The sequence below is a fragment of the Salvia splendens genome, chromosome 9, assembly GCF_004379255.2.
Source record: "Salvia splendens isolate huo1 chromosome 9, SspV2, whole genome shotgun sequence".
Classification (NCBI taxonomy): Eukaryota; Viridiplantae; Streptophyta; class Magnoliopsida; order Lamiales; family Lamiaceae; genus Salvia; species Salvia splendens.
Window position 1 is genome coordinate 26,976,637 of NC_056040.1, and position 144,179 is coordinate 27,120,815.

At 38.9% G+C, this 144,179-nt stretch overlaps 10 protein-coding genes and 2 pseudogenes across 15 annotated transcripts; 6 read left to right on the forward strand and 6 right to left on the reverse strand.

Moving 5' to 3' along the window:
* Nucleotides 1-2,822: 2,822 nt before the first annotated feature.
* LOC121748860 lies at nt 2,823-7,741 on the reverse strand. Of its 2 annotated transcripts, none has more exons than XM_042143410.1 (5): nt 7,242-7,741; nt 4,861-4,984; nt 3,375-3,589; nt 3,134-3,307; nt 2,823-3,041 (listed from the first exon to the last, which is right to left on the reverse strand). In XM_042143410.1, exons 1-5 carry the CDS (start codon nt 7,407-7,409, stop codon nt 2,955-2,957), a joined length of 768 nt encoding a protein of 255 aa, XP_041999344.1. In that variant the 5' UTR covers nt 7,410-7,741; the 3' UTR covers nt 2,823-2,954. The 2 variants fall into 2 exon arrangements, with proteins under 2 accessions (XP_041999344.1, XP_041999343.1); XM_042143409.1 differs by having other exon boundaries at nt 3,375-3,601; nt 7,242-7,737.
* Nucleotides 7,742-25,596: 17,855 nt separating this feature from the next.
* Nucleotides 25,597-36,422, forward strand: LOC121747795 (TBC1 domain family member 15-like). 2 transcript variants are annotated; one of them, XM_042141917.1, is made up of 15 exons: nt 25,597-25,845; nt 25,946-26,119; nt 26,976-27,027; nt 27,154-27,261; nt 28,222-28,306; nt 29,193-29,247; nt 30,209-30,574; nt 32,573-32,632; nt 32,980-33,078; nt 33,189-33,299; nt 34,525-34,596; nt 34,693-34,809; nt 34,913-35,062; nt 35,789-35,889; nt 35,962-36,422. In XM_042141917.1, exons 1-15 carry the CDS (start codon nt 25,792-25,794, stop codon nt 36,287-36,289), a joined length of 1,932 nt encoding a protein of 643 aa, XP_041997851.1. In that variant the 5' UTR covers nt 25,597-25,791; the 3' UTR covers nt 36,290-36,422. The 2 variants fall into 2 exon arrangements, with proteins under 2 accessions (XP_041997851.1, XP_041997852.1); XM_042141918.1 differs by lacking the exons at nt 25,597-25,845; nt 26,976-27,027 and having other exon boundaries at nt 25,981-26,119.
* A 6,870-nt stretch (nt 36,423-43,292) lies between these two features.
* Nucleotides 43,293-47,655, forward strand: LOC121746565 (actin-related protein 6-like). The gene is made up of 8 exons (XM_042140450.1): nt 43,293-44,123; nt 45,174-45,393; nt 45,467-45,530; nt 45,708-45,792; nt 45,912-45,962; nt 46,039-46,101; nt 46,183-46,328; nt 47,012-47,655. Exons 1-7 carry the CDS (start codon nt 43,432-43,434, stop codon nt 46,310-46,312), a joined length of 1,305 nt encoding a protein of 434 aa, XP_041996384.1. The 5' UTR covers nt 43,293-43,431; the 3' UTR covers nt 46,313-46,328; nt 47,012-47,655.
* A 5,198-nt stretch (nt 47,656-52,853) lies between these two features.
* LOC121749782 lies at nt 52,854-54,668 on the forward strand. Of its 2 annotated transcripts, none has more exons than XM_042144415.1 (5): nt 52,854-52,991; nt 53,083-53,192; nt 53,260-53,374; nt 53,446-53,560; nt 53,667-54,668. In XM_042144415.1, exons 2-5 carry the CDS (start codon nt 53,092-53,094, stop codon nt 54,584-54,586), a joined length of 1,251 nt encoding a protein of 416 aa, XP_042000349.1. In that variant the 5' UTR covers nt 52,854-52,991; nt 53,083-53,091; the 3' UTR covers nt 54,587-54,668. The 2 variants fall into 2 exon arrangements, with proteins under 2 accessions (XP_042000349.1, XP_042000350.1); XM_042144416.1 differs by having other exon boundaries at nt 52,854-52,986.
* Nucleotides 54,669-67,105: 12,437 nt separating this feature from the next.
* On the reverse strand, nt 67,106-69,043 carry LOC121746956 (umecyanin-like). The gene is made up of 2 exons (XM_042140924.1): nt 68,774-69,043; nt 67,106-67,523 (listed from the first exon to the last, which is right to left on the reverse strand). Exons 1-2 carry the CDS (start codon nt 68,949-68,951, stop codon nt 67,225-67,227), a joined length of 477 nt encoding a protein of 158 aa, XP_041996858.1. The 5' UTR covers nt 68,952-69,043; the 3' UTR covers nt 67,106-67,224.
* Nucleotides 69,044-76,006: 6,963 nt separating this feature from the next.
* Nucleotides 76,007-87,033, forward strand: LOC121747258 (acyl-protein thioesterase 1 homolog 1-like). Of its 3 annotated transcripts, none has more exons than XM_042141263.1 (10): nt 76,007-76,139; nt 76,431-76,517; nt 76,779-76,884; nt 76,993-77,029; nt 77,150-77,219; nt 84,074-84,178; nt 85,909-86,059; nt 86,142-86,224; nt 86,601-86,694; nt 86,771-87,033. In XM_042141263.1, exons 2-10 carry the CDS (start codon nt 76,484-76,486, stop codon nt 86,850-86,852), a joined length of 762 nt encoding a protein of 253 aa, XP_041997197.1. In that variant the 5' UTR covers nt 76,007-76,139; nt 76,431-76,483; the 3' UTR covers nt 86,853-87,033. The 3 variants fall into 3 exon arrangements, with proteins under 3 accessions (XP_041997197.1, XP_041997200.1, XP_041997198.1); XM_042141266.1 differs by lacking the exon at nt 76,007-76,139 and adding an exon at nt 76,149-76,299; XM_042141264.1 differs by lacking the exon at nt 76,007-76,139 and adding an exon at nt 76,164-76,334.
* Nucleotides 81,808-81,944, reverse strand: LOC121749939 (annotated as a pseudogene).
* A 9,690-nt stretch (nt 87,034-96,723) lies between the features above and the next one.
* LOC121746846 (probable receptor-like protein kinase At5g20050) lies at nt 96,724-98,422 on the forward strand. Its single transcript, XM_042140787.1, has one exon. The coding sequence runs from the start codon at nt 96,841-96,843 to the stop codon at nt 98,194-98,196; it is 1,356 nt and encodes a 451-aa protein (XP_041996721.1). The 5' UTR covers nt 96,724-96,840; the 3' UTR covers nt 98,197-98,422.
* Nucleotides 98,423-98,445: 23 nt separating this feature from the next.
* Nucleotides 98,446-104,349, reverse strand: LOC121749366 (annotated as a pseudogene).
* A 4,440-nt stretch (nt 104,350-108,789) lies between these two features.
* LOC121746740 (tudor domain-containing protein 3-like) lies at nt 108,790-112,740 on the reverse strand. Its single transcript, XM_042140665.1, has 6 exons — nt 112,416-112,740; nt 111,040-111,210; nt 110,436-110,688; nt 109,798-109,977; nt 109,320-109,588; nt 108,790-109,120 (listed from the first exon to the last, which is right to left on the reverse strand). Exons 1-6 carry the CDS (start codon nt 112,650-112,652, stop codon nt 108,962-108,964), a joined length of 1,269 nt encoding a protein of 422 aa, XP_041996599.1. The 5' UTR covers nt 112,653-112,740; the 3' UTR covers nt 108,790-108,961.
* A 9,041-nt stretch (nt 112,741-121,781) lies between these two features.
* Nucleotides 121,782-122,234, reverse strand: LOC121749367. The gene has a single exon (XM_042143941.1). The coding sequence runs from the start codon at nt 122,232-122,234 to the stop codon at nt 121,782-121,784; it is 453 nt and encodes a 150-aa protein (XP_041999875.1).
* Nucleotides 122,235-135,217: 12,983 nt separating this feature from the next.
* LOC121749002 (probable xyloglucan endotransglucosylase/hydrolase protein 23) lies at nt 135,218-136,763 on the forward strand. Its single transcript, XM_042143609.1, has 3 exons — nt 135,218-135,649; nt 135,738-135,931; nt 136,217-136,763. The coding sequence occupies exons 1-3, from the start codon at nt 135,386-135,388 to the stop codon at nt 136,596-136,598; spliced, it is 840 nt and encodes a 279-aa protein (XP_041999543.1). The 5' UTR covers nt 135,218-135,385; the 3' UTR covers nt 136,599-136,763.
* Nucleotides 136,764-144,179: the final 7,416 nt, after the last annotated feature.

The window sequence follows — 144,179 nt, forward strand, 5'->3', positions numbered from 1 at the left end:
AGGAGAGAAATTTGTATGCAACGGTCTCTTAGTAAATACACTTGTGGTGCATCTACTTTGCTATTCGAATTAGGACTGCACAAGCATTATTTTATGCATTTTAAAGTTTATGTCTTCGAACCACTTGCAAAATAAAAGTATTTATATTACAATGAGCAAAATCACACAAAAAGTTATGCAAACCGAATTCGACATTGGAACGTGACTCGTGAGGCAATTAGTTTACTAACACAAAAAAATAAAATCATGCTCGGCTAGATCGAACCTAGTTTAGTTTAATGTCTTGTCTTAAATCGTTTTATTAAATACTTCATCTATCTCACAAGAATATGTATTATTTCCTTTTTAGTTCGTCCCACAAGATTATGTACTTTCCAATTTTGGAAACTCTTTTCACTCTAATGAAGTGAGACTCATTCTCCACTAATGATACTTTAATTATTTTTTCTCTCTTTATCTCTCTTATTTTACCAATTTTGCATTAAAACTCATGCCGAACCCAAAGTGCATATTCTTTAGAGACGGAGAGAGTAATAAATTTTTTATATTGAAATAATAAATTTTATTTTGAAATTCACAAGAAGTGTCACTCTTCATTTGAGATTTAAGATAGGCCCAGTGAATAATTACTCATTGATATAAAAAATTGCTTTTGGTAACATGTAAAAATATCATTTGTCCCCCGTTATATATCCCAATTTTTCATTTTTGTATGTCATTTATTAATTGCTTCACTTTATATTTTTTTTTGGTAGTGGATCAAATATTTCACATTTCACTTGCATTTTATTATAATACTAAATTTCTTTTGTCCAACTCTAAATGACACATTTTTATTTTTTGAATGTCTCAATTTAATTGACACTAGAAATATCTCTCTACTATGTACTCTCTTCATTCAGATCATAAAACTAAACTGCACAAAAACTCATGCCGAATTAAAATGTTTCACTTAGAATGAAATAAAGAGAGTATATAAAAATATGATTCACATTTCAGTAACTATTTCAATCCATTTTTCATTATAGGTGTTTAAAACTTATAGCAAATTAAAATGAGACCTATATTGAAGGATGGATGGAATAATAATTATAATAACAATAATTTTGAATAAAGAAACATTTGTGGATGAGAAAAACGAAGATCGACAGCACACCATGGGGTAAATGGCTAAAAGAAAAGACAAAGGAAAAATGATTGTGTCATCTGATGGAATCTTTTCCCGAATTTTCGGCAGATCCACACTCACTTTTTTGTGCAGTTAAAAAAAATCAGAGCACATGAATTGTGTAATCTTGTGCACGTGAACATGCAATAGGACGTTCTACATTTTTTATAACTTTTCTCATTCCGACATACTACTACTCTTTTTAATTTTAATGAATTAGGTTGGCTTCAAATTTTAAAGATTGCTGTGATGATTGTTGACTAAGAATGCAGTTGCATTGGGTGCATGTGTAGGTAGTATTGCTGAAGATGGGGCATAAAGAGCGACGCATTTTAGAGGGACCTATAACGCAGTCTAAAATGGGCTCGGTCCGGGACGAGCCAGGTGTGAGCCCGAGTTGCGGGTGGTTCGTCTCGCCAAGGGCCGTGAGGGGGAGGAGAGGCTGGCGAGTTAGCGCGCCAAGCCCCCACCCCATGTGGCTCGCTGGTGTTGGGGTGTGAGGCCCACTCACCGACCCGTGAGTGGGCGTCGTTTTCAACCATTTTTATTTTTTTTAATTCGGAAAAATCAAAATTAATTATAAAAATTTTCAATTCCAAAAAGAACTAGCCGTTTTTTAAAAAAAATAGTTTTTTTTATCATTCAAAACATTCGTATTTCATCTATAAATACCAAATCCATCATATCGAGTACATTTGGATGAAATATTTGGCAACTATTCGCACATCATGTTTCTGGTGTAACTCTCCCGTGGTGGTAGTTAATTTTCCATGAGCCCTTCGTTCCTAGGACAATGTATTTCATCGCATAAAATAAATTATAATGTTAGGATTTCAAATTATGTAATTTTCGTGTTTTTCAATAAAATATGTGAATTTTATTATGAGAAAAAAAAATGAAATGAATTAGTAGGACTCATGAACAGTTAAGTGAAGGGATGATTAAGAGATGGAGGTTGCAGGTGTCGTCTTTTAATTAAGATATAGAGTAAAAAGTGTTGTGGGAATCCATGAATAGTGAAGGGAAGAGAAGGATAAGGACAATGGTTGCTGGTGCTCTTTGTGAGTTCAATAATTCCATCCAGATTTGATGATGATCCGCATATTAGAGCCATACAAGAAACAAAGTAGTAACAAAAACTTGAAGGAAGAAAGTTGGGATTCAAATTTGGATTTACAGTTTAGCCCCTCAATAACTAAATTAAATGAATACTAAAACAAATAGTCCGTGATATTTCAGTCATGAATATCAATAGTCCTTGAATTTTTTTTAACCTTTTTGATACTCCTCCGTCACATAATACTACAATTTAGTAGTACTTGGATGAAAAGTGCATAAAAATATCATATTTGTACTCCCTTCCCTTAGTGTGTTAAATAGATGATAAATAAAATAAGAGAGATGATTACTTTTTGCTAAAAATAGAAATGACTCATTTATGTTAGAACTTTTCAAAATGGAAAAATTACTAAATTAACATGAAAAATTACGTGGATGAAAAGTCCAAAAATGACTTTCATGCCTTAGAGAACATTTTGAGCTGAAAATATCAAAAGTACCAAAAAGGCTATAACAATTCTCCAAGGATATATTCTCATGACTGAAACATCAGAGATAGTTTATGTCGAAACCTGCATTTGTAACAATAGCCATGTGTTTCAATATTTTTACTCAAAAAATGTAATAGGATTGAGTATATATAATATAGGAATAAAAATAGTCGAATAGCATTAAAGTATTGGCATGAGAATGTAGATTGGATTGAGCATGAGACTGCACCCATAAGTTAAAACACATCAGGGTGAAAACGCCCAGAGATTGAATTATTTTGTTGAGCCTGCTTCAGGTGCATCGCTAGAGCATAGTTGTTTACCTGCTCACATTTGTAATGCCAATCAACAAAATGCTAAAGCAATAACTCACACACACCTAAATACTTGTTTACCAATAAATGTGTTCTCTCACCTCAAGACTTCTCACTTGCTCCTGGTATTGAGATACCACCTCCTTCAGCTTCTGCATCTCCTGACCCATCTCCTCAAACTCCTTCTGTCGCTCGTGCTGGATAGAAACCGCCCGCTTCAAAACCGTGTTCTCCTGAATGACCGCTTCCAGATGTTGCTTTAGCATTACCTTTTCCTACACATAACGTCAATCATATGCCATTGCTAGTTTTCAGACCACTCCCAAATGAAACAAACAATACCTTCTGAAAGCTCCGGGCAGCCTCTTCAGTTGCATTTGCACAAATGGACTTCTCCAATGCCTCCAGGGCCTGTGACACACGTGCCTTAGCATCGTCTACATTCGATGCATTTAAGACTTGTCCCACCAACAGCTCCACCCACTCTGCACCACTAGCAGGAAAACTACTTCCACCAGATGATTCCTCTCTTGTAGCACTAGTCTCGCTATTTGCCACTGCACCAGTATCTTTAACAAAACATTTAACATTTTAACCACAACCCAACAGTTCATAATAAATTATTAATAGCTTCAAAAAAATGCAAACAGGGTCTTCAATCGAATCGTCTCCATGAAACTACTCTCTGTGCAGAAGGAAACTTAACAGAGCCCAAAAGAATTAAGATTGCAAAAATATACGCTGGTGTAGAGCAGAAAATACAGGATAAAGGATCATTAGTCTATGAAAACTAATAAAAACAAAAGTAGAGAGGAAATTAAAAATATCATTCTACTGCAATATTGTACATCTTGTTTCACATGTACCCTTAACCAATATTGTACAATTAAAAATTTTAGAATGAAGTAAAAATTTTAAAAGGCTTGGAAAAAGTAATGGTTCATGAGTTCATCTTTGATTTTTAATGGGGTAAATTTATAGCGACGAATCTCCTACCACTAGGAGTACTAACACTTAATATTGTCATGATGCCATCCACTCATGTAAACTATACTGCGTTCATTCTGTTTGTAACATTTTATGTCCAAGAGATCAAATCAAACAAGTATGAATCACATGTCTTTTATTTCCTTATGAGATTATACGGGGAAGGAGGAGGAAAGGGAGAGAGGAAGTATGTATGCAGCCTCCCCAAGAACTTTCGGAAGGAGCCCCACTTCATCACTCACCAGAACAAACTGAACTTAGCCCATGGCTTCAGGCCAATGGGTTAGAAAAGTGCAGGCTTCATGGAAGATTGCGCAGCAGAAAAATAGCTGGAACCGCTGACCTTATTCATTAAGCGTGCTGTAGTGGTGATGTACTGAACTAACAACTGTTACTCTGACATAACTGTCGGACTATCTCCGGTCCACGTTCACAAGGTGTAAAGGATTAATGGGTTTAGTTTGTAAATTCGCACATGATAGATACTTTTATGTTGTTCTCAGCATTTGCAGTTTAGATCTACATTTAATGGGAAGAGTATACCTATTAATAGGATAGAGACTACAGTAGTCAGCGGTGCACAGGAGCTTTTCACTTATGGAAGTTGAATCTAATTCACACATCAATCATATTTCTAAATTTTGTATATCTTGCTCACTACACCACATATTCAGAAAGCAGAATTGAGGCTTTGGACAGAATGGGTAGACCAAGATACGTTTCAGGCTTTGCATTTTCCAGTGTTTTACGCTCATTGAACAAACACAAGTGCATCAGTAAATTCATCAACAGGTGAAGGGCAAAAGATAGATTTACAAATAAAAGCAAAATAAAAATGAACCTTGGGCATTAATTTCCTGAGAAACATCAGGTACACTTTCTGCAGTAGACAACCTAAGCTCGTTTAGTCTTTTAATCGCTGAATCCAAATCATCTCCAGATTCTTCAAGGGCTTTCTCAAGAAACTACAAATAAGAGAATTTGCTATCAATAAATTAGTCTAGAACCCCATAGGAAGAGAGAGACTCTGTGTGTGTGTGGATGTGTAAAGAACTTCTGCACAAAGTTTATTATCATTGTACATGATAAAAGCATGAGCAGAAAACAAAAAATGGACATTTCAATTCACAGAAAAGTAGATCTAACCCGCACCAAATTCGGATCTGCATTTGGAAACATGGGTTTATCTAATCTAGCAAACGCTTGATTGATGCCAAATACAGAATTCAACATTCTAAAAGGCATAAAATAGGCCACTACAAATGCGGATCATGAAAAATCATCATCACACTTATCGTTCCAGATTCGATAATAATATCAGCTCATAAAGTCACCGGTTTCCAGCTCAGAATGACAAAATCAATTAATACTAAAAAAGGTTAATAAAATTATGAAATGCCTAAAAACTCCCGACAGTTTTGGGCTTTTTAATTAGTCTGTATCCTCAGCACAATAAGATTATTCAAGTAACTGGAATGCAATAACTTACTCATAACCAAATAATTTCAGGAAAAAATCAGAAAAAAAAATTTGATCTGGAACAAATTATTGTACCAGTTAATACCCACATTTATTAAATGCCTGGGTACAGAAGTTTTCCAGCCCCTAAAACTATATTGTTTATGTAGCTCACACTTAGTACTATCTTACAATTAATTTATCAGCAAGAAATTCACTTAATTTTCAACGAAGCTCAGTAAAATCATTTAACTATATGATACCAAAAATAATCAGAGTACAAACAGAAGATTCTGGTGAATAGTAGTGACACGTAGTATGAACGCTTCACAGTTCAGAGTTTTAACATAAATGAAATCGAACTATAATATAAATGAATTAAGAACATATTGACAAATACATATTCTGCTGTCATAAGTAAGCCCAAGAGCATTAAAAATAAAACTGAATGTCACTTTAATTAATAAGCCTAAAAAGAGAAGACCACATTGTCATAAAAGGTATCATAAATTAATACAGCCAAGCATTTATTTTACGAAAATGTAATCAAAAGTCAATTACAAGTTTACAACACTTCAAAGAGAACTCTTCCAGAATTGACATGTGTAAGTCCACAAGTAAAATTCAATCTAACTTAAATTCATTTTTTATTACATGTGACTTAACTGCTAATTCTGAAGACTGGCTCAATCAACTGATAATAATAATAATAATAACGACATTCTTCACAGAATAGATTGAGTAATATCTTCAGCTTTTAATCTTAGCAGTAATGCCTCAAAAATGCTAAAAAAAAGAATATTATGGGAGCATACTTTCCAAATAGACATGTGGCTACAAACTAATATCTGCTCATCATACACTCCATCACCCAATTAATAACTCCCATTAGACTATAAATTCTTTCTGAGGTCGATGGGGCAATTCAAGAATAACCCTTAGTAAAGTCTATTAAATGGAAAACTAAGTCTAAAATAACACATATCCTTGTTTTCCAACAATATTTTGCTCTAAGTTTTGTCTCTATTCATTGGACGCTAAGTTGCTTATGAAACGCATCTATACCACATTAAATCCTTGATCAGAAAATGAGTTAACAACCCTCTTCTTCACAGTGTATCGAGTAGAAATAGGATGAAAGACTTGTCAATCTTCAATATCATTTTCCATCATACGTTTCTGGAAGCTACTGCTTATGGATTAGGTCTTAATTTACGAATGAGGCCTACTTGCTGAACAAGTAAAATCATGCATACTAAAGTTCATTTGGCATACAAATTAGTTGTCTTTGGGGTAAGAAGACACAGTCATAAAAGCCTAAGCTGCAAGCATCTTAGTCTGGTTAAGAGAACATGGAAAGTCTTAGTTCACTATACACATTGTTAGATTTCAACAAATTCTCCATTATAGCAGCTCCTACACAAGTTTGAAACATCAGTGTTCATGACAACATAAAAAGATACCACACCATTCATATTGAGAAAGAAAAGATCCATTTTTTCATCAATAGTTTTCAAATATTTTACTGAAGGAAAGTGCAAGTTCCTATCTACAATTGCCACTATTGATATTGGTGGCACGAAAATTTCCTTTCTAATTATGAAAATAAAAAATCATCAATAAAAGTTACGAGAACTCAGCTAGAATGAGATAAAAACCCAAAACTCAACCCTAGAACATCAAAATCCAACAACGCCCCAAATTAACAGGATAGAAGCATAGTATTATAATTCCAGAATTAAAAAAAGAAAAGAAAAAGAATACCTGTCTGTCCATGTCAGGAAAAAGAGCGAGAAGATGATCGAGCGGCGCGGAGAACCAGAAAGGTCGGCTTGGAGAGGAAGATAAATAGCGGATTCTCTTGGAAAGTGGTGGCGAAGACGGCGATTCCTCGAAGATGTTTGATCTCTTTCCGCACACAACGGCAGACATGTTGCGCCCCCAACCGAGAAGAAATCCTTCGCTCTACTGTGTATCCGCCACCACTTTTCTCATGCAGAATCTAATCTCTTGATTTCACCCAATGATTATGAAAATGGAAAAATGATTGATGCCAATCAATTTACAGAATCGATCCGATTTCACATCCAATCAAGGCAACGAACAAAATACAGAGCGGAAAGGTATACAAGTCTAGGGTTTCATCATCAAATAGCTGGATCTATTCAATTAAATGAAGAATCGTCAATTTTATTCAATCAATTTTGTGAAAGAGATTTTCTAGCAACCATCGACCGATTATCTGTTTGCAATGGTCAATGCATTTTGTGAATATGGCCTTTGATCCACGTCAGCATCAAATACACTTTTTCATTTGAATTTCCTCCGTACTCTTTAGAGCATTAGAGCAACTACAACGGTGGATGGACGGCGTCCGTCCGTCGGTGTCGCTGGCAAGGACGAGCTCCGCCGCTGGCACGGCGCTGCTCGATGCATCGAGCACGTCCGTGCCAGCGAGCAACTGACGTGGCGTACATCGATTGGGCAACGACTATGCCCAAAATCAGCTTTTAATTAAAAAAACTGATTAAAAATAATAAAAAAATATTTTCTCACTTCCCAAAAAAATATATCCGTTTTTTACCGTTTTTTACCATTTATTTATTTTTTTTTATTTTTTTTCCGCCAAAAATACACATTTTCATCTATAAATACCTCCACTTTCACACCAAAAAATTCACACCACACTACACAATTCTCATCTTCATTCTCACATATCCATTCTCATCTTCATTCTCCCATATCCATTCTCAATCTTTCTTCCACTCCTACAACATAACAATGTCCGGCCAAGGCAATAACACCCCGGGCTCCCACGGTTGAAACCCCGAATGGTTCTATTCACAACCGTTTCCTAGTCCGGAAACGGAATATTCGGCCCCTCCTCAAACCCAAAGTTCGGGCTTTCCGGGTGGCTACCGGCCATACCCAATCGACGACCAAGATGCCCCCGAAGGGCAGTACGGGTGGACACCCGAGCCTAGGCCGACCGCCCCCTCCCAAACTCCGACTCCTCCTACTCGCGGTGTCCGCACACCGTACACTCCGGCGGAGATGGAAATCTCCGAAGATCCGGTGGTTGGCACGAACCAATCCGGCGATCACTTTTGGTGGAGCATTGCTCGCCGGTACAATGAAAACTGGCCGCCGGGAACAATCGAGCGCAACGAGAGTATGGTGCGCAACGCCATCTACCGAGCCAACGAAGAAATTGGCAAGTTCAATGGCTATTTCCTCCAGCATGAGCGGTCGGCGGGGAGCGGCCGAAGCGAGGTCGACATCATCACTGTCGCGATGAGCACCTACCAATCCATGAACTACAAGCCATTCAAGTACCTCAGCGTTTGGCAGGAGACACGGACGCACCCGAAGTATAGGGGAGGCATAACATCCTCCTCTAGCGGCTCCTCCAAACGGTCAAGGTCGGTATCCCTATCCGACGCCGGCTCCGAAGAAGTGGCTAGCCAACTCGCCGGAGCTAACTTGGGTAGCCCCGACGCCGGCCCGAGCGGTTCCCAACGCCGACCGCAAGGAAGGAAGAAGGCGGCGGCCAACCGCCGTCGCACCGCGGCTGCAACCGCCAATGCTCCCGAACCCGCTCCCGTTCCCGTTCCATATGTGCCACCTCCACCCCCACCAACTCGTTGTGGACCATCTTGGCCCAACTCAATATGGTCGATAGGTCAAATATGACCCCCTCGCAACTTCGATCGCATGAGGCCATGATATTGGGCCTCCAAAGACAATTGGGGGTAGTGCCGCAGGATGAGTAGTCTTCCACGGGAGTATTTTTAGCTTTTAATTATGTAATTTTTAATTATTAGGAGTTTAATTATGTAATTTTTAATTTTTAGGATTTTAATTATCTACTTTTTAATTTTTAGGAGTTTAATTATGTCGTTTTTATTTTATTTGTCATTTGTAATATTATTTAGGTTTTTTTAATGAATTTTAATATTATGGAAATGTTTTTGTTTAATTGAATTTTAAATTGAATTGTGCTCGTCCTTGCGGAAGAGCACAGCTGTGGGTGTTGTGCTCTTGCCTGAGAGCAAGCAGAAAAAGTGGGGTCGGGCCCACAACCGTGCTCGCTGGCAAGAGCACGGTTGTGGGTGCTCTCAGCAGTGGCGCGGAATTCCCGGCGGAATTCCCAAAAACACCTCCTGCCACATCATACGGACTTTCCACTGCACTGTCACGTCATAAGGACTTCCTACTGCACAGTGGCGGACATCCCGAAGGACTTCCCACAATTAAAAAAATTTAATGCAATAAACGAGAATTCCGCGCGGACATCCGTGGGAGTCAACGCAATGGCGGACATCCGCAAGCCCGTCGCGACGGAATTCAGCGTAATGCCGCGGAACTGCGGTGTCCTCGGCAGAATTTCGTATCCGTGCATACCATGCACAATGGCGGACGTCCACCGCGGAATTCTGGCACGCCGGTCGGAATTCCGCCGGGATGGGCGCCATTGCTGATGCTCTTTACCAAGTATCATTCGGGTTAGACTAGCAGATTTCGTATTAGAGCACTCACAATAGGGGCGTCGATCGCCTGCCGTGCGATTGGCGCTTATTGGGGGAGTGTGGTTCGACGCTCGGGGAGCGGCACACGATCAAAGATCGGATCGGCACCTATTGCGTGCCGATCAACGTGAATTTCATTTTTTTTATAATTCAACTCTATATATACACCTCGTTTCTCTTCATTTTATTCATACCTCCCATTATCTAGTAATAGAATGAATCACGATAGCGATTCCCCGAACACCGGCGAGTCACAATATCCCAGCGGCAGGACCCAGTTTCGAGGCGGCGGCGGGTTCGGCATGACCTGCAGCGGCGACATCTCGGGGTTCCCGGACGTCCAGTTTCGAAGCGGCGTGGCGGTAACCACAAGATGATCAGTAACATAGAGTATCGCATGAAGGACCAGTTTCAGAAACCCTAGGTTTTACTGACTACTACTCATGATTCCCAACTCAACACACAGCCACACTGCGTATCACAAACTCACACCAAATACTTAAGAAAACTAAGATCTCTCAAATCTACAAAGAGAACGTCAAGATCTCCTATTACTTAGCAGATCGAACCGGAGAGTTCAATCTCGCATTGTACTTCGTAAGGAAACCACGAAGGTTACCTCTGCTAGAGATATCGGTGTTCATTCTCATAGAAGAATAGAAGGAACACTCGGTGATGATGACTCGGGACAGAAATCAAGAGAGATCGGAAGAATTTCTAGAGAGAATGCTGAGCAAAATCCTAATTGCTAGAGAGAGAGAATGGCTCAAGTAGGTCAACAAACACACCATTCATCGGACGGCCAACAGTAAGGTTTCGAGTGGAGTGCAACGTGGCCAGCATGAGTTTGGATACACAACAAATATTGGGTTATCACTTAATTAAATAAGATTGAGGCCAACACTAGATATGTTCATTTATTCACAAAGACGTTTGAACAGAAACCCTAAAACTTTGTGAAACGTACATAGCATTAACACAGCCAGATAGAGGTCTACAAACCGAACCGAACCGGACGAACCGGCCCGGAACCGTCACCGGCGGTTCCGAACCAGAACCGGAACCGTCAGCGGCGGTTCGAACCGGGACCGGAACCGCCCAAACGGCCGGGCCGGTTCAGGTTTGCAGATTTTGAAGAACCGTAACCGGTTCCCGACACCTCCCGATACCTTTTCAGGCCTACTTCCTAGCCTTTTCAGAAACCGCTTCCGCAACCACCGGTTTGGTCAGAAACCGTTGACGAAAACTGCCGGTTTCAGCCGAAATACCGCCGGTTCCGACCGCAAACCGGCGGTTCCAACGGTATTTTTAAAAATTTGAATTTTGAAATCGATGAAATGCAATTGAGCATTGAGGATACGTAGGCATCTCAACTTAAATTTTAAATTTAAGTTGAGCTCAAGTCCTTTTCCTTTATTTTTTTCCCCTTTGTTTCGAATATGTAATTTGTAAATTGTAATCAAGACTTTAAGTCTTTTGTAATTTATAATTTTTAAGTTGTAATTTGTAAATTTTAAGTTGTAATTTGTAGTTTTAAAGTTGGAATTTGTAAATTTTTAGTTGTAATTTGTAATTTTAAAGTTGTAATTTGTAATTTTAAAGTTGTAATTTGTATCAATAAAATTGCATTGCATTTGTACATCGCTTTATTCTAATTTTATTTATACAAATATATTTACATTTTTTACTTGAATTACAAATTCACAATGTATTAAAAAAAATTGAACCGCCGAACCGGATCGGAACCGGCCCGGAACCGGACATGCAACGGCGGTTCACGGTTCAGGAACCGGAACCGCCGATCCTTGGTCGGGTCGGTTCAGGTTCACCTATTTTTTGAACCGGAACCGACGGTTCCGAACCGTGAACCGCCGGTTCCCGAACCTTGGTGACGTCTACAGCTAGATAGAATTGGGAAAACAAATACCCCAATATAATAAAATTATGGTGTATATATCAGTACATTTAGATTGAAATACTTTTGGCCATATCTAATCATACGCCAAGTCTCATTTTTTTTAATAAAACTTCTCTAATCATACTGTAAACTCAAACCTATTTTTTGCATTTTTATATATATGGAACAACACCAAATATATGTCTACCTTAAAAATGGTGTAAAATTTGAATTTGATGTAAATAGTTGAAGTAAAATTATATTTTTATATAACATATACTCAACAATGAATTTGAGTTAGTGCAAATAGTAGAAACTTAAAACAAAATATAAATGATTTTAGTGCCTTTTGCTTTTTCCCTTTTATTAAAATCTCTTTTATAGCGATAATGTCATGATTGTATAAACCCCATTTTCCAAATAAAACTCAATACTATTATATTTCATTGAGGATGATGATCTACTAGTAGAGGGTGCTTTTTTTTTAAAGGATAAAAACATGTTAATCAAAATAAAATAGAGAAATTTCGGAAAAGGCGCTCAATTTGCATGCCTTTTGAAATTTGGGATTAAATTTGTTGACTTTTCGAAATATGGGATCGTGGCGTGTGAAATTTTTGGAACATAGGATTTACGAACTTTCATGTATTTTCACTTATTATTTCTATTATAATATTTACAAATTAACCAAATTACGCCTAATATTTACAATACAATTTAAATTTTTTTAACTCCAATTTTATAAATTACCAATGCCGCCTCCACCCTCATTCTCCTCCTCCCCTTCGTCCGTCCACCCTTTCTCTCCCATGATCCATCTAAAAGAAATTCAATTAGAAAAACTCAAATTCCTCCTCCGTCTTAACACGATTGCGTCCTCTGTCCGGCACACTAGATTCTCGACCTCCCTCTCTTTTCCCTTTCGATCTCCTCTCTCAAAAGAAGATCTCGGCGCCTCTTCTTCTTCGTTACGGGTTGCCTGCTGTCCTCCAAGGGCAGCTGCTACTGCTGTCCGCAGTCAAATTGCCGCCGTCGCAGGTCGTCGCTACCTCCAGCAGGCATATATTACAGCTGCTGCCCGGTGCCATTTCAGCTCGGGCTGCCTCATTTTTCCTAGTTAAATTCTTAATTCAATTCCGTGTTCTTTAAGGTTTGATTTAATTTGCAGATTACATGAATGCAAATACATGAAAGAAAATTGGAATTGGATAGTGGGACCTTTACAGTTAGATCAGTTAGATCAGCAAATGGTTTATGCAATTGTGAAGGAATTTGGCCTTGGTGGGCGGAGGAATTGAAATGGGCGTTTTCCGCCATAGAGCGTTGGAACTGGAGATGGTGGTTGTGGAAAGGTGGTTGATGGAATAAAATAAATAAAAAATTATGTTAAAAAATATTAGGGATAATTTGGTCAGTTGTTAAATATAGTGAACGAAATAATATGAAAAAGAAGTAAAAATACATAAAAATCCGAAAATCCCTTATTTCGAAAAATTCGCACATCACGGTCTCATATTTCGAAAGGTCAACGAATTTAATCCCAAATTTCAAAAGGCTTGCGAATTGAGTCTCTTTTTCTGAAATATATCCATAAAGATTGTGGGATTCATATCTTGACTCTCAGATTATTACATCTTCAAAAAAAAACTGCAAAATGTGTTGGAACGACGAGCGTGAGAATATTCGAAGACGTGGGATTTTGAAAACTGAGATTTTAGGTTTGTCTATCATATAATTTTCCAAGTGTAATTTTACCCTTCTAATTTGATCTGCGAACTAGACAAACTCAAAATCACAAACAATTTTCAATTTGGAAAATCATAATGATTCATGAATTATTTACTTTTTGCATATAGTCAATTAAAAAAGACAATTCAAGAAATGTGACCCTTTATAGTAAATAAAAGCCTCAAATTCAAGATTTTCAGCAAAATGTCGTCTTTATTGGGATAGAAATGTTTCCTTTAGTAATTGTTTAAATCACTAAAAGTGAACAGTTCCCAAACTTGCCTCAACACACTTGATTCTTCTGCAATACACCTTCTTATTTATGGAGTATATTTACTAATTCAAAGAAAAAAAATCATCTCCTACCGTTTATAATTGGACCTTAACTATAATAATTTTCAAATTAAATAGCCAGTTCAAATCATGAAGAAAAAATTTATAGGAAACCATAATATTGTATCTGCAAGGCTATAGAGTTAATAATGGAACGATAATTCATAACATAAGAAACTAAAATTATGAAATAAAATAACCTATAGTAAAATGGACATACACTATATATAGACGATGAAGCAGCTTCTCCATCCTCATCAAAATGAGAGCTGCATAAGAAAATCAAGAGAAATGAGGTAAGTAATTAATTTGACAGATATTTGAATCCATAACTTTTCAATCATGAATATAAAAAAGTGATATTGGCGCGGCTCAATCTGAGATCGCTCTTTACTCGCTGCATGAGTAAATCCGTCTTCGGATTGAACCTCACCAATGTCGCTTTATTCAACACCTCCACAAACAAATCGATGCAAGAACAAATAAACACAGCCAATTCTAATCCATCTCTGGAGATTCTGATGGATATATATGAAAAAAAACATATAAAAAGGGCAAGAAAAGATGATGAAAATGGTCCATCAAAGAAGTGAAAAAGAGAGCAACATAATAGCTTAAGAGGTCTAGAAAGAAGACATGAAATGATAGGAGATGTTGGTTGAGGAAGTTATGTAGGTGGGTTAGGGGTGGGATCATCAAATCATGTTTTATTAAAATAAAAACACACTTTTTGGTGGCAATAACATCTTAGCCAATATGTACACCTCAAGAGATGTATATGTGTATAGGTATCTATATTTATAAACACACTCTCTCACTCACTTTTAGGGTTCTCATGCTTCCTTTGCACTCAAATCGCAAAATCAAATACTTTTTATTTAATATTTTACATTGCGCATGCACTACCTGTAATATTCTCTAACAAACAAACCCCCATTTGTCTTAAATATTTTTATTCTAATTTATTATACTTACTGCTCAGGAGAATGAAGTTTTTGTCTTGGCATAGTTATTTGCTTGCCAGATATCATTAATATTTTGACTAGAAGACCAAACTATATGTACAGGGAACACGCATTCTTAATTAGAGTTACAACGTATTTCCACCTTTACTTCCACTCCCGTGCTGCCATGTGCCACGTAACGTAACATGCAACATTGTACACACTACCATGCAATATACATTTATGGAAACTGGTGATGAATTTCCATAGATTAGATTAAAGTTATAAACAGATTGCATTCTAAACATAAATTGTCTACGATGCAAAATAAATTGTATATACACGCAATCCATCTATATGTATAATGCAAATTAAATAGTCTAGGTCTACAATGCAAAAGTCAACAATCTATAATGGAATCTGTCTATTACTGCCATGCAATCTGCGAAAATCCATCATCAGTTTCCACAAATGTATATTGCATGGAGTAGTATTTACAATGTTGCGTGTTACATGCCACTTTTGCAGCACGAGCTTGGAAGTACGTTGTGACTTTAAAAGTAGTTACTCCCTCTGTTATACGCAAGATGTCCACATTGCATTTTTAGTTTGTCCCACTCAAAATGTCCATTATCTGTATTTGGAAATAAATCCCTTTTTCCTCTTTCCCTATTAAAATTTTCAATAAACTTTTCCACTCTATTTTATCACACACAGCCACTCCACCTAAAATCACATGTCATTCAAGAATGTGGACATCTCGTGGGAGTGACCGAGTATTTTTTAGCAATTACTCTCGATCTGAAGCGAGAATACATCTAATTTTCACTAGTTGATATGCAACATGCATGTAAGTGCAAGTAAAGAAATAAAAATAACTATATAGAGGTCTATGTATTGGAAACAGGAGTACAGAATGTCAGCAAAGGATTGTCCAGAAAGAAGTTTCCAAGCTTTTGAGAGAGTGAGAGAGTTTTGGCAAAGGCAAAGCGCAGACACCGGCGCCAAAGGAGGGGTATGCATAATGCATTAGTGGGACAATCGTCTTGGGTTGCTACCCACTCTTTTTTTCTTTTTTTTACCTACTTTTATTTTCTCAACCACTTTTTTTTATTCATTTATCAAATTCCATATTGGAAACCTTAACTTTTCATGAAATGTAATTTATGGATACAATTACAATATTATATACATTTATTACGTTTGGTCTCCGTAATTTATTAAATAATGCGAATAGGAGTCTCATTTTCCCATTTTAGTCCGCCCGCTAATAGAAGTCCCGATTCATTTTTATTATAAATAGTAATAGCATCTGATATTCCACTAACTCATTCCACTCACAATTTATTTAAAACTAATATATAAGTGAGACTCATATCCCCTTAACTTTTTCTATCCATTTTTCTTAACATTTCTTAAAACTCGTACGGCCAAGAAATTGGACTCCTAATGACAGATAGAGAGATAGAGAGACTATATACATCTGTTAAGAACATGTACGTTGTTTAAATGGATAAACTTTGACAAGCTAATTTGTGATCAAATAAAACAAAATTGACTTATTGGAGTGGCATCCCTAATTATTTAAATACTAGTAATAAAATTGATATGGGGTAGCATCCCTAGTTATTTGGAGGCAAAGAGCTTAGGATTGGGAAAGTTACACTCACTTTAATTTAATATTATCCTAAAATAATGCACAAACTCATGATTTGGGGAGACCAGTTCGCGTGACCAGATTCTCACACGCCTTAGCAAAACCATCTCATTAATTCCTTATTTGTTTCTTCATTTTATTCATGTCTAATCCACCAGATCCTAGGTGTCTCTATCTCACACACAAATTTATTCCTTCGCAAACGGGAAAATGGGAGAAGATTTCAGACATGATAATTTGGGATGAATTCTCTAGTTTATTCTGTTGTGAGGCCCTCAACAGTCCATTCTAGCCCATAAATAAACTTGTAACCATGTTACTTGAACACATTGGATGATAAAAGTAATTGGCATTGCCATTTTGAGTTGAATTTTGTTTTTTTGGCTATTTCACTTATTTAGAATTTACCGAGACATTTTGAGCAAGATCTTGCAGTGTTCAAACATACCAAGGTTATTAACTGCTCATGTAGCCAACGGATCGAGGTTTCTAAGTTGTTGGAGTGATCAAACTATATTCTCAATTTAAAGGGACAGCTTTCAAACTCATATACTTGGGATCATTGGCGGGCCTACATTAGGACCTGGGGTCTATAGAACCCCCAACATTTGTAACTTTTACTCTATACTCCTTCCATCCATGAAAGTATGAACATTTGGTTCGGCACAGATTTTAATGCATAATTGATAAAGTAAGAGAAACATAGAAAGAAAAAGTAATTAAAATATTGTTAATGAATAATGAGTTCTACCTTAGAAAGAAAAGAATTTTTAAAGTTAAAATGTTCATACTCTTTAAAACGGATTAAAAAATGTTATTATATTTTTCATGGACGGAGATATTAGATTCACATAGATTCAATAGTCATCCATCAACGCAAATGGTTGATACTTTAGATTCCAGTTCAAATCCTCCTAAGACCTTCCTATACTCAATTTTTGCTTTTATCTACATATTTAAATGAATTTTTATTTTGTCAACTTTTTTTTAATACTTTCGAATCAGACAGTCCTATGGACATTCAAAATGAATTTTTTTGCTTCCATTTAGAGCATCACTAACGCTGCCAGGCTGGGCCGCAACTGGGGTCCGGCTCGGGCCTGGCGCGTTAACACCCCCCCCCAATTTTTGGCCTGGGACGGTCCCGGTGACGCAGTCAAGTCCCGGGGCCGCGCCCGAGGTCTGGTCCGTCCCTGCATTAAGCGTGCTCGTGCAGCAACTGGCGAGTCTCGGCCCGGCATTGGATGTCTTGCGGGCCGGAACGCAAGTCCCCTACTTTTTTTATTTTTTATTTTTTCAAATTTTTTGCCTATTTTTACTATAGTTGTTCAACATTCTTCCATTTTTCCAACATTTTCTCCATTTCAATCCTCTTAATTTCAATATTTGTGGCTTCTATGGAGTGGTTTAACAGCGACGAATGACAAATGAACGAGTTCATCAACGCCAACAACTGGTACGTGTCGGCGTCGCCGAACCTAAATGCAACGCCTAGTCCGGGGGTGGCTACCAACATGGAAATACCATCTCCAGTTAGCACTGATGAGTACGACATCAGTGATATGGAGCCTGCTGAAGGGAGGGGCAAGGGCAAGGCTGTGGTTGCGGATGATGAGGGACCGAAGAAGTATAGTCCGCAGGAGACATTGTGGCTGGCCAAGAACTTCGTCGACGTCTCCGAGGATCCTATCATCGGCAACCAGCAGAGCGGCAAAGTGTTCTGGCAGTGGATTGCAGAGAAGTACAACGCTGGTCGACCTAGAGGGTCGTTCGAGCTTAGCTACGTGAAGCTACGCAAGCATTGGGGTCGGGTCTAGAAGGAGATGAACAGGTGGAATGGCAAGTGGACTAACGTACTCCGGATGTGGCCGAACGGGCACAGCGAGATGGACCTTGTGGAGAAGGCTAGGGCGGGGTTTTTCTCTGATGGCAAGAAGCAGTTCAAGTACTTCGACGTTTGGAAGATTGTCGAGAAGGGTCGAAGTACACAAGTGGGGCAGAACTGGCGGCAAGTGGGGCGCCGAAGAGAACCAAAGTTTCCACCGGAAACTACTCTTCGAGCGGAGGAGGTCTGACAATCAACCTCAACATGACAGACGACGACATCTTCCTCTCATTCCCTAGTACTCAAAGCCGTCCGATGGGAACAAAGGCGACAAAGAGGAAAGCGAAGGGAAGACAACTACTACAAACTACCCCACTATGCCTACGCCGCCCAATCTTTCTCTGGATAAGATATCCAACTCTATGTCGGATATGAGTATTACGTTGCGGATGGGCCACCTGACAGAGTTGACATCGAGGGATACCTCGACAATGTCGGAGTTCGAGCTCGAGTTGTACCATGAGATGATCGCCTACCTTCGCGCACAAATGAAGAAGTAGTTTTTTCATTTTTTTATTTTCTAAGACTTGTAATTTTTTTTCTAGGATTTGTAATTTTTATTTTCTAGGATTTGTAATTTTCTTTTTTAGGATTTGTAATTTTCTTTTTTCAACTGAACAATAAATTTTCCCGGTTTTAATTGTTCAACGTATTCTATTTTACAAGTAAAATATGTTGTAGTAGTGAATAGTGCAATTTAATAGTTGTGGCCTGGGATGGGTCCTGCAGGGTTAGAGGAGTTGTGGTCTGGGACTAAAATTTAGGGGAATGATTACGAGGAGGGGACTTTGGGCCTGAATCCGGGCCGGGGTTGTGGATGCTCTTACACATCCATAAAGCAATTTTTTATTTTGTCAATTTTAATTTTATTAATGCTTCTCATTTTTTCAAATACAAAAGCTTCTTGTTTAAACTATGATACAATCAGATTTTGCACTATTTTAAGATTATTACTCCGTCTGTCCCACAATTCATTTAGATTTCCGCTTTTCACTTCATTTTTATTATAAATGGTAAGTAGGTCTCACATTCCACTAACTCACTTCACTCACATTTTATTATAAAACCAATATAAAAAAAAAGTGGGTCTCATATTCCAATAAGTTTTCCAACCCACTATTTTTTAGATTTGTTAAAACCCGTGCCCACAAGAAGAGTGACTCCTATTGTGGGACGAAGGGAGTATTTGATTCGTTTTGAATGTCAAAGTTGCATTACATGTCTGTTTATAGCACATTTTTATATATTTTGGTATTTTGACGTGTTTTATGACAAAATAGAGCCATGCTTGGTTGACGGGAAGTAAAGCTGGTAAGGAAAATGATTCCCAGGAACATGAATCCCACGAATATGATTCCTAATAACTTTACTTTCCCATGTTTGAGAAATATCAAGATTTTAAATTTTAGTTTTGATTTAAACACTAACTAAAAGTATACTTATTATTATTATTATTATTATTATTATTATTATTATTATTATTATTTATTTATAAAAAAAATAATATAAATATTTTTATAAATTATAATTATAAATGATAATAATCATATTATTATATTTATTGTTGCGATGGATAATTTAAATATGAATTGTACATCATAATATATAATAATATAATTATTTATAGTTACATGGAGTATTATATTATAATAAAAAATGATTATAATAATAATATATTATTATTATAACTATAACTATAATATTTAAAGATAATAACAATTATATATAAATATTATAATAACAATTATATATATATATATTAATAAATTATTATTATTTATTATTGTATGTATAAATTATATAATTATATTTTAATTATTTAATAAATTATTAATTATTATTACGATAATAACATTTATAGTTATTTATTATACTGAAATTAAGTAGTATGATTTTTATTTAAATTATTTTTAAAATATTGTAATTAATATAATAATAAAATTATATTATATTGCATTAAATATGTAAGAATCCTAAAACTGGGAAACATAATACCTAAGAAAAGTTAGGATTCAAAATCCTTGAAAGTTGTACTAACTTTCCTTGTTCCGGGATTCTAATTACTTTTCCAGTTTGACTAAAAACCGAAACAAACATAAGAATTTAAAATTTAAGGAATCAAATTACTTTCCCAAACAGAATCACGACAACCAAACATGGCTATAATGTATTGTTAGTGGAGAATGAGTCTCACCTTATTAGAGAGAAATGGGTTTCCAAAAATGGAAAGTGCATATTCTTGTGGGACGGACTAAAAAAAGAAAGAGTGCATATTCTTGTTGGACGGAGGGAGTATGAAATATGTAAATTTAACCCCTAAGGATCACCTATAACATCCCCTACTACACACACAAACATGATAAGTGACGGTGATGCCCATCACTCATGTTTGTGTGTGTAGTAGGGGATGTAGTAAGGGATGTTATTGACTGATGCATTTTTTATTAGTACTAAATAAACCTGCAAGTATACAGAGTATAAATAGTATAGCTAATGGTCAGCACCGGATATCGAACACAGGGAAAACAAACACAAATTGTCTACCTTCTACTAAACTTCTTCTACTATTTGGAAAACCGAAAGATTTTAGATTTTTGTAAAATAAAAACTTGTAAAAATAGAAATAAACAACTAATGCAGATAAAACACAGATAAAACAGATGTGATAAGAGAATTCTAGGGATGTGTTTTCACAGTTATGGTTATACAGATTCCAACTACAACACCCTAGCACAGTTCATACTTCAGTAGGATGAGTCGCCTAAGTTTTGCCCATGCGGTACAAGCGTAGATTACACACACTAGTGGCGTCAGTCCTAGATTTGTAACTCCCTAAAGCTCATAAGACCCTTGAAAAGGCCTCACTCTCAATTAACCGTGTCGTTTTTAAGGGAAGCTAATTGTAGTGTCAACTAAGCCGTTCTAACTCGCTAACCTCCTCTCACGATTATGTAGCAAGTCAATAGATCATCACAGAATGTGTCGCTCAAACGTGAAGCAATTATCCAGAACTTAGAATAGAAATGAAGTAATGAACAAAACGAATATTAAATAAATAGGAATTATATAACCAAAGTCGTTACTAACACATCCCTAGAATTCTATGAATTTAGTTACACATGATAGAATAAGCTAAAGACATACTCCCTCCGTCCCTTTGTAGTAGATGCATTTCTTTTTGGCACGAGATTTAAGAAATATTGTTTTAAATGAGTTAAGTAAAATGAGAATAAAGTATAAAGGAAAAAGGTAGAGAGATAAAGAGAGAGTAGAGTAAGAGAGAGTAAAGTACTTTTTGCCAAAAAAGGAAATGACTCAGCTACAATGGGACAACCCAAAAAGGAATACGACTCAGCTACAAAGGGACGGAGGGAGTAGTTTTTAGGAAAAACAATGAAAACATAAAGACTAAAATAAAACCCAAAGGAAGAATCCTTGTATTCTAGATCTTCTCTTAATTCCTTCTTCAAAACTCTTGAGCTTTGATGATCAAAGAGGAACTCTCAAATATTATGCTCTGAAATTATGCAGCAAAAAGAAGATGATTGTTGGTGAGGTCTGAGGGGGTATTTATAGCCTCCAATTCGTGTACCACAAATATGACAAATATTCAGCACAATATGGTAAATCTTAGGGAGAAAGTAGGTCAAATCTGTGCGTCGCGTTTTCCCAGCGGGCCATTGCAACTTGACCAACAGTCAATGTGGGTTGATCCGTAGCCTTTGCCTCTTGAACAGCGGTCGCTGCACTTTGTTTTAGCGGTCGCTGGCAATCATCCCGTAGCCACTGGATCTCTTGGAGCGATCGCTGCGCACACACCAGCGGTCGTTGGGCGTGTTCTTCTTTTCAGCACAACTTTCCCGGAGCGAACTGCCATTGGCTCAGCTGTCGTCGGCCGCCAGCGGTCGCTGGATGTGTTGCAGCGGACCGTTGGACGGCTCGAAAGCTATAACTTTCCAACTTCGACTTTTAGCTATCTTTCTAGGCTCTAAATTGCACATTTCTCACAAAACACGTAAAAATAGCAAGATAGATAAATATGCATTTAATGGATGTTTAATGCAACTTTGACATTCAAAACGGACCAAATAATGGCCTTAAAACAGTGCAAAATCTAAGCGTATCATTGACAAACTCATAGTTTAGAATGTTTAGGTGGGTGATTAACCCATGTTGTTGAATATTTTGAGGTATAAATTCTAGGTTTCATCCACTTATTTGCTATTTTTAGTGTTAACGAGTTTGCCGGAGTCTTGAAGCAAAAACAGGTCTAAAACGGACTAAACGGAAGCGAACGGGTTGATTCCAAAGAGTTCGCCCGGTCGGGCATTTTTCAGCCACAAAATGCCCGTCTCGGGCGTTTCGTAGGAGTTCCAGAAAGTTTGCCCCTAGGCATTTTCATCCGACAGAACGCCTAGTCGGGCGTTTCAAGTCTGCATCGCAATTCTCCTAAAATGTTCAGTCAGGCGTTTTCTCACTTACAAATCGTCCGGTCGAGCGTTGACTATGGATGCTCATTTTTCACTCCTAGTATAAAAGAGTTCTCACTAATTTTAGAATCCTAACTCCCACACTACCAAATTGAGCAAAAGATCAAGAGGTTGAAGATGGTTTGAAGGCAAGGAGCTTCCATCTTCAAGAAATTGAAGGAAAAGACTCCCCAACATCAATTCCACCTATAGCGAGTTCTAGTTTCCATTTCCATCCAAGTTTTGCTTTGATTTTTTTGTATTTCTTTTTGCTTTTTCTTTGACCATGAGTAGCTAGATTTCTTTAGGGATTTGGTGAAGTTTGTATGAAATCCATGGGGTTGAACATTGATTTATGCTTATCTATATTTTTGTGTGGTTTTGTTGGTTATTGAGCTCTTATTATTCAATTGCTTAGCTTCCAATTTGATACATCTTGTTCTAATTATTGTCAATGAGAAATGCTTGATTAGAATTGTTAGATAATCAACAACTCCGTGCACTTTATGTGATCTAGAGATGCATTGCTAGAGAGAGTTAGGGAGTCGGACTTGAAATGTTGGGAGGAGACTTCGACATTAGAGTCCGATCAACGTGTAAGATACACCCGAGAGGGGGTCTATCCAATTGTCCCGACCTTCCTAACCATGCATGAAACCCAATAAATGAGCATGATCCCTAGGTGATACCCGTGATCCATACCAACGGATCCATATCCCTATCTTTCCCAATTTGTTTGAAAACTATCTTTTATTTTGCTTTGCTTAGTTAATTTGTCTTTATTGCTTGTTTCCTCTTTGTTCTTAATTTTTAAAAAAAATCCAAAAACACTTTTCATTAGTCTAGATAGTATTCGATTGCATCATAGTATTCAAACCAACTTTTAATTTTTATGGGTCGATAATTTTAACTTGCCTCATGCTACATATCCTGTACACTTGTGGATGACACTTTTAGTTGTAAATTAGCATGACTCAGTTATAGTCGATCCTTATTGAAATTTAATGAACATTGTGTATGAAAATGATAATTTTCGTACCTCCCGTCTCCTTCCTAGAGGTGCCCACGGTTTCCGGTTTCGGTTCCGAACCGGAACCGTGACAATTTTTACGAACCAAAACCGTCGTATTTGGAACCGTGGACTGGTTCCAGTTCAAGATTTTACGAACCGAAACCATCACCGAACCGCCGGTTCCGGACAGTTCCAAACCGCCGGTTTCACGGTTCCAGCGAGGTATCCGAGGCATTAGCCATTGGTAGCTTTTTCAGGAGGTTTTTTGACCGGAACCGGCGGTTTTTTTGACTGAAACCGGCAAAAACCGGCGGTTTTCAGGCGGTTCCGCCGGTTTCGGCCGATTTTCAAAATTTTTTTTATTCTGATTTTGAATTTAAATTGATCCATTTTCCCCTCATTTTTGAGATCTCTGGCGATCGGATTTACTAGCTTTTCGAATTGAGTGTCGCCTTTGGGTGGTGGCGCCGCCCGCAGCCTCTTGCATTTTCTATTCTCACTTCCTACACTGGACATAACTAGGATTGAGCAAATAGAAGGATTGTGAAGGGAATAGTGGTTTGAAAAACTGAAGAAGGTGAGTGTAGTTCAGAATCGGCTGAATTTAAGTAATGAAACGACTGTATTTATGGTGAGAGAGATGAGAGGGGAATCGGTAATGTACCTTCTTAAAACAACCGTTGATAAAAAAAATCAATTTAACCTGCGGTTATAACCGGAACTGGCGGTTTGGATTTGACTATTTGATTTGGATTTATGAGACAAGACAACACTGGTAAAACATAAAAGCCACCTTACGTATCTATTCTTGGGAACTGATCGGCTATCGAGAGTTTCCGATACTCTCGATAATGGCTAAGGAGTTTTTCGCCGTTCCCGCTTCCACCGTCGCCGTTGAGCAAGCTTTTAGTGTCGGCGGTTGTGTCCTAGATGACAAAAGGAGCAATCTCTCCGCCAAAAACATGGAAGCCACTATGTTACTTGATGATTGGACAAAGGCTGACATGAGAGCACAAGAGCCGGATTTCGACTTCCGTGTAGAGAGTGATGGTGAAGACTTTCCCACCGATGACGAGGTCGGAAGCGAGGGCGCTCAACAATATCAATGACGGGGGGAGGTTGGCGAGCACGATCGACTAAAAAGGTAAGCAAGGTAAGAGAACTATGTGGGATTTGATTTCTCAATAAAATTGTGGATACATAGGTAACTCAACTTAAATTTGAAAAGTTTAAGTTGAACTCAAGCCCTTTTCAAATTTTTCCTTTTCCCCCATTTCATATTTTTTTATTTATGTTTCGACGACACTTGTAAATTATATTACATTGTTGTATACTTGTATATGTATTGTAAATTGTAATGTATCGTTGTCCGTTACAACTCAAAATTCAATAAAATTGATATGATTTTCACCTTATTCGTCTTATTTCAATTTAAATTATCCATTGTATTGTTCCAATTTATTGTATAAGTCCAAATTTCAAATTATATAGCAAAAAAAACCGCCAAAACCGAACCGGAATAGTGAGAACCGTCCGAAAACCGGTGGTTCAGAACCGGAACCGTAAAATAGCCTCATGGTTCGGTTCCGGTTCCGCCTTTCTCAAAACCGATTTGGATACGAACCGTGGGCACGTCTCTCTACTCTTTCCCATACCGAATTACCGATGCTCTTACTCTTAGCTAAACGCACCACTCCCAAATTAGATGAACCTTCTCTCTTTTGCTCTGCTATATTTAGCCTTTTACCAAACATATTAAGATGAAATAAGAATCCCTTTTCCGTCTCCTTCGTAGACGCGATCCTCCACAGATCACAGATCCATCCCCCTCTCTCGCTCATTCGTAAATACAGTGTAACGATGCACGAACCTGATTTATCGGACGATGCCGATTATGCCGCATCGATTCAACACGTAATCTTTTATTTTATTTTATTTTATCTTAATCATTCGTAACTAGAGCTAAATTATTGTTTATTTACGGCAATTAATTTCTTAAATTCATTACGTTTAGGGCCCTTTAATCACAAATCGGAATGACAGCCTGGGACGAAGCTCACCGATCGACCCGGAAGGTGCAGAGGTCGTATATACTAAAGATAATGTCACAATACATCCTACTCAGTTCGCTTCCGAGAGAATTAGTGGTCGACTGAAGTTGATTAAGCAAGGAAATGCTCTTTTCATGGTACTACCTTTTGCACTTTATTTCTGACGAAATTTTAGTATATCTAGCACTTTTCATTTTAGGTTGTAAATCTGGGTTTGATTTTTCAGTCTAATTAAATTTATAGTACTATTTTAAGTGTATTGACCGATCACTTAACAAATGAATATTTAATTAACTCTAATATATTAATTAAATACCCTAATTTTACTTAATAGTGTAAGTAATTTGGGCTGAGCCGAAATAGAAAATTGTGAGTAACATGGGACATAGGGTGTATCCGTGTATGTTACAAGTTTCTGCTATTGGATTGCTAAATATGTGGATGGAAGAGTAGCTCGTATAATATAGTGACACCAGTATAATTCTTGGACCAATTTTTTTTATCATATTTGAAGTAAAAAAGATATGAATGCTTTATTCCATTGATGATCATCACAAAATTGGCTTATGGTTAAGAATTACAGATTTCTTCTGTTATAAGTTTGAAGATAAGTGTGTTCAATACAGTGCAATCCAGTATACCACATGGTAGTTAACATTGTTTTTCACTTTTGAGAAATTGGATAGTAAGATTTTTTCACTTTAGATATAGTAAGATTGTCATAGATTAGGGAGGCACAAGAGTTTGTAGTTGCCAAGTTTAATCTATGAATCAGCTTCTTATTATTTAAAATGGGTTTTGTACACTGTTCATTTTGTTTGCAACAAAGTTAATTTACTGATTTCAACTACTTAGTCTGGAAAGTTTGAGGATTGAATTTTGGCTTCAAAAGTATTCGATTTGTCAGTTATATTTGTTGTACAAGTGCATCATGTTCTATGAATAGCCTATTCTGAGTCAAGATTTCAATTAGTCTCCCCTTTTCTTATGTAGACATGGCTTCCTTACAAAGGGCAAAGTTCAAAGGCAAGATTGCCTGAGAAAGGTAGAGCCTTGGATGTTGTAACTCCTTTATCTGATGCAAAGTTTTGTGTTCCAAAACATACACTATTTATTTGAAGGGCTTCCATTACAAAAATATATTGCTTACTTTTGCACTACATGGGTGCAGATAAGAATCTTTATACTATCAGGGCTATGCCGTTTTCAGATATTCGATCAATACGTAGACACACTCCAGCCCTGGGTTGGCAGTATATTATTGTAGTTATGTCATCAGGTAATCATAGTACATTAGTATGGGATAGTAATCAATCATTTTTTCAATTTCAATATTTTTCTATTATTGTACTCTTTTGATTGTTAATTGATATAAGCCTTTTTGTGAAGTATAGATTCAAGTCACTCAACTAAAGAGGACAAAATTTTTATTATTATTAGGAGATGTAACATGCATGATATGGAGAACCAATCTATTGTTGCATGTATCTATCTCTATTTCTAGTATTGTGTAGGTTTGTCAGACTCATGCTATTGAAGCAATTCATCATTACTAAGACAAAACTCAACTGATAGCTGCCAATCTGATATAGAATTCCATTTTTGAACAATAAAGAACTTAAAGTAAATTTTGTATGCTCTGTAATTCCAAGTATATTTTTGTCTTAGTCAGAAATGGGAATTACGTACTTTTATATATTTTATAATGCCAACAGTATATTATCTCAAAGAAAAACCTAACATGTTTTTAAACCTTTTACAAGTGGTTATATAGAATCTTAAACTTTGAAAATCATGTTTCATTATGCTTGTGTGGCATTTGGGTTGTTTCTCGTCTAATACTTATTAGTATATTAGTTCCAAAATATATTTTTGGCTTATTAGTCAAAAACATGAATTATATACTTCTATATTTTATAATGCCAACAATTTTTTATTATTCAAAGAAAAACCTAAAACATTTTTAAAACCTTGCACAAGTGGTTAGATACAGTCTTAAACTTTGAAATCATGTTTCCTATGCTTGTGTTGCATTTGGGATGATTTTGGCTGAAATATTTTCTGCATCTCTAATTTGGTTTCATTGGTCCTATCCAGTTACGCTCATGAATTATATAACTCTCAGGATTTTACATCTGTCCATTTAGCATTAAATCTTTACTTATGATAGATAATATATGTACATCTTATGGCTAGTGATAAAGTCTTCATTGTCATTAATACCCTGTATGATTTTCAGGTTTGGCTTTTCCTCCACTTTATTTCTATAATGGAGGGGTTCGTGAATTTCTCACAACCATCAAGCAACATGTTGTTCTTGTCAGGTATGGGTTACCGTTTACCTCCTACCTAATGCTTGTCTAACTTCTTTGTGTAGTAAACCTAAGAATTGTTTATATTTTTCTACTAACACATTCAAAGTTGTTAACCATATAACTAGGGTACCGACTACAGTAGTTTATCATCTCTAACTTGTAGGGACACTGAGTTTTCTCTTTCTTTTAACATCTATGAACTCTCCTTTATATTTACTTTTGCTTTTCCCCTTTGTAGCCCACCGAGACAAATATTGAAATATTAAAGCAACATTAGTTGTTATGGAACGACTAACATTCAAATTTAATACATACTGGTACTCTTTTATGTTTTTGACTTGTTCAAGAAATAATCTAATTTATTGTTTTACATTTTATATGTGCCATACGTGGGCTGCCCTTCTTGCTTCTAAAAACATTGCACCAAGGAATGCTGTATTTTAGACAAACTGTCTTTTTCTATTCAATTGTAATCCTGATGTTGATCCAAAAAAAACTAATGTAAGAATATAGACTACTTTTTCAAGTATGCTTATATATTTTTGCATGACTAAGAGAAAATTGCAATCTCTACTCGAAGTTGCGCGATGGTAAATCCCACTCTTGTGTTGTATAATAGGCTCCAAACTGCAGACTAAATTGCACTAGGAAAGCCCTGGGCAATGGGCTGAACTTAAAGGCAGTGGTGGCCGGTGGGATCCGAACTTGTACTTTCATTCACTGGGTTGTCCATAAGATGGCGTTTAGAAATGTTCTGACCAGTTTTTTATCTAGTTGTTTAAGAAATGTTGAAGTATATTTGTTAAGAAAAACTGACACTTATTTCTTACACCATGGCAGCAGTAACATCCATTATTGTGATAGCATTTATGCTTACATGTTTTCTTATATCCAGATCAGCAGATGATGCCAATGTATTTCTTGTGAATGATTTTCAAAATCCTCTCCAGGTAAATCTGGTGTAAATTAGACTGTTTAATTGCTCCTGTTGCATCCCCCCTCTTATGCTAGCTGCTTGCATGTGTAGAACAATAAAATATAGATATATGTGGAGAAGTATAAAGACATAGTAGAGAAGAGTAGTAGGTGTATTTTATTACTCAACATAGGCCACATATGTAGTACAAGGGACTAAGCTAGACTATGTCACACAACCAATGTGGGATCAGTGTTGTCAAAATGTCGTTTGGGTCGCTCGGGTCGCAGCTAGCACCGCCCCAACTTGGGTGGGTTGATCGAGATACGGGGTCGCGGCTGGGGCGACGGGGGCGATTGGGTCGAGCCGGAGTCGATACTGTGGGTCGCAGTCAAGTGGAGAAGAAAGAAAATAGAAGGTGAACAGTCCCTTTAATATTTAAACACTCCTATACTAAATGGAATACAACTTTTACTCTCCTAGATTACATTAATGATTTAGTGGTGCAGGGCTGCTGGCACGTTTTCCTATAGTAATTAATAGGCAGTCTCTCTTTCTCTCTCATTACTCATAGACAGAGTAATATTTAACACATTCTCCATCTCTGTCTTACTCGGCTCTCCATTTCTAACAAATGTTTAATTAATATTTCATAGGCAATTATGCATCTCTCTTTCTTTATAAGCTGCTGTTATATAAATACATTACCTATATTATAATAAGAGCACAAACCTATCTACAACTTAGTTATATTAATAGGGTGAAATGGTAGGTCAATAAAAATAAAAGTTCAGCGTGTTATGCAATTTTTGCACTATTACCACGTTTGATTGGTGGGGCGCACGACCCGGTCGACTCATCGCCCCGCGACCCAAAATTTCACTCAATCGCCCCGGTGCGACCCGCGATCCTAACAATGTGTGGGATACTTATATTCTACGACAACATGTGTAGTTGCTTTGCTTCAAATGACAGCAATTTTTGACTTTGTACAGAGGACTCTGTCTTCCTTGGAGCTTCCTAGAGCTGTTACTCCTGTGTGTCAATCCCCCACCACAATGGATCCACATAAGGGCGTGTTAGATAAAAGCTCCAATATTATTAAGAAGAATGGCAGGAGACAAAAGTACCGTGATCCTGCCCACGACATTTCTGTTCAAGTATTGGAGAAATTTTCTCTTGTTACCCGATTTGCTCGTGAAACAACTTCTCAACTCTTTCGGGACCGCCATCCTGATAGTTTCACTTCTAATGAGGGGTGGAAGGATGGTCCGTCGTCACATGCATCTAATCATATCACGTCATCAGATGATTCTCCACAAGTTCTTGATGAGGTTCCTGTAGCAGCAGATTCAGTGGAGGTAATAATTTATCATGTTACTTTTTGTTCATGTTTCTAATAACTTGTCTTGAGTGGCCTTATCTGTTATCTTTTGACAGTTAAATCTGGGGTAGTCTCAATATTACCTTCTATTGGTTGTCATGATTATAGACTAGCTTTTTTATTCTCTCCTAAATAATGATACCTTGATTTTGTTGGAAATGAGACTTTAACGTGTTAGAACCTCCATGAAAATTGATTTAAAAATCTTGTTGCAAGTTTGTTTTCCACATAATGTTATATTTTTGCGTAAGCATCTATTTAAGGACCATCACTTTTAGCGCTTCGTACCTTCTACACCTAGTAGAATTACTTCCTGGGGAAGAAGCTGCCACCAAAGTCATGACTTCTTTTTTAGTTAATCATTTTTAAGGAAATTTCGAAGTAGCCTATGGTTTTTTCAGTATCCTAACTCATTTTATGTTTTTTAATGTCACCCATTGGCCATTGCTAAACAGAACATTCTCAGGCTTAAGTAATGGCAAAACTCTTGAAAGGATCAATCCACTTATTAGTTTCTGAATATGGGTCTTTTTTTTGCTTCTGAATAAAGAAATAAAATCGTGAAACCAGTATCCAATCTAACCAAATCTCCTAAATCTTTTTCATACCATTACTTTCTTTTTAAATATTTGCTACAAACTAATACTCCCTCTGTCCCACTCTTAAGTGGAATAATTCTTATTTGCCACGAGATTTGATGCAGTGTTGTTTTATGAGTTCAGTAGAGAGAGAATAACATAGAAAAGAGAGATGTTTCTATTTTAAGAAATGTGTCGTTTAGAGTAGGACATGGAAAATGTGTCACTTAGATTGGGATGGAGGGAGTAATATTTTTTTCCATTTTTATTCACTATTCTATCTAACCAAATCTCCTAAATCTTTTCATATATACTACTATTACTTTATCTTACAAAATATTTCCTCCAAACTAATATATTCCAACAAACTATTCCAACAAACTTTAATATAATTGTAATGTATGTTTTTAATTATAAATGAAGTGTGTTTTGTGTTCTGTTCGGAGGTGTGTTACGCATTTAAAAAGTGTGTAATTAGCTACACATTCTCAACATGTGCAACACCCATTTTCAAAAGCAAAAAAAAGGTGACCCATTTTCAGAAGCTAATAGTTGGATCGATCCCTTTCTACAATTTTGTCACATCATGTAGGGGTATTAATTATACTCCCTCCATCCGCCATTAGTAATGTAATGGAGAGGGAGTTGAAAATGTTAGTGGAATGTGGGACCCACTTTTATATATTAGTTTTATAATAAAATGTGAGTGAGAATGAGTTAGTGGAATGTGAGGTCCATTACCAAAAATCGTAAAAGGTAAGTGGGACAAGTATTGTCCGACGGACCAAAAAGGAAACTAGTGACAAGTAATGGCGGACAAAGGGAGTAACATATATTTGTAGTAGTTTGCACAAGATCTTTTAGAAAAACAAACATGTAACATTTCCTAATATAAAAAAAATAATTCATTGTTTTTCTAAATTATACTCCCTCTGTCCCATAAAAATTGAAACTTTTGGGACGGCACGGGTTTTAATGCACAATTGTTTATGTAAGAGAGAATAGAAGGAAAAAGTAACTGGGGTATTATTAGTGGAAAATTAGGCCCACCTCATTAGAGAGAAAGAAGTTACCAAAAAGTGTGCTATTTTTATGCGACGGACCAAAATGGAAAGAGTTTATGTTTTTATGGGACGGAAGGAGTATTTAATTAAGTTGAATGAAAAAAATGGGGTTAGTCTTAGTATGGAATATAGATGGAGGAAATAGAGGCAAGCCTATTCCAACTGTAGAATTGATAACCTTGACCCTGCTTATTGAAATACCCTTTGAACGTGAATCAAAATATGTTTGCATGTTCAGGTGTTTTGATAGAGGAATCAAGAAAAAGCCTTCAGACATATTTTATTATTTCAGTACAATCAAGTTATTGCTTACATTTCTTCTTATGTTGGCAGATCGACAAATTATCCCTGGTGTGGGGAAAGCCACGTCAGGCACCCCTGGGGCAAGGAGAGGTAAACCTGTTTGCCAAGTCAGGCTCCATTCAACTTAATACTTAGCTCCTTAAAATAATTTCCTTATTTGACTTCTACTTCTAAACGTGGCGTACTTCAGTAATGAATGGATGATGATGTCATTCAGAGGCTTGCACAAGATTCTTTGTTCTGGGGCTCTTATATTAGATATAATTTATTCAATCATTCATATGCTTTTGGTGTTTGTGTTTGTGCGACACTTTTCACTTTATTTGAGCAAGGGAGTTAATGTGTTGTTACGATTTACAATCTGAGTTAGTTATCTTGCTTTTTGTGATTGCTAGTTCTGTCTGTTTTATGTGGCTTCTGAGTCAAAACTCTTGCAGTGGACTATCTTCTTGGATGCAGAAGGGCGAGTAATGGATCCAAAATCATTGAAAAAGAGAATCTTCTATGGTGGTGTTGAACACAATTTACGAAAAGAGGTCTGCAATTGGAAGAAATTATTGTTCTGATGCTTGATTTTTAGCTTGACAGTTTGTAGATCAACTTGTTTTTCTTCTCCCCCGTCATTGTACAAAAAATTCTTTAACAGGTTTGGAGATTTTTATTAGGATACCACACCTATGATTCAACATTTGCAGAGAGAGAGTACCTCATATCAGTAAAGCAGTCAGAGTATGAAACAATAAAAAGGCAATGGCAGGTTCGTCCTCTATATCAGTTGAGTTATGATATATTTTTAAGATTTTATCAGTTTTCTCTCCTCCGTTGCTGATCTGCATGTGCTACTGGTAACTTTGTTGGAATTGGTTCAATTGTATATCTTCTAACGAGTACTTTAAGTTTGAGGTTCTTCATCCATTTAAATTAAGGTCTCCTTTAAATGCTCTGGTTTTGATTTTTCCATTTGGTGAATTTCAGTTTATGTCTTTATTCTTGATGCCTTTTTTAGTTTCACCTAAATATCTGCTAAATGCTATTTGAGGTGTACTCAGCTGTTAAAGAATAAAGATGATATTTAAAGTTAAGAATCGGGACTAAGCCCTTGGATAGGTCATAGGTGTATGAGGTTCTAGAATAGGGGTTTATGCCTTTTTCCTAGACCCAGTACATACTCTCTTTCTTGCCTTTAATGAAGAGGATCTAGTTGCCCATTTTCTGGCTTACTATTGGAATTTGGAAACATTAAACTAAAAAATACTTTTATGTTACCGCTAAAGCATAGGTTTAACATAATATGTATAGCTTCTTTCTTAAAGCAAGTGGGGTCAGTTGGGGCCATTGAATCTTACACTGGGTTTGGGTACACTAATATCTTGTTGAAGTGTTACTTGATCGATCATATATGTAGACTTCACTCGCTCAAGTTTTTAAAGGTATACTCTAAAATTTCACACTAATCCACCAGAGACATTTCTAAGTGATAAAGAATACTGCCTTTGTTCTGCCATAACTGAGACATTTCTTTTGGGCACGAGATTTAAGAAAATTATGTTTAGAGAGTTAAGTGGAGAGAGAATAAAGTAGAGAAGTAAAAAGAGAATAAAGTAAGAAAGTATATATATTATTTTTTGCTAAAAAGGAAATGACTCAGTTTTGGTGGGACGTCCCAAAAAGAAATATGAATCTCTTATGTGGGACGGAGGGAGTAACAATCTGACCATACTACTTATATGGTGGTGCCTCTGAAGCGAATCATTTCATGGTAGACATATTTATGACCTGACTAATTAGAAGACATAAAATAGAGATCTATTTTATAGAAAATGTTCCATGATACAGGATCCTAATATGGACAGAGGCATATAATTCTGATGTTATATCTTTTTCCTGGTACATATGGTTGTTTTATTATTATCAATGAAGAATACATATTTCTTGATTTAGCTCACCTAAATCACAATTTTGTGTCTTTGTTTTTTGGTTAGAGCATCTCTCCAGACCAGGCAAAGCGATTTACAAAATTTCGAGAGAGGAAAGGCCTTATTGACAAGGATGTGGTAGAGTGGACTTTCACATTTTTAATTAAAAGTATGTTTTCTCAAGATGATTGATGATGTATCCTTAGTGATGGTGTACTCTCTCCCTCGTTTCAGGTGAGGACTGACAGATCGTTGTTATTTTACGACGGGGATGACAATCCTAATGTGTATATTATGCGAGATATACTGTTGACGTACTCGTTTTACAACTTTGATCTTGGGTACTGTCAGGTAGTTTCCTTTTCGTGCCATTACTTTTGCAACTTTTGTTGAACTATTTTGACCATATGCGCAATCTTATGCTTTTCTGGAATGATTTGTTATTTGCCTTCAGGGTATGAGTGATCTTCTCTCGCCAATCTTGTATGTGATGAGAAACGAATCTGAATCTTTTTGGTGCTTTGTTCACCTTATGGAACGTCTTGGTCCTAATTTTAATCGTGATCAAAGTGGGATGCACTCTCAACTTTTTGCTTTAACAAAGGTTCTCTTCCTCCACCTGTTTACCCGCTTAGAATATGATACATCTGTTTGTGCCAGAAACGTTTCTATAAAAAATGTTCTTGTTGTTTTTTTTTATTTTGCTGAAATTCCATTTCCCATGAACTCAGCTATTGAAATTATAATTCAGTTTTGCCATGGATCATCTCATTTGCCTCCTGAAGGTCCTATGGGAGATTTATGTAACTTATTTCCATTATGATAGAAACTCGGTTAATGGTTTTTAAATTGTACTCCCTCCGTCCCAAGTTACTTTTCTTTGTAGTTTTCAGAATAGTGTAGATATGTTATGCAATGGCACTACCAATAATCCGAGTGTGAATAGTGCCTTATTCTTCTTACTTGTTGCACTTTGTTTTACATGGTTTCTTAGCCTACCTAATAGAAGCTTACTTTGCAGATGGGTAGTGATAAAATGCAAACTTTATATATTGTACAAACTCCAAACTTTTTAACACAAGATCAGCACAACGTCAACATAATGACAACACAATGTAAAATTTCAACATTTTGATGTCAACACAATGTCAACACGGTGTCAACTGTTGACACTGTTGATATTTTCTGCTGATGTTATTTTGTCATCTGTTGACATTTTCCAACGGTCCAGATCATAGTTTGGAGTTTGTACAATATTTAGCGTTTGCATTTGATTACATCTTTGCAGAGATTGTTAACTCTCTAATCACTATCATTTCGTGTGATGCAGCTGGTTCAGCTGCTAGACAGCCCATTGCACAACTATTTCGAACAGAATGATTGCCTGAACTATTTCTTCTGTTTCCGCTGGCTACTGATACAGTTCAAGAGGCAAGTGTAACTGCCCCCTCGTCTCATGTGTATTTCGATGTGTGAATGATGATCCCCGTGGTTTCCGTGCAGGGAGTTTGAATACGATAAGACAATGCGCATATGGGAAGTTCTGTGGACTCACCATCTGAGCGAACACCTACACCTATATGTCTGCGTTGCCATTCTCAGGAGATACCGTACGAAGATTATGGGGGAGCAGATGGATTTTGACACACTCCTAAAATTCATCAATGAATTGAGTGGTCAGATCGACCTCGATTCGACCCTAAGAGAAGCTGAAGCCCTGTGTATATGTGCCGGTGAGAATGGCGCTGCTTGTATCCCGCCTGGAACCCCACCTTCACTACCAGTCGAAGATGGCTCAGTATATCCCCAGCTTGACGATGACATCTTGTAGACGATTCATGATTGTTGTTTATTAATCTTTTTCAACGTTGTGAATATTTCCTATATATTTGGCGCGATTGCACTTGTTATTTGATTATAATTATAATTATAATTATAATTACAATTACGTGTTCATACAGTTATATTTCTTCTTACTTGAATAGCTTATATTGAACTTTCACCTTTTATCGTTTACTATTGAACTTAAATGATTAAAATGGCAGCCTCAGTAAAAAAACATTGTCATTACTAGAAAATTCCCCTCTTTAGGCCACCCGCAACGCGTAACGCAGGTGGCCCGTAATCCGTCACTAAGGGACGAGACGGCGGCGTGCCGCGTTGCAGCTCCCCGTCTCGTCCCCAGCCCGCCACACGTTCCGTCCCGCTGTGACGGATGGCGAGACGTCTCGCCACGTGCCAGGGCGACGTGGCGCGCTCCGGCGCCATGCGTGACGCCCACTGGCCGACCCGCGAGTGGGCATCGTCACGCTGACACAATAAATCATTTTTTTTAAAATCTGAATTAAAAAAAAATTAAAAATGAAAAACGGTAATATTACCGTTATATTTACCGCTTTTTTTTTTTTTTTTACTCTATAAATACTCCTAATTCATCCTCATTCCACACACAAATACACATCTATTCTTCCCAAATCATCTCCATTTCCTCTCCAATTTTTATCTAACCTCTCATCACAAAATGTCCGGCGACGGAAACTATGGCGGTGGCGGCTCCGGCGGGTTCGACATCAACGCGTTCGGCGACTGGGGGGCATGTACAATGTCCTGGGTGGTGGATCCGGTTCGTCGACGCCGGGCACCCAGGGTTCATCGACGCCGGGGGTACCAACCACCCCATTTTGATGTGGATGCATACGCCCGTCCCTCCGCCCCGAGGTATTTGCAGGGATTATCCCAGATTCGGTAGGATTATTCCGTTGAACCCACTCCGGAAGAAGGTCGAGGCGGAGGAGGAAGCCGAGGCGGTGGAGGAGGCCGAGGCGGGGGAGGAGGCCGAGGCGGTGGAAGCTTCAGGGTGGAGGCGGAGGAGGAGGAGGAGGATCTAGGCCGGCATCCGTACAGCCCCAAAGAAACGCCGGCTGTGTACAACGCCTGGATCAGCGTCTCGTAAGATCCCATCGTCGGGAATCAACAACCCCAGAAGGGCTTCTGGGAAAAGGTCACCGAGGCCTACCACGAGATTAAGCCGAAGAGGTCCCGCCGCACATATAAGATGCTCCGCGCTCACTTTTACCGAGTCGACAGAGAGGTCAAAAAATTATGTGCCATCTACAAGAGTGAAGCGGCTCATTACCAAAGCGGAGCCACGGGAGCCGACATTCTGAGGTCGGCTTTGCGAGTCTACTACGACGACACCGCCAAACAATTCAAATATGTCGATGTTTGGGAGGTCGTCAAAGACGAGGAAAGGTGGGCCAGCGGTGTCCGGTCCAACTCGTCTAGTGAGGGCGGTTCGGGCAGCGCTGCAAAAGAGTTTGCCTCGCAGGAGGTTGAGGGCACGGTAGACGATGCCGGGGGTCCTCCCGTGGGCGCCGTCGGCCGCAAGGGAGAAATGCGGCGAAGGCGGCCAGAGGGAGGAGGGGCCGAGCCGAATCAAGGCAGACGGGCTCGGGCTCGGGGGCACCCTCGAACTCCCTAATGTCTATATATCTCAAGTATATCATAATCAAAATGTTTTACATGGTATGAATATTAGTAATTTTAATCATTATTTATTGGATTGATCGCATGTTAATATTATCGGTAGCAACCTGATCAACCCGCTGGGCTAGCCTGAAACCGAGCTTTTAGGGCTAGGGTTGAACTTTTATAACCCGAAAGAAATCACAACCCGATTAGTCCCGCAACCCGAGTAGGGTTGGCTCGATTGATATCCCTAAAAGGTACTTATGAAGTAATACTTACATTATTTCCACTCATGATGTCCACAATCTTGAATGATAGGGAGTTTTAAGAAAAATTATTGTGTAATAAAGTAGAGAAGAAAAGTAGTTTCGTGTTTTAATGAGGAGAGAATAGGTGAATTTGTTTAGAAATATGAAAAATGAAGATATTAAGTGAGACAAATTAAAAAGGAAAAGTGAACATCATGAGTGAGACGAAGGAAATAAAAATTTTAGGTGTCAATTTCATGTTCCAACGGCTATAGGTACGTTCTAAATAATTCTTCTAAACATAACTCATATCACACGAAATCAGAAAAAAAATGCAAAGTTTCACTATTCACTCTATCCCAACTAAGTTTAGACAAAACTTTTAGGCATAAAAATTAAAAAATTATATTAAAAAGTAAGAGATAAGAATAAAGTAGGAATGATAAAAAGAGAGTAAAATGTATAATAGAATAAAGTAAGAGTGATTGAATATTTTATTTTTTTTATATAAAAAAAGAAATAAATACAATAATAGTGAGAATAAAGTAAATGAGTCAAGTTAGTTGGTACATCCAAACATTAATACAATCTAACTTACCTGAGACGATGAAGCAACTTTTTTTGAAAACTTCACCCAGATATAGGGGAGTAGATCTGCTGTGGCTAAAACACAGCAGAGGATGCTGTGGAATAATACGACGCAGTTTTAGTCAATATATGAGCTGTTATGTTTTTCTTCTTTCTACTATTTGTGATTTTGCTTCTTTTGTTATTTTTTCTTTTATTTATTTTTTGCCTTTATTCTTTCACTCATTATAACTCACCGATTTAGTCATTTAGTTCAAATGTGAGCTGATTTATTTCAGATCCTTCTGTTGTTAAATTTCATACAACTATTAGTAAGGATTTTAGTGTTTCAATCTTTTAATTTTTTTATTTATTCTTTCATGTTTTTGCTTTCTTTCTTTCACATAATTTAACTTGCGATTTTCTTATCAATAAGGGTGCTACTACTTTTTGTTTTCAGCTTAAAAATGTGGTGATAAAATATAACTCATTATTATTGTATAAGCTCATAAATTATTTATTATATTGGCGTAGAGTTGGAGTTAAAATCATAATATTCAAAATTATTGTAATGTTTATGAATTGAAGAGTAACATATAATTTTTCGCTTAATGTTGGACTAATCTCGCAAGTTTGTTAAAAATAATTTTATCCTGATATCCGATTTAACTAATCTTAGAGTTCATATATTTTTTCCGTCCACCAATAAACTTCCCATTTTGCCATTTTCTTCTGACTATTAGTAAATTTTCAATACTACTTTTGGTAATGGATCTCACATTCCACCAATTTCATCTCACTCACATTTTATTACTATAAAACTAGCAATAATATATAAAAGTATGATCCATCTTCCCCTAACCTTTTCAACCAACTTTTTACTACATTTATTAAAACTCGTGTCAGGTCAAAACTCCCCTAGTATTGATGGACGAAGAGAGTATTATATGCTAGTAGTCCTAAATAAGATTATCACTAGATTGTACAATGTTATCATTAGTGTAAAATTTTAAGTTATAATTTATACTCCATCCGTCCCCAAAGAGTACGAAATTTGGGTTCGACACGGGTTTTAATGCATTATTGGTAAAGTAAGAGAGAGATAGATAGAGAAAGTTTTTGAAGTATTGTTAGTGTAGAATTGATCCTATCTCATTAGGCCATCCACAATAGCGCTTAGCGCACCGCTTAGCCGAGCGCCGGCGCTAGGCGGTGCGCTAGGCGATCTATTGCAACCGCCCAGTCATTTCTGGAATTAAAAACCGCCTAGTGCTCGGCGGTTCCGTGGCGCTAGGCGGTGCGCTGGGCGATCCGCTCGGCGCTATTGCAACGTCCGGATCGCCTAGCGCGAAATTTTTTTTTTCGAAACACTATATATACGCGCCTTGCACGTCATTTTCATTCGCACCACTTGTTTTAACGAGTACTCTCTCTATCTAAATTTCTGTACAAGATCAACAACGGTAAATGGATCTCAACAACGAGCCTACTTCAGGGAGTAGCGGGTCTCAAGCTCAAACTCCCCCGGTCTCCGTGGGAAGTGGATGGAGTCAGATGCCACCATACTACAACATGTACCCGTGGCAGCAGATGATGTCCGGGATGCCAGCCGGGGGGAGTCCGCCGGGGGGTTTCCGGCGATGCCGGGGTGGGCACCCAGTGCCCAGATGATGCCGGGGTGGGCACCCGGGATGCAGATGATGCCCGGGGGGTACAGGCGACGCAAAGGACGCCCCGGGGGGGTACCGGCGACGCAGTGGACGACGGGGGGATCCCAGGCGACACAGGGGACGCTGGGGGGCACCGGCGACGCAGTGGACGACGGGGGGATCCCCGGCGACACAGGGGACGCCGGGGGACGTCTATCCCTCAGTTTTGATTTTTCGACTGGTTCGTCGCACACATCGACCCCAACGGAGGCGCAGCCGTTGCCCCAATTTGACACTTTCTCTTTCGATGACTTGGGGTTAGAACTTCTCGGTGTTCCGGATGCTCCCGTTCAAACGGGGGGCGCAGGGCGGGGTCGTGGCGCCCCAATGAAGAAAAGCAAGGGGAAGAGGGTTGGCGAGTCCTCACAGCCGGGTGAGGACGACAGCTCGGTACGGAGGAGGTGGACGGACGCGGAGAACGTCGCGCTGTCCAAGGCGTGGGTGAGTGTTTGCGACGATCCTCTCGTTTCGAACAACCAGAGGATCGTCAACTTGTGGGGCAAGATAGCAGCAGCCTACCAGAGGTTTTGCCCGGAGGGGAGGCGATGCACCAGGGAGGATTGCCGGAAGGGGTGGGACCGAATCAGGGCTGCGATCTCCCGATTTATGATGTCGCAGGAGGATTTTTAGTGTTGATGATGTGGCAGGAGGAGTTTGTGGCTAGGCTATGGCTGAGCTATTCCTATTGTGGATGGCCTTAGAGAGAAGAGAGTTTCCAAAATTGGAATGTTCATACTCTGTGGGGACGGACGAAAAATGAAATAGTGCATACTCTTCAGGGACGGAGGGAGTATCATTTACAATATAATCTTGTATAATGTGATAATTTTATGTTATTTAAAATATAATTCTATTGATAATTAAATAATTTATGAATGTAATTAAGTGATAGAATTATTTATAGTATTTTGCACGATTAGGTAATTCATGAGCTTATACGGTAAATAATTCATGAGCTTATCAGTTATAATGAGTCATCTATATTCTTCAATTTGGTTGGAAAATAAATAGTACCACTCATTGATAAGACAATCGGCAAGTTATATGAGTGAGAGAATAAAGGCAAAATATAAATAAATGAACAAATAATAAGAGAAGCAGAACCTCAAATAGTAGAAAGAAGAAAAACAAACAGCTCAGGGCATCATTAACCCCGTCCCCATTTCCGGCCCCAAGTCCCCTCCACGTCATCATTCCTCTACAGTTGCGGCCCAGGCCCCAACTGCTGTAACCCTGCAGGTTGCGGCCCGGGCCGCAACTAATAAATGACACTATTCACAACTCCAACCTATTTAACTCGTAAACGCAATTCGTTAAACAATTGAAACCGGAAAAATGCATTGTTCATTAGAAATTAACATTACATTACTAGATGAAGCAAATTTGAAATACAAGAAACCCGGGCCACGACTACTACTTCTTCATTTGGGCGTGAAGGTAGGCGATCATCTCACGGTGCAACTCGATCTCCTCGTCCGACATCTTCGATGTATCCCTCGATGTCAACTCCGTCAGCTGGCTCATCCGCCATGTAATATTCATCTCCGACAAAGTGTCGGCCATCTTATCCAGAGACGGATTGGTCGGCGGTGGCACCATAGCGGAGTTGCTCGCAGCTGCCTTCCCCTTTGCTTTCCTCTTGGCCGCCTTTGTTCCTATCGGGCGGCTCTGAATGCTAGGAGAGGAGCAGAAGACATCGTCGTCCGTCACGTTGAGGTCGATCGCCGGACCTCCTTCGCTCGAAGAGTAGTTTCCGGAGGCGGAAACTTTGGTTCTCTTCGCCGCACCTGTTGCCGCGGCTCGGCACCGCTGGTGTACTTCGGGCTCTTCTCGACGAGCTTCCAAACTTCGAAGTACTTGAAGGTCTTCTTCCCGTCAGTGAAGAACGCATCCTTCGCCTTCTCGACGAGGTCCGCCTCGCTGTGCCCGCTCGGCCACATACGGACTACGTTGGCCCACTTTCCGTTCCACTTGCTCATATCCGCCTGGACCCGGCCCCAATGCTTGCGCAGCTTCACGTAGCTACGCTCGATCGACCCTTCCGGACGGCCAGCGTTATATTTCTGCGCAATCCGCTCCCAAAAAGCCTTACCGATCTGCTGGTTGCCGATGATAGGATCCTCGGCGACATCGATGTAGTTCCTCGCAAGCCACAATGTCTCGTGCGGAGTGTACTTCTTCGGCCCATCCTCCTCCCCGACCTTCTCCTTTCCCCGCTCTTGAGCAGGCTCCATCTCACTGAGCTCGAACTCTTCGGTGTTGACCGGCGATGTAATGTCGACGTTGCTACCGTCTCCCGGACTAGGTTGTGTCTGCGATGGTTACGACGACGGTATGTACCAATTGTTCGAGTTAACGAACTCCTCCATCTCACGTTGATCGCCGTTGAACCAATCCATTGGCGCCGAAACAAAGGGTATAATAGAGTATTGAAATGGAACGCGGGATTGAAATGGATGGAACGCAAGCTCGTATTTATAGACATCGAATTAAAAAAAAATGGATTTGCGGCCCGGCCCGAAGAGCGTGTAACGCTGGGCCGGGACGCGGGACATGCGGCCCGTCACCGTGCAACCCCGTCCCGGGCCGGGACGCGGGACGCTCCCCAGGCCGGGAACGCGGCCCCGGGACGGGCCTGAGCCGTGCCGCCCTTCCGTGTAATGCATGGGACGGGCCGGGACTCACGATTTGCGGCCCGACCCATGGCGTTACAGATGCTCTCATATATGGACTAAAACTACGTCGTATTATTCCACAGCACCCTCTGCTGTGTTTTGGCCGCAGCAGAGGATCCACTCCCCAGATAGATATTCATATTTATGAAAATCCTAAATGAAATGTTTTAATTAGATGTCAAACAATTCATCACAATTTTATGGATTATCAACTTTACTCAAATCACGTATCAATAATCAATGGAGATATATTCGATTGATATTGTTAAACCCTAGTAAAAATTTACAGGCATTTAGGGCTCAACAATGTCTAACGTGGTGGTTGTTGACAACGGCGGCGGGCTGATTAAAGCCGGCATCGGCGGCGAGCGCGACCCCGCCTGCGTGGTCCCCAACTGCACCGCCCGCCCATCCTCCTCTAAAAAATGGCTCCTCGCCGACCAGCTCCTCTCCCCCTCGGAAGACCTAACCTCCGCCACCCTCCGCCGCCCCATGGACCGCGGCCACCTCATCAATCCCGACCTCCAGTCCTCCCTCTGGGCCCACCTCTTCACCAATCTCCTCAAAATCAACCCCTCCGCCTCCTCCCTCCTTCTCACCGAGCCTCTCTTCACGCTCCCCTCCATCCGCCGCGCCGTCGACGAGATCATCTTCGAGGACTTCAATTTCCGCGCGCTCTTCGTCGCCGACTCGCCCTCGCTCGTCCACCTCTACGAGGCATCGCGCCGCCCCTCCGGCCTGCTGTCGAAGGCGCAGTGCAGTCTCGTCGTCGACTGCGGATTCAGCTTCACGCACGCCGCGCCGGTGCTGCAGAATTTCACGCTCAATTACGGGGTGAAAAGGCTGGATCTCGGCGGGAAGGCGCTCACCAATTACCTCAAGGAGCTGGTCAGCTACAGGAGCGTGAATGTGATGGATGAGAGCTTCATCATGGATGATGTCAAGGAGAAGCTTTGTTTTGTCTCCCTTGATGTCCACAGGGACCTCAACATTGCAAGGTCTGCTATTCTTTTTCTTTTTCTTTTCTCTCTTTTGCTCAACACATTCATGAGTTTTTAGTTTCCAGGAGATTTCGATTTGATATTTAATGCTGGTATCTGATTACTTGATTGACATCTGAAGTGATGGTTGTAGCTATTTGGTTAGTGGATAATGTGCACTAATCTGTAGACTGAGGCGCATTACAGTACTCTAGTTCATTCTGATATAAATAAAACAATCACACTCAGGGAAGGCACCAACATATAAAAAGTACGTCCAAGATGTCCACATTCTTAAGGGGCACGAGATTTTATGAGGAGTTGTTAGGTGGAGTAAGTAGAGAGAAAAAAATAATTGAATATTATAATGAGGAGACAGAGGTGAGAAGAGGGATTTATTTCTAAATATAGAAAGTATACATAGTGAGTGGGACAAACTAAAAAGGAAATGTGAACATCTTGAGTGGGACGGATTGAGTAATAACCTTTTGACATGAAAGAAATATAGTACTCCCTCCGTCCCTCACTAAGTGAGGCATTTTTTCGGCATGGAATATAAGAAAATGGGGTTTTGTTAGTTAAGTGAAAAAAATAAAGGAAGATAGATGAGGAAACCGGAAGAGAGGGAATGTCAAAAAAGGAAATGACTCACTTAGCTTGGGACGTTTGGAAAAGGAATATGAATCACTTAACAAGGGACAGAGGGAGTACTAGTACTTATTATGTGGATGATTCATGTTTATGTTTTGCTACAGATTAACAGCATAATATGATTACAAGCTAACCATATTTGACACTGTGGGCTATAGCTGGAAGGATATTTGGTATCTATCTGTGTGTCTGGGACTGGGACTTCTATAATATCCATTTGATGGTTAACACTAATTCATTTATTACCATATTTAGGTAATTTCCTTGTACAACATGTGATGCAATCTTCCCTTTTAAAGTTTTCTATGATCAGGAATATTGTGGTATTGAACGACATTTTGTGATGGGGTTGTGCAGTAGTTTTTTGGTGTATGACTTGAGAACCGTTTCATTTACTTGCTTGGAATCGAATTTCAGGAGACCTGGAAAAAACAATTTTTTTAGGTGTAGTTACGTGCTTCCAGATGGCATTACTCATACGAAGGGATTTGTGAAAGATCTTGATGAAACAAAGCGATACTTAGCCTTGGATGAAAATGAAGCCCCTTCTTCCCCTGAAGGAGGAAAGGATTATGTCGATCTACAGGATGGTAGTGACAACCCCCAGCACAAAAGAAGCACTGACCTAACAAATACTGTAGAGATTTCTCTCCTCATAATGTTTGAAATCTGTCCATTTTCAAACTTTTAGTAATTATCCCTTTCCACAGGAATTTTCCTTGACGAATGAGCGGTTCCTCGTCCCAGAGATGATATTTCGACCAGCTGATTTGGGTAGCGTTTGCAGTCCATATTTTGTCTTTACACATTAATACTTCAAATTTAGGTCGCTCTGTTTTGTAGCAAAACCCCATAATTTTGTGGTTTCTTTTATCTGCATCATTCTATTTCACAAACTGCACCATGATATAACGTTATTGATGATGTTCATTTTTTAACTATGTTTCTCAGGAATGAACCAGGCAGGACTTGCGGAATGCATTGTTCGAGCAGTTAATTCGTGTCATCCTCATCTTCACCCTGTGTTATATGAGAGGTAATGATTCTGGATTGCCACTGGATTGTCACCTGTTATGTGCTCAATAATCATACTTTGAGTTTGACCTAAAATATTGTTCTGATTTTACCAAATACTTCTTTGTCCATGATGTGTAGTATCATTTTGACTGGTGGAACCACATTATTCCCTCGATTTGCCCAAAGATTGTAAGCATCATTTGTTTGCTCAGACTAAAAATGGTTCTCCATGATCACTTACTCTAATAGCTTGTTATGTTACCAGAGAGAAGGAGCTTCGGCCATTAGTCCCAAACGAATATGAAGTGAAGATCGCTACTCAAGAAGAGTGAAGTCTTTTTTTCGAAGAACTATTCATATATTTTGTATGTTTTACTGTTAATAATACTATGTTACCTTTCTTCCACAGTCCAATATTAGGTGTTTGGAGAGGGGGGTCACTCTTAGCATCTAGTCCTGATTTTGAATCAATGTGTGTCACCAAGGCTGAGTACGAGGAGCTGGGATCCGCTAGGTGTCACAGGAGATTCTTTCACTAGCTTAAAGATCATTAAGGTTATCCCTACAGTCTTTTTCTTTGCAACTCTCCTTCTCTTGGTTGACTAAATAAGTGAACTTTTCACTGTTATATAAGTATGAACTGCATGTTATTTTACCAATAATGAAATGAACAATGCCCTTACTTGACTCATTAGACATGTGTTATTAGTAATAGTATCTCAGTAATGGAAATAGATTGGATATGCAAAATATGTGGCTCTATTAAATTTCTAAGTCTACATTAGGGATGAACATTTATGTTCCCTTTACCTTCAAATATCTAATTTGTCTGTTTAATGATTTAGAACTAACCAGAGCATTTATCTATCCAACCTCAGTTTTCAATCACCTTCCAATTGCATTGACTTGTCTTAGCATGTTTTATTCATAGGAAAGACACCAATGATAGGAATAGGATAAAACTTCAAACTGCTCAATAAGGTTTGTTGCTTCAAGAGAAGTCCGATTTGGAAAATTCAAATGAGTTGTGCAAAACTGAAACTTGTCCCCAATGCAATTAGGATTCCATTGAACACATTTTCTTCCATTCTCTTGGCTATGTACACATGTATGCAAAACACAAGACATAGATGTATGAACTAAATGTCTGGATTATATGTTTGGTCACTCTACTCCAAAGTTTAAACCACAGTTCTTGTATCCTCTTACCCTTAAATCATACGTATCCTACTTTGTAGGCTATGGAGGTGTACAAAATGAAATCCATGGAGGAGACGTCTCCATGGAATTACTAATGAAATTGTACAATGCTCAATATCATTCAATTCATTGTAGCACTCTATCAACTCCCTGGCAAAACCTGTCAACTACCATATAAAGTCGGACAACTGCTATATAAGTCCAGGTTTGTTAATGTTGATGAAGGCTAATGATGTGTTTCCTTGAAATGGTTGGGATTTCTCGATATTTAGTGGGCTACGAAATACACACTCTACACTGAGTCGAGGCATTTGTTAATTCTGTGACTACAAATATAGCTGCCAGCACAGGTTGTGTATCAGTCAACTCACTTGTCATGGCGGTTCTCTTCCATATTCACGTCGAAGAGAAAATCATGGTCGCTTTTTTCGTTTGAAGAGTAACAGATGATAACAGAATCGACCTGAGATACCATTGTAGTGTAGAAGAATGATTGTGATTTCTTACTTAAAATGGAGACAAAATATCGAGATAATTATGGTTGTGGTAGTGAGAAGAGCAGATGTCCTATGTTTATATTTTTAGGGACTATCTTGTTTTTGAATTATTCTAACACTGCCATATAATGTCTACTGAGATCTCATCTCACTGTTAATTTAGGGAGCAGATTTTGCTATATTAATTTTTTGTGTCCCACCTTTAAACTGTTGATAACAATAATATAATAATATAGGAGTATGCTGCATGTGTCAAATTACGCAGCTATGTGTATAATGGAATAGAACATGTGGTACCTACTACTATATCATACCTATCACGACATGACATGATTAACAAAGGAATGATGCTCTCAACATGAATTCCAATTTACCTTTTTTCTTTTTTAATTACCAAGAGTAAATGCTCATTGACTGTCCTCGCGCTAATTTATAGATTCCTCGATGAGTGGAACAACTAGTTCAAGGATTTAAGGTTGTTCCATATCCAAAGGTAGGGATCGATTCCCTAACTATTTGGTTAAGGACGGATGAGTTCCATGATACTCGATCAAACTCCTTGGATTCCAAATTAAAATAATGTAAAACGAGATGCAAAGTTTAGAAATGAAAACTTGATTTGGGTAATCTCCAACAATGACGTCATTCATGATACCGTTGTCTTTTATTAGACTTTTTTTTTTAAAAAGTAATCCTAGAAGGGCCTTTCCACTGCAAGCTCTCGGTCATGATGCACTTATCGGCGATTTCTTAGCGCAGGAATTGGGGGAGGGTTCGCATCGTACTGATGAACTCGATAAAGATACGCAATGAGCTTGTTAGCCCGTCGGATGAAATGTTGTTGAGATTCATATGGGGAATTTTTTTTATAATGATTTAAATGTGGGTAGGAGAATTTGTTTATCGTTGAATAAATTATGGGTCGAATGAGATAGTTTTAGACGAGTATAAAAATTATGGAATGATAAAAAATGAAAAAAATTAGATAGAAGTCCGTTGAGTAATTGATATATTTTGAATAGTAATTTAATTTTGAAACTAAAGATTATCTTGCTCAAATTTTTTTTTAATAAAATAGGTAATAAGATGCAGGAGGCGTGACAGAAGGCCTCCCTCCCTTCACACTTGCAATGCGCCACGATAGTATACCACCGCATTGCAGATACTCTGATTCACTTTCTTTTATTTTCAGTTAATCTTGATTGAAATTTGAAAACAACAATACCCAATTTAAATTGTTTTTATAATGAGAGACGGATATGTGAGCATTTTGTCATGTACCGATTAATGTGACATGACATTACTATTCAGCTCCCATTTATATTTTATATGATACCGTGTGCATTAATTTATCACATAATTCATCTTTCAGACTGTGTGCATTAATTTATGCAGAGGATCTGTTATATAATATCTGATGCTACTACCTAGCAAAAAAATCTTTTTTAGTATATAATTGCAAATCAAATTTCACGAAATAAACTCAATAACGATAAAAATCCGCGGTCAACCTAATACGTGGATTTTAGTTATTGAAAATTGAGTTCCATTTTAGGATTGCGATATCATATATTGCAACTAGGGTGGGTCGGTATGTTATATCTTACCGAGAACGTCATACCGTATGACCTTATAAAAAACTGCGATATGAAAAAAATATCATACATGTACCATACCGAATTTTCGGTAGACCGAAAGTTCGGTATGGTTAACTTTTGATACCATTATTGCGGTATACCACACTTTTATGGTAAACTGAAGTACGGTACGGTATACCGTAATACCGTTATGCAAAAAAAATCTATTTTATACATAAAATATTTAAAATTAGGATTTTCGAAGATTTTTTCTTTTTAATTCTATATTATATATAAATATATTAAATATAATGTACTCCCTCTGTCCCACATTAGGAGTCCCGTTGACTTTTCTGCACTCGTTTTAATTCGGTATACCGAATCTATGGTATATACCGAATATTCGGTATACCACGGTATGCCGCGGTATTGGAAAATTGATACCGTTACGGTACCATATGTCCATACCGTATCAAAAATTGCGGTATACCGAAAAACTATTATTTTCAGTAAGGTAAGTGCGGTATTTCAGTATTTTTCTCCAGCCCTAATTGCAACTACAACATATCAAGCCATAATATTTTGGTCTATACCCTAATACTCGACGTATACTCGATGTTGATGAATTCAATTACTCCTTCCGTCCATGAAATATTGTCCACTTTTGCCATTTTAGTATGTCCGTGAAATGTTGTCCACTTTGCTTTTTTTTCCATTTTTGGTAAATAAATCTCACTTTTCACCAACTCATTTTACTCGCATTTTATTATTAAACTAATAGTATATTAATGTGGGATCCACCTTTCATTAACTTTTTCTGCTCACTTTTTTTTCACATTTTTAAAAATCGGTGCTAGTCGAATATGGACATTATTTTGCGGACGGATGGAGTAATTATTAAAACAAAATGAAAATTGAATACATTCTTTTTTAACTATCACTTAATGAATACTACTCATTTTATTTAAGCACTATATCGTATAGAGAAAATAAGTTGTAGTAGTAGCTTCTAACTCAATCAAAATAAATCGCAATAATTAAATGAAGATAATAAGATCTTTCTCATACTAGCAATTTAAATAAATATGATCTCATATTCTATTAATATAGAAATAGGTGACTTACCTCCTTTAAAGAACTAATAAGAGTAAGAGTTATCCAAGAACGTAAAGATTGCATGATGATTACCAATTTGATGAGAAACAAGAATGAGCATTTCAACCTTCCCCCACACGTATGAATTAGAATGCACATCGAACTTCCACATGTGCAACAAAGAGATAGATAAAGAGATCTACATCACCTTAGATCTGTTCCGAAACAATATAGAAATTAACTACTCACCTCTTTTTAAATGCCTAATAAGAGGAGAAGATTATTCAACAATACATAGATGGGACATGATCATTACCAAGTTGATATGTAACAAGAATAAGAGTTTCAACAATTAAATTATCCATTCATTCATACTCTTATTATTCTCGTGTGTATATATATTATGATTGATAACGTACATAATGCAAAATTAATTAATAAATTTAGTGACAAACCCTCGTTATTTAGTAACTAGAATATGACATCACTTCTTAGTCCACAATGTATTAAAAATTTGACTAGTCTGTTCAATTGTGAATCGACAAATAGTTCGGTCCAGTTTACCCCTTAAAATTGCCAACATTTTAGACTGATGTGGGACCTTGAAACCGACCTGTCGGATTGGTTCGATCAGGAATCAAAAACCGATTTTTTACTTTTCTATATGTTTGTTTTCTCAAAACTTTTATTTGTACGGATTAAATCGAGAACTCTCCACAAACTACTAACACATTGATCTCTCCACAAATTACTACCACATTGACCACTTCACCACAAGGACCTGATGAAATATTGTGAACATTATATATTTTTTATATATTAAACACGACATTTTTTATCCACCCAATCGTCAGGAGAGGCGTGGTTGCTCACAGGGGCGGAGCCAGGAATTTGTAGGGAAGGGGGAAATTTTACCTATGAAGAAAATTTAAGAATTTGAGGAGGGGCATTTAGTGAAGAATTAAAAGAAATAAATTTTATAATGGACAATATATATATGGAGAAGAAAATTAGAGGTGGGGCAGATGCCCCTCCTAGTTGCTTACTAGATCCGCCCCTGGTCGCTCACAACGTTTGTTGTGGCTGGTCACACAGAGCTGGAAGTGGGTGGCGGGTAGAACTTTTTTTTTTTTTTTTTTTTTTTTTAATTTTCAAATTCTATAAATTCCACTTCATTTGTCATTCAACACATTTCTCTTTTACAAAATTTATCTCTCTAAAAAATATGAATCTGGTCCTGGATGAAAATGCTCTTCTTGGCCAGGCCATAAAAATGATCGTAGATGTTATGCCTGCAATCTCTGAAGACATTGGGAAAGAGGTTGCTCGATACAATCAATACTTGGCTTGCCCAAGCTCCATGCATACTACAAACACGGACGTATATTCACCAAGATCGTGAGAATGTTGCTCTCCGGCTATTTCAAAAATATTTTTCCGTGGAACTTCGATGGCCTGAGTATACTTTTGAAGGCGATCCGGATGTGGCGGCTGGCATTTCTGCGCATCATTGATGCACTCCCTGCTCGTGACGTATACTTCCTACGACGGCCTGATGGATTTTGCCGTGCCGGCCTCTTTATGTTGCAGAAATGCACAATGGCACTTCGACAAGTGGCCTATGGAAGGGATGCAGACACGCTTTCCGTGAATCCCACACAAGGAGAGGGGTTGCAAGTATCTCAGTGGCCCAGAAAGAGGATAAACTTGAAGTGCACAAGTTGGAAAAAACACTCTTAACAACATAGAAAAAAATGCACCATCTCCTCTAATTGAGTTGCACATCATTAGTATAATTGTATAAGTTGTAAATAAAATGATGTCTAAGGATAATGTATTGTTTAACTATTCCATAATTAAAAAGATCTTAACTTTTCAGAGACAAACAAATGAGGAAATAGTTCATACTTTTCAGGGACGGAGAGGTATTACATAATCTTTCTATCTCCTAATATGTGCCCCACTTTGACCCGACACGGATTTTAAGAAATGTAAAAGAAAGTGGGTTGAAAAAGTTAGTGATATATGAGTCATACTTTTATATATTGTACTCCCTCTGTGCACAATTTAAAGAATTATTTTCCCATTTTTGGTTATCCACGACTTATGAAACCATTTACTTTATTCCACTTTTAGCATGTGGACCTCATATTCCACCAATTTTTTACACTCACAATCCAATATAAAACTAATACTTGAAATGGATCCCACATTTCACTCACTTTCTCTCTTTACTTTTTCTCTATAAAGTCGAACAATTTCTTAAAACTCGTGTAAGTAAAAAATGCTCTTTAAATGGTGAAGGAATGGAGTAATAAAAGATGAGAGGAATTGAGTTATTTGAATATAGAATCAATTGCCTAAAGAAAGTTAAGTGACATAATTAATAAGGGCGGATCAAAATAAAAAAGTTGAGATATACTCCCTCCGTCCCAGAATTTTTCATTTTTGTCCGTCCCTTAAAAAAATTGTTGTATTTTACTTTTAATCATTTTTTGTAGTGGACCACATAATTTACTAACTCATTCTTACTCACATTTTATTATAAAATAAATATATTAAAGTAGGATTGACATTCAACTAACTTTTTTAATTTACTTTCGATACATTTTATAAACTCGTGTCCAGATAAAGTGTGACAAGGGACGAGGGAGTGTAATAAAAGATGAAAAGAGTATATAGTGATGAAAAATGAGAAGGCTGTAGGATGTTGGGGGCAATATCAAACAGCCCCACTCTCTCCCATCGTTAAAACCATTTATTGCTTGTGAGAAAAAACCAAATGCTAAAAAGCGCAGCATCTCTCCTCTTTCTCAGCTCATACTCCTCCGCCAACATTGTATTGTAATGTATCTCTCCCTTCCTTCTTCCCCTCTTCGCCAATTTTGCTTTTCTACTTCTGCTTCGTTGATTGCGCCAACTGTTTGATATTTGGTCTAGCTGAACAAGATGCCCCGCCCAGGTCCCAGACCGTACGAGTGCGTGCGCAGAGCTTGGCACAGTGAAAGGCACCAGCCCATCAGAGGTCTCGTTATCCAACAGATTTTCAGGTACTGGATTTCCTTAATTTAGCTGAATTTTGTTCTAAGCTCTTGCTAAAACTGTCTTCTTGATTAGACTCGTACACGATAATCACTCCGCTGCAACTAAAAAGAATAAAGAATGGCAAGAGATGCTCCCTATTGTGGTGTTAAAAGCTGAGGAAATCATCTACTCCAAAGCCAACTCTGAGGTTTTGCCCTTTCCCCATTTTTTATTGAGCTCAATTTTGCTATAATTGGTGTTTACTGATTGTGTTTATAGGCTGAATACTCGAATGTTGAGACGCTATGGGACCGAGTGAATGATGCCGTCGACACAATTATTAGGAAAGACGAGAGCACGGAGACTGGGGAGCTTCTGCCTCCCTGTGTTGAAGGTGCATCTTTTATCTCATTATTTGGTTTTATTTCATCATTGTGATCTTCTAGCTAGTTTGCTTTGGTTTTAATCTTGCTATGTGGAATGGAATTGTGTTTTTTCAGCTGCACTTAACCTAGGGTGTGTACCGGTAAGGGCATCGAGGAGCCAAAGGCACAACAATCTGAGGACTTACCTCAGACCGTCCTATGAGGAATGCAACAATAGCTTGTCTCCGAGGTTCCTAAATGACAATGTGAATGAACGAAATCTTGATTTGCTGCCCACCCAAGCCACCAGTAGGTCGATGATCAAGATGTCCCAACATGTGGATTCGTCCCGTTTAGTTTGGGATTCTAACAAGCGAGTCATACCCAACAGTACTAACCAGCACCACATTGCTTCTTCATTTGAGACGAAGAAGCTTCATTGTATTGGCAGTAGTAATGCTTCGCTTAGTAGAAGCTCGGTGTACCCCTTGTACTATGGGATGACATTCAAACCCGAGGTTCGTCAGTTGGGCTTTCACGGAGCTCAAAAGTCGGATTCTGTAATTATTGGTGTGCCGGTATTTTCATCACCTGCTGAACCTGCTTCCGAAGTTGGTTGCTTACAGAATCTATTCCCATATGGCGAGGATAAGTTTTTTGGGAAGCGGACATGTGACCTTGCTTCCAAGGTTAGCAAAGGGAAGGGAACTCATGCCGGCTTTGACTTGGACCTGAGGTTGGGACTATTTTCTGATTCGAATTCGAGCAGGGAAAAGGCCTCTGGTTTCGTTACTGATAGCCTTGGTCGTAGGCTATCTTCGTATGAAGGCCTTCCCGTGGAGAAGGAATTCCCTTTCTTTCCTATGAAGCCTGCTCATAACACAACGTGGTTGAATAGAAGTAAGCGGAACGAAGAGAGTGAGAGTCAGAATGCGGACTTAGTTTCTAGGAAGCGTAGGCAATCGGTTAGTGGAGATTTAGGAAATGATCAATTTTTCTGGTCACAGGATTCAACTAACCATTTTGTTGGTCAAATGAGAAGACCTGGTATGTAGAAATTTGCATTTCTCATTGTTTGTATCGCGAAATTATATCTTTTCAAAAGAAAATGGAAAAAAAAATTGTAGATTGCATCTATAAGCTTGTATGCAGTTGCAGTCCTTTATGTGACTTCTCTGTCCAAGTTCTTGCTAGAAAAGTTTCAGAAGCAGTTCGTAAAAGTTAAGTGACCTGTCCTGTATTGGAGGTCCTACGGTAACGATGAATCACATCCTTTAAGAGAAATAGTAAAGATACTGTATTTATCATTATGCAGCAGTCCTAATTCTAGGTTTCATATTCCATTTATAAGCATTTATATTATGACAGCAGCAAATTGTTAGCATAACTGCATATTCAATTATACTTATCTAGCAAAAGTTATTCTTATTGATAGTGCTATTTGAGAAAAGGCTATGAAGTTTGCTAGTCAATTCATGATTGAAGAATAAATAGCTGCTAAGCTTTTAGTTGTGTCTAGAAGCAGTCCATTGAATAACTTGTTACACTGTAAACTTTAGCTTTATTAATCATGATTTGTGTTTCAATTGCTGGTTTCTTTGAGAGACTTTATGCTCATTGGGTAAAGAATGCCCTCGAAGATTTGTTCTAGAGAACGCAGAAGAGTACCTCAGCAGCCTCGGGAGAGTGTAAAAATCGTCTTCATTGTATACTCACGAATTATATTACTGTCTAGGAACTCCAATGCTACGAAGCAATGAAAAGGGGTTGCATCTGGGCTTTCCTCTGATGATGCCTCGTCAAAGCATTGTTAGGTACACGGCCTGGTCGGGTCGAATTCTTGGATGGCTGAAGAGTTCAATTGATATAGTTTGTCAGTTTAGTAAACTACTGAGGTAAATTTATTGCTGGCTTCTTCTTTTGTGTGATTTCATCATGTTAAAAGGTCGCTTATAACTGCTCTTTCCATCTGGAAAAAGGAGGGAAACTCTTATTTGTCACAGTAATAATTTGGAACTTGGTGGATTTCTTGCTTTTATATGTCATGTGTAGCTGAAGCTTTTCAGGCCATGATGTTTTTGGCAAAGGAGAAAGTGAAAGCAACCAACCTTTTGACCTTCAAATTTTGTTAAATTAAGAAAACTAAACTCCTTATCTCATCATGATTACGCATTTTTAATTCTTAAAAATAGTGTTACAGATTAATAAAGTCCTATATTGGGTCAGTGCATTAATCTTTTTTTCTGATTGCTTGAACCAGCTATGGATATTCAATATTGTACCCCTTGTACTTATTAATTAGTACATTTATTTGAGCTTGGTCTCCTGCTGTATTTTTCTGGTTGAGAAGAAAAGCAGAAAAAATTGAGTACATGAAGCAAAGATATTTGTTAATTTATCTTCAAAATTTTATGGGATTGAGTAAAATAGCAGAAAATTGAAGTACAGAAGGCAAAGGTAAGGGGGAGTTTGATTAGTGTAGAACTAAATAGATTGCATATATTTGGATGTGTTGTAGGTTTGAAATGGATGAATTATTGAGTAGTAGTGTTGTGTCATAAAAGTGGGGAGTGGTCCTTCAAAAGTTGGCATGTGTGTGTGTGTGTTTTAGATGTCACCTCATGTTCCCAAATGCAACCCAACATTACATTTGGCAGAAGAGGTGGTTTTTCACTTTAATCAATCACACCTCACCTCATTTATTCTTTGCATGTGTCCTCCATTTATTATTCTGGAGTATTATATTTGAGGCCTTTATTTGTGAAATTTAATAGCCACAAAAGTTACTAGTCATTATGACTTTTTTTTTCCATGTTTGAGTCCAAGACTGTAAATCTGGGTTGGTAAAGTGGATGTTGGGTATTTCCAAAAGAATGTTACTCCATGTAATTTAGAAATTTAATGAAAATCCAAGTTTCAAGGAACATTACCACTCGGTATAAGAGCATCCACCATAAGGCGGACTAACCAATAGTCTAGCACTAGGACTAACCACAAACACCTTCTGCCACATTACTAGGACTAACCACAACATAATAATAGCTTAGCACTAGGACTAGCTAACGCCCTAGCCAATAAAACAAATTCACAAATACGAAATTAAAAATTCGACACGAGTACGGACGGAGAAAGTGCAATAATAATTTCATTAAATTAAAAAAATTAACATAGTTCAATTAAAAAAAACAACGATTTAAACAAATTACATTATAGATATCAACATGCACTCCTTTGTGCCTATAACTCTTCAAATATATTTTGCTTGAGTCCAATATGGGCTTCTTGTTGTTGAAATGAGAAATGAAGAGGGAATGAAGAGAAACTCGTTAACACAAGTGGTGTGAATAAAATGAAGCGCAACGAGACGTATATATAGAGTTAAAAAAAATTAAAAAAATGCGTTAGCCGATCGCTCGCTAATCGCGTCACCACAATAGCAGACGAGCGATCGGCTAACGCATCCCACCGACGCCAGACCTCACGTCCGTCCCGTTCGTCTGTCGCCCGTAGTCGACTCCAATAGTGGGCGTCCCCACGCCCTAACTGCTAGTCCGTGCTTTAGTCTGATATTGCGGATGCTCTAACTGTGAAAAAAGTCGTGAGTTTTTATTTAATTTTCATTTTTAACACGATGTCCAATACATTTCATCCACTATGTTCATTAATCTCTTTCAGCTTATGATTAATACTACTAAGAGATATTTGGAATGACAAGTGAATTAATGCATAATTAGTAAAATAGAATAGAGGAAGAAAATATTAATTAAAATAGTATTAGTAGATAGTAAGATTAATATTATTATTAGTGTTTAATGGTGGGTCCTAGCGGTATATGTTGTAAATAAATTAATTTATATGAGTAATGAATTAGGAATAACTTTTCATTAATGAAAATATGTTATTTTTATGAGAGATAGATGGAAAAGGGAGGTGTACCTATTTTTTTTAAGCAGATGGGGTACTAGATTTTTTAACAAGGTGCAAATGTTTTATATTAGTGGAACAGTATAAAAAAATATGTGGCATACTTGTGAAAGGATGCAAGTTTTTCTTTTTTGTTTACATAAATTGAATAAAAAATTATCAGTATATCACCACAGTTGCTAAAAGGCAGCGCAAACCACTTTCTTGGCTCCCATAAAATGCGATGTCTTATCCCATTAAAAAGAAGATAAAGATGAAAAACAAAAAAAACTTGAAAAATGCCATTTGTGCTCTGGGTTTTTCCGTATAGTTACTCCCTCCTGCCTCTATAAATACTCTTAATTTATCCTCATTTCACACACAACTATACATCTATTCTTCTCAAATCATCTTCATTTCCTCTCTAATTTTCATCTAACATCTCATCACAAAATGTCCGGCGACGGAAACTCCGGCGGTGGTGGCTCCGGCGGGTGGGATCTCAACGCGTTCGGCGACTGGGAGAGCATGTACAACACATTGGGTGGTTCCGGTTCGTCGACGCCGAGCACCCAGGGTTCGTCGACGTCGGGGGTACCAACCACCCAATTTTGACGTGGATGCATACGCCCGTCCCTCCGCCCCGCGGTATTCACAGGGATTATCCCAGATTCCAGAGGATTATTCCGTTGAACCCACTCCGGAAGAAGGCCGAGGCAGGGGAGGAGGCCGAGGCGGACGAGGAGGAGGAGGATCTAGGCCGGCATCCGTACGGCCCCAAAGAAACGCTGACGGTGTACAACGCCTAGATCAGCGCCTCGTACGATCCCATCGTCGGAAATCAACAACCCCGGAAGTACTTTTGGGAAAAGGTCACCGATGCCTACCACCAGATTAAGCCGAAGGGGTCCTGCCACCGCACATATAAGATGCTCCGCGCTCACTTTGACCGAGTCAACAGAGAGGTCAAACGATTCTGCGCCATCCACAAGAATGAAGCGCCTCATTACCAAAGCGGAGCCACGGGAGCCGACATTCTGAGGTCGGCTTTGCGGGTCTACTTCGACGACATCGGCAAACAATTCAAATATGTCGATGTTTGGGAGGTCGTCAAGGACGAGGAAAGGTGGGCCGGCAGTGTGTGGTCCAGCACGGGCTCGACCTCGAAGCGCACGAAGCACACGGCGAGTGGCCAATACTCATCTGGTGAGGGCGGTTCGGGCAGTGAGCCACAAGAGTTTGCCTCGCAGGAGGTTGAGACCCCGGCAGACGATGCCGGGGGGTCCTCCCGTGGGCGCCGTCGGCCGCAAGGGAGAAATGCGGCGAAAGCGGCTAGAGGGAGGAGGGGCCGAGCCGAATCAAGCCAGGCAGGCTCGGGGGACCCCCCAACTCCCTTATGGCCATGTACATGACAGCCACAATGGCGCACACTTCCCGCATGACGCCCGCCCAATACCAAGTCTGGCTTAACGGAATTACGTTTATGGTAGCACAACTTGGCATTTCGCCTCCTCACGGCTTCAGTGCACCTCCACTGCCTTCGGGGGATGATTCACCGGCGGAGTAGTTTTTTTTTTATTTTCTATAAAATTGTATTTTAAATTATGTCATTTTTATTTTTTTGAATTTTAAGTTGTATTTTTATTTTATGTTGTAATTTTATTTTATTTTTAATGAAGTGTGTTCTTTTAATTGAATTTGGTTGGAAATAAAAATATAAAATGAAATTGAATGAATAGTAATTTAAGGGACGGTTAAAGGACGGAGGGTTGCAGGTTCTGTCCCCTAGTTAAGGGATGGAGTAAAAAAGTACAGTGGGGCCGCGAATAGTAATTTAAGGGACGGTTTAGTGACAGCGTTGTTGATGGCCTTAGTCGAACCTTATGTCAATTGGTTACTTTTATGAGTTTATTGAATTTTGAAGGATAAAAGATAAAAAAAATATGAATTATAATAACTTCTAAGGCTGATATTATCTTCATCTTTCAAAGAGCTTCGCGTCTCATGTCTTAATCAGAATCTGGTAGTGAAAATTATGGTCATTTTGCTCAAATCTCCAACAAACACGTGTTTAAATTCTTTCATTGAATTACTCTATTGTTGAATTACATTTGGCGATTTAGATTATATTATTAATGGACGCGATTTATGTGAATATTTGATGGTGTGTTATGGTGAATTGGATTGAATTGTATGGATTTTTTTTTGTTGGATGAGCTTGAATAGTTCGAATGTCATTGGTGAATTACGTGAATGGATTTTCCACAAAACTTCGTGATTTAAGGATTAACCTATCGAAGTAGGCTCACAACATATCACTAGTGCCCTCAACGACGCTGTTGACACAGAACGTTGTTGTTTTTTAGAGTTCGCACAACCGAATTTTCATAAAGGTTGACGTAGCACTCGAAAATCCTTTTGGTTAACTTTCTTGAATACTTTATGTGAGCTTCAGTTTTGGGAACCTCTGCTCCATATGAAAGTTGGATAAACTTGATTGCCTCGGGGGAGTATATGACTAACTCCAACTATTCTCAAAGAGTAGTTGTCCTTAGACAAAGAATCAACTGTGTCGAAAGACGAATCTAATGATGAATTAAGTGGATCGATGCTGAGCTTCAGTGGAGCGACACAAAGATAAGTTTTGAGTTGTTGTTGATAAGAATGTGGATGGATCCATGAGACTTGATTAAAATAAGACAATGAAAAAAGAATTGAGGAAATACGGTGAATATATAATAGCGTGGATAAATTTTGATGATTGTGTTTTCGATGTATGTTTTAATGAGATGAGATCTTAACGTGAAAGTGAAAATCTTTGCGTCGATATAATTTTGATGATCGTGTTTTCGATGTATGTTTTTTCGTACTAATATATTTTATTTGTTTTATAATTTTAAAACTAACATAAAAATGATCAAAATTGTTGAAATGAATTATGACTGAAAATGAAGCTGATCTTATTACAAACTTTGTTGCTGAAATAAAAAAATATTAACGTGATTTAAGGAAAATTTGATTGTAACTGAAAATGAAGCTAATTTTTATATCCTTTTTTCTTTTGGGTGATCTTATTAGAGCATCCATAATGGCGGCGAGCGGACCGGCTAGCCGATCTCCGGCGCTCGCCTGTTCGCTCGCTGAACCATTGTAACCGGCGAGCGTCATATCGGCGAAAAAATCGGCGAGCGCACGCCGATTCACGAGCGCTGGGCGATGCGCTCGCCGCCATTGCAGGCTCCGGACCGGCGACCGAAATTTTCTTTTTTTCTTATTTATTTTCAAAACACTATAAATACGCGCTTTGCACGTCATTTTCATTCGCACCACTTGTTTTAACGAGTACTCTCTCTATCTTAATTTCTGTACAAGATCAACAACGTGAAATGGAGAACAACAACGAAGGTACTACAATGACGAGCGGGTATCAAACTCCCCCGGTACCCGTGGGAGGTGTATAGGGTCCGATGCCCGGGTACTACAACATGTACCCGTGGCAGCAGATGATGCCCGGGATGGCAGCCGGGGGAGATTGCCGGGGGGGTTACCGGCGATGCCGGGGTGGGCACCCGGTATGCAGATGATACCGGGGTGGGCACCCGGGATGCAGATGATGCCGGGAGGGGTACCGGCGACGCAGGGGACGCCGGGGGGGGGGAGGGGGAAACGTCTATCACCCCAGTTTTGATTTTTCGACTGCTTCTTCGCACACATCGACCCCAGCGGAGGCGCAGTTCACGCAATATGAGACTTTCTCCTTAGAGGAGTTGGGGTTTGATCTTCTCGGTGTTCCGGAAACTCCCGTTCAAACGGGGGGAGTAGAGTGGGGTCGGGGCCCCCCAAAGGGGAATGCAAGGGGAAAGGCAAGAGGGTCGGCGAGTCGTCGCAGCCGGTTGACGACGACTGCTCGGCACGGAGGAGGTGGACGGATGCGGAGAACGTCGCGTTGTCCAAGGCGTGGGTGAGTGTTTGCGATGATCCCTCACTTCGAACAATCATAGGATCGTCAACATGTGGGCCAAAATAGCAGCAGCCTACAAGACATTTTGCTCGGAGGGGAGGCCGCGCAACAGGGAGGAGTGCCGGAAGGCGTGGGACCGAATTGGTCTCCTGATTTTCGGGCTTGTACGCCAACGCCCTCCGCATGCAGAGCAGTGGCCAAACGGAGGATGATTATAGGAGGATAGCGGAGAAAGCCTTCCCCCAGCCCGGGTTGTATAAGGAATTCACCTACTGGAACTACTATGAGGTGCTGAACGACTCTGAGAAGTTCCGGGCAGGTGTCGACGCTGGCTGGCCAAAGAAGCAACGACTGAACTATACCGGTGATTACAGCGGCAGCAGCGGTGGTTCCCACGACCTCCCCGAGGGTGCTCAGGAGCTCCCGTCCCCTCCATCGTTCGCTCGCCGAACTCGCCCGGTTGGTCAAAGGCGGGCACAACCGGTGGGGGGGGGGGCGCTAGGGGGTCCCAGGAGGTCCAGTCGACATCCCCCCTTGGCCAGTCGACAGAGGATCACAAATTCTTCGAGCGTCAACAAACGCGTGCTCAGATGGTCTAGATCTTAGCCGATTGGAAGGCGGCAGAGGACCCCGAGGAGAAGAGCTTTCTTCACTCGTGAGCATGCGTGACGATTTGAAGACCGGGGGGCACAGGGGAGTACTGGCGGCGACGGGGGCGACGGAGACGAGGAGTGAGGCGGAGGTCGGGTTTTTTTTTTTAAATAATGTAATTTTTTTTAATGTACTTTTTTTTAAATTTAAATAATATTATTGAATTTTTGAGTATCTGTGTCATAAATTTAATTCCGTATTTTGTGTGATTGTCAATTATTTGTTTTATATAATTAGGAGTGATGTGGTTAGGCTATTGCTGGGCTATTGCTAGACTATTTGATTGTCCTGATGATGTGGCATGATGATTTTTAGTGCTGATGATATGGCAGGAGGAGTTTGTGGCTGGGCTATGACTGAGCTATTGCTGGGCGAAAGCAATTGTGGATCCTCTTACTAGAATGGAACTTGCTATGTCATTGCAGCAAAAAGTGAAATGATTATTTTAAATAATTCTATGGAGATGGTTTACCTTCTAGGACGAGCAAGGACACGTGGTGTTCTTCGAATCTGTATCAAGAAAAGTCCATGACTCCTTTTTCTATATTCTATGCACTAAGAGCATCCACTAAGCGTCCCGTCACCGTCCCGCATTCCGTCACGAAGGGACGGAACCGCGGCAGGATGCGTTGCAGCAAGTCGTTCCGTCCCCAGCCCGTCCCCGTAACGTCCCGAGACCCGTCACGCTGCGACGCAGGACGCGACGTCTCGCCACGCGCCGAGGCGACGTGGCGAGCTCCCAAGCCATGCGTGACGCCCACTCGCTGGCCCGCCAGTGGGTTTCGTCACGCTGAGGCAATAATTCATTTTTTTTAAAAAAATTGAATTTAAATATAATTTTTTTAAACGGTAATGTTACCGTTTTTTAGCCGTTTTTCAATTTGTTTTTAATTTTTTAAAATTTATTTACTCTATAAATACGCATATTTCATACTCATTTCACACACAAACAAACATCTATTTCTCCCAAATCCTCTCTATATCCACTCCAATTTCCATCTCAAATCAACTCAAACTAATGGATCCTTTTGAACAAATGCGTCAAATAATGGAACAATCACTTGAAGAAGATCGACGCTGGGAGGCGGAGAAAGCCGCGCCGCCCCAACGACGCTCCCGGACGTACATCCATCGTTACCGGGAGGAAGCCGCCGCAAGGTTAGTACGCGACTACTTCTGCGATAACCCGATTTGGGGAGATACCTACTTCCGTCGCTGTTTTCGCATGGGGAAACCGCTATTTCTCCACATCACGAATACTTTGGCGGCCCGGTGAGAGTTCTTCCTAGAAGGTTCGACGCGGTCGGCCATCCCAGCCACACGACGCTGCAGAAATGTACTGCAGCAATCCGTCAGCTTGCGACTGGACAAACGGCCGACATGTTCGACGAATACCTCCACATCAGAGACACCACTGGGCGCACGTGCTTGCTCAAATTCTGCAAAGGCGTCCGGGCAGCCTTTACCGACGAATTTCCCCGGAGGCCAAGCACGACCGATTGTCAGTTCCTCCTCGACCTGCACGAACAAGTGCACGGATTCCCCGGGATGCTTGGCAGTGTCGATTGCATGCACTGGCAATGGAAGAATTGCCCGGTGGCGTGGAGGGGGTCCTACACGAGCGGCCACAAAGGCACCCACCCAACTGTTATACTCGAGGCCGTTGCCGACTGCCGGCTTTGGATCTGGCACGCGTACTTCGGGGTCCCCGGGTCAAACAACGACGTAAACGTGCTCCACCAGTCCGACCTCTTTACCGAAGTTTTGGACGGTAAAGCGCCGGCCATCAACTTCGTCGCCAACAACCGGCTGTATAAAATGGGGTACTATCTCACCGACGACATCTACCCGAAGTGGCCGACCTTCGTGAAGACGTGCAGCAGGCCTGCGAACCCAAAGCAGGCTCTTTTTGCGCAAAAGCTGGAGGCTGCTCGCAAGGATGTGGAGAGGGCGTTCAAGGTTCTCCAAGCGCGCTTCAACATCATCAAAGCTCCGGCTCGTTCGTGGTTCATGGAGAGCATGGTCGACATCATGTATACGTGCATAATCTTGAACAACATGATTGTCCAAGACGAAGGACCCGAGGAGGGAAATTGGTTCGACCCCGCTCAACCGCAAGTAGTCCGCCTCGAAGTGGAGCGCATCCGTCTATACAAGACCGGTTATCTATTCGTGCAAGGACACGCGACTCTAGCGCCCACACCCAACTCCAAGAGGATCTAATTGAGCACATTTGGGCAAACTTTAGCGGAGGAAATTATTAAATTATGTATTTTTATTTTTTAGGAAATTATTAAATTATGTTTTTTTTTACTAATTTTATGTTGTAAGTTTATTTTATTTAATGAAGTGTGTTTTTATTAATTGAATTTGGTTGGAAATAAAAAAAATGAAATTGAATAAATAGTAATTTAAGGGACGGTTAAGGAACGGATAAGAGACGGGGGGTTGCAGGTTCCGTCCCTTAGTTAAGAGATGGAGTAAAAAAGGACAGTGGGGCCCTCAAATAGTTGTTTAAGGGACGGTATAGTGACAGCGTAGTGGATGGCCTCAGCCCTTCAGCCGACTTTATATGAAGTTCAATTGTGCATTTTGGTTGACACTAAAGGTTAAGCGTGCGTTTGATAGCTAGGTTATACTCCCTCCTTCTGTTCCACAAAGTCTGTTTCATTTTACCATTTTCGTCTAGTCCCATTTGGAATCTTACCAAAAATAGATATTAAATATACTTTTCAATTTCCTTAATGTGGGACCCTTATTCTACTATACGCCTCCCTTTAGTACAAAGTCAAATAATTTCTTAAAACTCGCGCCGAATCAAACTGAGACAAACTTTATGGTACGAAGGGAGTAATTAGTTACAAGCTCTTTTTTAGCTTTGATTGTGCATTTAGTACTTATGTTAATTTTACAAAAAGACCCGTGTTATTTCTATGGCCCGAAAAAATTCGCCTTGAGGTATATATTTCACCTAGATTATTAACCATAATTTTTGTGGGTTGACTAACAATTTTGGAAATTGAATTTTAGAAGTTGAACTAAGATATTGAACAAAATTACTTGCTTATAATTACACTGCACATCCTCTTTTAATAGGATTAGAGAATACTCCCCTTGTCCACTAAATGTGAAGTAACTTGCTTTCCGAAACAAGATTTTCATGTATGTATTGTTGTTTTGTGAAAAAAAGTAGAGATTAAGTTGTTTCTATTTTAGAAAATGAGTCACATTTAATGAGAAAACCCAAATTGAATAACGTGTTACTTTTAATAGGATAAAAGAAGTACTCCCCCAGTCCCCAAAGAATATGCACTTTGGGTTCGACACGAGTTTTAATGTAAAATTGGTAAACTAAGAGAGGGATGGAGAGAAAAAAAAATTAAAGTATTGTTAGTGGAGAATGAGTCTCATCTTATTAGAGTGAAAAGACTTTCTAAAATTAGAAAGTGCATATTCTTGTGGGACGGATTAAAAAAGAAATAATGCATATTCTTGTAGGAAGGAGAGAGTATATGTTATAATCCCTCTTTTTATGTTTGATGATTCTTTCCTTTCTAACGCCCCCAAGTTAAGCAACAAATTCGATATTGCTCAACTTGCCTAATCCATTGCAAAGTTCTTCAAATTTGTAGCCTTTGTCAAATTATTTGCTAACTAGTCTTCAAACCGAACATTGGACAATTTTATGATTCTAGCATCAATCTTTTTCTTGATCCTGCCTAACTGTGTTCTTAGATATTTATTGCAGCATTATTGTCACATAATTAACATGTCTCTAAAGGTGGAAAACCAAACAATAGGTTGCGCAACCACAATACTTCCAGTAAACCATCACTCTTTTAAACTCTGCTTATGAGCTTGAGAGGCAAAACACCTTCTGCTTCTTGGTCCTCCTAATGACTAGATTACCTCCAACAAAGTTAAAATAACTAACTGTAGATCTTCTATCCACTGGGTTGTCAACCTAATCTACATCGGTAAAGTTGTGTATCTCTAAATGTCGATGTTTCTCAAATAAAACTCGATGTCCAATAATTCCCTCCGTCCCACTCTTAGTGGGGTATTTCTTTTTTCAGCACAAAATTTTATGTAATGTTATTTTGTGGGTTGGATAGAGAGAATAAAGTAACAGAAAGTGAGTGGAGTTTATCATTTAGAGTGGGACATCCCAAAAAGGAAAGTGTTACTTAGAGTGGGATAGAGGGAGTATATCACGATTCTGAGCGTAACTTCAAGATGATTAGCTTGTGGTCGATATATAAATTGACTCACTATTCCACATATGCTATATTAGGATTGGTCTGGGAAAGATAGATTGACTTTCCAACAAGGCATTGATATCTTTCCCGATAAGCCATTTTGCTCCCTTTTCAATTCTCAATCCATGGGTGTATGTGTTTGCTTGCACTCCAACATTCTAGACATTCATCTTTTGTTTTAGAAAAATTCATACATGGGCTCGATCTAAGTATCTCAAGACCAAAAAAGAACGTCATAGCTCCAAATTAAAATCCTTCATTTCAAATCGGACAAATAGATTCCTTTTCAAGCTCTCAATCTCACCAACATAGTTTTCCGTAATAATTATATCATCCACGTAAGTGATTAAACATGTTACGAGATCTTATATCATTCGCGTAAATGATTAAACATGTTACGACATTTTTTAGAAATATTGTATTAGCGGAATAGAATCCATATTTCTTCATTACATTACCAATTATATCGATTAGTCGTTGTTTCGGACTATGAAGTGTTTTTTTCATTCTACACACCCGACTTCTCCAAACTCATCCGAGAATTTAAGAATGTTGAGAATCTTTGAAAACCGGCTGCTCTTTACATTTCTTGCATTTCTTAGGCAGTGTGTTGATGTAATAATGTTGAGAATATTTGGAATCGTTGGACAAAAATTAATTACACCATACATTATCGATTAGTTATAGTTGTAATATTAATAACGTCATTCACAAATTCTCAATTGTTGTGTTATCTAGCATGAGCTTTGTCCAATTTCTTAATCGTGTGGAATCATAAACTTTATTTATTTAATTAATGATTTGACTAAAAATGCATTTTTATTAAAAATTAGATATAGAACAACACAATGAATAGATACTATAAAACATGAATCAAATTACAAAAAGCAGAATGAAAAAATAATAACATAAAAATATCCTAATAGAAAAGAGATGCAAAGATGAAAGTGGAGGCGGCGATGGCGAAGAAGACAGACGAGAAGGAGGCTGAGGGAGCGGCGGCGCTCCAAGAGCGGACTTGGACGGTAACCTTCTGGCCGTTGGTGCAGTGTTCGGGGACGGTGCAAATGAAATAGTAAGGGTCCGTTGAGTTGATCAGGAAGTTGTATGGGCTTACTGTCTGGACTTGGCCTATCAACAAGTTGCCTGTCGCATTGCAATTGTCATAACCCTCTTTTGTCACTTGGGCTACATTGTGTGTTCCACTCCAGCTGAATGCTGTATTTTTTTTTTCAAATTAGTCCAAAGGTTATGAATAATTGGGATGATAGATACAGACAAAACATGAGAACTTAGCCCAAAATACTAGTATGTTAGGAGATAGAGAGAATCTATTTAGTCTATATACTCCACACCAGTTGTTCTCACAACCGATGTGGGACATTGGGTCTGTATCAGAACATGAATAGAGGATCGGAGTAATTATTTTATTTTGGGATATCCTGAAATGGATGATTAATGTGTGATGATCTACTGTTTGATTTTAAGGGAGTATCTGTGGTGTGTGCGTATACCTGAAAAAAAAGCTAAAAAATCTATGCCCAATCTCCAATACATTCATGTAAAAACATGTACTAGCAAATAGCATGTGTGGTTTCTTAAATTGTTATTACGTCGAGATGATCGCACATATATGATAATATCAAATATGAACAATACTGGAAAACCTCGACACGAATACGATAGTAATATGATATAATTCATATTAATGTGACATGATAACGACACGACATAAGAAAAATATAATTTTACACTATACAATAGCTATATAAAGTGTGATGAAAAACTAATTGATAACGACACAAACACGACATAAAGTTATCTTGTCCATACGAAAAGAACGTGACACAAATATTTAACACTAATGTAGGTAATTTTCGTGTGATGCTTCAATGTTGTGTTTAAAATCACCAAACCTTAATATCAATGTGTACTGATAAAGAAACCTCTTTGTATATAAAATTTGGTTTCCCTATTGCATCGTGTTTACGTTATTTGTCATCTGTTAACATCAAATCTTGAAATCTAATGATCCAGATTTTAGTTTGTAGTTTATAAGAGAGATATAGTTTGCAGTTGTATCTATAGAGATGTAATCAATTGTAAACTACTCTTTCCTATCTGTACCAATAGATTTCAGAATTTGATGTCTACAGATGAAAATAACGTCAAAAAAATGTCAACACATCGTCAACTGGATAACATTGTGTTGACATTTTTTGTCATCGGTTGACATCAAATCTTGAAATCTAATTGTCCAGATTTTAGTTTGAAGTTTGTGGAAAAGATGTAGTTTGCAATCAAGTTAGGACTCCTCTATCTACAACTATTATATTATATCATAGTTTTATGTTTAGTAATTGTAGGATACTAGTATATTTTAATTTGTGATGCGTACATAGTATTGCAAAGAAAGATTGTGTAATAGCTAAATTAATTGAACATATGCAAAATTATTTACTACTCACTTATGGTATCTCCGACGTCAAAATCTTTAACCCTAGCCCATGTCTGGTAGGCTACTTCTCCAAGAGGCGGTCTCGTCCACCCGAGGTCGTCTCCCACCGTGTACGTATCTGCGGCGTAACCACTCAATACGGCGGCGGCTAACCATCCAAACAATACCAAACTCTTAATGTTAGCCATTTTTCAATTGTGTTCAACCAGGTTGCCCCTGCTTCTTTAGTACTACCTTTGATTTCTTTTCTCTAAATTGTTGTGAGATGTAATTTTCATGCATCGGAAAGACTATATATATGTGTGTAAAAGCGTGTTGTGGCCTATAAAATAATATTAGCCAATATATATGAACAAGGAAAGAATATTGCTTTGGGGAAATTAAAGTAAGCGTCTACTTTTCTTGATTCTGGAATTTTGTGATTTTGACCACAATTTCTTGGAAACGCGGTTTCATATTTCATCATTCATACATGGAGTGCTAACTACTTTAGTTCTTACACTTAATTAATTGAGTGTTTAAGATTTGCATCACGCTACGATTCATTTAGGCATGTTTTGTTAGATACGACTTGAGACCAAGTAAGATTTACTAATTCTAAAAGATTGGTCTATAAGAATTTATATGTCAATTTCTGTTTTTTTTTAAATACTGGTTTTGCATATTAGTTTTAAAATCCGCATATCCATGACCAAAACTTAGTTTGATTAATGCAAAATTAAAACAAATCCAAAGTTCGATACTTCCTCCGTCCCACTATAAGTGAAACGTATTCCTTTTTGTGTCGTCCCATTATATGTGACACATTTCATTTTATGACAAAAGCAACACTCTATCTCTCTTTTATTTTATCTTTACTCCTATTTATTTCTAATTTATTTTCACTTCTACTTTATTCTCTCTTCATTTAACCATTAAACACCACTACCTAAAAACTTGTGTCCAAAAAAATGTGTCACATGTAATGGGACGGATAGAGTAATTAATATGTAAATTTTATATTTGACATAAAAAATAGTATTTGATGAAGGGTTAGGAATTTAATTTATGCATGTTACTTTGTTTTTTTTATCTATTTTATGTGAGTAGTAGCACCTGAATCTATCCACTAAATATCATTAGTGACTAAAGCTAAATTAACCTCAGAACATACCAAAGCAAGAATTGTACATTTCTTTGCACGTCACGCTTGATATTTGGTATAATTCTTTTGTTGTCCAGGTTTACTATAACGGAAACCACTATCATTATCCTTATTTATTTATTTTTCGATTAACCCTTATCCATAGCAACATTTTCAACAGGTTTTCTTTTATATAATGTCGTTTCTTTTATCACTTGAGGTACTAGCCAGATGTGTAACCTCTATTTTTACAAACTTCAACATTTCTTCTTCTTGTACACTATGAAATGAGCTCAATTAGAGTCCATTAATCATTTTGGCAGTTATAACCGACCTTAAATTGATTGAATTGTGTAGGAAGAGAGAGCAACATCAAAAGCACAAAAGTAAGTGTTCAAGACTTCAAGTTTAAGTGCCTTTAACCTTAAATCAACATAAGCCATTTGTATAATGTACTCTCCTATGTTACCCTTTATACTTTACTGAGATTAGATTGCTGAAAGAGTGTTTGCTTTAGCCTTTTTTGTTTTTCACATAACATTCCTCAATTTTGGCAAGGTTTCACAAATACACTGGGATGCTATGCTTAAATTATCATCAGACTTCTCCATACTACTGAACCCAATGACTCGTTGACATCGGCGAGCCATTTCAGAGTCCCTAGCGAATCGCCGACTTCTCCATATAAACTACCTAACCTAGTGACTCGTTGAGATGCGTGAGCATTCTAGATAGCTGCTAACGGGTCACCGGCTTTGGCCCTTGTCGAACCAACGACTCGCTAACTAGAACAGACATGTAGTTTTGGATGATTTTTGGCTTATTTGGTTACCTTTTTTTTCACCATAGTATAAATATCACACCACGATTTCATTCACATCAGATTCAAGACGTTTGTGAATAATTTTCAAACTCATTTTGAGTAATTTCTTTCTTCTATATTGAAGAACTATCAAAACTACTTGTGGTTACATTTGTTTTTTTGCCGAGCTAAGATATGGTATTGTATGCCTTTCTAGTTTTGTGGTGCTAGTTTAGTGGAGCCATTTAGGTTGTTGTTTGGTGAAAGTAATATTTGGGTTGTCTTCATTGCAATGAGGAAGGTACTAAGGTTTCAAACATTAATCTTCTCTCTCTATCTGCCAAAACCTGACCCATTTATAATACAGAATTAGTAGGGATTGAAAAAAAAAACCGACCCATTTATCATGTTGGGTTGTCCACCATTTAAAGACACATTTACTTTCATTTGTAGTTAATTGAATCTCATACTCCGCTTATCCGTTACACTCACATCTACAAAATTATTGTTCCACTATCTTTTTCACTCAAATTTTTTATATAGTCAATCAATTTCTTATAATTCGTACTAAATCAGAATGTGTCTTTAAATAGCGGACAGAGAGAGTATATCATAATAACTCCAACCTCTTCTTCTTTGTCACTATTTTCATTGTTTTATTTTTTGTTGGTTTTTGTTGAGTTAACAAAAAATTGGCAAGAACAAGTATTGTACTCCCTCCGTCCCACAAGAATATGTATTATTTCCTTTTTAGTCCGTCCCATAAGAATATGAACTTTCTAATTTTGGAAATTTTTTTCTTTATAATGAGATGAGACTCATTCTCAACTAACAATACTTTAATTACTTTTTCTCTCTACCTTTCTCTTACTTTACTAATTTTGTATTAGAATCCGTGCAGAATCCAAAGTGCATATTCTGTGAGGACGAAAGAATGAAAGAAGTATAACTCAATGCTCCTTAACTTATAAGGTTATTTTATTGCCACACATATTTTAACCATGATTTAAAAGACTTGTTGTAGGATTTATCCAAAACCCAAAAAAGTTATTATTATGCACGCCACTTTTGAAATTTATGGTAAAATTCAGAATTTGTCTAAAGTTCTATATTTTCAATCAACACCTCTTTATAAGAATCAATTATTCCTATTAAAATTTTACTCCAATAGATGTAAATAAAGGATAATTTTATACTCCATCCGGTTCTATTACTTATGTCATTTATTATCGACGCGTGTTAAAAAATTACACTTTGTTGAGAAAAATGTGAGAGGAAAAAAGTTAATAAAATATGAGTTCTATTTTTATATATTACTCCCTTTATGGTTCGAGTTTTAAGAATTGTAAAGAAAAGTGAGTTGAATAAGTTACTGGAATATTATAGTACTAGTTTTATAACAAAATGTGAGTGAAATAAGTTGATGGAATGTGGGGCATACTTACTATTTATAGTAAAAGTGAAATATGATTCTTATTGTGGGACAGACCGAAATGGAAATAGGACTCTTACTGTAGGACGGAGGGAATAATTTTTATAATAACTGTGAGTTGAATAGTAGGTAGTCGAATATGAGGCTACTTACTAAATATACTCCCTCCGTATTAAAAAAATAGAAATATTTGAAACGACACGAGTTTTAATGCACAATTGGTAAAGTAAGTGATAAGAATTGGTAAAGTAAGAGAGGAAAAGAAAAATGAGTAAGGTTCTCCCTCCGTCCGTGAAATATTGTCCAGAGTTGCCATTTTGGTCCGTCCGTGAAAAATTGTCCACTTTGCTTTTTTCCTATTTTTGGTAAATGGTCTCCACTTTCCACCAACTCTTTCCACTCACATTCAATTATAAAACTAATATATAAATATGAGACCCTCATTCCATTAACTTTTTCAACTCAGTTTTTTCACATTTCTTAAAACTTGTGCCGAGTCAAACTTATACAATATTTCATGGACGAGGGAGTAAGAGAGAGTAAGAGAAAAAGTAGTGAAAGTAGAGTTTGTGGATAGTGGGATCCATGTCCTAAAATAGAAAGATTCTAAAGTTTCTATTTTTAAAGAACAACCCAAAATGGAAATAGTTGCTATTTTTAAAAAACGGAAGGAGTATTAAATATAAAAATCGAAAAAAAACAGTAAAATAAGACAATTTATGAAGATCATTGATAGTAGTATTCATTGAAAATACCATTATTACTTTTTCCTTTAATTAATTTCACACGCATACTTTCATTAATTCAAACTTTCAGCTTCAAGGTACCACAGTAAGCAAAGACTATATGCGAATACTCCTTCCTAACTACTCCTTCCTAACTACTCCTTCCATCTCAAAGGAGATATCACATTTAGGTGATAGACATGAAATTTAGATAATTTTGTTTTGTGTCAAATAAAAAGTGTTAATATATTTTTATATATTAATATGAAAGAGACTTTTATATAAAATTATCTTAATTTATATATTCTGTTAAAAATTATCTCGAAATTGGTTATTTATAATTTGATATTAAGATTTTAATAACCCCATTTTATAATCTAATCGACTGAAGCTTCAACGCCTTTTTTTGGTAATTAACGCAGGTAGAGTCGGAAAACAAAAAAAAAACTACCGAATATAAGAAACGTCTATTCTATCATGCAACAGTCAACTACGGAGCTCCACATTTTTACAAATAAATATTCACTCCATTTTATAATAGATGTCACATTTAGGTATAATACATTATTTTATATGAGATGTTGTATAATGCGTTAAGTGAAGATAGACAATAATATAGTTATATTAATAAGAGAAATAATTTTTCTCAAAAAAATAAACTAAACTTGTGAAATAAAATAAAAAGCAAATTGTGATATCTACGAAAGAGGAATGAATAGTAATCAAAATGAATACACATAAATCCGCCCTGTCGCTATATATAAACTTCCATTATTTCTTCATTTTTGGGTTTGGTTAAACAAGCGTCCGACGAAGGAATCGTTCTAGAAATGATAATCGTTGAAATCATATTGTAGCCAAATGAACAAATAATCAATTTTATAAATATGGTCTGTCTATGTGTATATAATATTTTACAAAAAAGTGGTCGTTCTAGAATATAGTTGATGCTCGTTCAATACTCAAACAGTGATGTGAATAGTCTTACATTCACACATAATTATTCAACAACCGTGTCTGCAATAAAGAAGATTTTGTAATTATAAAATACTCCATATGTTCGCTATTAGGAGTCTCATTTTATTAGCGGCACGGATTTTAAGAAATGTTAAGAAAAGTGAGTGAAAAAAAATTAGTGCAATAGGGGTCTCACTTGTATATATTCTTTTAAGTGAAATGTGAGTGAAATGGATTAGTGGAAGGTTTACCCTATTACAATTTTTGGTAAAAGTGAACCGAAACTTCTATTTGCGAACGGACTAAAATGAATAAAAACGGAACTCCTATTCGCGGACGGAGGGAGTAGCTCGCACTCGATTGATCCGCAACCCAACTAATCGGTTGCGATTTTTATCGGGTTATAAAAGTTCAATCCTGATCCTAAAGGTTTGGGTTTCGGGCTAGCCCATCGGGCTAGCCCATCGGGTTACTGCCAATAATATTAACACATGATCAATTTAATACATAATGATGAAAATTAGTTATATTTATAGGATGTAAAATATATAATTATGACATATATAAATAAAATAAAACATAAACATATTTCGAGAAATTTTAAAAGCATGTTTATAAATTTAAATATATTTTTTAGTGAATTTGAAGTATCTAATTTATTATCAATTATTATACTCTTTCTGTTCCTTAAAAATAGACCAAATTTGCCATTTTGTTATATCACTTAAAAATAAACTAATTCTATTTAAGGGAACTTTTTTCTTTATAAAAAGATACCACTAACAATACTCCAATCACTTTTCCCTCCTATCTCTCTCTCTCTTACTTTACTAATTGTGTAATAAAACCTGTGTCGTTTCAAATGTTGTCTATTTTTTGGGACGAAGGGAGTATTGAAAAGCTTACCAACATGGAATATCTTCTAAAAAAGTTTTTAGGTTATTCGGCTTCTATACCTGCTTTATATAAAGTTATGAATTACGATTCCTTGGTTGTTCGGGGTATACATGTCTATTTTATGGATCTCCACGAGACAATTCCACCCCAATAGCGAAAAAAATACCAACTTGTCGAAAGTGAATCTTTGATATTGGATATCCAGTTCGCATCAGAGTACCCTTAAAGTACCGGAGGTATCTCGAGAAGTATGTTTAAAATTAAGTAGTACTCTGTTTTATTCTTGCCTTTAATTTATTTTATTTGGATAGTATAGTTTAATTGATTAATACAAATATAAAAATATAAAAAGTGCTTGTGCTATACTCCCCCGTCTCTTAAAAATAAAAACTCTTTTTTTTATCCGAGCCTTAAAACTAGAAACTTTCTATTTAAGGAAATTTCTTTCTCTCTAATTTGATGGGATCCGTCTACCACTCACACATTTTTCTTTCTATTTTTATCTTCACTAATTTTGTATGAAAACAACTGCCGTTTCAAAAATTTATATTTTTTGGAAACGTAGCCATGCCCAATATTGAGTTAAGTAGTCCAATTTCCGCTACAAAATAATTCCCAACTTATTAATAGATGAATAAAAGAAAGAGAGAGAAAACTTAATTGAAATAATATTAGTAGATTTTGGGATTTATATTATTAGTAGTGTGTAATTAGTTAAAAAAGATTTTGGGATTTATATTATTAGTAGTGTGTAATTAGTTAAAAAAATTTTCATATTTAAATTAGTCTTTTTTTTAGGAGTGAGGGAGTCTCACTCTAGTAATTAGTCACTTAAGAGCATCAACAATGGCGCCCGTCCCGGCGGAATTCCGACCGGCGTGCCGGAATTCCGCGGCGGACGTCCGCCATTGTGCATGGTATGCACGGATACGGAATTCCGCTGAGGACACCGCAGTTCCGCGGCGTTACGCGGAATTCCGTCACGACAGGCGTGCAGACATCCTCCATTGCATTGACTCCTACGGACATCCGCACGGAATTCCCATTTATTGCATTATTTTTTTTAAATTTCTATATATACGGCTCGTTGAACTGCATTTCATTCACACCACTTATTTTTTATTTAATGGAATTTTGTCCCTATTTGTGTCAAAATTTAATTTCGTAAATTATTTAATTCCGGAAATTATTTAATTTGTGAATTTGTAATTTTTTTAATTGTGGGAAGTCCGCCACTATGCAGTAGGAAGTCCTTATGACATGACAGGATAGTGGGAAGTCCGTATGACGTGGCAGGAAGTGTTTTTGGGAATTTCTCGGAGAATTCCGCCGGGAATTCCGCACCATTGCTGATGCTCTTGAAACCTATGTTGGGTTATGTGATTTAGTTGTTGACAATTTACAGAGCAGCAACTACTCTCAGAATCACGAGCTCTTCAGGTATTCGATCAATTTATCCCCAATCAATCTTCTTCTCTACAAATCACAATCTCTCTCCACTGCTTCTCTTCTGCAATTTCTCGTATCGGTCTATCACATATTGTGCGTTTTTCTGTAATTATTCTCCGCGTAAGAATTTTAGCATCCGTGATTGTGAAATGTAGGGCTCATATCCCCTATTTCATTCTCCAATTGGTTGGTTACAGAGGAAATTTTGAGTAATACATTTTCGAGTAATTCGCTATTTTAGCGAGGAAATGTATGTGTAAAGCTGCCGCATTTTGTTTGCAGGTGCGATTCTCTCTCGCAGCAGTAAGCTGCTTTATTCATTTATCGGGAGGAACATGAGTTTCACTGGCCCTTCCGCTGCCGCTTCTGGTTAGTCTTGGTTTATTTCTTCCAGTCATCTGCTGAAAAGGAAAAATGATAAACAAACAACATTTTTGTTACTTGCCTTACCCTAATTGTCATTGCCAAATTTTATTTAATCAAGCTCCACATTTTTCTCGAAACCTCTTACCCTCCAGCTTTGATCTTTGATTTTTTGGCTCTTTTTTACAAAGGATATGATGCTGTTATTAAAATTTAAATTGATCTCAACAGTTCAACTATCTTTTGTATGACATAAATCTATTGCAGCTGCTGGGAGAACTTTTGACTTTGGACGGACGTATGTGGTCAGGCCCAAAGGTAAACACCAAGCGACCATAGTGTGGCTACATGGACTTGGTGACAACGGCAATAGGTAATCAGTGGCTGCTTCTCTCAGCTGATAACTGAATATGGTTTTAGGATTGTTTTAGAGTTATACATGTTTCTGATATAATCCTCTTTGGTTTGATGTCTCTTGCAGCTGGTCTACTCTCTTGGAAGCCCTTCCACTTCCAAATGTAAGGATGGGTATTACATAGCACAAAAAAGTTCTTAAAAACTTTTGTGTTATAATGTCGGTCAAATATAATGTGTTTGGTGGGATAATTTTATCTAACAAAGTTAGCAACAATATGCAGATAAAGTGGATCTGCCCAACTGCTCCTCAGCGAGCAGTAACTTTATTTGGAGGCTTTCCATCAACTGCTTGTAAGTTTGTGATAAACTGTCATAGCCTACTTCACCCCTTCACAAATTGTCAAAAGCGCTTTGGGCATGAGTTTCAGTTAACCTAAAATTTTGAACAGGCTTGATATGATTTCATGGACCGAATTTAATACGAGTATAGTTTTGATTCATGATTAAGTATGAGAGATTGGGCACCAAATGCAATAAAGTTATAGCACAGGATGAGTTTTATGATAAAGTTATAGCACCAAATGCTGTTTCTTAACTAAATACTATTTTAGATGCTATGTACCATTCTGCAGACGGTTTGGGCTGTTTCTAGAAATGATAGAGATAAGTCAGATAACCTCTCTAATTTACTTGAAGGGAAAATGGTTGGCACTGTTATATTGCCTGATCTTGACTACTAAGGACTCCTGCTAAAATCTAGGCTCAGAAAATAAAACAATGAACTCCACAAGTCACATGTGTTAAAACTATTATAAGAAACGTTCAGCAGTACACAGAGAATTCTTGTACTTATTTAGATTACATATATTTAATGTGCTAAAAAATAATCTCACTGTCCAATTGGAAGTAGTCTTTGATAAGAAAGACACAACAACTGAAGTTGAGAGTGAAAGCTTTAGAGATACTCCATAAATGGAAGCAGAGAAAGAGACAAATATTATCAGAAGAGATATTTCATTGCTCATTTGTTCAATAATACATTAGGAATTTATACAAGATGAAAGAAGGATCTAGAAACTGACAGCAATGCTAATCGTCCATGAAGGACCACAAGAGATTCCCAATTCTGTTGGGATCTCTTCACAGAGGCTATGCAACGTCGCCACGTTGCATATTTGTATTATCTTCTTTAATATTAACTCTATCACGCCCCCGCAATTCGAGCGTAGATAGCGAATAAATGCCGAGTTTGTTTCGTAATCTAGCGAAGAATTGGAGACTGAGAGGCTTTGTGAGTATGTCCGCCACTTGGTCGATTGAAGGAACATGACGTAGGTCTAGTTGCTTAGCTGGGACCTTGTCTCGGACGAAATGCACATCCAATTTGATGTGTTTGGTGCGTGCATGAAGGACGGGATTGGATGCCAAGGAAATAGCACTCAAATTGTCAACCCAAATGGTGGGTGGTTTGGGTGGCAACATGTTAATTTCAGAAAGTAGAGACATGATCCAAGTGACCTCCGGTGCAGCGTGAGCAAGGCTGCGATATTCAGCTTCAATGCTCAAGCGAGATATGACAGATTGTTTCTTTGAGCACCAAGAAATAATATTAGACCTAAGAAAAGTGCAATATCCAGTGACTGACTTCCTGTCATCAAGATCTGAGGCCCAATTTGAGTCACAAAAGGCACTGACCATGTTATTCGAGCGACGAATGTGAAGACCGAAGTCAATTGTGCTAGCCAGATAGTGGAGAATGCGTTTCACAGCCTTCCAATGAGTGTCAAGAGGAGAGGCCATGTATTGGCTCACTTTGTTGACAGAATAACTTATTTCAGGACGAGAAATTGTGACATATTGCAGGGTGCCTACTGTGATTCTGTAGAGTGATTCTGTAGAGTTTCCTGTCGGGAATGGGATTGCCATCTGACTTGCTGAGATGAGAGGAAATCATGGGAGTGGATATTCCTTTGGCATCTTGCATGCTGAGTTTGGACAAGAGCTCTTTTATATATGTTGTCTGATTCAGGTGAATCCCCTGATCAGTTTTGCTCACTTCAATTCCCAAGAACGTCTGCCCCTCGCCTAGATTCTTCAAAGAAAAATGAGAGCTCATTTTGTCAATGACATCTTGTATGCATGAAGGAGAATTGCCAGTGATTAATATATCATCAACATAGATTAAAAGGTAGATCACTTTGCCATTTGAAGACCTGTGAAAGGAGGCAGATTGTGAAAAGCCAAGAGAGATTAGAACCGAGTGTACTGTGAAAAACCAAGCTCTTGAAGCTTGTTTCAAACCATAGAGTGACTTGTTTAATTTGCAAACAAGGTTGGGAGAGCCTTGTTCGAATCCCGAAGGCTGCTTCATGTAAATTTCTTGCTCAAGATCACCATGAAGAAAAGCATTTTTACATCAAGGTGTGTGACGCTCCAATTGACAGAAGTGGCCAAGCTTAAGATAATTCTGATGGTGTTTGGCTTGACGACGAGGCTGAATGTCTCAAAGTATTCAAAATCCTTGAGCAACCAATCGAGCCTTGTGCCGAACTATAATGCCATCAGAAAACCTATTGATTCTGAAAATCCATGTGCATCCAATGAGATTTTTGCCGGGTGGCAGCTCAGTCAAAGTCCATGTATGATTTTTAAGCAAAGCTAGAAATTCATCTAGCATTGCTTGCTTCCAAACGGGTATGAGTAAAGCAATATAGGACAACAATCAGCAGCTTGGGCTTGAAGACGCCAGCCTTTGCCCTGGTAATCATTGGACGAGTGGAAGATGTGCCTTGAGCTGAGGGGGAATCACTGGAAGGTATGTGAGTGGAGGATAGATCAGAATGGTGATCATGATGCTCAGTAGGAGGAGTAGGAGGATCAGGGATGAGAGCAGTTTGGGGAGGAATGAGAACAGGTTGTGGGTGATTGCTGACAGTGAGGGGGATTTGAGTGGGAGGATTATCAGGAGATGAGTTTTGAGCTGAGAGTGTATGACAGTTAGATGAATTTTGAGCTGAAGTTTGAGGTGTGGGAGGATTTTGATGTGGAAAGCTAGCAGCTGGAGAGGTAGGTAGAGTGTGGAGAAAGAGTGACTAAAGGGGAAGGAGGATAGTGAAAAAGAGTGATTATCAGTGATGGGAGGAGATGAATGAGTTCTCTGAGGGAATTGCAGCTCATCAAAGTTAATATCTCTTGTAACAACAACTTTTCCACTGGGCAATAATGCTTTGTAGCCTTTATGTGAGCTGCTATATCCCAAAAAAGTTGCAGAATCAGATCTGTATTGCAACTTGTGCTTATTGTAAGGTTTAAGGAATGGGTAACAAAGACATCCAAAGACTTATAGAATGTGATAATCTGGTTTTACATTAAAAAGTTTCTGATAGGGAGAAACAAATTGCAGTACCTTAAGAGGGTATCCGGTTGATGAGAAACACAGTGACAAAAGCATCGTCCCAAAAGTGTGAAGGAAGAGCTGCTTGACCGAGCATAGCAAGTTCCATTTCAATAATGTGCCTGTGCTTCCTCTCAGCGAGACCGTTCTGTTGAGGTGTGTAGGGACATGATATTTGATGATGAATACCATGCTCCTTAAGAAAACCAGTAAGTGACTGAAACTCCCCACCCCAATCCGATTGCAGAACCTTAATTGGCCGCGATAATTGTTTTTCAGCCATAGCTTTGAATTGAGGGAAAATGTACTTTAGCTCAGCCTTTGACTTCAGTAAATATAACCAAGTGAATCTGCTGTACTCATCAATAAAAGTCACATAGTAGGAGAAACCATTTCTTGATTTGGTGGGAGACCCTAGAGGTCACTGTGAACAATAGAGAGGGGTGCGGTGCATGTGGAGGAGGATGAAGTGTAAGGAAGTCTGTGATTTAGCAATGCAACAAGGATGACATAGAAGACTTGAATTCATTACTTGAAAAGAGATGTTACAGTTTGGAGTGTCTTTTTCACAACATCATAAGCACAATGGCCTAGCCTTCTATGCCATAACTCTAAACTAGTAACAGACTTGGAAATAGAGGAAACTGTAGCAGAACACACAGTGGGTAAGCCACTAGAGTGATTATTGAAAGCAGGAAACACAACAGGCTTTGAGAGGGAGTTGAGATGCTTGGGTGGTTTGTGAAGGCAGAAGCGGTTGAGTCCTTGGTCAAGGGAACCCTCGAGGATGACTTGGTTGGTGGACAGATCCTTCATAAAACAAGACGATGGGTGAAATTCAAAAAATACTCCATTATCCTTAGCAAACTGAGATACGGAAAGAAGATTTTTAGTGATGGAAGGAACATGTAATAGATCTTTAAGAATGAGAGGTCCAGACAGAGAGGTAGACTGGGAGGAATTAAGAACAGTATGACCAATGTGAGTAATATTAACTTTGGAGCCATTACCAAGATGAAGTTGCTTACCACCATGGTATTCTGAGCTTGAGTGCAAGTTAGAGAGATCATGAAAAACGTGGTTGGTTGCCCCTGAGTCTGGGTACCATGAAGAGGTTGATTGAGAATCCAGACTGAAATCAGATGGAGGGAAATAGGTGGGAGGGCCACAAATTTGAGCTAGATGGGCAGCTGGGTTGGAGTTGTAATTAAAGTGAGAAGGAGCAAAAGATTGATGATATTGTGTTGGAGTCTGGGATTGTTGAGGTGTGGTGAAATTTTGGTCGAACCTATACCAGCATTTCTCGGCCATGTGGCTAGGTTTGTGACAAAGTTGACAAGAGAGGCGATTAGAGAAGTAACTCCTTCCACCACGACCTCTTCTACCACCTCGGAAACCACCTCTGCCACCATCACTTCTTCCCGGATTCTGCTGACTTTGTTGAAAGGTGGATTTGTCCCTTTGATTGGAGGTATGGGCAAGATTCAGGGATGGCTGAGATCCCTCAAGGCTCCCTGCAGCAGGCATTTCAGATTCTTCTAGCCTATTCAAAACTCAACAGCAGAGCAGGAGTGTCTTCAATAGAGTTCGCATCAGTTTTTGAGGAAATTGTTACAATGACAGGATTAATCCTGACCAAGACCAGTGAGGATATAAAGGATATGATCTTCCTCAGTGATTTTGCATCCTACAACATTGAGAAAATCACAACAAGCTTTGATTTTGTTGAGGTAGTCGACCATGGGCATCGATTCTTTCTTCGTCGAATGCAGGCACATTCTATACTGCATAATCTTGGCTTTAGATTGGCTTGCAAAACTCTTTTCGAGCGTCTTCCAGACATCTTTGGCTGACTTGAGCCCAACGACTAGAGCCATGATACTTTCTGACAGAGATGATTGAATCCAGGCCGAGAGAAGTTGATCCTGCCGACGCCATGCTGAGAATTTTGGATTTATAATTTCAGATCCAGATTCTGAATCTGTGATCAATCGTTGAGGTGTTTCTTCTTCACCAGTGAGAAAACCTTGAAGACCATGACCTTCCACAATAGCAAGGATCTGTTGCTGCCAGATCAGAAAATTTGAATTTGTCAGCTTGATTCTGAGAGGATGGTTGTAGTTGATGGTGGGATAAGGAGATGGGGAAAAAGAGGGTGGATTTGGGGTGAAGGTTGACTGATTATAAAGCCAGGTTAGGAAACGATACATTAGAATTTATACAAGACGAAAGAAGGATCTAGAAAGTGACAGCAATGCTAATCATCCATGAAGGACCACAAGAGATTCCCAATTCTGTTGGGATCTCTTCACAGAGGCTATGCAACGTCGCCACGTTGCATATTTGTATTATCTTCTTTAATCCTAACTCTATCAGAGAGGTCCAAGTTTATATATCTCATCATAACATTGAGTTAGGTATTAGGCTTAATGTAAATTTGGCAACTGGAAGATCAAAGGTCAAGACATTATAAATTATACTCCCTCCGTCCCACAATAATTGTCACTTTTATTGTGGGCATGGATTTTAAGAAATGTAAAGAAAAGTTGGTTGGAAAAGTTAGTGGAATGTGAGACCCACTTTTTTTATATTGGTTTTATAATAAAATGTGAGTGAAGTGTGTTAGTGGAATGTGAGACCTACTTGCCATTTATGGTAAAAATGAAGTGTGACAATTATTGTGGGACGGACCGAAATGGAAAAGAGTGACAATTATTGTGGGACAGAGGGAGTAATTCTAAGGATCATATGCAGGGTCAGAAGCTGTAGCCATAGGCTCTCTGCCAAAGGCATATTACTTGTTTATGGTCACCATTTCAAGGTTTTATACTAGCCTCTCTAGATCATAGGTAAGTGGTTGGCAGTCCTTGTAAGAATCAAGGACTCTGTGGAAGGTGCCTATCCTCCATGCGAAGTTGTCAATCCAAACAAAAGGGTTGACTTATTATCCACCCTTCTAGGAACCTTAAAAGGTGTATTGTTTGTCTCTGTTGCTATTTTAGATAATGATACTGGCATACTGCCATTCCCTGCATTAGAATTTTGCATATGGCTTGGAGTTATCTTCTATAGGGATGCCGGAGACTATTAAAGTAGAAAAACATTATCTATAGGGATGACGGACACTATAAAGTGGAAAACTATTAATATTCAGTTGTTGAATGATACCTTAAAATGAATATATATATGGGCTTGTGAGCAACCAGACTGCCATCACATAATTTTAGGCTTTTAAAGCTCAAGTCTCCTTGCGACTGTTGGTTTCCTTTTTTTCTCCTTTTCAGTTATGGATTGGAGCTTGTGGATAGTTGACTATTAGTACAAGCAGATACATCCTAGTTACTCTAACTCATTACCAAACCGTAAACATACAACTTCAAAAACATATTTTGATAGAGATCAAGCTAATGATCTCCATTATCTCTTGAGATTATTTTCATTATTATGGAGATTGTTGAAAGATTACTTTAAATGTTGAGGATTTGTTTCATTGTTTATCTATAGGTTGATCCCTATAAATAGCTCCTCTTTAGAAGAGCTAGATATCTCGGAAAATAAAGTGTATTAGGACGGTATCAACCGTAGGCCTCTTCGGAGGATTATCTTGGCCTCTTTGGAGGATTGTTCTTCTTTATATTGAATTCCAGTTCTTGTTTTACTTCCGCCTTTAACTCCATATCATATTTTTGTGAACATTTCATGCATTCCTTTGATGTGCCTACCTACCAGTTTTCTGTTTGCAGTCTAGTGTATTTCAGAGTTTTCCTCATTTAAATGCTGAAAGATACGATATATGGTTCCCATCTTACAGGGTTTGATGTGAATGACCTTTCAGAAAATGCTAATGATGATGTACACGGTTTGGAAGCTTCAGCTACTTATGTTGCCAGCTTATTGGCTAATGAACCTGCTGATAGTGAGTTTTCTACTTAGGTTGATATGATGTTTTTACTTCTGATTAGGGCATGTTTACGCTTGACCCACTGCAACTGCAAATTTACTTGATTTCCTCCACTTTTTTATTGTTGCACTTAAATAGAGTTATGCATGTATATAATTTTTTGGGTCATTTAACTATGGTATATATTATGCATCTCTCAGTACCTGAACAAAAAAATAACTCATCTGTATGCCTTTCCTTGAAGTATGATAAACCATAAAAGTTGCTACAAAAAAATAACAGAAGAATGGGAAAGGAGAGAAAGGGATGAACGATAGAAACAAAATGAACAAAGAGAAAAACAAATAAAACAAAAGATAACACTCCTAATACTAAGAGGCCACTCCTTCGAAAAGGCCAAAACAATAAGCTGAAGTCTCAATACAAATTCTGAACAGTTCATTTGAAGAACAAAAGGTCCTATTTATAAGAACTAATAAAGACTCCCAGCTTGAATTCAACTCTAAAAGATAAACCTATCTCTGAGACTCCTAACAGCAATAAATAATTGAACAATTAATTAATAACTAAAAGATAAACTTGAAAGGAATCTGCAGAATATATGGATGGAATGTCCTTTATCAAGTACTCCGTTGTCGAAACAGCCTTGTCCACAAAGCTGGAGATGAAACCGAACATGGATAGCCTTCTAATCCGGTGGGGGTAGTATATTTGCTTGCCCACATGAGAAATTTGCCAAGTGGAAGAACATGTAAAAGATCAAAGAACTGAAATCATTTCAAGCAACATGGGTAAATATCTGTGCTGAGCTGTGCGATGATCCCAGGAGAAGCTGGAGGTTAGCTGCGTAGTCTTATGACAGACAAGAACTCCTTCCAACAGGGGATGAAATTCCAACCAATGGTGACAAGCACCGCTAGAGAGATCTCTTGTTGAGACGGGGTGATATTGGAAGAGGGTGTTGGGGCAGGGTCTGATGTTGGAAGGGGAACAGCCAACGGGGGAGCAGCTGCCTCCTAATACTAAGAAACCAGTCCTTCGAAAAGGCCCAACGATAAGATGAAATGTCAATGTAATTCTGAATGGTTCATAATTTTTAAGAAGTAATAAAGACTCCTAACTTGAATTAAACTCTGAAAGATAAACATGTCTCTAAGATCCTAACAACAATAACTTACTAAACAATTAATTAATAAATCAAAGATACTTGAAAGAAATCTGCAGAACATGTGGATGGAACGTGTCCTCTATCAAAGTATAAGTTTAATAATTTGTTATTTTATGGATATAGTTATTTAACGTCCTTTACCTTACTTATCATCTAAGAATTGCCTCTACGAGGAGTACTAACACAGTCTCTGCCCAGTTATAACCCAATGTAGAATAAGTTATGTTGGTTATGATTTTACAGCATTTAAAATCCAATTAGACTCCTCGTATCGTAGGAAAAATGTGAATTCCAATTTTTGCTTCCCTATCTTCATAAATGGAATTGCGAGGGCACGCTACTATACTGTTGCAGTCTTTGAATTTTCATTTACTCATTCCACCCATTAGGAATTATAATTTCAAGTGTCCCTTGTGTAGAAAGAGATCGTTTTTCTTGCAATACATTATTTGGAAGTATCTTTATGCACAGTGTGCTTATATATTTAGTTTTTCTCGTTAGAAGTTAAGGGATGTGCTCCTCTTTCTTTGGAAAATATTTTCAACTAACTCACCTAGTTCAAAATTGGTTTTAACAGTAAAACTTGGTGTTGGAGGCTTCAGTATGGGTGCGGCAACCTCCCTATACTGTGCTACTTGTTTTGCTCGAGGGAAATTTGAGAATGGCAACCAGTTCTCCCAAAATATAAGTGCTGTTGTTGGATTGAGCGGTTGGCTTCCATGCGCAAAGTTTGTTCCAAACAATATCATCTTCATTGTCAAAATGGTGAAATATTATTATAAAATGATATCTTACCATACACTTTTCCAGGACTCTGAGTACCAAATTAGAAGGTGTGGCTGAGGCTTCTGGACGTGCTGCATCCTTACCCATTCTGCTTTGTCATGGCAAAGGTATGAACCCAGAGAAATAATAGATTTTCAAGAGATGGATGAAATTGTCTCGTCAATTTATGTTTCTTTCGGTGCCATATTATGATAAAATTATATCTTATGGCTTACTTTGAAATAAGGTGAAAGAAAGTTAAATGAGACAACCAGCAGGACAGTTTAGGAATAATCAATTAATCGAATATGAGTCTGATTAGGTTGGAAAGAAAAGGGCTTTTTGTGTGTGTGCGCGCGCGTATGTCCTATGTAATACATGGAATTTGATGGACCATGAAGATATATCAGATTTACTGGTGTGAACTACTCAGATTTGATTTCTGTACACACCACTGAATTTACATAGTGCATTTTTTATTCATACCGGAAAATATGATTGCAGGGGATGATGTAGTTGCTTATAAATTTGGTGAGAAGTCCACGCAGAAGCTAACTTCTACTGGATTTCGAGATGTCACTTTTAAATCCTATACTACGTAAGCAATCTTGTGCTATATGACTTAGCCTTTTGTCCCATTGGTTCATTTGATAGTTACAAAATGTATTTTACAGGCTTGGTCACTATACTATTCCAGAGGAAATGGATGAGCTTTGTGCTTGGCTATCATCCAAATTGGGACTGGATGGTAAATGATGCACCATTACTCGAGGCTCATCCGTGAATTTTAATATTTATTTGTTCCAATCTATGGAGTCTTTCTTGTGTGATTTTGCCATGATGTTATTGCTGGATTAGATGAACATTGTTTGACTGAAATTAGAGGTGAAAGATCAATTCTATTTTGTGGTTATGGAACTTATTTTGGTGATTGCAATAGGCGTGGAATAGTCAAGAATAACAAGCTTATGCTGTTGATACAGACATTAACTTAAGTAGTTTTTTCATCCCAAGTTGAGAACTTGAGATTATTTGGGGATTTGAGTCTTTAAATCACAATTTAATTTGAAAGAAACGTTTCCGCCAATTTGAATGCTTGCTTGATTGATTTTATTTATTTTTTAAAATTTTTTTTACTTGGGAAAGGAGAGTGGTGAGATTTGATTACTAAACATCTTTTGCATACCAAAAAAAATCTTCTTTCGCCCGTTGGATATATTGAAAAATATAACAAAAAAATCAACAAAGAAAATATAGATACGAATATTCAATTAGCCGAGGCAGATAGAGAAAGATATCTAAATTAGTTGAAGTCTTCTTTGTTGTTGTTAGGCCATCCATAATAGCAATAGCCTAGTCACAAACTACTCCTGCCACATAATCAACACTAAAAATCCTCTTGTCATATCATAAATAGCTCAGTCATAGCTTAGCCACATCATAAATAGCTCAGCCACATCAATAGCCACATCACTCAAAATTATATAAAACAAATAATTAACAATCACACAAAATACGCAATTTAATTTACAAGACATATACGAGAAAATTCAATAATATTATTAAAATTTAAAAAGTACATTAATTAAAAAAAATTACATAATTAACAAAAAAAACTACTGTCGTGCAGTCCTCCGAGCCCATAACTCTTCAATTAAATCCTTTTGGAGTCGAATATGAGCCTCTGTTTGGCGCATGTCGGCATGTGCTTGGAGGCGGCCGTCTTCATCGTGAGATACCCCACTCCGTACGTTGGGGGCGGCCACGCCGTGGCTTGGACCGGCTTCATTATCATCGTTGGCCCAATCAGTCAGTTGTACACCTTCATCTTCGACAATCATGTTGTGCATGATAATATAGGCGTACATTATATCAGCAATGCAGTCGACATGCCACAAACGCGTTAGCCCCTTAACTGCCGCCCATCGAGACTGGAGCACACCAAATGCGTGCTCCACGTCCTTGCGCGCCGACTCCTGCCGTGTCGCAAAGTAGGCCTTCCTCTCATCTGATGCGCATCGGATCGTCTTCACAAAGACGGGCCACCTAGGGTATATCCCATCCACCAAGTAGTAGCCCATATCATGCCGGTTACCGTTGGCGACAAAACTGATGGTCGGACCGACACCCTGACACTGCTCGTTGAAAAGTGGCGACGAGTTGAGGACGTTGAGGTCGTTGTTCGAACCGGCTATCCCAAAATACGCATGCCAAATCCACAGCCGGTAATCAGCTACGGCCTCGAGGATCATCGCGGGATTCTTTCCCTTGTAGCCAGTCGTGTAGAACCCCTTCCAGGAAGCAGGACAGTTCTTCCACTCCCAATGCATACAATCTATGCTGCCTAACATCCCCGGGAACCCATGCTGTTCCCCGTGCATCCGCAAAAGATCCCAGCAGTCTTCGGGGGTAGGGCTTCGAAGGTACTGATCACTGAATACTTCAATCACGCCCTGACAGAAATACTTCATACATTCTAGGGCAGTCGTCTCACCGATGTGGAGGTACTCGTCCCACATGTCTGCCGCGCCTCCGTAGGCCAACTGTCGGATTGCCGCAGTGCACTTTTGAATAGGTGTGTGGCCGGGTCTGCCAGACGCATCGTGCCTGAAGCGGAAATACAGATATCGTTGCTCCAACGCGTTAACAATACGCATAAACAGAGACCTGCTCATCCTAAAACGGCGCCTGAAAAGGTTGGCGTTGAACCGCGGCTCCTGTGCGAAATAGTCTTCGTACAGGCGCTAATGTGCAGCTACGTGATCACGATCAATCACCGCTCGGCGGTGTACCACTGGGCGAGGTCGAGGTACCGCCGGCTGCAGGGCCCTCTGCATCTATTGATCAATCTCACGGTTCGTATAGGCCTATAGCGCTTCGTTCATTATACGCTCGTACTCCTCAGCATCCCCACCACTACTACCACCGGCGTTACTCATTTCTAGGTGATGATCTTGTACAGAAATTTAGATAGAGAGAGTACTCGTTAAAACAAGTGGTGCGAATGAAAATGACGTGCAAGGCGCGTATATATAGTGTTTCGAAAAAAAAAATTGCGCTAGGCGGTGCGCTAGGCGATCCGGACGCTGCAATAGTGCCGAGCGGATCGCCCAGCGCACCGCCTAGCGCCACGGAACCGCTGAGCGCTAGGCGGTTTTTAATTCCGGAAATGGCTGGGCGGTTGCAATAGATCGCCTAGCGCCGGCGCTCGGCTAAGCGGTGCGCTAGGCGCTATTGTCGATGGCCTTATAAAATCTAGATCTAAATTGAGTCCTTGTATTTTACCTTTTTTTGAAACCGTCCAAAACAATTAAAATTTTCAAAACAAAGATTTAGTTCTATGAATTTATTTATGAGTAAATTAGCTAAATAGTCATGGACTTTGAGGTTTGCATATTTGTTGTCTTTAGAATCTAAAAATATAATGAGTGATGCCTAGATTTTGATGTTTGCTTTTGAATTTTTTCGGAGAGAGATGTCCCAAGTCATTGAGGACATTTCTGTACTTTTTTTTACCCACTTATTTATGAGCACACGTTTTCTCTTCTTTTCTTTCTTTCCATTTTCTACTCTCTCCGGCCCTAACCGTTCCTAAAGAGTATATGTACTATTTTCTTTTTCGTCCGTTCTCAAAGAGTATGAACTTTCAATTTTAGAAACTCTCTTCTCTCTAATGAGATGAGACTCATTCTCCATTAATAATACTTAAAAACTTTCTCTATCTATCTCTCTTTTACTTTACCAATAATGCATTAAAACTCGTGCCAAACCTAAAGTACATACTCTTTGGAGACGGAGAGAGTATTTTGCATGGCATCCCATTTTTCACATTTTAAAGAGCACACTAGTATAGCATCAAGGACCAAGGGATGTGGATTTCAAAAATCACCACAAACAAGAAATGTTTCATGACAAAAACTTGAACTAATTAAAAGTTTAGAACAGCCAAATATATTTCACAAGGGGAAAATGCACAATCTACATGCAATAATGCCTTCTACATGAGTATTTTGGCAAATAATGAAATCTACGTACTGCAACATTAGAGCATCCTATTGCGGATTAGCCATAGACTAGCAATAGGCTAGTCAAAAACTCCTCCTGCCACAGCCCAGTAATAGGCTAGCAATAGGCAACCAACGTCTGAGCCAAGTAAATAAATTCAGAAATACGGAATTAAAATTGGACACGAATACGAAAAAGCGCAATAATAATTTCATAAAATAAAAAAAATTAACCTAGTACAATTTAAAAATAAAATAAACAACCATTCAATCAAATTACAAACAATATCAACGTGCAATCCTATGAGCCCATAATTCTTCAATTATATCATTCTGGAGTCGAATATGAGTTTCTTGTTGGCACATATCAGCAAATGCTTGGACCCTTTCAGCATCCCCCCGGGTATCCCTATTCGTACAGAGCCGGTGGACACACCGTGGCTTGGTCTGGCAACATCTTCAGTGGCCCAGTCAGTGAGTTCTGGGCCTTCATTTTCAAATATCATGTTGTGCATGATAATACATGCCTACATGACATTAGCAATGCAGTTAGTATACCACAGACGTGTTGGAACCTTCACCGCAGCCCATCGCGACTGGAGCACACTAAATGTCCGTTCCAAATCCTTGCGCGCCGCCTCTTGTCGTTGTGTAAAGTAAATTTTCTTTGGATCTGTTGGGCATATGATCATCTTCACAAAGACGAGCCACCTAGGGTATATCCTATCAGCCAAATAGTAGTCCATGTCGTGCTGGTTTCCGTTGGCGACGAACCTGACCCACGCCAAGGTACTGCTCGTTGAAAAGGGGCGACGACTGTAGGACGTTGATGTCATTGTTCGACTTGGCTACCCCAAAATACGCATGCCAAATCCATAGCCGGTAGTCAGCTACGGCTTCGAGGATCATTGTGGGATTCTCGCCTTTGAAGCCGGTAGTGTACATCCATTTCCAAGCGGTGGGGCAGTTCTTCCACTCCCAATGTATACAATCTATGTTGCCCAACATTTCGCGAAAATCGTGCACCCAAATATCCATCTGATCTTGGCAGTCGTCAAGGGTAGGCATTCAAATATACGTATCCCCGAATATGTGGATGATGCCTCGACAGAAATGCTGCAGACACTCACGGGTAGTGGTTTTGCCTATGTGAAGGTACTCGTCGAACATGTCGGTCGCGCCTCCATAGGCCAACTGCCTAATTGCGGCGGTTCAGTTCTGTATCGGCGCATGACTGGGTCGACCGCTCGCAATATCATCCCTGAACCGAAAATACATGTACCGAGCCTCTAAAGCCGACACGATGCGCAGAAATAGCGGTCGGTGCATCCTAAAACGCCGCCGGAAAAACGACTCCCCAAACCGCGGCTCCTCAGCAAAGTAGTCGTCAAACAACCGTTGGTGGGCACTGACGTGGTCCCGGGGACTTTAATTTGATGATGGATGGGGCGAGGGACCGCCAGCTGCATCTGTTGGCGCAAGTGTTGTTGCACCAACCGATCTATCTCTGCAGATGTCTGGCTCCACAACTCTTCGTCAATTCGTTGCGACGGATCCTCATCACCATCATGAGCCATTTTTTATCCACAGATGAAAAATGAAGAGAGGGGGAAGAGAAACTCGTTAAAATAAGTGGTGCAATGAAATGAAGTGCAACGAGCCATATATATATAGAGTTGAAATGAAATAAATAAAATTAAATTAACGCGTTAGTCGATCGGCTCGCCGATTAAAGCCGCACAATAGCAGACGAGCGATCGGCTAACCACCGACGTTCGCGCCCGACTGCTCGTCCTCCCCTCTCTCGTCTGTCCCGCTCGCCTAATACAATAACGGACATCCGCCACGCCGACGTCCACTATTGTGGATGCTCAACATTTCCCTAACCTTAACCAAGAAATGATATTGAAGAATGTGAAGCACCCTTAGTCATCTCCAATACAATCTTCATTCAGTTAAAAACAATATTTTCAACACAAAAGAAAGAAAAGTACTCACAAGTTTAGAATGACGCCAGTTTTAATGAAAGCCATATAAACATACTCCAAAATCGAACTTCCATCTAGTTGACCACCCGTATTCTTTCAAAAACATAGATTTAATCGATATAAATAATGGTAAATTAATTGTTCTTTATTTAAAGTAATTACTAATTACCCAATATATTACACAAACTACATAAATCCTAATCTACTTAGTTCTACTAATTCAACATGAACCCTAAATTCTACTCATCCAACATGAATCCTAAATTCTTCTACTAACTCAACTCCGAATTCATCAAAATCATGAATCTTAATCTACTAATTTATCCCCATATTCTAAACATGAATCTTAATCATGAATCGGCAGAAATCGCCACGAAGTCACCCTAAATAGGTGTTTTTCGCGTGGGTCTGCGCTACACATTTAGGTTGGAGACGCATAAAACCTATGCGTCTCTCACAAATTTAGCTGTGAAAAATAGAGCTTCCAGATCAGAAAGCTCAATAGTGCTCTCGCGAATAGGAGTCCAATTTTTTCCATTTTGGTCCGTCCGCGAATAGGAGTCCCAGTTCATAATTATTACTCCCTCCGTCCCACAAAAGATATCACACTTGTGGGACGACACGAGATTTTAGGAGGTTTTGTTTTGTGAGTTAAATGGAGAGAGAAAATATAATTTTTATGTTCATGTGAGAGAGAATTTTTTCTAAAAATGGAAATGTGACATCTTTTTTGGGACGAACTAAAAAGGAAAGTGTAACATCTATTATGCGACAGAGGGAGTATAAATAATAAAGAAACTCCGTATTCCACTAACTTACTTCACTCACATGTCATTTAAAATTAATATATACAAGTGGAACTCATATTCAACTAATTTTCTTCCATTTACTTTTCTTAATATTTTTTAAAACCCTGTGTCAGATAGGAATGAGACACGTATTCGCGGACGGAGGAAGTATTTTATACCGAAGTAGAAATCCGCGCACCAATCTCCACTTCCACTAAACCTCTAATGATTTCCTTCTACAGTAAAAACAATTGCATTACAAACACTCCGATAGTCCACATTCTTCAGACCATTCAAAACGGTATTCCACAAAACATTTTTGATTACTTTGCAAGTTGTTTCTACCATATCTCTTAGGATCGGAGGAATACTCCGCTGTGCCTAATACACAGCAGATCCTGCTGTGCCTCAAAACGCAAGAAATTAGGAACTAAACGACAGCAGGTATGTTCTCTCTACTTCCATATCTATTTTCTTTTCCTTTTCTTTACATTTTTCATTCCCTTTTTTCAACTTTTAATTAATGATCATCATTCCTAAATATGAATTGCTGAATTTACAAAAAAAAAATACAGAAACGAGTATAAAAACATTAAAGAACAGATAGCATTATTTTCAAAACCAGAAAAAGACTTTAAAATTTTAATTACAAGTAAAGAAAATGAAAAGGAAAAAAGCATACCTGCCGTCGTTTAGAGCATCCGCAATGGGGCAGACGATAGGCCGCCCGATGCCTCGGGCGCGCCATCGTCCGCCCACTGTGGGTGCGCGAATGATGCCCGATGCATCGTCCGCCCACTGTGGGCGAAGCGGACGATGGCGCGGACGATGCAACGCGTTTTTGTTTTTGTTTTTTTTTTATTTTTTTATTTCGAAAAATTTATTTATATAAATACCCCTACCCCACCTTTATTTGTAACCTTTCCATTCACTTTTCCACGCACAAATTACACTATAAAATGGATTCCGGTGAATACCCAAGTCCGATGTTTGGGGGTGGTGCACGTTGGCCGGGTACAGACCCTGACGAATATCGGCCGTTCGACTCCAACACGCCGTACGATCCCAAATTCAGTACGGATTCGTACGGTCTGTCTGACATGGAGCCGTCTCCAACTCTACAGGGCGTTTTTAATTATTTTGCATTGACATATTTGAAAACATTTAAATTAATTAATAAAACAATAGTGAAACCTATAAGGCAGCCTTTACGGCGGCTTATAGGTACCCCATTGCAGGTGAAAGGGTAGTAGGATAAAATGCTGACGTGGCGGTGCATAGGACGGGCTTCAGGGTGCCCCACTGATGATGCTCTTGGTTCCTAATTTCCTGCGTTTTGAGACACAGCAGGATATGCTGTGTATTAGGCACCGGATAGGATCTCCTCCGGATCCCCCTCTTTCAGTGTTAAATAATGAGAGAAGGAAAATATAAATTAAATTGTGTCAGAGTTGGCAGAATATTGTGTAGTCGAGTGGATGAAAACAAAGTAAAAAATGTGAATTTAGGCATTTCAATCCAAAAAAATATATATATAAAAAATAAGCAAAGTGTTAAAAATGAGTAAACATCATAATGCAATAATTAATAATAAAATCATAATGCAATAATTATTTATAATATTTTGAAAGTTCAAAGATCACAAAAGATCAAACCTCAGAAAATCGAATGACTATTTATGTGGAGTAATTCACTCGTTATTTATCCAGAAAGACTTGGTAGTTAGGCCATCCACAACGCTGTTCCTATACCGTTCCTAAACCGTTCCTTAAACCACTATTTGAGGGCCCCACTGTACTTTTTTACTCCATTCCTTAACTAAGGAACGGAACCTGCAACCCTCGTTCCTTAACCGTTCCTTAACCGTTCCTTAAATTACTATTCATTCAATTTCATTTTTTTTTAATTTCAACTCAATTCAATTAAAAAAACAAACACATTTTATTAAAAAACACACAACATTAAAACAAAGTTACAACTTAAACTTAAAAAAATAAAAAGCACACAATTAAAATCATAAAAAAATAAAAGTACACAATTTTAATAATTTCATCCGCCAAAGTTTGCCCAAATGTGCTCAATTAGATCATGTTGGAGTTGGGTGTGGGCGCTAGAGTCGCGTGTCCTTGCACGAATGGATAACCGTTCTTGTATAGACGGATGCGCTCCACTTCGAGGCGGACTACTTGCGGTTGAGCTTCCGGGGGATTCGGGGTCGAACCAATTTCCCGCCTCGGGTCCTTCGTCTTGGACAATCATGTTGTGCAAGATTATGCACGTATACATGATGTCGACCATGTTCTCCATGAACCACGTACGAGCCGGGGCTTTGATGATGTTGAAGCGCGCTTGGAGAACCCCGAACGCCCTCTCCACATCCTTGCGAGCAGCCTCCTGCTTCTGCGCAAAAAGAGCCTGCTTTGGGTTCGCAGACCCACTGCACGTCTTCACGAAGGTAGGCCACTTCGGGTAGATGCCATCGGCGAGATAGTACCCCATTTTATAAAGCCGATTGTTGGCGACGAAGTTGATGGCCGGCGCTTTACCATCCGAAACTTCGGTCAAGAGGTCGGACTGGTTGAGCACGTTTACGTCGTTGTTCGACCCGGGGACCCCGAAGTACGCGTGCCAGATCCAAAGGCGGTAGTCGGCAACAGCCTCGAGTATAACGGTTGGGTGGGTACCTTTGTGGCCGCTCGTGTAGGACCCCTTCCACGCCACCGGGCAATTCTTCCATTGCCAGTGCATGCAATCGACGCTGCCGAGCATCCCTGGGAATCCGTGCACTGTTTCGTGAAGGTCGAGAAGGAACTGACAATCGGCCGTGCTTGGCCTCCGGAGAAATTCGTCGGTGAAGGCTGCCCGGATGCCTTTGCAGAATTTGAGCAAGCACATTCGCCCAGTGCTATCTCCGATGTGGAGGTATTCGTCGAACATGTCGGCCGTTTGTCCAGTCGCAAGCTGGCGGATTGCTGCAGTACATTTCTGCAGCGTCGTGTGGCTGGGACGTCCGACCGCGTCGAACCCTTCCTGGAAGAACTCTTCCCGGGCTGCCAAAGTATTCACGATGTGGAGAAATAACGGTTTCCCCATGCGGAAACGGCGACGGAAGTACGTATCTCCCCAAACCGGGTTATCGCAGAAGTAGTCGCGTACTAACCTTGCGGCGGCTTCCTCCCGGTTACGATGGATGTACGTACGGGAGCGACGTTGGGGCGGAGCGGCTTCTTCCGCCTCCCGTCGTCGATCTTCTTCAAGTGATTGTTCCAATATTTGACGCATTTGTTCATAAGGATCCATTAGTTTGATTAAATTTGGGAGAAGGAAAATAGAGTTGATTTGAGATGAAAATTGGGGTGGAAATAGAGAGAAATAGATGTGTGTTTGTGATTGAAATGAGTATGAAATAGGAGTATTTATAGAGTAAATAAAAAAAAAAAAAAAAAAAACGGCTATAAAATTAACGGTCTCATTACCGTTAATAAAAAAAAATTTTATTTTTTTTTTATTAAATTCGAATTTTTAAAAAAAAAAATGAATTATTGCGTCATCGGGACGAAGCCCACTCGCGGGGCAGCGAGTGGGCTTCACGCGTCGAATGGGAGTCCGCCACGTCGCCTCGGCGCGTGGCGGAACGTTTCGTTCCGCGTTCCGGAGGAACGAAACGCGGCACGGCATGGGAACGGTGGCGGCACGGAATGGCGACGGAACGCACGCTGCAACGCGTGCCGCCGCGAAACCGTTCCTCCGGAACGGCATAGGAACGGCGACGGCACCGCGTTGCGGATGCTCTTAGCGACATAAAATTGAGTGAGTTAGTATTCGGTAAATGAGAAAAAGTCTTTGCATAATTTTAAAAAGAAGAAATAAATGGCTGTCAAAGCAGTGATGATGATGAACATCAAAACAACAACTACTTCCTCCAATTGATTTTGATTTTGATTTTGATTTTGATCCATCCAACATGCAAATGGAGGAGGACACAAGATCAATCTTAATCTCCATCGCCATAATTTTACTCCTCATAACCTCCATCATCATCGCCCGCCTCTCCCTCAAACTCTCCGAATCCTTCTACCTCATCTGCGGCGCCGCCCTCGCCGCCATCCTATCCGTCGCCGCCATTGTCGTCCTCCGCATCCGCTACAACACCCGCCGCAAGCAGCTCGAGCACCAGATCAGCTTCCAAGGCCGCGAGCTGCGGATCGAGTACAGCTTCCTCCGCAAAGTCGCCGGCGTCCCCACCAAGTTCCGCCACCGCGAGCTCGAGGAGGCCACCGACGGCTTCCGCTCCCTCCTCGGCCGCGGCGGATCCGGCTCCGTCTTCAAAGGCATCCTCTCCGACGGCACCGCCGTCGCCGTCAAGCGAATCGACGGCGAGGAGCGCGCCGAGAAGGAGTTCAAAGCCGAGGTTGCCGCCATCGCCAGCGTCCAGCACCTAAACCTAGCTCGCCTCCTCGGCTATTGCATTGCCTCCGGTGGCAGCCCTCGCTTCCTCGTTTACGAATTCGTCTTCAACGGATCCCTAGACAATTGGATTTTCCCCAAAATTAAACCTAATCAGAGAAGCGGCTGCTTGCCCTGGGATCTGAGATGCAGAATCGCGTTAGATGTAGCAAAAGCCCTAAATTATCTCCACCACGATTGCCGATCATGCGTCCTGCATTTGGATGTGAAGCCGGAAAACATATTGCTCGACGGCGATTTCCGCGCCCTAGTTTCCGATTTCGGACTGTCGAAGCTCAAGGGGAGGGATGAGAGCCGTGTTGTGACGACGATCCGCGGCACGAGAGGCTACATGGCGCCGGAATGGCTGCTGGAAAACGGTGTTTCAGAAAAATGCGATGTTTACAGCTACGGAATGGTGGTGTTGGAGATGATTGGGGGAAGGAGGTGCATCACTGAGCTTGACAAGGGGCATCACTCCAAAAAAAAGTTTCAGTTCTTTCCGAGGATTGTGGTGGAAAAGTTGAAAGAGGGGAAGTTGATGGAGGTTGTGGATGATAGGTTGAAGGAGGCCGATGTCGATGAGGCCGAGCTGAGACGGATGGTTGGAGTGGCGCTGTGGTGCATACAGGAGAAGCCGAGGACGAGGCCGACCATGGCGGAGGTGGTTGAGATGCTGGAAGGGCGGAGGCCGGTGGAGGATGCGCCCGACACGCAGATGCTTGTCGTGGATCTCTTGTCGATTGATGAAGAGGATGACGATGATGGAAATGGTAGAATGGACAAGCGTCGAAAGCCAAGAGCTGTGGTGGTGCGCGATAGCCCCTTGTCCGTGGCTCCCTCGATGGCCTTCTCCACGCTGTCGGGACGTTGAGCCGGAAACTGTTTGTATAGGTAGACCATTTTTTGTTGCAACAAGACTGCAACTAGAATCATACATTTGAGGTCGATTTATTCAATTTTTTGGTAGTGTCCCAAGATTAGATTAGATTAGATTAGATTAGGCCATACTTGACAATAAAAGAACTTTATTACACTTCTGTAACTTGCACTCCGACTCTTTAATCAAATGTGAAATACAGAAATGATGGATTTACAAATTTGTAGCTGCACACATTCTGTATTTAGACTTGATGGAAATGGCTAGAATGTACATTTTGCCAAATTAAATATACAAATTTACAAATAGGAAACTAAATTCTAACAATCCGCACAATAGTTATTTAAGATGAATATTTATAGGGAATGTTAAACTATTGATTTAAAAGAAATGGAGCGTCAACAGTTTGAAATTATGCAAGATAAATTAAAACTTGTGACTTTTCTATTTCACAATATTGAATGAAACATTCAGTTTTATGTATTGAGGTCGTAATACTTGTCCAGCACTTTTTCGGTGTAATCTCCAAAAGAAATAGATCCATTTGGCATGATAAACTGTAAGAAATTACCAACACCACACCATAAATATTTGAAAATATATGTATAATCAAATTAATATCCCTAATTTATATATAGATTCATCACATGTTATTGTCATGGCATGCTGATACAAATCAAACTGACTCACCTCATGTGTATTCACCAGCTCCAGAAAAAGAAGCTTTTCGTCCCTGAACATAAAAAATCATCGATAAGAATTGCACGCAACAGTACATTTCATCCATACATTTCCAATGTATGATGACAAATGATCTAAATCTGTTCAACTTATGTTATAATCGGAAGGAATCCTACATGCAAATATTCGTTTTGCGCAGTTATAACTATGCCAACTACTTCCAAAAGATACAGGTTTTTGAAGTTAGCCTATGTTGCTCACATCATTTTATCAGCAAACTATAAAATGCCCAGCTTCATAAATCTTAGTCCCTCTATACCGAAGAGAGTTTGCAGCATACTGATTCATTGTTTAATGACTTGATAATCAGATTCTGTTATGGTTGATTTAGAACCAAAAACATAGAGATGGAGAGATTTGTGAATAAGCAAATAAGTACCAGTTAGGCTGCATAAATAATGCAAATGTAGAACGTTCAACACCAGATGCCACCTCACCTTTTGGTGCCTAAATATCAAAAAATGGTTAAAAGATAGTAATAACATCATAACTAGCATTAAACAGCCACTATGTGAGATTAACAGCGCTTTCATGATAGAAGAGAGATTTAAACAGCCAGATTACCCGAACACAATGTGGTGTTGCACAAAGTTGACCTCCCGACACTATCTCAGTCGTTTCACCTATTTGGTAGGCAATTTCATCTTCCCCATACACCACATATATCAGTAAAAGCACAGATGATGACAAAATCGAAGCATGTCTTAAGACAAACACCGTACGAAGGGATATGGGCAAAGAATTGGGGCATAAGATCTATAAATTTTATTGGTATCCGGTCACAATGTAGTGAAAAGTAAGGAGGAAAACAGGTTGAACTTTCAAGAATTGCACATTACGAAATCAATCGTTTAAATGTAATATTTGAGCGCATAAAACACAACCAAGCCTTTATACTACTATTACAATGAGCAGAAAGATATATACTTTGACTATTTGACCTGAACGTGTTTTTACATAAAGGCCAGCAGTGCTGTCAGGACAAGATATTTCCACAGAATCTCTCGTGAAAATTGCACTAGTAAGGCATGCATAAGGGATGCCAGCATCCATTAGTCAAACTAAAGTAAGACAAACTAGTAGAAATTTCTCAAAGGGAACATGTGTTTTCTACTAATCAGAGACTTTATACACTCTTATTAGGGTACAAAACAAAGGGAAGGAAAAAAAACAAAAGGAGAGAAATAATATGTGTGACAAACCAAAGAGAGATACAATCAATGATGCAAAAAAGAAGAATAAAATTCTGCTTTTTATACATTAAACATCATTATCGTAATAGCCTCATCTATATGAAGATACGGTGATGGTAATACAAGATCTAAAATTTAGATACCTGTAAGGGAACCATGATCTGTATGCCATCCACACCATGATGACATAGATTCACCACCATCATCTACAACAGAAGTGCTGCAACAAAGCTATTCATGAATGACCAATATTTAAGAGAAAAACTGTCTTTGATATCTATTATTAAAAATGACCATGTTAGAGAAAAGTTGCGAGGAAGGCTGGTATGAAAATAGATGGAGAACAGAACACAATAAACTGAAATAGAAAATGTCAAACTAGCAAATTACTAAACATTCCTCTCAAACCTCAAATGACCTATATATAGGACTCTCAAAAGACTAATAAAAAGACAAGGGAAATGAATATGATCATAATACAATTAATAGTAACTCCGCCAAACTACCTCCACCATCTTGTAACCTCTCCTTGTAATAACTCTCCATTACTCTATCATTATCACAATATAATTATAATTTATAAGTAATTGTTGCACTAATGTCTCCCTGCACAATGCATATCACAGTGATCCTTGCAAATGGGAGTTCAATAGTTGTCAAATTAAAAAGAATTCAACTTTTTTTTACTGTGGCTGTAAAAAGTATTATGAAAATGTTCAACCATAGAAAAGGGTTATTATTGAATCAGTTTGTTATTGCCTCGGTTTGTTAGTTGATTGTATATTTTAACTAGTATTACTTCACAATATAACAAGATACTAAAAAATCTAACGTCCCAATATTTGCAGTGAGGTGAGAGGTTTTGTCACAGTAGAGGGAATTCATATATTTGGAGGCATCGTATAATCATTTTTAAAAAATGCAATGATCCTGGGAATGATAGCTAGCTACACATAACGTTTGCAAGGAAAGAAATGTACCACTGATGGGATGGGAAATAATATAGGAGACGGCCTTTATGGCACTGAGACCGAAGAAGTATTTGCTGCAGACTTCCATTTTCATGCATTTTCAACTCATTTGACTCTGGAGAAGTACAGATCAAGAAGCAATAGGTTAGATACGAAAGCTAATATATCACAGCAAATGCAAAAATCCCGGCCTTCAGCAGCAAAGGGATCCGCTACTGGAAAGAGTAAGGACACAAAACACTCTTATGGTAGTAATGTGTTAGCTTAACAGTTTTACTGCATTCAAATTATGTTTGCCTTGTTATAAGTTATAACAGCTAGTACTAAAAAATGAACAGCATCAAATTTCAAAGCCATTTTAAAATATAGGCATCCTTCAATAATCAGTTGCATCTTCATTCCATATCTAGGGATACAGAACAGTTTTCTCCTTTTTCATTAGTTAGACTAGGGGCTTTGGAAAATATTTTGCCAAACAATAGCCAGATTTTTTTTTCGAACCCTATATTATAAGCATGCAATAGATGGAATGGGACAAAGTTTTAAACTAGAATAATTAAGGTCCCTGTTTTTAAGTCTCAAAAGCAACCAATTAAAATTGATATTAACAAATTGCATTTATTAAATGTATCATGCAGCACAATGCACACTAGTTACATCATGCATTCAGTATTTATAGCGATCATACACTGTACATCCCAAAGTAAATGAAATTGACACTGGAGAAAAGACATAGCAAGTAAACAAAATCAAAAGATGAAGAACTTACTATATTGATCGCAATGGTGTGCCAACAGTAATCCAACATCTAGTATCAACTTTCCGAGAGGTTTAAAGGCTACATGTGGTAGAGGTAGAAAAAAGAAGAAGTCAGGTATCCAGATCCAGACCAATGAAGATTTACAAAGAGAAGGAAAAATGTTACGGAGCAATAGGCGGAAGCACCTTAAGCGTTTGCTAATATCTCAGCATGCGAACATATGGTACGATAGGCATGATAAATAATGAAGAATATGTTGGAACAGAAAATAAATTAAAATGCAAACATATATGAAACAAAGTTTGAAGTCTCACATTAAATTCAGCAGCAAACTAAGGATGTGGAAAACAGTTTCTGAGTTGCATACTATATATATTGTCACAAGTTTTCCAAGAAAAAGGTTTGATAAATAAATTACAAACACCCAACAAGTTACACCACCCCTGACTGCAATTACGGTAGAGAATATGAAAACAATTTACTAGACAGGTTCAGAGTAGCTAGTTCCCAGCACATACCTAGTTCAAGCTGGCAATACATCATGAGGCCATATATTTGGTCCACAGTAAGAAGGATACCTATTAGGAAAAGATCATCAAAACAATCAGAATTCAGAGAGTATAGTATTCTCCAATATTAAAAAATAAGTGGACCTTTTAAATGGCCTTTATCTTCTATGAGAAATAGATCAGATTAAAATTCTCAACCAAGTACAGAAATTTCATTTTTCGCAAATGTCAACATAGGTGACATGCAAATTTATATAGCATGTATAGTTTCGAGTTTAATTTTCCTACTGATAATTGACAGGTTCCAGCCAACCAAATGAACAGTGACAGATACTTTAGTCTTCATATTAAAACAGGTAAATACTAGTATTTATTATACTAATAAAAAAAGGACAGCCCAAAATCGCAGGCATATTCTATTAAGCTATACATTATCCAATATTCACGATAATATCATATTTCTGCTACTGCTGACAAAAGTAGTAGCAGAAGTTATTACCTTTGAACAAGTGATTGGTCATTTGTGGGGACATCAAGTAATGGATTGGCATTGAAGGAGCCTTTCATCGTATCTGTTAAATATAATCAAACTCACACAACTCAAAAAGTGTTACGAAATAGCAACATAGAAGGTTAGAAAGTGCAAGTGAAACTGATAATATGACTATTGGAATGAGAACCGAAGTTGTATACAAGGACAAAAAGTTGCTAATGCCCGCTAATCTATATTTCAAGGACCCAATTACCTGGTTTTCCGGACTCAAGTTTTTCTTTTCCATGACTCCATCCAAAATTGTACCTGCATATACTCCTCCTCAAGATTCAAAGTTAATAACATTTTAAAAGCTGAATACAAACAAACATGGAAAACATAAGCAAACTGAACTAAAGCTAGGAGGGTGATCCCAAGGTGAGTAACTGAAGACATAGAATGATAGAAGGATAATGAGAAGAAGGATTGACATACCTACTGTTAGGATCTTCAAGTTGCAGCTTAAAATCTTCCGGGAGGCCAGCTAATCTGATTCAAAATTATGACAAGGTGAGAGGAAGAGAACATGAAAAATTGAATTTACAGTTGACTGATGAAAATCAAGGGTCCATCACATTGGCGGAAATCATGTAGAATGCATACCTAGGCGCAAGGCATAGAAGATTTCAACGCAGTAATTGATAACCAGGCACCTACACAAATGGAACCAAATCCAGTTACGAAGTTGATATTTCAGAGCAACTGCGTGCATTTTGTTTACATGTTGCAACTATTAAGCTAGTAGGATTATATCTTAGTTTTCATGAACATGGTAAGCAGTGCAATATAAACAATTACTCTTTCTGTATAGTCAGTGTATGAATTTTCAAAAATGTTAATAACTGAAATCCAAATAGTTTGACACCATAATTTTTCCCAGTCAGAGATCCTAACAAAACAAACAAACAACAAATCCGATTATTCAATTCCACAATCAAAATAAAACTCGTTGATTTCATATATGTGGAAGGCCTTTTTGTGTAGAAGAAGAAGACACTAAATGGCGCGAGAGAGGGAGAGAGAGTTGATACTCCATAAAATTCAGTAAATTGAAACAAAAACAGAAAATCACTCCATACATCCGATATGGAGAGAATTCCGAGGCCGTTGGGGCCAAATCCGAGCTCAATTTTCTCCGATAAATCCGCACTTGTATCCTATCGTCAAAACAAACACGATGTATCAGATCATATGCACTCCTCATAACTACCAACTCAAGCACAAATGATCGATATTTGGATTACCTTCAATTGATCGTAGGAAATAGTAGGTGTTGAAATAGTGGGAGCAGAGAGTGCGAGGAAAATTCAGCAGCTGATCGAATAGCGGAGTACCGCGATCGAAATGAGAATTTTGCAATTACAGCCGTTTGCGGCGGAGGCAGAGGGGCGGGGTTAGCGTAGCCGTGGCGGAGAAAGGCGGAGTGATTTAGAGAAGTCATGTTATGGCGCCGTGTGCAATTCGACCAATCTTTTTTTAAATTTGGACGTCGTCTTCCGCCGTTACGTCTCACTAACGACTTCGTTTTTATACATTTTCTTACTTTTTAATACGCCACTATCAAAGTTTAGATTTATCTTTCTTTTTATCTCTCTTTAAATCGATCAACCATTTTAGGTAGAGTGAACCACTCCATTCGTGGTGAAATCTTATCCAATTTTGTTTTATCCATGAATTATTGTCCATTTTATTTTTTTCCTATTTTCGATAAATGAACTCTACTTTCCACTTTACATTCACGTTCTATTATAAAACTAATATATAAATGTGGGACCTATATTCCACTAACTTTTCCCACTCACTTTTCTTCACATTTGTTAAAATCTGCGTCGAGCCAAACAAGAACAACATTTTGCTGAAGGAGGAGTATAAAACTAGTACTCCGAGAATGGGTTTGCGTATTCAACATTTACAAGATCACATTTTCAGTTAAAAAGTTCTATAATTTTCAAATTCAGTCCTGATTTTTACTATTTTATCCTTCATCCTTTAAGGGATGTATTTGACCATTTAGCTTGATTTGAAGAGTGTGTTAGAGCACCAAACTTGTGGTTTTTAAATGTTTATATACTTTTGTTTTGATTTTCTAAGGATCAAAAATTTTCATGGTATTATTAAATCTTTATATATTATCTCAAAATAAATTATTTAAATTTTTATAGTATTATCTAAAAATGAATTATTTAAATTTTTATGATATGTTTAAAATTATTGCATTACAATCAAAAAATTAATACCTGATAACTTTTTTAGTACTCTACATCTCATTATTCATGATTGCATTACAATAGTAAAAGTTTTCCAGCTTATAGTATATCTTTAGCAGTTCTTCCGTTTCCACTCTACATCTCATTATTCATGCTTATTTACTACTAATTTTATGACTTAAATCGCTAATTTACTAACTCATCAACGCAGTTTATTAAAGATGTAAACACGATCACATTAAAATATCAATACAAATTTGTGTAGAAATTTAGGCATAGTTTGGTAGCTATGATAATTATAGATTAGTTTATTTAACCTAGGGGTATCAAAACGGGTACCCGCGGGTACCCGAACCCGAAAAGTTCAATATTATATTACCCAATCCCGACCTATATGATTATACTGATAATCCGATACCCGCATCAGATATTCTGAACCCGCAGTTACGGGTAACCAAACGCGTTGGCATAATTTGAGTTGTGTATTATATTATTAAATGGTATTATACCTTTAGTTTTCGACAGGACTTAACATCAATGCTAGTCATCTAATACAACAATTTTATGTACACGTTTGTCATTTTAGAATGAATTTTGGGATTTCATGCAGCGGCGAATCCAGGTGGGGTCGGCCTACCCCTCCACAGTCGCCGTAGAATCGCCGGATACTACCCTCCCTCAACTGCCGACCCCACGGTGCCAACTCTCCTGCCCCAAGTCTCTGGCTCGCTGCGAGCTAAATCTGATGCGGAGAAGATGATAGAGACAATTGAATTCTTATCTAGTAATTGGGCTTCACCAAATGGGCCTACCTCATCTATCAATTAAGCTGGCACATGTTCCAATAAATTTTACATATACTGGATTACTGCTAATACACGAGAATACAAAATATTTATGTGGCATAATGCCTATTCTTTAACGCCTAATAAGGAGTATTCATAAAGCATTATTATTATTATTATTATTATTATTATTATTATTATTATTATTATTATTGATTTAACTGTTTTGTTTGCCTTATCCTTAATGAGACTAAATTCAAAATGTTATAGTATTGTGATAAATTATTCAAGATAGAATATAAATCAGGATTGATCGTGTTATCTTACTTTTAAGTAATCCCTATTTGGTTTTTCAATTGATTAAATTGGTCACTGGACAACACAATATATGTTAGAAGGAGTATTTTTTATAATAAAATTTGTGAAGATGGAGCTACTAAATAAGATAAAAGATGACTAGTCGAATGATATTTTGATGGCATAGAATGAGAAGGGGCGTTTGTAACTATTCCCAATGAAAAAAATTTGAATCATTATTCGGAAAAGTAAACAATACCGCATAAGAGCATCCGCAGCGGTGGCGAAAGACGCCACCGCCGTCCGCGCCGTTGGCAAGGCGCAGGACCGCCGCCGCTGCAGCCGCGCCGCTGGCACGGCGCTGCTCGATGTATCGAGCACGTCCGTGCCAGCGGACGCACACGTGGCGCGCTCCCATTCGTCAACGGCATAGCCGTTGTGTTTAAACTTTTTTTTATTTATTTTTTTTAAAAATCGGTATTTAATTATAAATAATGCTAAAAAATAAAAAAAATATATTTTCCAAATCCCAAAAATATGGCCGTTTTTTTCCCATTTTTTCTGAATTTTTTTGATTTTTTTTTATTTTTTTTTCCCCAAAATCATCTATAAATACACACATTCATCATCCATTTATCACATCAAATCATCTCTCATTCATCTCTCATTCATAATTCTCATACAAACTATCAACACATTCATCACCCACTCAAAATCTCAAATGGATTTCACCCATATTATGTTCACGTGTATTATATTACACAACATGATTATAGCCGACGAAGGGCCGAGGGCGGCTAGCTTCTACGACGAGGACGAAGCCGGAAGCTCAACAGCGAGGTCTCCCCTACGCCGAGGCGAGCATACGACGGTTGGCCAGAGGATCGAGACAAGACACACAATGCGCGATACTCGAATCCACAATCAACTACAAGAAGACCTAATCAACCACATGTGGGCGAAATTCGGCAACGAGTAGTGTCATTTTTAATTTTTAGGATTTTAATTATGTAATTTTTAATTTTTAGGATTTTAATTATGTAATTTTTAATTTTTAGGATTTTAATTATGCAATGTTTAATTTTATTTGTCATTTGTAATATTTATTGTGGGTTTTAAATGAATTTTAATATTATGGAAATGTTTTTGTGTAATTGAATTTTATATTAATTGTGCTCGTCCTTGCGGAAGAGCACAGTTGTGGGTGTTGTGCTCTTGCCAGAGAGCAGGCATGAATAGTACCGCCCGGGCCCACAACCGTGCCGCTGGCAAGAGCACGGTTGTGGATGCTCTAACATAAGATTGTGATATTTATATTTTATGTATTTTTTGCAGAAATATATTTAATATTACTCCCTCCATCCGCCATTAGAAGTCTCATTTCTTGGCGCCATTAGAAGTCTCATTACTTGTTTTGTGTACTTAAATTGCACCCTAAAAATTACAACAATAACCCGTTATCCGCTACCCGTTCGACACCCTTTATCCTGTATTATTGATCATTTGGTAGCTTAATTTATTTATCTTTAAAGCCTATGTTTAAGGACATGCCCGATATAATAAACTCTCATATTATAGATAAATATTCTGATCTCCGTGGTCTGATTACATCAATTTTGAACCTGACAAATCTATGTTCTTACCCAAATACTCTCATATTAATCTATTTTTTTACACAAATATCCTTTGTTTTTATTTCTCGACATTCGTTCCATCATTCACAAACTAAACTCCATTGAAACTAATCTCAACTCCACGATACGAAGAATGTGCATATTGGGGAAAAAAGTGTATGAATCTGCAATAAAAACAATCGCAATTCTCAATTCCGTCATCCTACACAGTAATTTTGATGAATTTTTCCTAAATCATGTTCCCTGATCAATTCCGTCATAAATCACACCGCACCTTGGCGCAATTCTGCTATATGAACTAGGTCTTGCGCTCAACTGCTCGTCGCTAGAGTCGCGATCAATTGCTCGTGATTGTGGAGCCCTAATTTTGATACATTCTTCCCAAATTTCATCGTGATTCTAATATTCGAGCGGAATTGAGTAGCACAACACTTCACACATACGCAATTATACAATGTGTTTTAACAAATGTTAACATGCATTGTATTTATACTCCACCACACATTGCACACACCCGCAACACACATTGTACGCATACTACTCTACCACACTGCGCACACACACGGCACACAACAATACATACACGCACGGTATAGACGCCAAAATCTCTTTTAGTTTGTGGACATAAATATTCAGACCGAACCACGTAAATCCTTGTTCCTTTCGTTTTATCACCTTCGAGTTCATAGTTTCAACATATTCAACAACTCTTTTTTGTTTTTATCACGTTGTGTCTGATTATATTTAAGCCATACCCTAACACGTGTAACACTCTAACGAGCGACGACAGATTGGCTGTTTTCCATTTCTATCTTGGTAAGATGTCCTTTACTCGTTAAGGAATTTGTTGAGAGAGAGAGGTGAATTGAAGTGGACCCTTTGATTTAGATATGTCTATGAGCAAATTGTGCAACCAGACATTGTTTGAACAGGTTTGCAAATTAAGTATGCTGACGAGTTTAAAAACAAAAACAAACTTTGAAATGTTAACTAATCAGTAAAGCAAACAGAAATGCATAATTCCAATAGATTTTTTTCCTAAAGAATTTGCCAATCACAGTCAAGGACAACTACTAAGTAGAAAGGTAAAGAAATTGAACAATGAATATAGATTGAACTTTACCAGTGCTTCAGTATCTCCTTCCCCTTCCTCTCCCTCGTCCCCTACCTCTTCCCCTCCCTCTTCCCCTGAATTCAGTTCGACCAGAAGCTCCAGCATCATCTCTTTCGAAACTGAACATGCTCATCTTTATACTTCTAGCATCCATCATAAGAGGATCATTTTGTACCTAAATGTATGACACAGAATATGAGTTAAAATGCAAAAAAACTGAAGAATCTATATCCATATTATAGGGATCATGGAACACTCCTGCTAGGCAGAGGGTGACTATAACAACAGAAAACAAAAATAAGGTTTGATGCATCGATCGAGATAATTGGAATGGTGTACTCCATATGAAATATTGTAGGGTAAGAAATAGTTACATTATTTTCCTCCAAATCAAAGTGCTCCTGCAGCTGTCTTGCAAGCTCTTCATCTTCAGTGTAGTGGTGGTGCTCATGTGTTGTCTGAAGATTGCCTCCTGTTTTCCTCCTTTCCCACTCATCAAGGGTGAGCAAAGACGAGTCATCTTCTGTATCCTTTCCCCTACGCCTCTGAAATCTAGAATTGCGATCACCAAAACTAGGCTGACTTGTTTTCTGGAGAAGTTTCTGAGCCGCTACTTGATTTTGAACAGGTACAGATGCCACTACTGTAATAGATTCAAACAAGTTACTGTGGTATAAGTACCAGAATTAACTATCTGAAAATTCATATTTCAAACTTTAACGGAATGTAATGTTGGGGTTGATCTATAACACTAGAGTGCGTATAAGTATACTCCGAGAAATCAAAAACAGAAATTTATTATGCACCACTATAGAAGTTCAACCAAAGATCCACAGGCTACCATAAGTTTACCTTTTGGTCTTTCTGAGGCAGTTGCCTTCTCGGGATTTCCTTCATTTGAGTGAAGCAGCTTTGCTCCATCAGTTAAACCATCTTTAGTTTCATTATTTTTCTGGAGCTGGACATTCTGGCGCAAATTGGAGCACTCGCCTCTTGCAGCGAGACTCTGCCGATGGTCATTTGAGGATATCGCTGAAATCCATCCGACCCAAAATATTATAAGTTTGCTTTTAACAATGGGAAGCCATGCTGAATGGCTTCCTCTTCAACAAGAAAAATCGCAGTAAAGGAATATTTAACTGGTTCCATTCCATCCAGGGAGTTAAATTTCTGAATCTGTTAAAATCGGATATATGGAGAGAATCAAAACCCTCCAGCTTGATACATAGTTTGGTTCAGACTCATTTCAATATTGAAGATGAGCTTGATCTTTAGTTTTATTATTAAATCGAATACTCCACTTGTTAACTTGTACTCATGATGATACTTTCACTTATTATTAAATCAATTGTTCCATTTCTTATCGATAAGACATTTTTTCTGACTGTTACAGTGAAGGCATATGTAATTTATGGGGTAAAATAGTGTTTTGCATGAAAAGTAAGTTCAACTTGATCATGAACCTGTGGCATCTACTGGAAAATGCATACCTTCAGAAGACGGAGTGTATGAAGTAGATGAAGGGCCACGTCCGGTTCGAACCTGGAGCTTTTCGAATGGTGGAGGATAGCTAGATGCATTTTCTTGTGATGGCCTGAGCTTGTAGCGAGAAACATTCATGTACTTACGCTTTAACTGCCATTCTTCGTAAAGAGACTGAACAACGCCGCCTAAAACAGTAATTACATTTTTGTTCAAACACAAGATACCACTGCGCATATCAGCTTTATTCTGCAGCTTGACCTGGAACACAAGCAAAAATGTTAGTACCAAATATATTACGAAAAGGTGCATCAGTGAATTATAGTCCAGGCTATCCAGCGCCAAGCCAACTAACATATTGAACATGGACAACATGTAACGCAATCTTAGTAAATGTGCATATTTTCGAAAGATATGCTCCCATCAAGGCTAAGCATGTATGTTTAAAAGGTATAAGTATAACTGCTGTCCTGAAAGACATAAATACAAGCAGTCCCAAAGGCTAGGCAGGTCATCTTATTAGTTCATCTCATGGCAATTCAATCATGTTAGCTTGGGTATGACACGACTCAGACTAACTACTGGCATAAGAAAAGTTTTAAGAGCCAAGACCTTTGTCCCAGGGCTAATATCATCAGGAAATGACGGTACATGTGAGTACTCTACAGCAGTTATTTCATTGTGTCCATCTGTGAGCTTCAATAGTAACAGCCGTCTGTTGTTTGAATTTTCTGAAGCAGCCTCAGCCACACTACTCCGAGATATATCTCTGCTTGAGCACACCTGTTCCATAGAGACAATTCTATAAAGGGTGAGATAGTCCATGAGTACATAACATAACAAATACAAAGTCACAGAATCAAAACAGGACTTTAGGCAGCATAAAGCATAAGAACAACTGAACAAGTTTGCTTGAGAGAAGTGCTTTAGTGAATATAAGGGAAGACAAATTGGATCCGTCGTATATTTTAAAAATAAAATGGGGGCTTGTATTATTCCAGATGCATCAGTTTAGTCCAAAATCATTTTTTATCATTTCAACCAGAAAATTTCATATTCAGTTCTAGTCTCATATAACAGAAAATAATGACCATATGTATTTGCGCCCTTATGCTGCTAGATTAGTGCATGCTGGGTGAAACATGAGAAACAGCCATTCATGTATTCTCCTTATCAGGACAAATGCTAGAAGCTGGTACAGCTAAAACCAAAGACAGTCAAGCAACATATAGACATGTTGATTTGCAACTAAAAAAACTTTACTGGCACTGATAACTTATGAATGGGCATGCTTGTATATATCAAAGTCCAGAAACATTCAATCATGTCATTTTTAACCGTACCTGTCCTTTGGTTTTCAAATACTATGCCTACAATTGTAAGAGTCTAACTAGATTCAGAGGGTACAGTAACTAAATGTAGTAACATGACACTGCTATTATTGATTTGTATAAAATGTAAACCGCAAATTATGGCAGCACGCACTTCCCGTTTGCAAATTTACCAAACTACTCTTGATTACCTGTTGCGAAGGCTTTATAAATCATTTTGGTTCAGCTGGATACATGAGAAAATCCAATTTCCTACCTTCTCTGTATCTCTATGTTCATTCAATGTTGGAACTTTCTCATTCATATGGTCACACACCCTATCCACTCTTCGAAGTTCAATAAACTACATGAACTATAATAGTCCATAAATAGTTTCTACTTGAATCTCTTCGATCAATTTGACGTGATTTAAATACAAATCTAACATAAATTTTACAGCATGAATATGTTCCATTCCCCTCATTTTGTGAGGAGCAAGGCTTATCCAAAAGTGTGGAATCATATCCCTAATCAAGCTACCATAATATTACCAATCCCATTCCAATTCCCATTACCAGTCAGGCATTGCAATTTGCAACAAAGAGAAAAATTAATCCGACTCAACTTTGTATAACTCCATAATTAAGAAAGCTACACTAGTGGGGAAATAATATATACCTGAAGCACAATTGGACCTTGAAGATGAGAGGTTTTGCTGAGAAGAGAAGGTTGCGGTAAGCATTTTCCGCCAAAGGATCGCAAGTCCATATTGAGAAGCTCTGATTCAACTGAATCGAGGGCGGCAGATGCGGTGATGAGTTCTCGAATTCGGTCAGTATCTTTTAAACACCAGCCTCTGGCGGCGAGAGCTGCCGAAAGATGAGACTGCGAAGAAGAAGCGGCGGCGGCCGCCATGACCAAGGCACGATGGAGATGGTTAGTTACAACGCCGTCGTCTAAACATATGGCTTCTCCAACTTAAGCATTAACTTGAATCAGATGATGTACACATTTTATCAGAGCTTAATAATGGTATTTTTTGTGGAAAAATAGATAAAATTAATTTCTTTAGATGATCCAATTTTTTTAAAAAAGAGTATTTTTTATGTATAGAGGATAGAGATGCCCAAGGTTTAGGGTTTCGGCTGTTAACCGCAAAACCATAACTGGCGGTTACGGTTCCGAACAGGAATCGTGAGAATTTATCCGAACCGAAACGGTCGATTTTAGAACCGTGGTTCGGTTCAGGTTCAAAAAATTCCGAACCGAAATCGTACCAGAACCGCTAGTTCCGGGTGGTTCCAAACCGGAACTGTGAAAAATCACCTGAACACCGTGAGCCGGAACAGCAAAAAACCATCGAAAACCGACAGTTCGGAACCGTGAAAAACCGTAAAAAAAATGCCGAAAAACTGCCTATTCAGAACCGAAACCGAAACCGAAACCGGCGGTTTTTTAACCAGAATCGTAACCGCAAAACACCCCCGCAGTTCGGTTCTGGTTCAACAATTTCTAAAACCGGAACCAGCGGTTCCGGAACTGTGGGCACCTCTAACAGAGGATGTACTCTTTCTAGCCCTAGCCACTTATGCTTATTTGCCACCTTGTGTTGGGCTACATGTCCAATACTATGTTAATTTGGTTCATTTCTGTGGTCTAAAAATATTAAGTTAGGCTCATATTAAGCCCATGCGTTAAGCCCAACGATCAGGCCCAAAAAATAGACAAAAGACCACCCAAATATCAATATTTAGGATCCAAGCCCAAGGCCTACAACTTTGGCATGCGGCACACGGCCTTGGCTTGGCGACGCGTGCGTGTTGGCTTTACAACCCATTTATTGCGCCCTATAGTTATTACATGTAATAATTTAGCCTCTTAAATACTCCCTCCGTCCCAAGATAAGCAAGTCATATTATTTTTTAGGATGTCCCACTGTACGAGCGTCATTAACCATTGCCCGGATCAGGCCCCAAGTCCCATCCACGTCATCATTCCCCTAATTTTCAGGTCCAGGCCACAACTCCCATATGAAGGGGCTGGGCAGCGGAAGCGTGCGTTCAAACGGATCACATAATAATTCTGATCTATTTAGCAGATTATTTAGACAAATTCTATTCGCGTAATTCTCACATGTATCATGCTCATAACTTGAATTTAAACATGCTTTAGCGCAATTAACACCTAAAACATGTTTGCTGTGGAGTTAGCCAATTTACCTCGTTGATTCACTGAAGAATCGAAGATGGCTCGCGTCTTCTCCATGTGAAGATCTTGAGTACTAAACCACAGATCTTCTGACTGGTTCCCGGACTGTAATCTGATATCAGTGTGGGCTGATCTCACCAGAATACTAGGACTTGAATAAAGAAGACGGAAACTGCTCACGGAGGAGAGCAAAAATCGTCCCCTATGATGGATAGGAGCTGGACGAAAATTTTGTAAGAAAATACAAGTGTATTTTCAGTCTTCTTTATTCTCCTATTTATATTTAGTCACATATTGGGCCCAGTCAGGGATCTATGGAAGAATTTGGATATGGCCTCCCCCAATTAGCTTTTTACTAATTAAATTGAACCCACAATTTAATATAAGCTTATATTGGAATATTACGAGCAGCCACTACAGAAGTAATATTGCAGTGCCCATCCAAATCGGAAATTACAAGCATTCCGGGTTTCTATTTGTTTGTCATTTATTTCCCGTGCTTAAGATAGAAACGTCCATTGATTAATCAATGTCTGCTATGGACTTAATTAATTAACATATTATTATCTTCAAGAGTGGACTTAGCAAGAAACGCTTATTTATTATTCATAGAGTAATCAAACTCCAATTAGCTAGGTTCTGAATAATAAAACCTTATTTCTAACTCCTCTTGTGGACGTTATCAAACGAGACTCACCTCGCGCTCGATTCAATATAATAGCAATCCTAGCACCGCTAGATATTAATCACCACTACCCAATATACCCGGATTCTTAGGTTACGAAAAACCCGCACCTTTTGGTAAGTCAAAGTAGTGCATAATCAATACTGTATGCTCAATGCTAACGTACATTGATTAAGAAATTAATTATCAAGACCTCGACTTTCAGTAGATAGCATAAAGACTCGTCTTGCTGTTAGATCCAATTCAGTGCTCATCTTATTTCAGTAAGGCTTAGAAATATGCGGACTAACATTTGCAACCTTTCACGATAGGTAGTCTTGGCCTATCTAGGTTGTGAAATTCTTATTTTTCTTTGTTCAAAACTGACCGTGTTACCTTAAAGTGGACGACGCCCACAACCGGTCTACTAAAACAAAGACTTAGAATTGGTTACGTAGCTTATACATTTAAATATGCAATAAATATCCATTAAATGTAAAACATAACAACATTATGACAAAAATAATCTGTTGCATTCATTGGAAAATAAAATATAGAGTTTTACAGTATTCAATCACTCGAAAGGTGATTTCTAATATACAAACCCTAACAAAACCCTACAGGCCCCATCCAAGCCTCAACTATTAAATTTCATCATTCACAACTACAAACTATTTTACTCGTAAAAATAGAAAACGTTGAGCAATTATAACACATGAAATTCATAATTCATTCGAAAATTGAAAATCACAAACATTGAAATTCAAAATTATAAAAAATACATTTAAAAAGTCAGTCCATTAAAATTGAACAAATACTTAATACATAAAATTGAAATAAAGTACAACCCATTAAATATATTAAACCTAAAATTTTCTCAAATCTCCTCTTCCCCTCCTCTCTTCCCACGCAGTCATCTTCTTCCCCTCTTCACTTTTTCATCTTCTTTCTCTACTTACATTTCCGTCAACTATTCATCTCCTCAACTCGAAAATACAACAAATCTGAAGATTCAATACAAAAACTAAAAAAAATTGATTTAAAAAAAAATTGAATTGCGGCCCGTTCCAGGAGTGTATAACGCCGGGCCAGACCGCAACCAGGCCCAGCCTCAGGCCGCTGGCTCGTCCCCAAGAGCGGCCCAAACCTGTCCCGCCCCCCTCCAACGCACCAGGCTGCGGGCCGAGACCAGGTGCGGCCCGGACCGCAGTGTTAATGATGCTCTAAGTGAGACAATTCCCCTTTTAGTAAAAAATTCTCTCTCTTACTTTATTCTCCATCTACTTTATTCTCTCTTCACTCCTCTACTTTTCTTTCTATCATACTTTACTCTTTGCACTTTAATTATTTAAATATTAATTCCTTAAATACCGTGCCCAAAAGAAGTGTTTCGCTTATCTTAGGACGGATGGAGTACAAGTTTAATGAATGCACTTTTTCAATGTGAGATTAATTAACACACACTAATTAATCTCATAACATCATGTTATTATGATAAACTTTAATTCATTACACTCACATGAAATAGGTTTAGGAAAATAAAACATACCACGATCATCTACTGCAACGCAAATCAATTCTATATTATTTAATTTCACAAAATTAAATCTTTCATCACATGTATAAGTCGATCAAACCAGGCTTTGGATTCCAATAATCTTACACATGAGTGGAATAGTCAAAATGCGTTACGACAAGCTCACTGGAAGGGCTTGGAAAGAGACGAAAATGCGATTAGAATGCGGATCAAGTTATATGGAATGATAACCGAACCGGTCGGATCAGTTAGCAAATGTCGTTACCAATTAATCACTGCAGTCTTGCTCCCGCTCTTCCTTCCTTACCAAAGTAATTTGTAAACTCCCAATTTTGCACAACTTTAACAGTAAAGCGGCAAGTTCGGGGTCGATCCCTCAGAGAAGTTGGTGTGTCGAGTGTGTGAGTAGTGAACAGGGGGGTTGGCTGCTGCCACGCTTTAACTTGGGAGTTTTAACTACTGTTTTTACTTTAGGCAGAATTAAACTAGCTAGCTTGATCAACAGAACTTTAACTACTAGGTCAAGTGAATTGCAGGTGATAGCGGAAAAGTAAATGCGCGGACTAAAAGCGAAAATAACTTTGATTAAACTAAAACTGAGTACAGCGTGAAATTTAAACTAAGCTAACACTTCGGAAACTAAGAAAGCGGTAAAAACTGAGATGAATCTCAGCGGGAGACTTAAGATAATTCTAACAGAAATGAGTATTCTGCAGCGCTCCCTTCGGTTTCCCTTTTAACTAAGCTATTTGGAGAGCTAAACTAAGCTAGAGAACTGAACTAAACTAAACTAGAGAGCTGAACTAAACTAGATAACTAAGCTAAGCTAAAGTAGACGGAAAGTAAAGTATCGGATCCACTCTTTGTGATGACACACCCTCTATTTATAAGCTCGATTCGGCCCCTAGCTGGATAACGATCTTGACAGGGAATATTCACTCATGCTGAGAATGAGCAACTCATTGATTGCTACGTGCCCTTTCTTCTAGAATGACGATGCTTTTGAGTAACAGATTCCTGACTCAGCTCCGTCCTTGCGTCTCATAAGCTAGCACATGTCCCCTTCTAGAACGTCGTCCTTGATAACAGAATGGTGCGCCATATCCAGCTCATTTCCTCACGTGTTCTTCTTCTAGAAGCCAGCGGTCCCCGCCTAACTGCTTGATCACTCCCCCTTGATCAACTCCCCCGATTGTTGGCCTTTTATCACCTTTTGTACTTGCTTGATCAGTTCGGCCTTGCTGCCTTGGTCAAGTGGCATTTCTGCACATTTAACACTTGTTTTGCGCGATAAACCGATCAAGTAGCATACATTTTACCCTTAAACCGATGCATGAAATGTGCCTTATCAAACTGCTCACACTTAAAACATACTTGTCCTCAAGTATAAAGAAAAAGAAAAGAAAAAGATAAGGCAAATTTCAGGCATGGTTTACTTATTTCACAAGTAAAAGAAAAAAAACAAAAAGAAAAACAAGACTTAAAGATAAAAACACGTATTTACATATATGCATCAACAATCATACCCGAGGTCGAGGCCAATCCATTTGTCAGTAGCCTGTGTTCTTTCTCTTTCGCCTTTGCTTGATCAAGGTGTCAGCTTGTCAAGATTGCTCAATTTAAAAACCACTGTTGGATTCACTCAGTCACTCATTTCTCACTAGAGATGTTAAAACTGTTCACTCAGTGTTGCCATAAATTTAATACCTTGAATCGAACTGCACAAGATAGTTCCTTAAGGTCTATATTTTGGGTTGTAACGGGGCTCAAGGGTAGTAACGTATTAGGGTAGGGTCCTAGGGGTTCTAAGTTCAAAAAATAAATTTTAAAAGAAAAATCACATGAGTAAAAAAGCCAAAGATTTGACTAACTCGCTGGATCAGATTTGGGACATTTATTTCTTCCTCTTCTTGATGCTCCTTCTCGGTCAAACTTCGACCTTTAGCCTTATAACTTTCGGCTCCTTTTCTGACTTTTGATTATCTGGGTCAGGTTACAACTATTTCCTGCCCTTTCTTTTTCTCAAATCTTTTCTTCATTTTTTTTAATGATCAACCCGATTGTCTAACTTGATCAACCTAGCTACCCTTTAATTCTTTCATTCTATTGCTATCCCTTTTTTTTTCCCTTGATAAACTTCTATCTCCTTGACCCTCTTTCCTTATGTGATATGAAACTTTGAATTTGGTTTTAAGGCTTCAAAGAATGGGTAAGAGTGTTTGGGCTCAAAGTGGTTAATTAAGGGGTGCCTTGATTAATGAGGCGGGTTCGTGGAACGAAGGAAGAAAACGACTCAAAAGGCTAAGTCCTAGTGCCTTTAGTCCTTACTACTTGTGCAATTTTCATCTTAATATTAAAAGTCAGCCTCTCGTAAAATTTTCTTTTGTAAAAGTAGTAGAAAGTGTTATACTTTTGGCTTATAACTCATATATAGAGAGGCTTCACAGTTGGTTTAGAAATTGAGTGTTTCCATCATACTTGCGTTGTTCAAATTGATCAAGTTTTTGCAATCAAGTTTTTACATGCGAGCATACTGAATCCTTTTTCTAACTCTTCCAAAAGGTAATCAAGTCTTCCATTTATCCAATTTCATGCATATTGCCTAATATATTACTAACTGAAATTTGTTACTTTTGAAAATTTTAGCATGTGTATGATTTTACTGTAACTAACCCGTCCCCCCTCCCCACTGCATATGAACTCGTCCTTGAGGGACTGGATGCAGTGGAAAAAAGGGTTAGGCACAGGCAACGGCTCAACAAACAAGGGAAACTTCTCATACTTAGACCAGACACTGGGCTAAGTGTGAGACAGCGCCAGCGATCAAAACATGCTAACAAATATATAAACAACAAGACAAGACAATAAAGCAGGCAACAACAATAAGAGCAAAAACGAGCATGCATGCTTCTCACAATTAGACCCAAAACAGGTCTAAGTGTGAAACAAGTATTTACAAACCAACAAGAAAATTAAATTGTTTGAAGCAAAATGAACTGAGATTTGGGGGGAGGGGGGTTGTACTTAGGGTTTCCTGTGAGGCTGACTTGGGGATGCTGAAAGTGGTCTGGAGGATGTTTGGCACCGAGGTGGAGGAGAGCTTTCAGAGGGAGGTGGTGGTTGCATAGCGAGGGCCAGCTGGCGAATAGCCTGCAGAATCCTGGATTGAGTGACTAGTTGGGCGTCTGAATTTGCCACTAGCTGCGTCAGCATTTGCTCTATGTGGAGCCTCCACTCATTGTTAGCGCGTGCAGCCTCCTCTGGCTCTGGTATAGTTGTTAGCTCCAACCTCTGCCTTGGATGCCTGTCGGGACTCGCCGGCCGATCCGTCGTCATCCTCCTTTTATCGCGTCTAGCCTCCTCCAGCTCTGCCTGCCTTGCCCCCTGTTGCTCTGCCTGCTTTTCCTTCCGAACCTTCGAGATAAAGCGGAGTCTCCCGTTACGCAGCCTTTCAAGTACCTGAATTCTTACAAAGAAATCAGTGTTAAACAGTTCTGGTTTTGGGCAGCGACTGGGAAGCTCCACACCCTCCTGGAATTCCAGGGTCCAATTTCGCCTTAGGTAGGCTCCGAGAAGGTGGCAAACGTTGAGGTGGTGGGCATGGCGATTTGCAATCTGACTGATCGAGTAAGCAATCCAGTAGCCCAGATGCACCCTCCTTTGTTCCTTCATGCACCACATAAAATAGAGCTCGGCCAGAGTGATAATTGACAATGTGTTGTGGTGGCCAAGGAGATTGCATGCTAGGTAGGCTTGAGCAAGATGGAGGGACGGATCAGCAATATGGTCCCCTCTGGACTCAGAAGCTTTAAACTCGGGGGCACGTCCGTTGCATAAGGCCTGACAGACTGCCTGCTGATCAAAGTCGGACCTCCTCCGAGGAAGGCCGATGTCGCGCCTGAACCATTCTCCACTAGCGACCTGGGCTTCTGTATGCAGCCCCATTCACACAGAGAACTCGTTCACGGTCATCTTCTGAGGTCCGTGGTCAACACCACAGTCTGTTTGGTATATTCAACAGCAGAGGGTGATGTCGGTCTTCCCTGTTGCCTGCGGGATGTCCGGGCCCACCGGATTTCCCTATCCTCAGTGTCACTGCCCCCATCTCCTTCTCTTGAAGGGGCAGGTTGATCAGCAATAACAATGCCCCGAGTGGCGGGGCGCATCTTCTTTGAGGGAGGAGGAACAGTCCCCTTCCATTTCATTTTCTTCCAGCAGTCCTCAACAGCCCTCTTTTTTCTCTCGGCCTCTCCGGTTTCCTGGTTTATCGCCCCAGCGGCTCCTAGGTTCTCTGGCTCATCTGGCATACTCGACATTTGCCGTGCTATACGGCGTCTTTCCTCTTGCCCTTCTGCCCTTTGCATGCTGGCCATTCTAGCCTCCACCTCCTCCACCAGCCTATTGACGTCCCCTTTGCGTGCCCGACGGTGCAACAACTCCTCTTCCTCCTCTGGAACCGATTCATCCTCTGCCTGAGGAATGAAGTTCCATTCTGCTCCCCTTCGTTGTAATATTTCTCTAGGAGGAGGCAGAAGGTCCTCCGTAGAATAGATAATCCCGATTGAAACCAACTTGACAATTTTCTTCAGCACCTCTTCCCTCATGTTGGGGTTGAGTTTCCGTTGTTGGTCGCGGTGTGGCTTGGCTCCTTCCTCCAATCGTATGTGATGCATACATAAGTCTGGGCTGATGCCCACTAAATCTGTCAGCTTCCAGCCAATAGTCTTCTGATTTCTTCTTAATACTTCCAACAATCTGTCTTCCTGCCCCTGGGTCAAGTGGCTGTTGATGATAACGGGCATTGTTTCGCCCTCACCTAGGTAGGCGTACTTTAGATGTGCTAGAAGAGGTTTCAATTCTTTTGCGGGTTTTGGCTCTTCATTGGGCAGAGGGTTCTCAGCTGCCTCTTGTTCCAGTGGCTTGCCTTGATCAAGCCGTTTTGCTAAGCTAGAAACTTGAGCTATCCTACTTGACCCAGCTGGCCTCGGGCGCCCGCAAAATTCCGATATTGCTTTCACGACGGCCTGGTCGTCCATCTCTCCGACTTTCATGGTATCGTACCACTCTTCCACTTCTTTTTCGACCTTCTTATCTGCAGCGCATTGAACTGTCTCTTTAATAATTCTTCCTCCAAATACTCATGTACCAAGGGCTCAGTCACATCTATGGGATTCTGTACTGTTGAGATCCTTGCAGCTCTTCGCGTACAGACGCGCCTTTTCAGAGTGCCAGCTGGCTTAGCTTCTCTGATACGTTTTATCCCTCTCTCCAAGGTGTCCTTCCACTGTGACGGTTGGCGCTTCCTGACACCTTTTCAGTGACTGCGCACGTCCTTTCATCACCTGCCCTGCTCAACTCAATCACTGTACCATCAATTAAATTCGAATTGTTCTGACCAAGTGGAGAATTAGTTTTTGATAAAAATCAATTGGCTCCACTTGATCAGTTTCCTTCCTTTCTTCCGACTTTTAATTAACTAATAAAATAAAACTAACATACTAAAGACTATTTATACTAACTACTAAGGACTTAACCAGGTTCCCCTAGGATGTCACTTGATCAGTTTAATAGATAAGTACTTTGTCGCTTGATCACGCAGACTACCCATGAGTACCCGATCATCCCTGTTACCTGATCACTGTAGAGAGTCAGGCATGAGTAATGGAATGTCGTCCACCACAAATGCCTCCATTCCTTCTCTATATGGCTTTACCCTATGACCATTCACCATGAAGGAAGGCGAATTTGGATTGCTTCCTTGGAGTTCGATTGCACCATTTTTTCGGAGGGCGATAATGGTATAAGAACCTATCCACATTGATCTGAGCTTTCCTGGCATCAATTTCAGTCTGGACTGGAACAGCAGTACCCTCTGGCCCACCTTGAGTTCCTTCTTGCGAAGGTTCTTGTCGTGCCACATTTTGGTCTTTTCTTTGTACCACATGGCAGAGTCATAGGCATCCAGACGGAGCTCTTCAAGCTCTTGTAGCTGCATTCTCCTTTCTGCAGTTCCAGCCTCGGTGTTTATGTTCATTTCTTTGAATGCCCAATAGGCTTGATGTTCCACCCCTACAGGTAAATGGCACATTTCCCAAATACCAATCGGTACGGGGACATTCCGATAGGCGTTTTGAACGCTGTCCTGTAAGCCCAGAGTGCGTCCTCGAGTCGGCGGCTCCAGTCTTTCCTGGTGGGATTGACTGTCTTTTCTAGAATTGCCTTGATTTCTCTATTCGAAACCTCAGCCTGTCCATTGGACTGTGGGTGGTAAGGTGCGGATAGGCGGTGGTGGACTCCATACTTTCGCATCAAGGCTTCAATAGTTCTGTTGACGAAATGAGTTCCTTGGTCAGGGACAATAGCCCGTGGCACCCCGTATCGGGTAAATATGTTCGATTTCAAGAACTTTGCCACTTCGTCACACGTCCTAGTTGCCTTGCCTCAATCCATTTGGACACATAGTCCACTGCCACCAGTATGTATAGATTTCCTTCAGACGCGGGAAAAGGGTCCCATGAAGTCCATTCCCCATACATCAAATATTTCGCAGACAATAATGGGGATCTGAGGCATCTCATCTCTTGTAGATATCCCTCCAGTAAGCTGGCATCGAGGGCACCTTTTGCAGAATTCGTAAGCATCTTTATGGATGGAAGGCCAGTAAAACCCACTATCAAGTACTTTCCTTGCTGTCTTCTTTGGTCCAAAGTGGCCACCGCAAGCTAGTGTGTGGCAGTGGATCATTACATCTTCCTGCTCCCATTCAGGTATACAGCGTCGGATTACTTGATCTGCCCCCATTTTCCATACGTAAGGATCGTCCCAATAGAAGTACCGGGAATCGCTCTTAAGCTTCAACTTTTATGCCCTTGTAATTTCATCACCCCCGGGTAGCTCTCCTGTTACCAAGTAGTTGGCCATGTCAGCAAACCATGGCTCTTTCCGCGTGTGTTGTTCCTTGCTCCTTGCTCCTTGCTCAGCTTGATCAATCTCTTCTACTTGGTTGACCCACTGACATTCAGACGTTGTCTTGACCAGATATAGGTGTTCCTCAGGGAAGGCGTCTGAAATGGCTTCACCGTTATCGTTTTGCAAAATTCGGCTTAGGTAATCAGCCACTTTGTTCTCACATCCCTTTTTATCCACTGCTTCCCAATCAAACTCCTGTAAGAGGAGTACCCATCTGATCAATCGCGGCTTCGATTCCTTCTTTGTCAAGAGGTATTTGATGGCCGCATGGGCCGTATACACTATCACTTTAGACCCTAGCAGGTAAGGTCTGAACTTCTCGAATGCGAAAACCACCGATAGCATTTCCTTCTCGGTCACGTCATAACTCCTTTGTGCCTGATTTAGAGTTTTGGAAGCGTAGAAAATGACGTAACTTTTTCCTTCAATCTTCTGCCCTAATACTGCCCGCACAGCATAGTCACTAGCATCGCACATCACCTCGAAGGGGTGATTCCAGTCGGGGGCACGTATTATTGGGGAGCTTATCAATCTATCCTTCAGAAATTGGAATGCGGTTTTGCAGACATCTGAGAAGTCAAACTCCACATCGTTCTGAAGAAGTCTCGTTAGAGGCTGGGCTATTTTCGCGAAATCTTTGATGAATATTCTATAGAACCCAGCGTGCCCCAAAAAGGCTCTGATCTCCTTCTGGTTGGTTGGGTATGTGAGTTTTGCGATGATCGCTACTTTTGCTAGGTCGACCTCGATTCCCCTGCTTGACACTACATGTCCCAAGACTATCCCTTCAGTAACCATACAATGGCATTTCTCAAAATTCAGAACCAAGTCCTTCTGGCGGCAACTTTCTAATACCCTGTTTAGGTTATGCAGTCCTTGATCGAAATCGTCCCCATAGACAGTAAAGTCATCCATGAAGATCTCAATGCAGTCTTCCAACAGGTCCGAGAAAATACTCATCACGCATCTCTGGAAGGTGCCCGGGGCATTAAAGAGGCCAAAGGGCATTCTCCTGTAAGCGTAAGTGCCAAAGGGGCAAGTGAACGTCGTCTTCTCTTGGTCATCCGGATTCACAGCGATCTGGAAATAACCGCTATAGCCATCCCGAAAGCTGAAATACTGCTTCCCTGCCAATTTCTCCAACATTTGATCAATGAACGAAAGAGGGAAGTGATCCTTCTTCGTAGCTTGATTCAACTTCCTATAATCTATGCACATTCTCCACCCAGTAACTGGCCTTGTCGGTATTAATTCGTTTTTTTTTCATTTTTTACCACCTGAATCCCTCATTTCTTAGGCACCATGTGTACTGGGCTGACCCAGTTACTGTCGGGAATAGAATAGATAATCCCGATTGAAACCAACTTGACAATTTCCTTCAGCACCTCTTCCCTCATGTTGGGGTTGAGTTTCCGTTGTTGGTCGCGGTGTGGCTTGGCTCCTTCCTCCAATCGTATGTGATGCATACATAAGTTTGGGCTGATGCCCACTAAATCTGTCAGCTTCCAGCCAATAGTCTTCTGATTTCTTCTTAATACTTCCAACAATCTGTCTTCCTGCCCCTGGGTCAAGTGGCTGTTGATGATAACGGGCATTGTTTCGCCCTCACCTAGGTAGGCGTACTTTAGATGTGCTGGAAGAGGTTTCAATTTCTTTGCGGGTTTTGGCTCTTCATTGGGCAGAGGGTTCTCTGCTGCCTCTTGTTCCAGTGGCTTGCCTTGATCAAGCCGTTTTGCTAAGCTAGAAACTTGAGCTATCCTACTTGACCCAGCTGGCCTCGGGCGCCCGCAAAATTCTGATATTGCTTTCACGGCGGCCTGGTCGTCCATCTCTCCGACTTTCATGGTATCGTACCACTCTTCCACTTCTTTTTCGACCTCCTTATCTGCAGCCGAGTCAGTGAACTGTCTCTTTAATAATTCTTCCTCCAAATACTCATGTACCAAGGGCTCAGTCACATCTATGGAGTATACGTTTTCGCCGTCAGCTGGCTTTTTCATGGCTTCATCAATATTAAACGTATACTGCTCTCCCTTGAAATCCAGGCTTATCGTCCCATTTCGGACGTCTATAATAGCTCTTGGAGGAGAGGTCACTTCTCTGGATTACGGTAGAGACGTTCTCGTCTGTAATTAGTCTCCCTTCCTCATTAACCTTCCTTGCCAGGTAGTCTTTAATGAACTTACTGATCGGGGGGCATTTTTAACGCCGTCAAGAGCGGTACCTTCACATCCACGTCCTTGAACATACTTGCCACATCGATTGTGGCATCCCATTTCCTTGTCACCATTCCACGGTACGGATAAGGCTTAACCCTTTTATTTTCTTCCTTCTGACTTTCTTCCGAGGCCACACCTCCCACCTTCTCCTTGCCCTTTTCTTTTACTTGATCCACTCTACTAGATTCTCCCTCTCCCTCACGGCTTTGTCCGGAACCAGTTGCTGGAGATATCACAGGATGGCTGGAGCTTTGGTAGACTTTTCCCGACCTCAAGGATACTTCACTAATATTCTCATGACCAGGTGGTTGTATAGTGGCTTCATTCCCCTTCAACTCGCCCAGCGACTCTGCAACTTGAGAGAGTTGTTTCATCAGCATTTCCAACGCCGTCCGCTGCTCTTTCTGAGCCTTCTGGATTTCCCGCATCGCATCATTTGGATGGTGCGGTACCAACATATCTCCGTGGCCTTCGTTGGGGTGTCGGTTGTATCTTTGATTCGGCGGTCCCCCACTATAGTTGGGCTGCGGGTAGTCAGATTGCCCGTAGTGTTCTTGCTGATATCGCGGCTGGTTTTACTGTTGATTTCCAGGGTGCTGATTTCCCCATAGGTGTAGTGGGATGTACATGACCATCTGGTTGTTCGGCTGCTTCCCTGGTTGCTAAACTAAGGGCCTTGCTGTCTGTACCCCCAGTTTCCCTCCGGTTGTCTGCTTGACCAGTTGGGTTGTCCCCCACTAGACCAGTTTCCTTGAGGTACGTTCTGTATTCTGTTTCCTCCAGAGTTTGGTCTATCCTGGATCCGTGCGGGCCAGTTGGGTTTCCCTTCAGAGGATTGTACTTGCTGGGTTAATAACTGGAGCGGTTGGCCTTGATTCTGATCAGTCCATCAAAAATTGGGGTGGTCCCTCCATGGAGCATCTCTCTGCTTCCCCTGGATCCAGTTGCCATTTGCGTTCCAGTGGCCAACGACATTTGCTTGGGCCTGTGGCTCTACCTCAGGGGGAAACTCGCAATAGTAGTAGTGATGCTCTTCTGGTGGTGACGGTTGCGGCACATACTGTGGCTCTTTTGGTGTAGGTGGTGGAGGTGGCCTGACTTTCTCTACTGCCTCTAACAATTTTTTTTTCAAATCGAGCCTCCAACTTTTCATCGTTCCGCGCCTCTGCCACGTGCACTGCTCATCTCCTATACTGCCCTCGAGATGTCTCATACGACTGCTTGGCCTCAATAAGCCTCTCCAGGATATTTTTGGCTTGGCTAAATGCGGTTTTCGAGAAGTCCCCTTGAGCTGCGAGGTTGAGGTCGTTCTTACTATCCACAGTGAGTCCACTGTAGAAAACAGAGTAGACTTCTTTCTCCTCCATCTTGTGGTTGGGGCATGCTTGAAGCAAACCTAGGAATCTGTCCCAATACTAGCCGAGGGGCTCGTCGTACTCCTGCCTAGCCTCTGTAATCTCCCTTTTCAGGGCACTTGTCTTCGATGCTGGAAAGAAGCGATCGAGAAATATCATGTGGAACTCAGCCCATGTCCTGATGGAACCTTCTGGCAGCCTTGACAGCTAGACACCCGCATCGCCCTTCAAAACGAAGGGAATAGCTTTGAGCCTGTAATCTTCGGATGTGGATCCAGCCGACACAGGCTGAATATCACTGTATCCGCAGAATTTCTCCAAAAAAGCGTACGGACACTCCTTCGAAAGACCGTAGGCTCCCTGTCGTCATGAGCGTGTAAAGAACCGATTCCAGAGTCATTGTCGGTGAGGGCCATCTTGCTTCTGCTTGTTCAGGTGGTGGGGGTTGTGTGTTTTACTCGGCGGCTGCTGCTGCTTCTAATGCGGCTCTGTAACGAGTGGTGACAACTCCGGCTTCCTGGACTCTCCAATGAGCGTTAATCTCTCTGTATAGAAAGGGGTGATTCCAGTGTCCACCGCGTTGGTACCTTCTCATCAACAGTGAAATACAAAAAATGAGAAAACAAGGAAATAAAACTATATACACCTACGCACTACGCACAAACATAAAGTAATACCATGCTTCCCCGACAACGGCGACATTTTGGAAGGGCTTGGAAAGAGACGAAAACGCTATTAGAATGCGGATCAAGTTATATGGAATGATAACCGAACCGGTCGGATCAGTTAGCAAATGTCGTTGCCACTTAATCACTGCAGTCTTGCTCCCGCTCTTCCTTCCTTACCAAAGTAATTTGTAAACTCCCAATTTTACACAACTTTAATAGTAAAGCGGCAAGTTCGGGGTCGATCACACAGAGAAGTTGGTGTGTCGAGTGTGTGAGTAGTGAACAGGGGGGTTGGCTGTTGCCACGCTTTAACTTGGGTGTTTTAACTACTGTTTTTACTCTAGGCAGAATTAAACTAGCTAACTTGATCAACGGAACTTTAACTACTTGGTCAAGTGAATTACAGGTGATAGCGGAAAAGTAAATGCGCGGATTAAAAGCGAAAATAACTTTTATTAAACTAAAACTGAGTACAACGTGAAATTTAAACTAAGCTAACACTTCGGAAACTAAGAAAGCGGTAAAAACTGAGATGAATATCAGCGGGAGACTTAAGATAACGCTAACAGAAATGAGTAATCTGTAGCGCTCCCTTCGGTCGTCTTTTAACTAAGCTATCTGGAGAGCTAAACTAAGCTAGAGAACTGAACTAAATTAAACTAGAGAGCTGAACTAAACTAGATAACTAAACTAGAGAGCTGAACTAGACTGAAAGTAAAGTATCGGATCCACTCTTTGTGATGACACACCCTCTATTTATAAGCTCGATTCTGCCTCCAGCTGGATAACGATCTTGACAGGGAATATTCACTCATGCTGAGAATGAGTGCCTCATTGATTGCTACGTGCCCTTTCTTCTAGAATGACGACGCTTTTGAGTAACAGATTCCTGACTCAGCTCCGTCCTTGCGTCTCATAAGCTAGCACGTGCCCCCTTCTAGAACGTCGTCCTTGATAACAGAATGGTGCTCCATATCCAGCTCATTTCCTCACGTGTTCTTCTTCTAGAAGCCAGCGGTCCCCGCCTAACTGCTTGATCACTCCCCCTTGATCAACTCCTCCGATTCTTGGCCTTTTATCGCCTTTTGTACTTGCTTGATCAGTTCGGCCTTGCTACCTTGGTCAAGTGGCATTTCTGCACATTTAACACTTGTTTTGCGCCATAAACCGATTAAGTAGCATACATTTTACCCTTAAACCGATGCATGAAATGAGTCTAATCACTCACTCCTCGGGAGGTATAAAAGTATCATGACATAAAAGTTTAAACCATCCATAGTCAACACCATCAGATCTACATGAGGATTAGCAACATAATGATTAAATTATTCCTTCACGACGTGCACTGAGACAACTATGTTAACACTAAACACTTTGATCTCGTCCGTTTTCACATTTTGAGTCCATAAGTGTATTTAATGAAGCAGCTCCACTTCTCACTTAAATATGTGATTCTTTGTCAAGTATCTTGTCATACTCAATCTCGTTGGGATCTTTAGTAATAATAAAAGTCATATACTTAACCTCACCGCTAGACAAGTTTTTCACACTCTCTTGCTCTCATGAGGTATAAACATAAATGGGAGTTTGACACAAACTCTCACAGATTAGTTTTCCAATTGAACCAAGTTCTTAATATCTCTAGTCATCATAGTTCGGTACCACTATAATATTCTTAACATTTTCTCTGGCAATTTATTCATATGATCTCTATTTACCCCTTGGTTAGTGAGCTACTAGATTATACAATGACTTCACATAGTCAATTTAAATAATCCATGTTGTGATCAAATGTCTCACAGTATATCTCACCGAGGAATATATTGAGACTTACCATTATATAAATCACTCTTTCTGCTTCCAATAGCAGTTTGGCTATTATAGTGAATCAATACCAGAGGCACTGGCATCGGCCAACACAATATGTCTTCCAGAAAGTTTTCAAGTTATTCGACTTCTTCACCAACTTTATTTAAATCTATGAGTTCTGATTTCATGGTTGATTAGACTATACACGCCTGTTTCATAGATTTGCACGAGACAGCTCCATCCCCAATAGTAAACACATATCCACCTGTAGAAAGCGGATCTTTTCTGTTATCAGTTTTTAAATATAAACACATCCATCAAATTCATTTGTTTAAAAATCATTATAACATCATATAATCTAATTTTAAATCCCATTATAATATATTTGTTTTAATTCATATAGGGACTTAATCAGTTTGCGTACATTTCTTTCTTGTCCGTGTACTACAAACCCTTTAGGTTATTCCATATAAAGTTCCTCTTTGAGATCACCATTTAAAAATGCAGCTTAACATCCATTTGGTGAATAACAAGATTGTGTAGAGAAGCAATCATTAGAACACTCAAATGGATCCTTGTTACATGAATAGGTATCGAAAAAATAATACCCTTCCTTTTGTTTGAAATATTTGACCACCAATCATGCCTTGTATTTGTCAAAGGCCCCCAATGCCTAAAATTTGCTCTTAAGAATCCATTTGCATCCTAAGAATTTACAACCTTCGGGTAAATCAACTAACACTAAAATGTGATTTTACAAAATAAGATCAATTTCTCGTTGAACAGCTTCTCGCAAGTGCGACTCATCTGGTGCAGCAAAAGCTATTTTGATCAAAGTTAGTTCTTCATCTAACGTTGAAAGCAATATATTCAGGACCAAAAGTCTTTGGTATCTTGACCCTACTACAATCCCATATGGGATTTTCGAAATTCCCATCTTTATTTCTCTCTAATAACTGTCTCAGTTCTTGTCATATAATTAGTGTATTAAGGGTTAAACCATGGATCCATGGAGGTTGAATTAGGTCACATATTTGTACTTTAACCAATTAAAATTAAGCCTCAATTTAATCCTAAGTCACACATAATACTCCAACTGCCATAAAATAGTCATCTTTTTCATCTTAGTCCGTCACACAAATCTTCCATTTTTGGTAAGTTTCTATCTCTTATGAGGTGACCCCATTTTACACAAAAAAAATACTCCAATCATTTTTTCTTTATATCACTCTCTTACTTTGCCAATTTGAAATTAAAACTTGTGTCGTTCCTAAAGTCCTTTTCTGGACACATGGAGTATTATTTTCAACCAATATAAAAATAATATTAACTGTTAGTGCAATTGATACACATGGAATTTGCACATTTTTAAGATCAAGATTTGGCTAGTATAAGTTGCACATCATGTAAATTGTATCCATTATTGCATAGATTCTATAATTTGATATGTTAACGTGTTTATGAGTTTTAAAAGAAAATGGACTGAAATTTATGAATTCCAATCAGTGTCTAATGAATACTATTATCTTTGTCTTCGAAAGAGCTTCGCGTGGATATCTCGCACACTTCAATCGGAGTTTCGTAGACAAAGTTATAGCTGATTTACGAAGACTGCTCACAACCAAGTACAGCTCAACGTGCCCCAATCTCTAGATGATTCGCGATCTCTAGATGATTGTTGCCTTTTTGAAAACCAATCTTTTCTTTATTGAAGATATACCTTATACTTCCACCACCCACCAAAAATAGGCTCTCATAGATGAACTACACGTGTTTTACTACACGTGTTTTAAGAGTGACCACAATAGTACAGCAGTGGCGGTTTATTGCAAGCCGCGTAGGCGCCGTGGAGGTGAGAAGACAGTCGAGGACCCGGCTGCGACGGGAGGGAGGGAGGGAGGCGGAGCGCGGCGATCAATTTATTTATTTATTTTTTAATTCTTTCATTTTTATCTATAAAGTACCTATTCCCAATTCAATTTTTTCATTTCATTCCTATCTCAAATCTCAAATTTTTCTCAAATCCACTTTCTCAATTAAAATATACCAACAATTGATGAAATAATATGAGGTGTGGCTGGACAAGTTTTATGTGGCTGAGACATGGCTGTGATGACTAGGAGAACAAGTTTTTTTTTTTGTGTCTGTGGCGTGGTTGTTCCACTATTGTGGACACCCTAATGAGAAATTGATAAATTAAGTGAGTGAATGAGTGGGTAAAATATGAGAGCGAAGAAGAAAAAGTGGATAAATTATGAGAGAGAGAGAGGAAAAAATGTGTATAGAATAATGTTGATAATTTGAGAGAAACTTTCTATTTTTGGATGCAACTATTTTTTGTGCACACTCTAAAATGGAAAGATGAGACTATTTTTTTCGTGTACAGAGAGAATAGGATTCAATTCCTACCATATCTCAACTATTTTCAAGCCTATAAATACCCTTTTCCAACATGAATTCATTCAACTCGGAGCCTCCAAGCCTTCCATACTTCGCACATAAATTCATCTATATTTCATAGAAGCTTTAAAGATCAAGGCAAGAAGAACTGAAAGCATCAAGATTCAAGTGACTAGTTTAGTTTTATCTGTCTGTTTATTTCATGTTTTGTACTTTAATTATTATTTGCTATTTTATCTATAAATAGCTAAACCTTATGAATAATAAAGATTTAAGAATGACTCTTTATGTTTATATTAATTTAGTTTTTGATATTCAAGACTTCATTTACTTTATTTAATTCTATGTGATAATGTTTAGTTTGTTAGAAAAAATCAATGAATGCATGATTAAATGGTATGTGAGGGAATCGAGCACGAGTACTTTTTAAGGGTATATGGAAATAGTGACCTGTTTTTTTTATTGATAACCTGGCAATCTACTTTCTCTAGTAATTGAGAATAATTAATCCAGTTGTTAAATATTCCATATCTTTAACTATTACTCCCTCCATCCAAGTATAAGCAATACACTTTTTTTAAGCACTCATTTTAACAAAATGAGCATTTAATAGTTAAAGTGGAGAGTGAAAATAATGTAGAGAAGACTAACTTATAGTGGGACAGAGAGAGTATTTTATAAACTAAAATAGTGAAATTATATCCATGAAATTCCCTTTGTTTGCCTAATAATCAATTGTTTAAATGGCTTATTTACTTGTTTATGTATAGTTTTATAATTTAAAAATCCAAAAATCCCCAAGTATCCGGATAGTATATGACACTTAGATTTTGATAGACAATTTGCAATCTTTTTTATGTGTATTTGATATTTGTATTGATCTTTAACTATACTGTATACTTGCAGTTGGTTTCATTACTAATAAAAAGTATATTAAATTATGTAAAATTGATTTTTTGACCATTTTTAATGTTGGAGAGAAATATCAGTTTTTACATATAATTATTGGTTTATTCTATCAATATCCCTAAATTAATTAATGCAATCACTTCATGATAACTAGGGTTGTCAAATCGTGCATGTTGGATAAAAACTCAGCCCTAAAGGTAACCATGCGCTTTAGAGAAATTTCCTAGCTGTATTACTAATAGAGTAAGTAATTGTCGTCTTCAACGTCTTAAGCACAAATCGAAAATCGTTATTAAAGATCAATACATCTCACCAAGTGGGATTAATTAATTATTTCATGAAACTTTTGCCCATAAACTGACGTGGATGGTTAATATTTGTCACGTCAACCTTTTTCCCAATCCTACCCTAAAAAAGATTGAAATCCTTATCTTCATGCATCGAGTCAATGGTGAATAGAAAAACCTGAATAATTTGTCTTCCACAAATAATTATCAATCGCTAAGCCTAATTATTACTCCCCTATCTCAAATAAGATGTAATTTAGATGACACAGTTTCAATTTTAATTTATCCTAAATAAAATGACACAGTTTTATTTTGAAAACTCTCTTTCTAATTAATATACTTAACCACTTTTTCTCCTCCAATTAAAATATTCATCCCTCTATCTTTCTTTACTGAAAACTTACATCTCTCTCCAATTAAACACATTAACCAGCAACTTCTACAATCCTGTGTCGACTAAGAAATATGTCATTTTCTCTCTTGGAATGGGGCTCCTTTTGTAAAGTTTGACCGGAAGATTTGGATGTCATTGTTCTTTATCATTCCATGGTCTATTTGCAATATCCGAAATAAGGTGGTCTTTCAAGGCTTGAATCCGAATTTGGATTTTGAAAAAAGGAAACTTTTCTGGCAGCTTGGCTTGTGTACTCAGGGCTGGTGTCTTGATTTTCCCTTCTCTTCAAAACAAGCTCTCGAAAAATTAAATGATTTGAGGAGATAGTCAGACAAAAGACAGGACCCATAGCTAGGACGAACTTGTGAATGGTAGTCAGGTTTGACAGCTATATCCTTGAGTGAGTTGTTTGGTTTTATGCTGGTGTTGGACTGTTTTGTCACTTTTGTGTGTTTGATATTGGGACTTTTCGTGGGCGACCTTGTCTTTGGTTTTACTTTATGTAGTTGGACAGCTGTTTATTTGGCTTCCCAAATTATTTTCTTCCAAATCCTCATTATCTTAAAACTCTTAATCCCCAAAATCTTTATCTAGATTTTCCTATAAATATTAATACCTTAGTATACATGAGTAACTAATTAAATCATCAGAATAATTATATATAGGTTTACTAGACAATCGGTCGTGTATGATTGGTCACTCGATATTTACCACATTTATATTATGCAAAGTGTTTGCTCACATTTCTTGCAATTTTGATGGAGCATATTCTTATACGTATAAAAACATATTTACATACTTTCATGAAGCTATTGATTTATATGATGGAAACAATTAAATGACGGCAATATATGTTTGAAAAATGTGTGTTATAAGCTGTTGCCAACTAGTAAAAGATAATGATGTTATTTATACACTTGCCATAAAATTAATATGCCAAGTACAAGAGAAAATATTACACAATGTGTCAAGAACATTAAAATAAATTATATAATAGTAAAAGTTTGGTGACAGAAAGTACTTGACCAAAGAATTGAAAGTGACATAATGTTGGAGGACCATCATCTTACTAGTAAAAATGGCCCATTAATTGTTGTCCAGTTGGACACTCAATTATTTGATGGCAAGTAATTAATGCCATTTTATTATATTTTCCAAACTAGCCAATTATAAAATTAGAAGGAAGAATAATGAGTATCACCTGTTCTATATATAACAAGCATCAAATTTTGTCTAGTATATTTGTTTTGTCACATCTAAATTAATCCTACCCACACTGATAAGCCTCAAAAACAACACAATTAACTAACAGACTTACAGACCTAATCAAATCAGAATAAATCAAGATTACGCCCCAAAAGAAGCTTTCTTCAAGTATCAAGAAATGAAAAATCTGTCAAACATGATAATATCAGCAGAGTTTAGAATTCACATGTTTTTTATGACGGATATTGCGCCTAATATTACGAAACTTTTTAAAATTTTGTTTTTTTCCATGAACTTTGAACTTGACATATATTATCATGAACTTAAATAGTTGTTGAATTTTTCCAACTAGGGACATTTAACCATATCATATGTGATGTAGCAACAAATGAAATGTAGTCGGACTTTATCGCTGGTGGAAAAATTCAACAACTATTTAAGTTCGTGATATTACATGTCAAGTTCACAGTTCATGGGAAAAAACAGATTTTAGAAAAGTTTCGAGATAATAGGCGTCAATATCCAATTTTTATTATTGTGTCAAGCCTGATTCAAACTCGTAATTGTTAGAGTTCGCACGTACGTTGTCATCGTGTCAAATCCATCTTGTTTTCTTCGATGCGTCTGCTTAACCATTGTTGCCTCAACCTGCTTAAAACCTCTGTTTCCTAAAGTCCAGAAACAAATCAGTCATCAGCAGACAGTTGTGAGAATAGAATAAGCCCCAATCTTTCCTTGAAAGCTAAAACTAATATATACTTTGTTAGATAAAAAAGAGAAAAAACTATAAAATCTGGTTGCATGCATGTTGAATTGATTACTCTCATGTCATTACCTTAGCTGTCTCTACCTTGTCATATACCTATCCCTTTCCCACCAACTCATATCCCCAAGCTTATTTATTTTACTTAAAACCCCTATTTAAACCCTTTCTTCACTCTCATCTCATGATGCACACACCACCAACTTTTTTGATACAATTCAAAGCACAATTAGATTGTTTTTGAAGTTGATTTACCTAAGATGAAGATGTTCCCTATGCTTATCCTGTTGCTAGCAGCCTTTGCCGGGTCAGCTCTCGCTGGCCGCAATTTCAACCAAGATTTCGACATCACATGGGGCGAAGGCCGGGGAAAAATACTCGATGATGGGAAGCTTCTCACCCTCTCCTTGGACAAGGCTTCCGGTTCGGGATTTAGATCCAAAAACCAGTATATGTTCGGTAAGGTAGACATGCAGATAAAGCTCGTTGCCGGTAACTCTGCTGGCACGGTCACGACCTACTACGTTAGTATACAACTATACACTCTTTCTCAACTGAACATATACATGTCCATCTTGTTGCTTACTCATCCTCTTGCTATTTCTCTTTCAGTTATCTTCTTTGGGACCTAAACACGACGAAATTGACTTCGAATTCCTTGGCAACCTCACGGGGGAGCCTTACATCCTGCACACAAACGTATTCGCACGAGGGGAAGGTAACAGAGAGCAGCAGTTCCACCTCTGGTTCGACCCCACGAAGGACTTCCACACCTACTCCATCTTGTGGAATCCTCTCGGCATCATGTAATTTCTTCGCGATCCTCCAAAAAAAATAGACCAATTTTATTATATTGGGCAGTCCACCAAAATTAGACTAATTCTAGAAATAGAAAGTTTTAAACCAATACCAACCTTACACATCATTCTAAATGTGGACCCCACAATCCACTAACAATACTTCCACCACATTTCCCCCCTCTCTTACTTTACCCGTTGTACATTAAAACTCGTGTCATTTATAACTTTGCCTATTTTTGTGGACGGAAGTAGTATTACATACTGAAACTCAGGTGGTGTTTCAATGTGCAGATTCGCAGTAGATGGAACCCCCATCAGACAATTCAAGAACCATGAATCGAAAGGGATACCTTACCCCGAAAACCAGCCGATGTGGATCTTCTCAAGCCTCTGGGACGCGGAAGACTGGGCGACAAGAGGGGGGCTCGTCAAAACTGACTGGACACAAGCCCCTTTCACAGCCTCCTACAAACACTTCAACGCGCTGGCTTGCACGAGCCCTTCCGGCTCCTGCTCCAATAACTCATCTGCCAATTCGTGGTTCTCGCAATCACTAGACAATCTCGGGATGGAAAGAATAAAATGGGTGCAAAAGAACTACATGATCTACAACTATTGCACCGATTCTAAACGCTTCCCAAATGGATTTCCACCAGAGTGCTCCATCATATGATACAATAACAGAACTTGTCATGGATTCCTATTTGTCTGTGATCACTCGAACCAATTCTTGTGCTCGGAGGTTATGATGATCCCCTGCTGCACGTATGTATACAAGTGTTCGTTTAGTCTTTCAATAATGTGTTGAATAACAGCAGCAAAGCAAGCATTATGCATACAAATGTGGTTTCAAAATTTCAAAGATGCTGACACAACTGAAGGCACAAAATATCTTACAAGAACAACTATTTAATTATCTGAACAAACTAAGAGGCTTAAGGTTATGAAAAATCGAAATCCGACAAGTTTTAGTTATCATATGACATCGCAACACTTTAAAGTTGAAGCCGAATGCTTTAAGTTTCAAGCACTAAAAAGCCAACATAAGAAGATTATACTGCAGAAGAATGTCATCAGAGCATCAGATTGATTAGATTAGAGTCGGGACAATAAGCTGGAGTACTTGTATTTTTCTGCAAAAAGAGCACGAAGACCGAGCATGAGCACATCACTAAACACTCCATTAGACTTCACCCTCATAAACCTACCCATTCAATTGACAGAGAGATGAAAATTACAATGAGAATAGCAAGATTGCTTAAAGAGCTATGTATGATCAAATCAATTTCATCTATAAAATTACGAAGAACGTAAATCCTGTTTCCAGATTAGTAATCACGGAGATGAAAATTTACATGTTTCTTTAATTTTATACAGAATCTCCTCTGCTACGAACAATAGTATCAAGAATCAGTATGAACATAAAAGGATAACTTAGGACCTGCTGCGAAAACATATACAACAATGTATACTGTCTGAGCAGGCAAAGAAGGGACAAAAGTGTGTGCTGAATTATTATGAAGAGTCCAAAGTAAAATGCTGATTAATAGCATTAAAGAGAAATTGGAAAACCACAAGCAAAATGAAGTAGTTCCATGCAGCTAGCAAGTCAAATGCCTACTCAATATGCTCAGATAGAGAAGTTTAATTCATCTTCTACATAAACTTTTGTTGGCTAGATGTGTCATATCAAAATGAGAAAACCTACCATTTCCTGAATGATGTCAGAGATGAGATATATGGTTCAAGGTGAAGACAAGTCACAAGATTAAAGTGGTTTAAATACAAAGAGAAATCATTTGTAGCACAGTTTTTATATAAACACACTTTAATCTTCTGACTTGTGCTATACTTAATCAGTTAATTTGTATTACCTCATTACATGAGTTTATCACATCATCAAATAGGATATTCAGTTAATTTAAAAGTTACTTATAAAATGTGCAATAGATTATTACTTCAAAGTAATTTACATACATCGAGTCAGTTTATATTACTTCATTTAATACATAGCTAACTTCATTATATGAAATCAATTCTTTAACTTCATTTTTTACCTTCGGTATGAGGGATTTCAAAAGAACTACTTGCATTCTTCTTTGTTTGAGGGGAAGGATCACCTATACAAAAGAAACACAGAATAAATTTACAACATATCATCCATAATTATAGATAGTTCACATGGAATACTTTGTTACTTTATATTACTCCATCAGAATATATCACTACTTCAGTAGTATGTGCATATACTTCATATAATAAGTATAACACTTCATTCCATGAGGTTTGTTACTTAATACGCAGTTAACTTCATCATATGAATTCAATACTTCATGTATCTATGCTTTAAATTCATTTTTTTACCTCCGGTATGAGGAATTTTAGTAGAACTACTTGCATTCTTCTTCGTTTGACGGGAAGTTTCACCTATACAAAAGAAACACAAAATAAATTTACAACATATCATCCACAATTATAGATAGTTCATTGACAGAGTTTGTTACTTCATTATCATAATTTACTACTCCCTCCGTCCCAGCCTAAGTGAGACGTATTCATTTTTAGTACGTCCCAACCTAAGTGAAACGTTTCCTTTTCTGGCAACAATCAACTCACTCCCCTCTCTTACTTTATTCTCTCATCTCTCCTACTTTATCTTCTCTCTTACTTTATTCTCTCTTTCTCTTTCTTACTTTATCCTCTTTCTTAATTTTTTCTCTTTCTCTTTCTTACTTTACTTTCTCTCTTACTTTACTATTAATAATTTAATTCACTAAACACCACTACCTAAATTCTTGTGACAAAATAGAAACTTCTCGCTTTGGCCGGGACGAAGGGAGACTTCATTTTACAAATTTACTACTTCATAGGTTTATACAGTAGGGCTTTAACTTCATTCTATCAAATTACAACTTCATAACAAATAGGTTTTATACCTTCTGGCATAGGAACTTTGCTTCCAGCATCTGCATCGGGCTTGCGAGTTGATTGTTTGTCCAGCTTTGATTTAGCCGCCAGCTTACGAGTAAATTGGAGTACTATTTTTACGAAAATCAGAATCCAATTTAGGAATTAGATGAAATAAATTAAGATTAAGAACTCTGTAAAACTTCAAAGGTGTATTACCGTCACTAGACGTTCAGCCAAAACGCAATTGGTGTCCATTAACTTCGGTCGATGATTTGCGTGTGTCAACCATTTCGAATCAGTGGATTGGGGATGAATCAGGGGTGAATCGACTATAGTTGAATCAGCTGGAGATGTCGTCGATTGTAGTCGGGGCAGACGATGTTGTCGTCGATTTGCAGAAGAACAAGATGTGAAGGCGTCGATTTGCAGAAGAAGAGGAGCGGGAAATGAGAAAGGGTGGGTAATTTTTTTCAGAGGCACAGCAGCGGGAATGAGAATGGAAAGTAAACCATGAAATTTTTACCCTAAATGCAATTTGACCTATATACCCCTGGGTTGAAGTAAATTGTGTACCTAATGAAGGAGCGAAATTAATATAACATGGTCTCATCTCATCCATTAAAAAAATAGATCTAACGACCCCAATTTGGTCTCTAGTTCAACGTTAAGAAGTGGATTTGTGAATAATTGATGCACTTTATATTAGCACTAAATAAACCTGCAAGTATACAGAGTATATATACAAACACAAATTGTCTACCTTCTACTAAGCTTCTTCTACTATTTGGAAAACCGAAAGATTTGAGATTCTTGAAAATAAAAACTTTTAAAAACAGAAATAAGCAACTAATGCAAATAAAACACAGAGATAAAACATACTCCCTCCGTCCCATTAAATATGCAACATTTGCTTTTCGGCACGAGATTTTATGCAGTGTTGTTTTGTGAGTTAATGAAGAGAGAATAAAGTAAGAGAGAAGAAAAAGTAGAGAGAGTATTATTTTCATTTTTAGAAATGTTTCATTTTTAATGAGACAGACCAAAAAGGAAAACGTTTCATTTCTAATGGGATAGAGGGAGTATGAGATAAGAGAATTCCAGGGATGTGCTTTCACAGTTATGGTTATGCAGATTTGATGAACTTTTTATTAGCACTATAAATACCTGCAAGTATACAGAGCAGGAATAGTATAGCTAAAGGTAGTACCGGATATCGATCACGGGGAAAACAATCACAAACTGTCTGCCTTCTACTAAGATTCATTCACTATTTGAAAAACCGAAAGTTTTGAGAATTTTGAAAACTAAAAACAATTTGAAAGCAAGTAAACAACTAATTGCAAATAATTAAAGAGGTAAAATATGAGAGATAAGAGAATTCCAGGAATGTGCGTTCACAGTTATGATTATACATATTCCAACTACAATACCCTAGCACAGTTTATACTTCGATAGAACGAGTCACATAAGTTTTGCCCATGCAGCACGAGTGTAGATTACTAACACTAGGGTTGTCAATCCTAGATCCGTAACTCCTAAAAGCTCCTAAGACCCTTGAAAAGTCCTCACTCTCAATTAACAATGTCGTTTTAAGGGAAGCTAATTGTAGTGTCTACTAAGTGGATCTAACTCGCCAACCTTTGGTGGAGCGGTGATTACGCGTGATCAAGTTATATGGAAAAATAACCGACCGAGTGGATCAGTTAGCAAATGTCGTTGCCACTTGATCAAGGCGCTTATCTATCTCACAAAAATATTTATAACTCCCTAACATGCATCCTACCTCTAACAACAAGCGGCAAGTACAGGGTCGATCCCACAAAGAAACTTGTGCGTTGAGTGTGTGTTTAGTGAACAGGGTTCGGCTGCTGCCACGCTTTAAGTTGGGAGTTTTAAACAACTGGATTAAACTAGGCGGAATATAAACTAACTACTGCAAGTAAGCGGCAAACTGGAATAAAAGATTTAACTACCTAAACATGCTACGAATCTACGAAACACTTTTCCATTCAACATAATGAAAGTTCAACACTGGATCTGAGATTTTTTTTAAAGATAAAGATTAAATTAGAACAGTAGACGAAAATTACGAAAACAAATAACTTTGAGATTTAACTCAAAACAGAATTGTGAAGAAGCGGAATACAAAACAAGAACGTTTCTTTGACTACGCAACAAAACGAAATTAAGCTAAGCAACTAGATCTAGAGTATGAGAAAGCGAATAAGGCCGAGAGATCCTCGGTCGAAAACTTGAGACGGCACCGAACAGATCTGGGTTTCTTTGTCTCTCCCTTCGGTCGCTCTCCTTTTAACTGACCATTTCTACTCTCTAACCTAGGCTATTTTGGAACTTGGAAACATGAACAAGAGGAAACTAAAACTAAAAAGGGAGAAGAAGCTCTCCACTATGGCGTTGCGTCCTCCATTTATAGGCTCTTCACAACAACCTGTAGCTATGATAACAACTTTGACAGCGAATATTCATCCTTGCTGGGATTGCGCGCCTCATCTGCTGATACGTGTCCTCCTTCTAGAATGCAGCGATCTTTCAATAACTGAGTGAGGATTCACCTTCGTCCTTGCGCTTCTTATCCATCGATACGTGTCCCCTTTTCTGTTTCACAGCTGTAGCCCTTGATAACTGATTGAGGATCGCTTTCCAGCGCATCGGCCATACGTGTCCTCCTTCTAGAATGTAGTGGTCCCCCGGCTAACTGCTTGATCACCACCTTGATCAACCCACATGATTTTGGCCTTTTTCGCCTTCTGCGCTAGCATGATCAGCTTGGCCTTGCTGCCTTTGGTCAAGCGGCATTCCTGCACAATTAACACTCGCTTTGCGCGATAAACTGATCAAGTAGCCTACATTTTACCCCTAAACCGATGCATGAAATAGGCCTTATCAAATTGCTCACACTTAAAACATACTTATCCTCAAGTATAAAGAAAAAGAAAAGAAAAAGAAAAGAAAAAGAGAATAAGGCAAATTTCAGGCATGGTTTACTCGTTTCAAGAAAGTGAAAGAAGACGAAAAAAACACAAGATTCAAAACAAAGACACATATTCACGTAGATGCATAAAACCGAATAAACTTCCAACTATCATACCCGAGGTTGAGGTCAATCCATTTGCCAGCAGCTTATGTTTCCTCCCTTTCGCGTTCACTTGATCAAGGTGTCAGTTGGTCAAGATTGCTCAATTTAAACCAACTATTGGATTTACTCAGTCACTCATTTCTCACCAGAGATGTTAGGACTGTTCACTCAGTAATTGCTACACATTTAATACCTCGAATCAGACTGCACAAGATAGTTCCTTAAGGTCGTTGTTTCGGTAGTAATGGGGCTTAGGGGAGTAACGTGTTAGGGTAGGGTCCTAGGGGTTCTAAGTTAAAAACCTTTTAAAATATAAACTAGAAAAAGAAAAAGAAAAGCTCATGAGTCAAGAGACCAAGATTTGAACAATTTTACTGGATCAAGCGGGGTTTCCTTCTTGCCACTTGACAACTCCCTTGGTCAAGCTATGACCTTGCTTCTAATTTTCTTGCTTATTCTTAACTATTGACTTACTGGGTCAGGTTACAATTTAATCCTGCCCATTTTCAACTCTTTCTCAACTTTTTTCAACATAATTTTTTTTGAATTGAACTGATCAACCTAACCTTTTATTTTTGATCAACTCGGCTAATTGACTTGATCAACCTAGCTACCTATTTATTTCGGTCCTTCTATCGCTACCCCTTTTCTTTGTTGAAATAATTCTCTCGGCCCCTTTTTCTCATGTGTTCATAAAAATGTAAAAAATTAGTTTTAAAGCTTCAAAAGATGGGTAAAAGTGTATACGACTCAATTTGGTTTACTAAGGGGTGCCTTGTTTGATGAGGAGGGTTCGTGAAACGAAAGAAAAAAAAGGCTCAAATGGCTAAGTCCTAATGCCTTTAGTCCTTACTACTTGTGCAATTTTCATCTAAATATCAAAAAGCAGCCTCTCGTATTTTTTTTTGTAAAAATAGTAGAAAGTGTTCTATTTTGGCTTATAACTCACATTTTAGAGAGGCTTCACAGAAGGTTTTAAAAATGAGCATTTCCATCATACTTACATCATTCAAACTGATCAAGTTAAGCAATCAAGTTTCCACATGTAAACATACTGACTCCTTTTTCTAACTCTTTCTCAAGCATTCATATCTTTCATTTACCCAATTCCATACATACTGTCCTAATTAATTCTATCAGTTGTTTATTATTTTTTCTCTTTTTTAAACCGACATGTGTGATTTCAAATGGACTAACCCCCCCTCCCACTGCATATTGGCTCGCCCTCGAGCATCTTGACGCAGTGGAAAAAGGGTTAGGCAACGGCACAGGCATAACAAAAATCAAGGAAACTTCTCATACTTAGACCAGACACTAGGATAAGTGGGAGATAGTGCCAAAATAAAAAAATATGCCAAAACAAGGAAAAACAAGAATAATCCAGAAACACGAAGTCAAGAACAACAAATCCATAAACTTCTCACACTTAGACCAAGGACTGGGCTAAGTGTGAAACGAATGAAAACATAGAATTTACAGACCCAAAAAAATAACAGAAATTGTTTGGAATTGAATCGAGTTGGGTAAAGATGGTATACTAGTGTCTCCTAGATGGCGAGCAGCGTGGGTAGAGGTGGGCTTAGTGGGAGCAGAGGTACGCCTTGTGGGGTCAGGGGCATGCCTTCCCGGAGGTGAGCGTGTGGAGGGAGGTGGTGGGTGCCTAGTGCTTGGCTGGCGTGCTAGGGCACTCTCTGGATCACGAACTGCCTCAAGCAGCCTCTCCATCACAGTCCCAATCTGGTTCATTTGCACCAGATGTGCATGAGAATTTTCCACCAGCTGCGCCATCATTTGCTCCATGCGCAGCTTCCATCCGTTATCCCTTTGGGCAGCCTCCTTAGTCTGCTCTACCCTCGGCGTGGGCATTATTGCCAGCTAGGCCCCTTGGTGTTTGCTCGGGCTGGCTAGGCGATCAGCTTGCCTCTGCCTTCCATCCAGTTGGCCCCTTGATTGTTCCCTTTGGCCAGTTTTGTAGAAGCAAAATCCCCCCTGTTGCGCCTTCTCCAGTACCTGTATTCTGAAAAAGTAATCAAGGTGAAACGGTTCAGGGTGAGGGCAATGGAGGGGGCGTCTAACACTCTCCTGATTCTCCAGAATCTAATTCCTCTTCATGTAAGCTCCCAGGAGGTGACAGATGTTCAAGTGGTGAGCCGGTCGGGTAGCGATTTGATTGATAGAATAAGCCAGCCAGAAGCCCAAGTGGACTTTCCTCTGTTCCTTCATGCACCACATGAAATAGAGCTCAGC

Coding starts and splice junctions, on each gene's coding strand:
- LOC121747795 (XM_042141917.1), top strand. CDS start 25,792: ATGCACGAACCTGATTTATCGGACGATGCCGATTATGCCGCATCGATT. Junction 27,262..28,221: donor TATTGTAGTTATGTCATCAG/GTAATCATAGTA, acceptor TATGATTTTCAG/GTTTGGCTTTTCCTCCACTT. Junction 30,575..32,572: donor TAGCAGCAGATTCAGTGGAG/GTAATAATTTAT, acceptor TTATGTTGGCAG/ATCGACAAATTATCCCTGGT.
- LOC121748860 (XM_042143409.1), bottom strand. CDS start 7,409: ATGTCTGCCGTTGTGTGCGGAAAGAGATCAAACATCTTCGAGGAATCG. Junction 3,308..3,374: donor CTGCCCGGAGCTTTCAGAAG/GTATTGTTTGTT, acceptor CGTTATGTGTAG/GAAAAGGTAATGCTAAAGCA. Junction 3,042..3,133: donor AGCAAGTGAGAAGTCTTGAG/GTGAGAGAACAC, acceptor AAATGTGAGCAG/GTAAACAACTATGCTCTAGC.
- LOC121746565 (XM_042140450.1), top strand. CDS start 43,432: ATGTCTAACGTGGTGGTTGTTGACAACGGCGGCGGGCTGATTAAAGCC. Junction 44,124..45,173: donor AGGGACCTCAACATTGCAAG/GTCTGCTATTCT, acceptor ATCGAATTTCAG/GAGACCTGGAAAAAACAATT. Junction 46,102..46,182: donor AAGATCGCTACTCAAGAAGA/GTGAAGTCTTTT, acceptor TTTCTTCCACAG/TCCAATATTAGGTGTTTGGA.
- LOC121746956 (XM_042140924.1), bottom strand. CDS start 68,951: ATGGCTAACATTAAGAGTTTGGTATTGTTTGGATGGTTAGCCGCCGCC. Junction 67,524..68,773: donor TGACGTCGGAGATACCATAA/GTGAGTAGTAAA, acceptor AAAAAAATACAG/CATTCAGCTGGAGTGGAACA.
- LOC121749782 (XM_042144415.1), top strand. CDS start 53,092: ATGCCCCGCCCAGGTCCCAGACCGTACGAGTGCGTGCGCAGAGCTTGG. Junction 53,375..53,445: donor ACTCCAAAGCCAACTCTGAG/GTTTTGCCCTTT, acceptor TTGTGTTTATAG/GCTGAATACTCGAATGTTGA. Junction 53,561..53,666: donor TCTGCCTCCCTGTGTTGAAG/GTGCATCTTTTA, acceptor GTGTTTTTTCAG/CTGCACTTAACCTAGGGTGT.
- LOC121747258 (XM_042141263.1), top strand. CDS start 76,484: ATGAGTTTCACTGGCCCTTCCGCTGCCGCTTCTG. Junction 76,885..76,992: donor CTTGGTGACAACGGCAATAG/GTAATCAGTGGC, acceptor TGTCTCTTGCAG/CTGGTCTACTCTCTTGGAAG. Junction 77,030..77,149: donor AAGCCCTTCCACTTCCAAAT/GTAAGGATGGGT, acceptor AACAATATGCAG/ATAAAGTGGATCTGCCCAAC.
- LOC121746740 (XM_042140665.1), bottom strand. CDS start 112,652: ATGGCGGCCGCCGCCGCTTCTTCTTCGCAGTCTCATCTTTCGGCAGCT. Junction 110,689..111,039: donor ATATTAGCCCTGGGACAAAG/GTCTTGGCTCTT, acceptor CTTGTGTTCCAG/GTCAAGCTGCAGAATAAAGC. Junction 109,121..109,319: donor TTGATTTGGAGGAAAATAAT/GTAACTATTTCT, acceptor TCATACATTTAG/GTACAAAATGATCCTCTTAT.
- LOC121749367 (XM_042143941.1), bottom strand. CDS start 122,234: ATGTGCCATTTACCTGTAGGGGTGGAACATCAAGCCTATTGGGCATTC.
- LOC121746846 (XM_042140787.1), top strand. CDS start 96,841: ATGCAAATGGAGGAGGACACAAGATCAATCTTAATCTCCATCGCCATA.
- LOC121749002 (XM_042143609.1), top strand. CDS start 135,386: ATGAAGATGTTCCCTATGCTTATCCTGTTGCTAGCAGCCTTTGCCGGG. Junction 135,650..135,737: donor GCACGGTCACGACCTACTAC/GTTAGTATACAA, acceptor TTTCTCTTTCAG/TTATCTTCTTTGGGACCTAA. Junction 135,932..136,216: donor TGGAATCCTCTCGGCATCAT/GTAATTTCTTCG, acceptor TTCAATGTGCAG/ATTCGCAGTAGATGGAACCC.